The sequence below is a fragment of the Vitis vinifera genome, chromosome 2 (genome assembly GCF_030704535.1).
Source record: "Vitis vinifera cultivar Pinot Noir 40024 chromosome 2, ASM3070453v1".
NCBI classification, from domain to species: domain Eukaryota; kingdom Viridiplantae; phylum Streptophyta; class Magnoliopsida; order Vitales; family Vitaceae; genus Vitis; species Vitis vinifera.
The window spans coordinates 7,946,628-8,071,391 of record NC_081806.1 but is presented as its reverse complement, the minus strand read 5'-3'; the positions used below and the strand labels follow the sequence as shown (position 1 = coordinate 8,071,391).

Genomic DNA, 124,764 nt, shown 5'->3' with positions numbered 1-124,764 from the left:
GATGTGACCATGTTGTTGCATCGGGACCGGATTCTGACTATAGGGTCATCGGTCATGGGCTACAAAAGAGTGCCATCCATGAATCCGAGCTTATTCTTTGCGTTGAGAGCCATCAACATGGCCCGACTCCATGTATTATAGTTTGAACCAGTGAAGAGATGTGAAAAATGGGTTATTAGTGTTCTCCATGAGAGATTGATCTGATTGTGTTGTTGTGCTACTAGAGATAGGGGATGTGAGGGGCTGAAATCTATTATCACTTTTATGCTGACCACCACGAGCCATTTCAATGAGCGGCAGAGGTAAGAAGCTCTGATACCATATTATAAGGGAAAATGAAGAGAAAAATTGATAGATTCTCCTTTCATTGATTGAATAAAATGAGTTGTACAGAGAGCCCCAAAACAAAGTAGCCAAAATGCCTTTTATAATAGAAGTCATGCATAAGGAGTTGTAGAGCTCTGCAGAGAAAAAACAACCTAACCAACTATTGGTTATGACAAAAAAAAAAAAGAAAAAAAAAAGCTAAAACTAATATGATCAAGATTTAAATTTGTGAATAAAACATTATTAACTTTATAAAGTTACATATGAGATATCATTTTGTAAAGAATTTACTTACAAGGTAGCCATTGTTTTGGTTATCAACATCAACATCATTTTGTAGGTCTCTCAAATCTTGGTTGCCATTACCGTCTATTTTTATTGAACCACAATTGGCTTTTAGATAAAATGATCAAAACCCGATTCAAGAAATGATATATAATGACGAATTGCACTAAGCTTTAAGCTCTATTGCTCGATTATTTTCTTTTTCATATTTATGTTGTCATTGTTGTTGGAGACCCTTTTGCTTTGTTTAAGATATTAACTGCCAAGAATTATTTTTTCTTAATTATTTGGAGTTGAGATATGGATGTTAATTTTGGGAATTTAATAATATTGCTTCTGTTTTGTGTGAAAGGTTATTCAACAGAGTCCACTGTAAACTCCTTTGAGTACTTTCTAGTTGAATGAGTGATCATCATCATCATCACTTCAATAATTTTATTGAGGGGGCATCTTTTCTATTTCTTTAGCATATAAACAAAGAAAGAAAACAACTAAGAGTGGGAATGGATTCTCTGTTGTTTTGCAATCATTGAAAATTTCCCAGAATAGCTCATGCTGATTGCATGGGCTATGAGATTTCTCTGGAAATTGGATTACTAAATTGGTGAGTCCAAAAAAATGATTGATCAGGTAAAGCCCACCCAAAATTGCAACTTAGACACTGTAGAAGATGCAGAGTGTAAAGGCCTTGAGAATCTGAACTACATACACTTGGAAATGAAAAAACTGAGAGATTTCACCATTGAAGTAATAAAACCATAGCGAATGCTTCTTCTGATATTTCTAGGTAGTTGTTCTTGTACTGCACATTCACAGTTGAAATTAATGTAGTAGTAGAGAACACCATCATGTTGCAAAAATGAGGTTGATTATTATGGTAAATTAATGATAGCCAAGCTCTTCATTGGTATTAAAACTATAAAGAACAAAGACAATATGCACTTTACCTAATGCCCCCCCAAGTGGGTCTTTCTTTTTTTCCTCCAAACCTCCAGGAAACCCATACAAGGATAGGCTAACAATGACACTCACAAACAGCCTTGTAAGGGCATTCAGACACAGAGCCTTGCACCCCATTCTGAGTGACTTCTTGTCTTTTGGTTCTGTTTCTGGCTTTCCTACTTGTTTTATCCATGTATCCTTCTACAATTTGTAAGCCCCAAGGCATAGATTTCAAATGTCTTTGCACTCTTTCCATTCAACTGTTGTTTGAGTCTTGGAGATGTAAAGCGTGTGGTGTAGGAAAAGTGTAAATAATTTTTATTTTTATTTTTTGGAATTATTTTAATTTATTTTATTTCATTCTATGAGTCTTATATTTTTGGGAAGTGTCCTATTGAGAATTATTTTATATTTTATTATATTTTATTATATTCTATTCTATTAGTGTTATATTTTTTGGAAGAGTCCTATTGGGATTGTGCAAGTGGAGTTTCATTCCTTTTATAAGTAGAATCACCTTCCACTTTGTGTCATCTTCTAATTATAAGTAGATTTCTTTTGGGACTATGTTAGTGGCCTATAAAAGCAGGTCACCCCTATCTCATATTAATCCCAATTTTTTTCCAGAGAACTGTTTAGAGAGTTTTCAGGGAATATTTTCATACATCTATTTGGAGGAATTTATTCAACCTAGCTGTACACATCTCGCTTTTAGAGTGCACCCAAGGCGAGATTTGGCTATTGAATCCTGGAGGTAGACCACTGGTACCCTAGTGCACCGAGTTCGTCTTCGAGGAGGGTGGATCTATTTCAAGGACAATGTTTGTCACGCCTCAGCCGATAAGTTTTTCTTTTTAATTATTTTGTTCTTTGTTTGTGGTTTTTGGGCTAGTCTTTTGTTTCCATACCCTTAAAATCCAACATGTGGAGCAAGGTAAAAGAGTTTATGAACTTGGGTTTTGGGTTGGAGATTGTCAAGGTGCCTTGTCAAGCCTCCCTCATCAATCAAACTTAATTTATTGAACAAGCTTTTTATATTTCTATTTTTCTTTGTCAATTCTTAATGTCGGTCAAGAAAATAACAATGTTTGACTTTTTTTAACATAACCCAAGATAGATTGAATAAGCTTCTAAAAGGAGGGCTAATTAATTATTAGTTCTTGATAAATTAATAAATTATATTTATCGATAAATAAATATTCATTTATTTTGAGAATATTAATGGATTATTTTAAAAAAAAATAGACATATTTTCTGTGTTGAAAAAATGATAGTGTTTTAGGGTTTGTTTGGTTGTTGTTTTTGAAAACTGTTTTGGAAAATAGTTTTTGAGAACAGTTTTTTATGTTTTAAAAAAAAAATGTATTTGGGAACTGAATTTTGAAAAACAGTTTTTGTTCTCAAAAAAAAAAAAAAACATGTTTAGTTGAGTTAATAAAAAAATTAGAATAAATAAAATAAAAAACATGTTTGAAAATTATTTTTTTAATTAATAATGTGTTTTCTTCAATTAATTTGATATTATAAATATATAAATAATTTTCATATGCATAATTCGTTTAAATTTTAAAAAAATTATTTCATTTTGAAATTTTTACACCAGTTATAATTTTCTTAAACAAATAATGACTTTGTAACAATGTGTAAATATATTAATTTCAATAATTTAAGGAAGAAGAAAGGGTTTATAGGTGGGGGTGTGGTGGTTGGGTAGCACTCACCTTTGTGGAAACACAAAAAGTAGCTATGAAACCACAAAAAAAAAAAAAAAAAAAAAAAACACGAAAACCAAACTATTATTTGAACAGTGAAAAAACAATTAAAACGTCTATTTATTGTTATCAAAAAATTGATTTTTGAGAACATGGAAAAAAAAAAAAAAAAAAACACCCCGTTCCCCAAACAAGTTTTTTGTATTTTTTGTTTTCAAAAATAGAAAACAGGAGGCAAACAAGCCCTTAGTCTTTCCATAGTAAATAAAAATTTTAAAACATTTTGAATGGTTATTTTCTCAAAACTAGAGCCCAAAGAATGCAAGTGAGAGGCTAAGAGGGAAAGGATATGGGTTGGGACGTTGATATGTACCATATGAGTTGGGTTGTGAGGTTGGGCTGGGCAGATTGTTGCTTGATTTTAGGTTGGGCTTTGTTGAAGGGTTTGGTTTCAACTTTGAACTGGTGATTATGGGCCCAATTATGTGCGGGTTCTTCTTTAGGGCTAGGAAACGACCTAGATGAGGCGATCCCATTGCATGTACCCGTATAGGAAATATAATTTAAAGAATATATCAAACCCTATTGAAAAATTTAGCAAATATGCATGAAAATCCAATGTTTTCAAAATTGGACTGATTAGTGAATCAAACATGTTCATTGGTCATGGTTCAATCGTGATGAAAGTATGATGTCACAGATATAAAATGTGAAGACATCAACTAAAAAGATGAAGTTGATGAACTAATTAAAATTTTTAAGGAAACTTAGAGGATTTAAATAAAGGCTTATAATAATTTTTAATAAAAGTTTACTTAACGACTATGTTTGGTTCTCCAAAAGTATGATGAAAAAAAAATAAAAAAGAAAAAATAGAAGAAAGAAATAATAAAAGAAAAAAAAACTTAAATTAATAAATTATTTTTATATCTCATTTCAAATTCACTTATTTTAACCCTTCTATATAAAATTTAAATAATTTTAAAATTCATAAGTTGCTAATTAATTTTAATTATATTTGATTTTTTTTTATATTTTTCATAGGATAAACAAATATAAGAAAATTATTTTTTAATATATTTTTTCTTAGTAGTTTTTGAAAACCGAACATAACCAATATGCTTCGATTTTGGATAACTTCTTTCACTCTTTTGACTTATCTCTTAAAGTCTTAAGAAACATATTAGTATAATTATTTCATTCCATAATTTTTTTAATGTATGTAGCACTAGCAGTTCCTTTATCATTAGTCTTAGGTAATGTTTGTTGTTTGGTTGAATAAAAAAAATCAAAATATTTGATTTTTTATATTCAATTAAAAATAAAATATTAATATTAACCAACATAATTAAACCAAACCTCTTAATAGCAACTTTACTTTAATTATATTGGTTGATATTAATAAATTACTTTTAACTAAATAGGAAAAGTTAAAAAATTAAATATTTTGACTCTTTCTATTCAGTCACAAAAACAAATATCACCTTAGTCTTAAAAGGTGATGCTCTTATTATTAACATTTTTTTACTTTTGAAGGGCAAATGGATTCTATAATGATATTATCATCGATCTTGTATTCTTTAAAATTTTTTAAGTTATTGTTGATATCTTTGAATGTATAACTAAGAAATTCATTTTCCTTAACGCTATGTTTCGTTCCAAAAAAATTGAGGGAAAATGTAAGGGAAAAAAATGGAAAGAAAAAGTGAACAAAGAAAAAAATGAAGAAAAATAAAATAAAAAATTTAAAGTTAATAAATTATATTTATATGTTTCTTAAAACTCATATAACTTAATTATTTTTCTCCATTATGTTGATTCTAAACATTTGTGGAACATTACTTAAATACCATAATCTTTGTTATGCCTTTCTACCTATTTACCATCCAAAAGTTTTATAATTTGATCATCTTGCTCTAAATTAATGTGATGTTTGTTTTTTTTTTTTTTTCAACTTTTTGTTAAAAACAACTTGTTTTCAGATTTCATATAATTTACTTTTTAAATTTTTGTTGATTTGTTACTTTTTATTGATTTATTAATTATTTTAAAAAAATTATTGAATAGAAAAAGTTAAAATATTTGATTTTTTTTTTAATGTTAAAAGTAAATCACTATAATTAAAGTGAACTATTGGACTTTTTTACTTTTTAATACTTAATATTGTTAAACACTATTTAATTTTAAGTTTTATTTTAAAGTATAAAAAAAAACCTAAGACTACCTAAAATTTTGTTCAAAAGTTTTAATTGTGTAATAACAAGGAAAAGCTTTAAGTCACCTTTAATGAAAATTTACATTTTCACTATTTACTATATATTCTCTTCGGGATACATGGATCTTTTAGACATGGATTAGAAAATTTAAAAATATTAGGGATTAGAGAGATTTTATTTATTTGAAGATCCTGAAGATTTTTTTCACGATGATTTATATTTTATATTGTATAATAATTTATAATATATTTATTTGTAAGATATTTGATCATATTAAATTGATTTTTTTTGTAATTTTATTTAATATTATCAAGTAAAAAGATATTTTAGGAAATAATAATCTAACTTAAAGAAAAAGTTATTTTTAAATAGATGAAGATAAAATTAATTTATAGAAGTTGGAGTTCATTTCTTTTTAAATTAGTGAATCAAAACCCACTTTTCCTATAAAGCTATTAGCATATGATTGACCCATAATTTAAAGTGCTAAAGTTTAATATAATTTGTCAATTGTGATATAACCCATTTTGGATTGAGTAAATCGTGTTTGAGCCAAATTTATGTGCATAACATGTTTAAGAAATAAGTAATTTTTGAGTTAACTTACATGACACGATTTTCACTTGAATTGATCCATTTAATAATCTTGTTGATTAACCTAATTATAATTCTAAATTATTTAACTTATATTTGACTCATTTTAAATTAACTTTTGGATATATAAGTCGATTGAATAATAAATATATTTGGTTGAGATTTTAATAATATAAACTTATACACGATTTAATTCAGCTTGATTATTAAACAAGAGAATTTGACAATTAAATGAGTTATATATATTGTTACTTGTTTAATAGTTAAGTCGTATTTTGATTTATATTTTTAACCTGATTATTATTCGTGTTGTGTTTAAGTCGACATATTTAGTAGAATGTTTGAACTTTGACATGACACGAACATGACTTACCAACATAAATTGTCACTCCTCCCCACAAAAGTCATAAAAGGGAAATTAAATTAGACATTTGTTTAGTACAATGAATCAAACCAATCAATTTGATTTGGATCTTAAAATATTGATAAAACCTTTAGGCTATGTTTGGTTCCCGGAAAATTTGAGGGAAAATGCGAGGGAAAGAAAATGCAAAGGAAAAGTAGAAGGAAAGAAAAAGTGAAGGAAAATAAAAAAATAGATTAAAAGTTGATAAATTATTTTTTTTTGTTACTTCAAACTCATTTTATTTATTTTAACTCATCAATATAAATATTAAATAATTTAAAAATACATAAGTTTTTAATTAGTTTTAATTATATTTGATTTTCTTTGATATTTTTCATAGGACAACCAAACATGAGAAAATCATTTTCCTTAGCATTTTTTTTCTTTCCTTTGTACTTTCCGGGAACCAAACATAGCCTTAGGGTTTTTGGGAGTGCTTTCGAAAATGGTTAAAAAAAATAGTTTTTAGGAATAATTTTTTAAAAATGGTTCTATATTGTTTTCTAGAATAAAACTCTATTAGAGAACTTAAAATATTTTCAAGATGTTTTCTATATTCCCAAATATTTTTTAAAAATAAATTTTATATTTAATACTTTATTTTTCATATTTGTTCTATTATTTTTTAAAAAAAAATCTTTAAAAAACAAGTGAAAAACAATTAAAATATTATAAAATATGAGATTTTGTACCACTATGATAACTTGTGGATGATCATCCATAAAATATCTTTTGTAACTCCCTATAAAAGGGAGAGACCCCTAATGAAATTCAATACAGTTTTCTCATGCATTATATATATATCGCTTTCTTCTTCTTTCACTTTATTTTACAACACGTTATTAGCACGAATAGTCTCTACAAAAGAAATAGAAAGATTTTTCTCTATTTAGAGAAATAGAAAGATGTTTACCTCTTCAGAGAAATAGAAAGATCTTTTATCTTCTTTCTCACAAAAAGGTATGTGATAAACTTATATCATGATTTTCTATTTTATCACCCTTTGACTCTCTATTTTCATTTATTTTATTTGAATACATAAATATGTACAATCCCTATAACCAGAAGTTATGAGATAAATTATAAATTATATGGTAAATTCATAACCAGAAGTTATAAAAAATATGTACAATCCCTATAACTAGAAGTTATGAGATAAATTATAAATTATAGGGTAAATTCATAACAAGAAATTATGAAAAATATATACAATCCCTATAACCAGAAGTCATAGGATAAATTATAAATTATAAGGTGAATTCATAATCAAAAGTTATGAAAAATATGCACAATCTCAATAACAAGAAGTTATATGATAAATTATAAATTATAAGGTGAATTCATAACCAGAAGTTATGAAAAATATGTGCAATCCATATAACCAAAAGTTATGGAAAAAATTATATAGTTACAAATGCATGACCAGAAGTTATGTGTATGATCCATAATTATTTATTTTTAATTATACGGTATAACTGGAAAAGTTATACCAAACAATATTATATAGCTAAAAGCTATAAAATAAATAAATAAATAAATGTTCATAGCTTGAAGTTATGTACAAATCTACATAATGAAAATTCATAACTTGAAACTATGCATAAATTTACATAAAATAATTCATAACCTGAAGTTATGTATTAATTTGCACATTTTTGTTTTGATAAAATAATCATAGCTTGAAGCTATGAATATATATATATATATAATTGATAAATTCTAGGTTATTATATTTTTCTCCCGTGTATAATATATATTATAATTTATGCCATAACTTTTGGTTATATGGATTGTACATATTTTTCATAACTTCTAGTTATGAATTTACCTTATAATTTATAATTTATCCCATAACTTCTAGTTATAGGGGTTGTACAAATTTTTCATAACTTTTGGTTATGAATTTACCCTATAATTTATAATTTATCCCATAACTTCTAGTTATAGGGGTTGTACATATTTTTCATAACTTCTGGTTATGAATTTATCATATAATTTATAATTCATCTCATAACTTCTGATTATATGGATTGTACATATTTATGTATTCAAATAAAATAAGTGGAAATAGAGAGTCAAAGGATGATAAAGTAGAAAATCATAATATAAGTTTTTCACATACCTTTTTGTGAGAAAGAAGGGAGAAGATCTTTCTATTTCTTTGAAAGAAAGAACGTCTTTCTATTTCTCTGAATAAAGAAAAATATTTCTCTTTATTTTGTAGAGATTATTCATGTTGATAACATATTATAAAACAAAGTGAGAAAAGAAAGAAAACAAGAAAGAGAGATAATAGAATGTACAGAAAATTCTATTGAATTTCATTAGAGGTTTTTTCTTTTTATAAGGAGTTACAAAAGATATTTATGGATGATTATCCATAAGTTACCATAATGATACAAAATCTCCTATTTTATTTTATTTTTTTATAAAAGTAATATTGTTTTATATTCCAAAAAAATATACAGATTAAAAAAAATGAAAAAAAGTTTATGCTTTGATCTTATACCAATGTTAGTTTCATTTCCCAAATTGGTCCTCGACTGTAATTTATCCTTTTTTTTTTTTCATGTGGGAATAAAAATCATATTTTTTGACTTGAAATGTAACGAATATGATGCTTCTTTTATGACTTTGGTATGCAACATCGTGCCAAAAAAACGTTACATGCTGAAATGCATATATCTATATGTTTTCTTTATGGACTTTTCACAAGAGTACGGTGATTTAAAAAAATTATTCTTAAATTATCGTAAGATAAAAAGTTATTTCAAATGTATGGTGGTTTTTGCCAGGTAGGAGAGAGGATCTGCGGATAAAATTTTTTTAAAGCAAAATTGTCTTTTGAAAAGACAATTTTATAAAAATAAAAAATGGAAATAAAAAAAATCAAAAGGGAAATTGTCTCTTCAAGAGACGATTTCCCATTAAAAAAAATTAATATTACAAAAAATAAATTAAAAAAATAAAAAATTGAAAATCCAAACTAATTTAAAAAAAAAAAATTAAAAAAAATGAAAAAAAGTTTATGCTTTGATCTTATACCAATGTTAGTTTCATTTCCCAAATTGGTCCTCGACTGTAATTTATCCTTTTTTTTTTTTCATGTGGGAATAAAAATCATATTTTTTGACTTGAAATGTAACGAATATGATGCTTCTTTTATGACTTTGGTATGCAACATCGTGCCAAAAAAACGTTACATGCTGAAATGCATATATCTATATGTTTTCTTTATGGACTTTTCACAAGAGTACGGTGATTTAAAAAAATTATTCTTAAATTATCGTAAGATAAAAAGTTATTTCAAATGTATGGTAGTTTTTGCCAGGTAGGAGAGAGGATCTGCGGATAAAATTTTTTTAAAGCAAAATTGTCTTTTGAAAAGACAATTTTATAAAAATAAAAAATGGAAATAAAAAAAAATCAAAAGGGAAATTGTCTCTTCAAGAGACGATTTCCCATTAAAAAAAATTAATATTACAAAAAATAAATTAAAAAAATAAAAAATTGAAAATCCAAACTAATTTAAAAAAAAAAAAATTCAAAGGGAGTCTCTTGAAAAGACGATTTTCCCATTTAAAAAAAAAAACAAAAAATTCAAAAAGGAAATCATCTCATCAAAAGACGATTTCCCATTTTAAAAAAAAAATTAATATTACAAAAAATTGGAAATCCAAACTAATTTTTAAAAAAAAAATTCAAAGGAAAAAAAACTCAAAAAGGAAATCGTCTCTTCATTAAAAAAAAATAATATTAAAAAAATAAATTTTTTAAAAAAAATCCCAAATTAAAAGAAAAAATTAATATTACAAAAAATGGAAATCCAAACTAAATTAAAAAAATATATATTCAAAGGTAAATTTCCCATAAAAAAAAAGGGAAATCGTCTCTTCAAGAGACGATTTCCCATTTAAAAAAAAAGTAATATTGTAAAAAAAAAAAAACACCGAAGTGGGAAATCGTCTCTTAAAGAGACGATTTCCACACACACAAAAAAAAAATTCTCACTTTAAAATTAAAAACAAAAAACATCTAAGTGGGAAATCGTCTCTTAAAGAGACTATTTCCTCACAAAAATAAAAAGAAATTCTCACTTAAATTTTTTTTTTTTAAAAAAAAAAAACCATGTGGGAAATCGTCTCTTTCACCCTCCCCAACAAAAGCTAAAAGTGAGAAATTCTCACTTAAAAAAAAAAAAAAACAAACAATAAACAAAACCTTTAAATTTTTTTTTTCAATTCTTTATTCTATTTATACAATAATTCGATTATTATAAATATATATTATAAAATTAATTAATTTTATTTACTAAATTTAATTTATAAATAATATACTAATTTTAATATAAGATAAATAATATTTATATATTGTTTTTTTCTTTCACTTTGGAATTAAAAAAAAAAACTATTATCAATTTTATGTGAAAATTGAGTTTAAAAATTGTTATTAATTTATTAAATAAAAAATAAAAAACCAAAAACGTCAAAACGATTTAAAAAAAAAAAAACTTTAAAAATCCATTTTTCTATTCCATATTATACTTATACAATAATACAATTATTAAAAATATATATTATAAAATTAATTAATTTAATTTAATTTAATTTAATATAAGATAAATATTATTAAATTTTAAAGTTTTTTTTTTTTTTTGAAAATCGACGTTTTTTAAAAAAAAAAATTTTAAAGTGATTTTTTGGTGTGGAAATCGTCTCTTAAACTTAGTTTTTTTTTTTTAAAAGTGAGAATTAATATTTTTTTTTTTGTGTCCCACTTAGGTGTTTTTTTTTTTAATTTTAAAATGAGAATTTCTCAGTGACTTTTGTGGGAAATCGTCTCTTTAAGAGACGATTTTCCACATGGATTTTTTTTTAAAAAAATTTTAAAGTGAGAATTTATTTATTTTTGTGTGGAAATCATCTCTTTAAGAGACGATTTTTCACTTTTTTTTTTTTTTTTTTTTGGTCGTCTGTTGAAGAGACGATTTCTCACTTACAAATTTCTTTTCTCTTCTCGCTATACAAAACTACGTAGATTTGGAATTATTTTTTTTACCACGATAATTTAGGCATTATTTTTAAAAACTGTTATACTCTTATCAAAAATCCTTTTCTTTATCGAATAAATGGAACTTTACATGTTCAATGTGGCTTCCATTCTGTTCAACTCCATATTACACATGTCGGAACTGACAATCCCACATCGCTAGTTTATGAGATGATGTTGCAAACCACATGATATAAAATGAAGATGAAGAGACGATGAAAAGCATACCTTTCTCGGCCTTTTGGCTAAGATCAAGTGTAGTATCTGTTCTTATCAGTTTAATATCTGATACGTGGGACATCGTCCCACATGATATTAAATTTATTTTTTTAGGGGAAGGGCCCATCACAATAGCTTGCTATTGGGGTCCTTGAGCGTCGCCCTTGCGTTGCACTACTGCTTGGGCCCGGCGCACCCCTCAACTTCTAGTTCTAAGTTTGGTTTTCTGAGACTAACGGTACTGTAAGTGAATGGTGCAAGAGAAGACCATAGAAGGATGGTCGAATTTGGGAATTGGGTTTCTAGATTGTAGTGGATGCCGTATTTGAGGTTTGTTCTGTTATATTATGGAATTAGTTTTTACCAGTTTTCATGAAGTTATTGGAAATGGCAAAGCCCGTCTAGTCTGTGGGTTGTGAGGGGAAAGGTTTGTGGGGTTTGGTGGCAGAGGAATGTAGATTGAATGGTGAGATCAAGGCATGAGTAAGATTGAGATTTTTGGAGTGTTTGGCTCAGTAGTTAGTTGGAACCTCTGAGATGGGACTCGAGAGTGTGGGGAATGGGGAGGAAGATTGTGGTGGGAATTTTTGGTGGGGCTGAAGAAGTAACCTGGAGAATTGCTGTTGGGTGGAATGGGCCGAAAGGAGAGATGATGGAATCGTTCAATTGAAATCCAAGGAGAATGACAGCCACATTAAAGTGCAGAAAAATGTTCGATGAAGATGATGATGTGTCCATGCTGGACGGCAGTGTTTCCAGTAGAAGTATTCATCCTCCAAATGAATACCTTTTGACAGCAATGCTGAACTGGGTGTGAGATATTGTGAACACATATCTTCTAATTTTTTTTTATTTTGACAATTAAAAAATAGAAAAAAACAGATTATAGAATATTTTTGAGTTGTTTTCACTTCTTTTTTAAGAATTATTTAAAAAATAATTATATAAATATAAAAAATTAATTTAAAATAAACCAATACATATAAAAGTTAGTTTAAAAAAATATTTAAACACATAAAAATAAATTAATAACATTTCAAGTTCTGAAAGAAACTTTTATCCCACAAGATTGGAAGTAGTCTCTCTAGATCTTCATATAGATTGACATCTGATTGTGGTTACATCTAGCAGTTCTTTGAAGTTTGAACCATATGTATAAAAATAACAAACAGGAAGAACAATGGGAAAATTTGAGCGTGGACAGCTACCTAAACACACATTAGCCAGGGAATGCCCAAGTAAAATTTATTTATTTATTTATTCTACAGTGACTGAATATGAATACTGGGAATTGACTCTTCTGTTGCTAAAAATTGCTGCAACATAAGACATGGTGATTGGGTAAATGCTACCCAGAATAGGTTAAGACATGGTGAGAGGCCTGGGGCTATGAAGATTTTCTTGCATTGTATGGACTAGGAAATTGGGGAGTCCGTAGAACCGATTGATCGAGTAAATCCCACCCAAAATAGCAGCCTAGAGGTGGTACATGGCGCAGAATGCAGTGGCGCCGAGAATCTGAACTGCAGAAACTTGGAAATGAAGAAATGGAGAGATTTGATCGTGAAGGTGATGAAGCCATTGCGGATGTTTCTTGCCATGTTCCCATGTAGTTGTACTGCAAATTTGCGTTCAGAGAGTGTATCAGTACAAGCCACTAATATTATATGACAAAAAATGTGGGTTATGGCAGTAATTAACATTATTTAGAATGAAGACAAAGTTGATAGCAACCAAGCTCCCTGCTGACACTTACTGAATGTGTCTCTCATTTCTCCCTCCAAAGCTCCTGAAAACCCACACAAGCATAAGCCTACAATCACACCCACAAACAGCACTAGAAAAGCATAGAAGCACATAGCCTTGAGCTCCATCCTGAATGGCTTCTGGCATTCTTTTTGTTCCATCTTTTCCTTCTCTCTCTGGCTTTCCAAACAGGTATGATGAAAAGCCCCTACACACTCCTATTTGTAGGTCCTGAGAATTAGATATCAAACTCCCAGTCAACTCCACGAGTCTTGCTCCACACCCCTATCCAGCTGCGTCTTTGAATTCTCTCAAAATTTTCCCTTACCAGGACCTGTTCCACACCGTATTAGCGGTATGGTCTTGTGGGTATTGGAAATTATGTGATGGTTCATACCTGAGTAATAAACCAAACATGCCCCCACATGAAGTAGGTCTGAGATCCTACGGTTGAGATTGTTGGCATTTATTGAGGAGATGGAGAATGAAATTGGTCGAAGTCTCTACAGTGTTGACGTGTGGAAGAAGGCGGATCAATAATAATCAACCAGCCTTGGAGAACAATTCAACAGGCTTTATAAACGATGGAAAGGGTAGAATTATTAAGCCTTGCTCGTCAATTAAACTTAATTTAATCCCATATTTCATCTATTACCATTATTTTAATGCTTTCATGTTCCTAATATATGGGATTTTGAAAAAAATATATGTATACAAAATTTTTTAAAAATATTTATTAAAACATAAAACTTCTAAAATTATTTTTAAAATTACGATATTTTTAAAACTTCAATTGAAATTTGTAATTATTTTTTGAACTCGTAGATTTGAAAACATTTTTTACAATTGGTGTATTTTTTTCTTTCAAAAATCCCCTATTATACCTTGCCTAATTGTTATTGTGAGTCTTTTCTGGCAAAGGTTGATTTGGTCTCCCACGTTAAATAGAATCTTTAAAAGTTAAATGGATGCATTTATAAAGGGAGTCTACATTGGAGTTATTTTGTGGATTTTAATAATAAGATAAGATAAGATATTTTATAATAGATGAAATTACTTTTTGAATGAATAAAAGTATATTTTATAATAAACCAAATTAATTTTTGAATTAATGATTTTTTTATTACAACCTTACAAAACTTTGAGATTTGATGATTTTTCATACTCATCAATTGAATATTGAAAAATCTTAGAAATTTAAGATTCATTTACTCAGATTCAAAATGACATCATAAATTGAAATACTTGTGTGAAACCAAGGTTTGGTTAAAAATCAATAAGAAGAAGAAAACCTTAAAGAGAAGTATTTTTCAACACCTAAGTTTCATAAGATCTCTTTATAAGGTTGTTGGTTCACTAAGTTTTTCATGCATTACATTCTTTATTTATGTACCAAAATTATCTAAGAGTTATTTTATTTTAAATTATTTAAAATTAGATAATTTTATGTTTTCAACTAAAACCTTGTTTCAAATACTTTTGAAACTTGTTTAAAAAGTTTTAAGTTGAGAAAAATGGTTGTTGAGTAAAAAATGATTCAACCGATTGAATTGGATAAGGAACCAATCGACCTGCACAGCTTAATCGGTCGAGGGGTGCAAAAACATTTTCTCTCTTCTAAAACATTTGTTCAACCGGTCAAGGGGCAGTCGATATCCAGCAGTCGAGATCCAACGGTCACCTATCACGTATTAAATGCTAATAGCTAGTGAACTGGTCGAACTAGAACTTGACCGAACGAACCCTCAGTGGCTAGTTTGGTTTTTTTCCTCTATAAAAGTTACAATCTTCATTGTTTTGAGAGCGTAACCTTCCTAAATCTTTCTTGAATATATTTGAGTCTTAGGAGAGTGTTTTTTAATGCACCTTATTTTAAAACTTACATATCATTAGTGCACCATTCAATCCTAGTTTTTCTTGTACATTTGAATATAAAGTTTTGTACTAAGATTTTGTGAGAATATTTCTTATCATTATTTGTAAATATTTGAAAGGAAAAATCTAAGTGTGATGTATCACTTAAGGATTCTCAAGTGTAGGGTATCACTTGAGGAGTTGTTCAAAAGTGAGATATCTCAAGGTTGTAAAGGGTGCTTGGAACCAAAAGTCCAAGAGGGTTGATTGGAACTACAATCCAATTATATTGCTTGAAGGTTTGAGTTAGAAACTTTGAATTAGTGAAACCTCAAGTTTGGGATTAAAGTTAGAGAAGAGTGGACGTAGGCCGGGTTGTGCCGAACCACTATAAAAATCTCGTATTTGCATTCTCTCTTTCCTACTCTTTTACATATCATTAGTGCAATTGTTTTCAAATTATTTTATTATATGTTTGCATATAATTATCTCTTCCATTCACACAATTTAAATTTGCAAAAAGAAATCATCACCCTATTCACTCTTCTAGGGTGATCACCTTATGTTGGATTAGTCAATTTTTCTAATAACTTGTAATGAAAAATTGTTTTACCTAATTTTACTTAAAGTGCGATAGACATGATTATAAATTTTATTGTGAAAAAACACAACAAAAAAATAATAATAGCGAGAAAAGAATAAGAAAATGAAAGTAAAAATACACAAAATACACCATGATTTACTGACATAAAGTTTCAATTACACAAAAAAAAAAAGTCTCACTTTTTCATCAAAACCTCTTTCTATATTTTTTTTCCCTAATTATAATAAGAACATTCTAAAGTTTCAATTACACAAAAAAAAAAGTCACTTTTTTTTTTTATCAAAACCTCTTTCTATATTTTTTTTCCTAATTATATAGGAACATTCTATATGAAAAATTAATTGTAGAATCTTCACAAATGTCTATTCCTAAAAGAAAATTTCATAACAGGATGTTTCCTTTATAATAATAGGAAATTCCCCCACAAGAATATTTTCTACCAAACTATAACTTTCCAATTTACTCAAAAATATAATTTAAGATATTTTTCAACAATTTTCAATAAAACATTTTCATTTTTTTTTGTTATATTTGATTCTTGAAAAGTATTGGAAAATGATTTTCTCCGGGTTGTATTATTAAAAATATCAAAATATTTTTAAATTATTTAGTGCTTATATTAAAAAAATTAAAATAAGTAAAATGAGTTTGAAATTACATATAAAAATAATTTATAAACTTTGAATCTATTTTTTATTTATTTTTATCATTTTTTCTTTCCTTTATATTGTTCCTCACATTTTTCGAGAACCACATTGCCTTGATATTTGTAAACTCTTCTATATTGCAATATGATCAAGATTTAAATTTGTGAATAAAACATTATTATTACAAGGGAAAATGGAGAGAAAAAATAATAGATTCTCATTTCATTGACTGAATAAAATGAGCTGTACAAAGAGCCCCAAAACAGAGTAGCCAAAATGCCTTTTATAATAGAAGTCACGCATAAGGAGCTGTAGAACTCTACAGAGAAAAAACAACCTAATCAACTATTGATTATAACAAAAAAAATAAAATTAAAATAAAAAACTAAAACTAATATGCTAAAATTCCCCCTCAAGATGGAGAATATAGATCATGAATTCCCATCTTGCCCAAGAGACAATGAAATTGATTGGGATGGAGAACCTTAGTAAGAATGTCAGCAAGTTAGTTTTGGGAGGTAACATGTAGAGTCTTGAGAATCCCAGCTTGAATCTTCTCTCAAATGATATGACAATCAATCTCAATATGTTTGGTGTGCTCATGGTAGACTGGGTTTGCTGCAATGTGGAGAGCAGCTTGGTTGTCACAGTAAAGAATAGTTGGCCCATGATGGGCTATCTTCAAGTTGTGAAGAAGAGACAAGAGCCACAGAATCTCACAAGTAGTGTTGGCCATGGATCGGTACTCGGTTTCAGTAGATGAGCGACAGACAATCAGTTGTTTCTTGGACTTCCAAGAGATGAGGGAGGTCCCAAGAAACACACAAAAACCAGAAATAGAACGATGAGTGTCAGGACAAAAGGCCCAATCAGAATCTGCGAAGGCTTTGAGTTGCACTTTGAAATTTGATGAAAAGAAAAGTCCTTAGCCTGGGGTTCGCTTGATGTATTGTAAAATGCGAAAAACAACCTGAAGATGTGGCTTGCGAGAGGCTGCTAAGAATTGGCTAAGATGATTTACAGAATAGCTCAGGTCAGGACGAGTAATAGTAAGATATAGCAACTTACCAATGAGTCGCCTATAGTTGGTAGGATCTTCAATCAAGTCACCATCATCTTGAGATAGTTTCAAATTAGGATCCATGGGAATGGTGGTAGGTTTGCAACTCAAATGTCCAATGTCTAAGAGTAATTCCAACGCATACTTGCGTTGACAAATAGAGATACCAGCAGTAGATCGAGCCACTTCCAAGCCTAGAAAATATCTGAGTTGCCCCAAGTCCTTCATCTTAAACTTGCAGTTGAGGGCATGCTTTAAAGTATCCACAACAAGTTGATCATTACTAGCAATAATGATGTCATCAACATAGATCAAAAGAGCTAAGAAAGAAGTATCTTGATGTTTTTTGGACAAGGTGTGATCACTGGTTGATTGAACAAAACCTTCTAATAAGAGAGCATTGGAGAACTTGTGGAACCATTGACGGGAGGCTTGTTTCAAGCCATAGATAGACTTATGCAGCCTGCACATAGCATTAGGAGGCAAATGTTTTCCCTCACGACAAGTGTATCCAGGGGGAAGACTCATGTAAACTTTCTCCATAAGGCCACCATGAAGGAATACATTAGTGACATCAAGTTGAGTGAGAGACCAACCATGAATTGCAGCTAAAGAAAGCAACATTTTAACAGTAACTAGCTTGGTAATAGGAAAGAAGGTATCAAGATAATCAATACCTTCTTGTTGTGTAAATTCCTTAGCCACAAAGCGTGCTTTGTACCTATCCACAATGCCATCAACTCGAAACTTGACTTTGTATGCCCATTTACAACCAACTATTTGTTTGCCAATGAGAAAAGAGCAAATGGACCAAGTGTCATTGTTTTTCAATGCCTGCAATTCAATATTCATAGCATCGCACCACACTTGAGACTCAATGGCCTGAGAGAATGATGTTAGTTCAGTTTGAGAACTAATGATGAGAACAAATTCACGGTATGGCCTGGAAAGCTTGTGGTAACTCAAGCAAAAGGAAATAGGATATAGAGAAGGCTTAGAAGAAACGTGTTCAGTGAGGTAATAGTGATAATCAAACAAGTAAGTTGGTTTTGTGGTGACACGACATGGACGTAAGGCTGTTTGAATTGGGGCTGGTGAGGAAATGCACTCTGGACTATGGGAAGAAAACATGTTGGGCTGATTGCAATAAGACTCAAAGATGGACTGAATTGGCTTAGGAAGGACACTATCATTAAACAAATCAACAACATCGTTGCTCACAGTAGAATGAGCAAACGGAAATAGTGATTAATGAAAAATGACATTTATTGTTTTCTAAGTCAAGTAACTTGTAACCCTTATAACCAAAAGGATAGCCAAGAAAAACAGAAGCTCGGGCACGAGGGGCAAACTTTGTACGTTGGTTAGAAAGTGTGGAAGCATAACATAGACACCCAAAAATGTGAAGATGGTTGTAGGTGGGTTTGTTGTTATTCAACGGCTCAAATGAGGTTTTATTGGATAGTAATGGAGAGAGTGTACGATTGATTAAATAAACAGCTATCAAAACATAATCACCCCAATAACAAAAAGGAACACAAGATTGAAACAATAAGGCTTGTGCCACATTAAGTATGTGTTGATGTTTACGCTCTACAACTGAGTTTTGTTTAGGTGTAGCAACACAAGAATTATAAGGAATAACACCCTTGGTACGAAAAAATCATGGAAAGCTAATTCAAGGGCATTATTGGAACGAACAGATTTAATTGCAGTGTTATATTGAGTAGAAATCAAATTGAAAAATTCAGGAAAGACAGTGAGAACATCAGCTTTAGCATAAAGAAGATATACCCAAGTAGCACGTGTGCAGTCATCAACAATAGTGAGAAAATATCTGTGTCCGGTTGGTGTACTAATATTAAATGGTCCCCAAATGTCAATGTGAACTAGATCAAAAGGATTAGTTGACATATTGTTATGTGAAACAAAAGGTAAACGTTTTTGCTTGGCCATATGACAAATTTTACAGTGAAAAAACAATGGGATAAAGAATTGGGAATGTGTAATTCATTGTGAAGAATTTGAATTTTTACATGAGATGGATGCCCAAGGCGAAAATGCTAAATATCACTTTTCGACATTACAAAATTTGTAAAAATAGAATTACAAAATTCATTCCCTAATTCTAGAAAATAAAGGTTCTTTCGTCTTCTACCTTTCCCAATCGTCAAGCTCCGAGTGAGGTCCTGAATGACACATGAATTTGAAAGGAAATTAACACGACAATTATGGCTAAGAGTAAGAGCACTAATGCTGAGAAGATTGAAAGTGAACATGGGGACAAAGAAGACATTATCCAAGTTCAAAGTATCAAACAACCTCACAGAACCTACACGATTGATTGCAACAACATGACCATTAGGAAGAGTGACTGTGGTATTATGAACCAATCTGGAATGAGAAAACAAAGAAATATTGCAATAGACATGGTGGGTGGCCTTTATGTCAATCACCTAAACATCGAAATGAACAAAATGATGAGAAAAAAACTAAGTAGAACAATTGTTACCATAGATTTGAGAAATTGAAGGTCCTGATGTCAATGAAGACTCAAGTGGGTCAATAGTTTGCTATTGAAGGTGCGTGCTAAGGTAGGCAATGAGTTGTTGAACTTGATCCGATGAGAGAGAGAGACTGGTGGTGGGGAAGATCCCACTGTAGCACAGCAACAAAAGGGAAATAATGAATGCCCTTCAATAGTTCAGTAAAGGAGCTTGGTGAAGTAGATTGGGATTGAAGGAGGCTCGTCTAGGCCATTTGTGTTTAGGTTTTCCCTTTGGGCTTATAACATGGTGGAAACCCATGTAATTTATAACACCTATCTACTGTATGCCTTGTGAGCCCACAATGGGTGCAAATTGGGCATTCACGTCTGGGCTTGTTATGAGATGATGCAGTAGCTACAGAAGGAGCTGGAGAAGAGGCATTGAACGCCATGGAATTCAATGGAGCGAAGAGCCTAGATCCAATAGACCGTTGGCGTTCTTCTTGAACAACAAGATTGAATACTTTCGCCATAGGAGAGAGCGGATCAGACATTAGAATTTGGCCTCTTGTGCTAGCATAAGATTCGTTCAAACCCATTAAAAATTGCATCACATACTTCTGTTGTTGATAATCCATCCAAGCTTTCATACCTCCATAGTGGCAGATGAGAACTGGTTGATAGTTTTTGAGTTCATCCTAGAGAATCTTCAATCGAGTATAATAGGTGTTAACATCAAGCGAGCCTTGTGAGAGATCATGTAGTTGTTGCTTGATTTGGAAAATTCGTGGAGCTTGCTCTGATGGAAGCATTCATGCAGATCTGCCCAAACAACATGCGCACTCTCAAGATAGAGAAGACTATCAACTATCTCTTTTGAGACAACGTTGAGGAGCCAAGATGTGACCATGTTGTTGCATCGGGACCGGATTCTGACTGTAGGGTCATCGGTCATGGGCTATAAAAGAGTGCCATCCACGAATCCGAGCTTATTCTTTGCGTTGAGAGCCATCAGCATGGCCCGACTCCATGTATTATAGTTTGAACCAGTGAAGAGATGTGAAAAATGGGTTATTAGTGTTCTCCATGAGAGATTGATCTGATTGTGTTGTTGTGCTACTAGAAATAGGGGATGTGAGGGGCTGAAATCTATTATCACTTTTATGCTGACCACCACGAGCCATTTCAGTGAGCGACATAGGTAAGAAGCTCTGATACCATATTACAAGGGAAAATGGAGAGAAAAATTGATAGATTCTCCTTTCATTGATTGAATAAAATGAGTTGTACAGAGAGCCCCAAAACAAAGTAGCCAAAATGCCTTTTATAATAGAAGTCACGCATAAGGAGTTGTAGAGCTCTGCAGAGAAAAAACAACCTAACCAACTATTGGTTATGACCAAAAAAAAAAAAGCTAAAACTAATATGATCAAGATTTAAATTTGTGAATAAAACATTATTAACTTTATAAAGTTACATATGAGATATCATTTTGTAAAGAATTTACTTACAAGGTAGCCATTGTTTTGGTTATCAACATCAACATCATTTTGTAGGTCTCTCAAATCTTGGTTGCCATTATCGTCTATTCTTATTGAACTACAATTGGCTTTTAGATAAAATGATCAAAACCCGATTCAAGAAATGATATATGATGACGAATTGCACTAAGCTTTAAGCTCTATTGCTCGATTATTTTCTTTTTCATATTTATGTTGTCATTGTTGTTGGAGACCCTTTTGCTTTGTTTAAGATATTAACTGCCAAGAATTATTTTTTCTTAATTATTTGGAGTTGAGATATGGATGTTAATTTTGGGAATTTAACAATATTGCTTCTGTTTTGTGTGAAAGGTTATTCAATAGAGTCCACTGTAAACTCCTTTGAGTACTTGCTAGTTGAATGAGTGATCATCATCATCATCACTTCAATAATTTTATTGAGGGGGCATCTTTACTATTTCTTTACCATATAAACAAAGAAAGAAAACAACTAAGAGTGGGAATGGATTCTTTGTTGTTTTGCAATCATTGAAAATTTCCCAGAATAGCTCATGCTGATTGCTTGGGCTATGAGATTTCTCTGGAAATTGGATTACTAAATTGGTGAGTCCAAAAAAATGATTGATCGGGTAAAGCCTACCCAAAATTGCAACTTAGACACTGTAGAAGATGCAGAGTGTAGAGGCCTTGAGAATCTGAACTGCATACACTTGGAAATGAAAAAACTGAGAGATTTCACCACTGAAGTAATAAAACCATAGCGAATGCTTTTTCCGATATTTCTAGGTAGTTGTTCTTGTACTGCACATTCACAGTTGAAATTAATGTATTAGTAGAGAACACCATCATGTTGCAACAATGAGGTTGATTATTATGGTAAATTAATGATAGCCAAGCTCTTCATTGGTATTAAAACTATAAAGAACAAAGACAATATGCACTTTACCTAATGCCCCCCCAAGTGGGTCTTTCTTTTTTTCCTCCAGACCTCCGGGAAACCCATACAAGGATAGGCTAACAATGACACTCACAAACAGCCTTGTAAGGGCATTCAGACACAGAGCCTTGCACCCCATTCTGAGTGACTTTTTGTCTTTTGGTTCTATTTCTGGCTTTCCTACTTGTTTTATCCAAGTATCCTTCTACAATTTGTAAGCCCCAAGGCATAGATTTCAAATGTCTTTGCACTCTTTCCATTCAACTGTTGTTTGAGTCTTGGAGACGTAAAGCGTGTGGTGTAGGAAAAGTGTAAATAATTTTTATTTTTATTTTTGGGAATTATTTTAATTTATTTTATTTCATTCTACGAGTCTTATATTTTTGGGAAGTGTCCTATTGAGAATTATTTTATATTTTATTATATTTTATTTTATTCTATTCTATTAGTGTTATATTTTTTGGAAGAGTCCTATTGGGATTGTGCAAGTGGAGTTTCATTCCTTTTATAAGTAGAATCACCTTCCACTTTGTGTCATATTCTAATTATAAGTAGATTCCTTTTGGGACTGTGTTAGTGGCCAATAAAAGCAGGTCACCCCTATCTCACATCAATCCCAATTTTTTCCAGAGAACTGTTCAGTGAGTTTTCAGGGAATATTTTCATACATCTATTTGGAGGAATTTATTCAAAACCCGAGTTGTACACATCTCGCTTTTAGAGTGCACCCAATGCGAGATTTGGCTGTTGAATCCTAGAGGTAGACCATTGGTACCTTAGTGCACCGAGTTCATCTTCAAGGATGGTGGATCTATTTCAAGGACAGTGCTTGTCACGCCTCAGCTGATAAGTTTTTCTTCTTAATTATTTTGTTCCTTGTTTGTGGTTTTTGGGTTAGTTTTTTGTTTCCATACCCTTAAAATCCAACAATCTTGAAATAAATCCAAATGGAAGCTTCCCTAGTTCACACCCGTCCTGACACCTCTAAAATTGATCCCTTCAATGGGACATTCTTTAAGAGATGACAGGAAAGGGTTTTCTCTGTAATTGATGTGGTGACTTGGGACATATTTTGACTAACCCAAAACCAGAATATGGTTTTCATCTGTTACCAACCTGGGAAACTGGAAATAAACAAGTTAGGCATGCTATTCTGAGTACCATTTCTAATGAACTTTTTGATATTTATTGTAAATTTAAAGTTGCAAAAGAAATTTGGGATGCAATAAACAAAAAAATATATTTTGGAAAATGCGGGAACTCAGAAATATGTCATAGGGAATTTTAGAAATTTCCAAATGTCTGAGGATAGAGATGTATCATCTTAAATCCATGATTACCACTTGTTGATTAATGACTTAGCTATTGAAGACATTAAATTACCCGAACCTTTTGTGGCTAGTTATTTAGTAGAGACTCTTCTAGAGTCTTGGAAAGACTATAAAAACAACATGAAACATAAAAGGAAACAAATGTCTCTAGAGGATGTCATAATCCATATTAGGATTGAGGAACAAAATCGAAATAGGGACAATATTGATAAAGCCAGGGAATTGTCTTCTAAAGGTAATGTGGTAGAAGAAAAATCTAAACCCAAAAACAATAGTTCCAGGAAACAAAACTCTAGGACAAAGCCCAATGCATCAAACAAAGTCCAAAACTCATCTATTAAAAAACGGGGTAATTGCTTTGTTTGTGGCAAGTTTGGACACCATGCAGCTCAATGTTGCCACAAGAAGAGAATTGAGAAGACTAGTTCAAAGGCAAATCTGGCAGAGACAGAGGTGATCATAGTAGTAATCTCCTTTGAGGTGAGGATGGTCACCAATATGAAGGAATGGGTGGTAGACTCTGGGGCTACTAGGCACATCTATGGGAATAGAAGTGCATTTACTTCCTATACCACTGTAAAGGAAGGAGAGAAACAAGTGTTCATGGGTAATTCTAGATTTACTCCAGTGATTGGCAAAGGGAAAGTTCTCTTCAAGCTAACCTCTGGAAAAGTGTTTGCCCTCTGTGATGCTCTTCATGTGCCAGATATCCATTGGAACTTGGTGTTAGTATCTCTGCTTGGAAAAGCAGGAGTGAGGATCTTGTTTGAATATGATAAAATAGTTTTAACCAAGAATGATGCATTTGTGGGAAATGGCTATTGTAATCAAGGTTTATTTATGTTGAATGTTTATGATATTATCAATAATAATACATCTTCTTCTGCTTACATAGTTGATTCTTGTGATATTTTGCATGGTAGACTAGGACATGTGAACTTTTCATATATGAAGAAAATGGTTGAATTGAGTTTAATCCCTAAACTGTCCTTAGAAAACCATGGAAAATGTGAATCTTGTGTAGAATCTAAAACCACAAAGAAATCTTGCAAATCAGTTGAAAGAGAATCAGATCTACTAAGTTTAATACACAATGACTTAAGAGACATAAAAAATACAATGACTAGAGGTGGTAAACGATTCTACATAACTTTCATAGATGACTACTCAAGGTATACAAGGGTATATCTTTTGAGAAACAAATATGAAGCAAGAAATGCTTTCATCAAGTACAAAAATGAAATGGAAAATCAACTAAGTAAGAAAATTAAAAGGCTTAGAACTGATAGGGGAGGAGAGTATGAGTCCAACCCCTTTAATTCCTTTTGTGAAGATCATGGGATCATTCATGAAACTACCCCTTCTTATTCCCCTGAGTCTAATGGAATAGCAGAAAGGAAAAATAGGACCTTAAAAGAAATGATGAATGCAATGTTGGTAAGTTCAGGAGCACCCTTGAACTTTTGGGGGGAAGCTATCCTATCCGCATGTCATATTCAAAATAGAATACCTTACAAGAAAACTGGTAAAACTCCTTATGAGTTGTGGAAGGGTTATGCACCTAATATAGCATACTTGAAAGTGTGGGGGTGTTTAGCTAAAGTTCTTCTCCTTGAACCTAAAAAACAAAAATTAAGTCCTAAAACCTTTGATGCAATGTTCATTGGCTATGTTGAGAATAGTGTGGCACATAGGTTTCTTGTTACCAAGTAAGAAAACAATCTTGTAGATGTCAATACTATAATAGAAACAAAGAATGCAGATTTCTTTGAAAACATCTTTCCTATGAAACTAAATGGTGAACAACAAGTTCAGAAAACAAATAGAGACAAGTATATTGAACCTTCTGAATTTGAACCTAGAAGGAGTAAAAGAAATAGGAAAGAAACAAACCTTGGAGATGGTTTCTACACTTTCCTAATAGATGAAGACCCTAGATCCTATAAAGAAACTATAACTTTTCCTAATGCACCATTTTGGAAGGAGGCCATTAACAGTGAAATCGAATCAATAATGTATAACCATACATGGGAGTTAGTAGATTTACCTCATGGTGCAAAGACCATTGGTTGTAAGTGGATCTTTAAAAGAAAGTTAAAACAAGATGGGTCCATAGAGAAATATAAAGCTCGTTTAGTTGCCAAAGGCTTTAAACAAAGGAATGATGTAGACTACTTTGACACCTTTGCCCCTATGACTAGAATAGCATCAATTAGAGTATTGATTGCTTTAGCTTCCATTCATAATTTGGTGATACACCAAATGGATGTCAAGACCGCATTCTTGAATGGGGATTTGGAAAAGGAAATTTATATGGATCAACCTGAGGGTTGTGTAGTTTCAAGGAAGGAGAAAAATGTGTGTAAGTTGGTTAAATCATTATATGGGTTAAAACAAGCTCCCAAACAATGGCACAACAAGTTTGATCATGTGTTAGTAACTAATGGATATTCCATTAATGATGCTGATAAGTGTATCTACAACAAGCATGAGAATAACACATGTGTAGTCATCTGCCTTTATATTGATGACATGTTGATCTCTGGAACTAACCTAGAGGTTGTGTGTGAGACCAAGAAATTCCTAGGTTCTAAGTTTGATATGAAAGACCTAGGAGAGGCAGAGGTGATTCTAGGAATTAAAATAACTAGAACACCTAATGGGCTTAAACTTTCTCAAGAGCACTATGTTGAAAAAATCTTAAGGAAGTTTGAACACTTTGATTGTAAACCAGTGTCAACTCCTTATGATCCCAACTCACAACTGAAGAAAAATAGAGAACATAGTATTGCTCAAATAGAGTATGCTCAGATCATAGGGAGCCTAATGTATTTAATGAATTGTACCAGACCTGACATTGCTTATGTAATAGGTAGATTGAGTCGGTACACCCAAAGTCCTAATCAGGACCATTGGACTGTTGTTCGTAGAGTCCTTAAGTATTTGAGGGGGACCATTAACTATGGTTTGTGCTTTAGTGGATTTCCAAGTGTCCTTGAAGGATTTAGTGATGCAAATTGGATCTCTGATTCAGATGAGATGAAATCCACTAGTGGATATGTTTTCATCCTTGGTGGGAGTGTAGTTTCTTGGAAGTCTACCAAGCAAACTTGCATTACTCGGTCTACTATGGATGCTAAGTTTATTGCCTTAGAAAAGGCAAGTTCTGAGGCTGAGTGACTTAGAAACCTTTTAGCAGATATCCCTTTATGGACGAGACTAGTCCCGTCTATGTCTATGCATTGTGATAGCCAAATTGCAATTGCTAAGGCTAAGAGTAAAATATTTAATGGTAAGAACAGGCATATATGCCTAAGACACAATATTGTGCGGCAGTTGCTTGAAACATGGGTTATATTCCTAGAATTTGTGAGGTCAGAGTTGAATTTGGCCAATCCTTTGGCCAAACCACTAAATAAGAAACTAGTGGAAGAAACATCGAGGGGGATGAGGCTTATGCCTATTACAGAAGTCAAGAGTGGTGGTAACCCAACATATTAGAGTGGAAATTCCATGAAATAGGTTCATATGGGTAATAACAAATCATTTGTTGACTTGAGGTGCTCTATTAACTCTAATTGTATGAGAGTCCATCCCTATGCTGTAGATAGAACGTATTCTGCATTGACTAAGGTTGACTATTTGCTCTTAATGAATACCATATTCCTTATGGATGGTATGTTTAAATGTAAAACATACTTGATGGATTCACCTATATGAGAGTGGAGGTGGGGCCGCTTCCTAGGAAAACTTAGGCAGGTTTTCTGGAGCTCTCATGAATATCCAGGCAAGGCGCATGACCTATTTGTGCCAACCCGTTTTGTACAGCTCGTAGTGTAGTTGAGAAACCAATGTGGATAAAAATCCCTTGAGTTACATCAAGAAACACTGGTTCATAGAAATTTATTTTTCACCATGTTTCGTGATTCAACACTTATTTGTCCTAAGACTGGTTCATAGCCTTTGAGCACCAATACTAATGCATTGGATTCTTTTTTCCTCCAAAAAAAAAAAAATACGTTTACACTTTGTGGGGGATTGTAGGAAAAGTGTAAATAATTTCTATTTTTATTTTTGGGAATTATTTTAATTTATTTTATTTCATTCTATGAATCTTATATTTTTGGGAAGTGTCCTATTGAGAATTATTTTATATTTTATTATATTTTATTTTATTCTATTAGTGTTATATTTTTTGGAAGAGTCCTATTGGGATTGTGCAAGTGGAGTTTCATTCCTTTTATAAGTAGAATCACCTTCCACTTTGTGTCATATTCTAATTATAAGTAGATTTCTTTTGGGACTATGTTAGTGGCCTATAAAAGCAGGTCACCCCTATCTCATATCAGTCCCAATTTTTTTCCAGAGAACTATTTAGAGAGTTTTCAGGGAATATTTTCATACATCTATTTGGAGGAATTTATTCAACCTAGCTGTACACATCTCGCTTTTAGAGTGCACCCAAGGCGAGATTTGGCTATTGAATCCTGGAGGTAGACCACTGGTACCCTAGTGCACCGAGTTTGTCTTCGAGGAAGGTGGATCTATTTCAAGGACAATGTTTGTCACGCCTCAGCCGATAAGTTTTTCTTTTTAATTATTTTGTTCTTTGTTTGTGGTTTTTGGGCTAGTTTTTTGTTTCCATACCCTTAAAATCCAACATGTGGAGCAAGGTAGAAGAGTTTATGAACTTGGGTTTTGGGTTGGAGATTGTCAAGGTGCCTTGTCAAGCCTTCCTCATCAATCAAACTTAATTTATTGAACAAGCTTTTTATATTTCTATTTTTCTTTGTCAATTCTTAATGCCGGTCAAGAAAATAACAATGCTTGACTTTTTTTAACATAACCCAAGATAGATTGAATAAGCTCATAAAAGGAGGGCTAATTAATTATTAGTTCTTGATAAATTAATAAATTATATTTATCGATAAATAAATATTCATTTATTTAGAGAATATTAATGGATTATTTAAAAAAAATAAACATATTTTCTGTGTTGAAAAAATGATAGTGTTTTAGGGTTTGTTTGGTTGTTGTTTTTGAAAACTGTTCTGGAAAATAGTTTTTGAGAACAGTTTTTTATGTTTTAAAAAAAAAAATGTATTTGGGAACTGAATTTTGAAAAACAGTTTTTGTTCTCAAAAAAAAAAAAAAAAACATGTTTAGTTGAGTTAATAAAAAAATTAGAATAAATAAAATTAAAAACATGTTTGAAAATTATTTTTTTAATTAATAATGTGTTTTCTTCAATTAATTTGATATTATAAATATATAAATAATTTTCATATGCATAATTCGTTTAAATTAAAAAAAAATTATTTCATTTTGAAATTTTTACACCAGTTATAATTTTCTTAAACAAATGATGACTTTGTAACCATGTGTAAATATATTAATTTCAATAATTTAAAGAAGAAGAAAGGGTTTGTAGGTGGGGGTGTGGTGGTTGGGTAGAGCTCACCTTTGTGGAAACACAAAAAGCAACTAAGAAACCACAAAAAAAAAAAAATACACGAAAACCAAACTATTATTTGAACAGTGAAAAAACAATTAAAACATCTATTTATTGTTATCAAAAAAGTGATTTTTGAGAACACGGAAAAAAAAAAAAAAAAAAAAAACACACCCCATTCCCCAAACAAGTTTATTGTATTTTTTGTTTTCAAGAATAGAAAACAGTTCTTAAAAACAGGAGGCAAACAAGCCCTTAGTCTTTCCATAGTAAATAAAAATTTTAAAACATTTTGAATGGTTATTTTCTCAAAACTAGAGCCCAAAGAATGCAGGTGAGAGGCTAAGAGGGAAATGATATGGGTTGGGACGTTGATCTGCACCATATGAGTTGGGTTGTGAGGTTGAGTTGAGCAGATTGTTGCTTGATTTTAGGTTGGGCTTTGTTGAAGGGTTTGGTTTCAACTTTGAACTGGTGATTATGGGCCCAATTATGTGCGGGTTCTTCTTTAGGGCTAGGAAACGACCCAGATGAGGCGATCCCGTTGCATGTACTCGTCTAGGAAATATAATTTAAAGAATATATCAAACCCTATTGAAAAATTTAGCAAATATGCATGAAAATCCAATGTTTTCAAAATTGGACTGATTAGTGAATCGAACATGTTCATTGGTCATGGTTCAATCGTGATGAAAGTATGATATCACAGATATAAAATGTGAAGACATCAATTAAAAAGATGAAGTTGATGAACTAATTAAATTTTTTAAGGAAACTTAGAGGATTTAAATAAAGGCTTATAATAATTTTTAATAAAAGTTTACTTAACCACTATGTTTGGTTCTCCAAAAGTATGACGAAAAAAAAATAAAAAAGAAAAAATAGAAGAAAGAAATAATAAAAGAAAAAAAAACTTAAATTAATAAATTATTTTTATATCTCATTTCAAATTCACTTATTTTAACCCTTCTATATAAAGTTTAAATAATTTTAAAATTCATAACTTGCTAATTAATTTTAATTATATTTGAATTTTTTTTTTATATTTTTCATAGTATAAACAAATATAAGAAAATTATTTTTTAATATATTTTTTCTTAGTAGTTTTTGAAAACCGAACATAACCAATATGCTTTGATTTTGGATAACTTCTTTCACTCTTTTGACTTATCTCTTAAAGTCTTAAGAAACATATTAGTATAATTATTTCATTCCATAATTTTTTTAATGTATGTAACACTAGCAGTTCCTTTATCATTAGTCTTAGGTAATGTTTGTTGTTTGGTTGAATAAAAAAAATCAAAATATTTGATTTTTTCTATTCAATTAAAAATAAAATGTTAATATTAACCAACATAATTAAACCAAACCTCTTGATAGACAACTTTACTTTAATTATATTGGTTGATATTAATAGATTATTTTTAACTAAATAGAAAAAGTTAAAAAATTAAATATTTTGACTCTTTCTATTTAGTCACAAAAACAAATATCACCTTAGTCTTAAAAGGTGATGCTCTTATTATTAACATTTTTTTACTTTTGAAGGGCGAATGGATTCTATATGATATTATCATCGATCTTGTATTCTTTAAATTTTTTTAAGTTATTGTTGATATCTTTGAATGTATAACTAAGAAATTCATTTTCCTTAACGCTATGTTTCGTTCCAAAAAAATTGAGGGAAAATGTAAGGGAAAAAAATGGAAAGAAAAAGTGAACAAAGAAAAAAATGAAGAAAAATAAAAAAAATAAATTTAAAGTTAATAAATTATATTTATATGTTTCTTAAAACTCATATAACTTAATTATTTTTCTCCATTATGTTGATTCTAAACATTTGTGGAACATTACTTAAATACCATAATCTTTGTTATGCCTTTCTACCTATTTACCATCCAAAAGTTTTATAATTTGATCATCTTGCTCTAAATTAATGTGACGTTTGTTTTTTTTTTTTTTCAACTTTTTGTTAAAAACAACTTGTTTTCAAATTTCATATAATTTACTTTTTAACTTTTTGTTGATTTGTTACTTTTTATTGATTTATTAATTATTTAAAAAAAAATTATTGAATAGAAAAAGTTAAAATATTTGATTTTTTTTTAATGTTAAAAGTAAATCACTATAATTAAAGTGAACTATTGGACTTTTTTACTTTTTAATACTTAATATTGTTAAACACTATTTAATTTTAAGTTTTATTTTAAAGTATAAAAAAAAAACCTAAGACTACCTAAAATTTTGTTCAAAAGTTTTAATTGTGTAATAACAAGGAAAAGCTTTTAAGTCACCTTTAATGAAAATTTACATTTTCACTATTTACTATATATTCTCTTCGGGATACATGGATCTTTTAGACATGGATTAGAAAATTTAAAAATATTAGGGATTAGAGAGATTTTATTTATTTGAAGATCCTGAAGATTTTTTTCACGATGATTTATATTTTATATTGTATAATAATTTATAATATATTTATTTGTAAGATATTTGATCATATTAAATTGATTTTTTTTGTAATTTTATTTAATATTATCAAGTAAAAAGATATTTTAGGAAATAATAATCTAACTTAAAGAAAAAGTTATTTTTAAATAGATGAAGATAAAATTAATTTATAGAAGTTGGAGTTCATTTCTTTTTAAATTAGTGAATCAAAACCCACTTTTCCTATAAAGCTATTAGCATATGATTGACCCATAATTTAAAGTGCTAAAGTTTAATATAATTTGTCAATTGTGATATAACCCATTTTGGATTGAGTAAATCATGTTTGAGTCAAATTCATGTGCATAACATGTTTAAGAAATAAGTAATTTTTGAGTTAACTTACATGACACAAATTTCACTTGAATTGATCCATTTAATAATCTTGTTGATTAACCTAATTATAATTCTAAATTATTTAACTTATATTTGACTCATTTTAAATTTACATTTGGATATATAAGTCGATTGAATAATAAATATATTTGGTTGAGATTTTAATAATATAAACTTATACACGATTTAATTCAGCTTGATTATTAAACAAGAGAATTTGACAATTAAATGAGTTATATATATTGTTACTTGTTTAATAGTTAAGTCGTATTTTGATTTATATTTTTAACCTGATTATTATTTGTGTTGTGTTTAAGTCGACATATTTAGTAGAATGTTTGAACTTTGACATGACACGAACATGACTTATCAACATAAATTGTCAATCCTCCCCACAAAAGTCATAAAAGGGAAATTGAATTAGACATTTGTTTAGTACAATGAATCAAACCAATCAATTTGATTTGGATCTTAAAATATTGATAAAACCTTTAGGGTTTTTGGGAGTGTTCTCGAAAATGGTTAAAAAAAATAGTTTTTAGGAATAATTTTTTAAAAATGGTTCTATATTGTTTTCTAGAATAAAACTCTATTAGAGAACTTAAAAGATTTTCGAGATGTTTTCTATATTCCCAAATATTTTTTAAAAATAAATTCTATATTTAATACTTTATTTTTCATATTTGTTCTATTATTTTTTTAAAAAAAATCTTTAAAAAACAAGTGAAAAACAATTAAAATATTATAAAATATGAGATTTTGTACCACTATGATAACTTGTGGATGATCATCCATAAAATATCTTTTGTAACTCCCTATAAAAGGGAGAGACCCCTAATGAAATTCAATACAGTTTTCTCATGCATTATATATATATATATTGCTTTCTTCTTCTTTCACTTTATTTTACAACATGTTATTAGCACAAATAGTCTCTACAAAAGAAATAGAAAGATTTTTCTCTATTTAGAGAAATAGAAAGATTTTTCTCTATTTAGAGAAATAGAAAGATGTTTTCCTCTTCAGAGAAATAGAAAGATCTTTTATCTTCTTTCTCACAAAAAGGTATGTGGTAAACTTATATCATGATTTTCTATTTTATCACCCTTTGACTCTCTATTTTCATTTATTTTATTTGAATACATAAATATGTACAATCCCTATAACCAGAAGTTATGAGATAAATTATAAATTATATGGTAAATTCATAACCAGAAGTTATAAAAAATATGTACAATCCCTATAACTAGAAGTTATGATATAAATTATAAATTATAGGGTAAATTCATAACAAGAAATTATGAAAAATATATACAATCACTATAACCAGAAGTCATAGGATAAATTGTAAATTATAAGGTGAATTCATAATCAAAAGTTATGAAAAATATGCACAATCTCTATAACAAGAAGTTATAGGATAAATTATAAATTATAAGGTGAATTCATAACCAGAAGTTATAAAAAATATGTGCAATCCATATAACCAAAAGTTATGGAAAAAATTATATAGTTACAAATGCATGACCAGAAGTTATGTATATGATCCATAATTATTTATTTTTAATTATACGGTATAATTGGAAAAGTTATACCAAACAATATTATATAGCTAAAAGCTATAAAATAAATAAATAAATAAATGTTCATAGCTTGAAGTTATGTACAAATCTACATAATGAAAGTTCATAACTTGAAACTATGCATAAATTTACATAAAATAATTCATAACATGAAGTTATGTATTAATTTGCACATTTTTGTTTTGATAAAATAATCATAGCTTGAAGCTATGAAAATATATATATATATATATATATATATATATATAATTGATAAATTCGAGGTTATTATATTTTTCTCCTGTGTATAATATATATTATAATTTATTCCATAACTTTTGGTTATATGGATTGTACATATTTTTCATAACTTCTAGTTATAGGGGTTGTACAAATTTTTTATAACTTTTGGTTATGAATTTACCCTATAATTTATAATTTATCCCATAACTTCTAGTTATAGGGGTTGTACATATTTTTCATAACTTCTGGTTATGAATTTATCATATAATTTATAATTCATCTCATAACTTCTTATTATAGGGATTGTACATATTTATGTATTTAAATAAAATAAGTGGAAATAGATAGTCAAAGGATGATAAAGTAGAAAATCATGATATAAGTTTTTCACATACCTTTTTGTGAGAAAGAAGGGAGAAGATCTTTCTATTTCTTTGAAGGGAAGAACGTCTTTCTATTTCTCTGAATAAAGAAAAATATTTCTCTTTATTTTGTAGAGATTATTCATGTTGATAACATATTATAAAACAAAGTGAGAAAAGAAAGAAAGCAAGAAAGAGAGATAATAGAATGCACAGAAAATTCTATTGAATTTCATTAGGGGTTTTTTCTTTTTATAAGGAGTTACAAAAGATATTTATGGATGATTATCCATAAGTTACCATAATGATACAAAATCTCCTATTTTATTTTATTTTTTTATAAAAGTAATATTGTTTTATATTCCAAAAAAATATACAAATTAAAAAAAATGAAAAAGAGTTTATGCTTTGATCTTATACCAATGTTAGTTTCATTTCCCAAATTGGTCCTCGATTGTAATTTATCCTTTTTTTTTTTTTCATGTGGAATAAAAATCATATTTTTTGACTTGAAATGTAACGAATATGATGCTTCTTTTATGACTTTGGTATGCAACACCGTGCCAAAAAAACGTTACATGCTGAAATGCATATATCTATATGTTTTCTTTATGGACTTTTCACAAGAGTACGGTGATTTAAAAAAATTATTCTTAAATTATCGTAGGAGAAAAGTTATTCCAAATGTATGGTAGTTTTTGCCAGGTAGGAGAGAGGATCTGCGGATAAATTTTTTTTAAAGCAAAATCGTCTTTTGAAAAGATGATTTTAAAAAAAATAAAAAATGGAAATAAAAAAAATCAAAAGGGAAATCGTCTCTTCAAGAGACGATTTCCCATTAAAAAAAATTAATATTACAAAAAATAAATTTAAAAAAAATTGAAAATCCAAACTAATTTTTTAAAAAAAAAATTCAAAGGGAAATCGTCTCTTGAAAAGACGATTTTCCCATTTAAAAAAAAACCAAAAATTCAAAAAGGAAATCGTCTTATCAAGAGACGATTTCCCATTTTTAAAAAAAATTAATATTACAAAAAATTGGAAATCCAAACTAATTTCAAAAAAAAAATTCAAAGGAAAAAAAAATCAAAAGGGAAATCGTCTCTTCATTAAAAAAAATAATATTAAAAAATAAATTTTTTTAAAAAAATCCCAAATTAAAAGAAAAAATTAATATTACAAAAAATGGAAATCCAAACTAAATTAAAAATATATATATTCAAAGGTAAATTTCCCATAAAAAAAAATCCCTAAGGGAAATCGTCTCTTCAAGAGACGATTTCCCATTTAAAAAAAAGAAGTAATATTGTAAAAAAAAAAAAAAAAAAAACACCGAAGTGGGAAATCGTCTCTTAAAGAGACGATTTCCATACACACACAAAAAAATTCTCACTTTAAAATTAAAAAAAAAAACATCTAAGTGGGAAATCGTCTCTTAAAGAGACTATTTCCTCACAAAAATAAAAAGAAATTCTCACTTTAATTTTATTTTTAAAAAAAAAAAAAACCATGTGGGAAATCGTCTCTTTCACCCTCCCCAACAAAAGCTAAAAGTGAGAAATTCTCACTTAAAAAAAAAAAAAAAACAAACAAAAAACAAAACCTTTAAATTTTTTTTTCATTCTTTATTCTATTTATACAATAATTCGATTATTATAAATATATATTATAAAATTAATTAATTTTATTTACTAAATTTAATTTATAAATAATATACTAAATTTAATATAAGATCAATAATATTTATATATTGTTTTTTTCTTTCACTTTGGAATTAAAAAAAACTATTATCAATTTTATGTGAAAATTGAGTTTAAAAATTGTTATTAATTTATTAAATAAAAAATAAAAAACCAAAAACGTCAAAAACGATTTTCAAAAAAAAAAAACTTTAAAAATCCATTTTTCTATTCCATATTATACTTATACAATAATACAATTATTAAAAATATATATTATAAAATTAATTAATTTTATTTATTAAATTTAATTTATAAATAGTATACAAAATTTAATATAAGATAAATATTATTTATCTTATATTAAATTAAATTAAATTAAATAATTTTATAATATATATTTTTAATAATTGTATTATTGTATAAGTATAATATGGAATAGAAAAATGGATTTTTAAAGTTTTTTTTTTTTTTTTTTTAATTTTAAAGTGATTTTTTGGTGTGGAAATCGTCTCTTAAACTTAGTTTTTTTTTTAAAGTGAGAATTATTATTATTATTTTTTTGTGTCCCACTTAGGTGTTTTTTTTTAAATTTTAAAGTGAGAATTTATTTATTTTTGTGTGGAAATCGTCTCTTTAAGAGACGATTTCTCACTTTTTTTTTTTTTGTGAAAATCGTCTCTTCAAGAGACGATTTCTCACTTACAAATTTCTTTTCTCTTCTCGCTATTCAAAACTACGTAGATTTGGAATTATTTTTTTTACCACGATAATTTAGGCATTATTTTTAAAAACTGTCATACTCTTATCAAAAATCCTTTTCTTTATCGAATAAATGGAACTTTACATGTTCAATGTGGCTTCTATTCTGTTCAACTCCATATTACACATGTCGGAACTGACAATCCCACATCGCTAGTTTATGAGATGATGTTGCAAACCACATGATATAAAATGAAGATGAAGAGACGATGAAAAGCATACCTTTCTCGGCCTTTTGGCTAAGATCAAGTGTAGTATCTGTTCTTATCAGTTTAATATCTGATACGTGGGACATCGTCCCACATGATATTAAATTTATTTTTTTAGGGGAAGGGCCCATCACAATAGCTAGCTATTGGGGTCCTTGAGCGTCGCCCTTGCGTTGCACTACTGCTTGGGCCCGGCGCACCCCTCCAACTTCTAGTTCTAAGTTTGGTTTTCTGAGACTAACGGTACTGTAAGTGAATGGTGCAAGAGAAGACCATAGAAGGATGGTCGAATTTGATAATTGGGTTTCTAGATTGTAGTGGATGCCGTATTTGAGGTTTGTTCTGTTATATTATGGAATTAGTTTTTACCAGTTTTCATGAAGTTATTGGAAATGGCAAAGCCCGTCTAGTCTGTGGGTTGTGAGGGGAAAGGTTTGTGGGGTTTGGTGGCAGAGGAATGTAGATTGAATGGTGAGATCAAGGCATGAGTAACATTGAGATTTTTGGAGTGTTTGGCTCAGCAGTTAGTTGGAACCTCTGAGATGGGACTCGAGAGTGTGGGGAATGGGGAGGAAGATTGTGGTAGGAATTTTTGGTGAGGCTGAAGAAGTAACCTGGAGAATTGCTGTTGGGTGGAATGGGCCGAAAAGAGAGATGATGGAATCGTTCAATTGAAATCCAAGGAGAATGACAGCTACATTAAAGTGCAGAAAAATGTTCGATGAAGATGATGATGTGTCCATGCTGGACGGCAGTGTTTCCAGTAGAAGTATTCATCCTCCAAATGAATACCTTTTGACAGCAATGCTGAACTGGGTGTGAGATATTGTGAACACATATCTTCTAATTTTTTTTTTATTTTGACAATTAAAAAATAGAAAAAAACAGATTAAAAAATATTTTTGAGTTGTTTTCATTTCTTTTTTAAGAATTATTTTAAAAATAATTATATAAATATAAAAAAATAATTTAAAATAAACCATTACATATAAAAGTTAGTTTTAAAAAATATTTAAACACATAAAAATAAATTAATAACATTTCAAGTTCTGAAAGAAACTTTTATCCCACAAGATTGGCAGTAGTCTCTCTAGATCTTCATATCGATTGACATCTGATTGTGGTTACATCTAGCAGTTCTTTGAAGTTTGAACCATATGTATAAAAATAACAAACATGAAGAACAATGGGAAAATTTGAGCGTGGACAGCTACCTAAACACATTAGCCAGGGAATGCCCAAGTAAATTTATTTATTTATTTATTCTACAGTGACTGAATATGAATACTGGGAATTGACTCTTCTGTTGCTAAAAATTGCTGCAACATGAGACATGGTGATTGGGTAAATGCTACCCAGAATAGGTTAAGACATGGTGAGAGGCCTGGGGCTATGAAGATTTTCTTGCATTTTATGGACTAGGAAATTGGGGAGTCCATAGAACCGATTGATCGAGTAAATCCCACCCAAAATAGCAGCCTAGAGGTGGTACATGGCGCAGAATGCAGTGGCGCCGAGAATCTGAACTGCAGAAACTTGGAAATGAAGAAATGGAGAGATTTGATCGTGAAGGTGATGAAGCCATTGCGGATGTTTCTTGCCATGTTCCCATGTAGTTGTACTGCAAATTTGCATTCAGAGAGTGTATCAGTACAAGCCACTAATATTATATGACAAAAAATGTGGGTTATGGCAGTAATTAACATTATTTAGAATGAAGACAAAGTTGATAGCAACCAAGCTCCCTGCTGACACTTACTGAATGTGTCTCTCATTTCTCCCTCCAAAGCTCCTGAAAACCCACACAAGCATAAGCCTACAATCACACCCACAAACAGCACTAGAAAAGCATAGAAGCACATAGCCTTGAGCTCCATCTTGAATGGCTTCTGGCACTCTTTTTGTTCCATCTTTTCCTTCTCTCTCTGGCTTTCCAAACAGGTATGATGAAAAGCCCCTACATACACTCCTATTTATAGGTCCTGAGAATTGGATATCAAACTCCCAGTCAACTCCCCGAGTCTTGCACCACACCCCTATCCAGCTACGTCTTTGAATTCTCTCAAATTTTTCCCTTACCAGGACCTGTTCCACACCGTATTAGCGGTATGGTCTTGTGGGTATTGGAAATTATGTGATGGTTCATACCTGAGTAATATGCCAAACATGCCCCACATGAAGTAGGTCTGAGATCCTACGGTTGAGATTGTTGGCATTTATTGAGGAGATGGAGGATGAAATTGGTCGAATTCTGTACAGTCTTGACGTGTGGAAGAAGGCGGATCAATAATAATCAACCAGCCTTGGAGAACAATTCAACACGCCTTTATAAACGATGGAAAGGGTAGAATTATTAAGCCTTGCTCGTCAATTAAACTTAATTTAATCCCATATTTCATCTATTACCATTATTTTAATGCTTTCATGTTCCTAAAATATGGGATTTTGAAAAAAATACATATATATACAAAAATTTTAAAAAATATTTATTAAAACATAAAACTTTTAAAAATATTTTTAAAATTATGAATATTTTTAAAAATTCAATTAAAAATTATCTTTTAAAAAGATAATTTGTATTGAATTTTGTAATTATTTTTTGAACTCGTAGATTTGAAAACATTTTTTACAATTGGTGTATTTTTTTCTTTCAAAAATCCCCTATTATACCTTGCCTAATTGTTATTGTGAGTCTTTTCTGGCAAAGGTTGATTTGGTCTCCCACGTTAAATAGAATCTTTAAAAGTTAAATGGATGCATTTGTAAAGGGAGTCTACATGGGAGTTATTTTGTGGATTTTAATAATAAGATAAGATATTTTATAATAGATGAAATTACTTTTTGAATGAATAAAAGTATATTTTATAATAAGCCAAATTAATTTTTGAATTAATGATTTTTTTATTACAACCTTACAAAACTTTGAGATTTGATGGTTTTTCATACTCATCAATTGAATATTGAAAAATCTTAGAAATTTAAGATTCATTTACTCAAATTCAAAATGACATCATAAATTGAATTACTGTGAAACTAAAGTTTTATTAATCTTAATTTTGATAATAATAAAATAAGATTTGAAACTAATGATTATATTTAAAGTGTGATTAGGCAAGAAGATTTCCAAAGTGGTAATTATAAAGACAAAATCAAGCCAAAAGAAAATCAATGAGAAAAAGAAAACTTCAAAGAGAAGTGTTTTTCAAGACTTAAACTTCATGGGATATCTTTGTAAGGTTGTTGGTACACTAGCTTTTTCATGCATTATATTATTTATTTATGCACCAAAATCATCTAAAAGTTATTTTATTTTAAATTAGATAATTTCATGTTTTTAATTAAAATCTTGTGTCAAATGCTTTCCAAACTTATTTAAAAAGTTTTAAGTTGAAAAAAATGGTTGTTGAATAAAAAACAACTCAATCGATTGAACTAGATCAGGAACCGGTCAACCTGTTTAACTCAACCAATCAAGAGATGCAAAAACCTTCTCTCTTTTCCAGAACATTTATTCAACTTGTCGAGGGGTGGTTAAGGTCCAATGGTCACATGTCATGCATTAAATGCTAACGACTAGTGAACCATTCAAACGGGAACTCAATTGGATGAACTCTCAATGACTTGTTTGGTTTTTTTTCTCTATAAAAATGCTACAATCTTCATTGTTTTGAGAGCGTAACCTTCTTAAACTTTTCTTGAATATATTTGAGCTTTAGGAGAGTATTTTTTTAGTGCACCTTATTGTAGAACTTGCATATCATTAGTGCACCAGTAAATCATAGTTTTTCTTATACATTTGAATTTAAAGTTTTATATTTGGTTTTTGTAAGCATATTTCTTATCCTTATTTATAAATATTTGAGAGGAAAAATCTAAGTGTGATGTATCACTTAGGGATTTTCAAGTGTAGGTATTACTTGAGGGGTTGTTCAAAAGTGAGATATCTCTTAAGAGTTGTAAAGGGTGCTTGGAGTCAAAAGTCCAAAAGGATTGATTAGAATCACAATCTAATTGTATTGCTTAAAGGTTTGGATTAGAAACCTTGAATTAGTGAAATATCAAGTTTTGGATTGAAGCTAGAGAAGAGTAGACGTAGGTCGGGTTGTGTCGAACTACTATAAAAATCTTGTGTTTGCATTATCATTTTCCTACTCTTTTACTTTATATGCAATTGTTTTTATATATATATTTTTTATATATTTGCATATGTCTTTTGCATTCACACAATTTAAATTTGTGAAAAAAGACAATCACTCTATTCACCCACCCTCTAGGATGATTACCTTATGTTGGATTAGTCAAATTTTCTAATAACTTGTAATGAAGAATTGTTTTACCTAATTTTACTTAAAGTGCGATAAACATAACTATAAATTTTATTGTGAAAAACCACGACAAAAAAATAATAATAGCTAGAAAAGAATAGAAGAATGAAAATAAAAATGCACAAAACACACAATGATTTACCAACATAAAGTTTCAATTACAAAAAAAAAAAAAAGAGTCTCACTTTTTTTTTATTTATCAAAATCTCTTTCTATATTTTTTCCTAATTATATAGGAACATTCTATATGAAAAATTAATTGTATAATCTTCAAAAATGTTTATTCCTAACAGAATGTTTCCTTTATAATAGGAAATCTCCTTCCAATAATATTTTCTTCCAAACTACTTTCCAATTTACTCAAAAAAGATCTTTTCTAACAATTTTCAATAAAACATTTTCATTTTTTTTTTGTGTTATATTTGATTCTTGAAAAGTATTGGAAAATGATTTTCTTGGGGTTGTATTATTAAAAATATCAAAAAATAAAATATAATCAAAAATATTTTTAAATTATTTAGTATTTATATTAAAAAAATAAAATAAGTAAAATGAGTTTGAAATAATATAAAAAATAATAATTTATGGACTTTGAATCTATTTTTTATTTTTCGTTATTTTTTATTTTTTTCTTTTTATATTGTTCTTCACATTTTCCGAGAACCACATAGCCTTGATATTTGTAAACTCTTCTGAATTGCAATATGATGAAGATTTAAATTTGTGAATAAAACATCATTAACCTTATAAAGTTACAAACGAGATATCATTTTGTAAAGAATTTACTTACGAGGTAGCCATTGTTTTTGTTATCAACATCAACATCATTTTGTAGGTCTCTCAAATCTTGGTTGCCATTACCATTTACTCTTATTGAATCACAATTGGTTTTAAGATAAAATGATCAAAACCCGATTCAAGAAATGATATATGATGACGAATTGCACTAAGCTTTAAGCTCTATTGCTCGATTATTTTCTTTTTCATATTTATGTTGTCATTATTGTTGGAGACCCTTTTGCTTCGTTTAAGATATTAACTGCCAAAAAATATTTTTTCTTATTTCTTTGGAGTTGAGATATGGATGTTGATTTTGGGAATTTAACAATATTGCTTCTGTTTTGTGTGGAAGGTTATTCAACAGAGTCCACTGTAAACTCCTTTGAGATATTGACCTTTCATCATCATCATCATCATCATCATCATCACTTCAATAATTTTATTGAGGGGTCATCTTTACTATAAAGATTTCTTTACCATATAAACAAAGAAAGAAAACAACTAAGAGTGTGGGAATGGGCTCTCTGTTGTTCTGCAATCATTGAATAGCTCATGCTGATTGCTTGGGCTATGAAATTTCTCTGGAAATTGGATTACTAAATTGGTGAATCCAAAAAGGTGATTGATCGGGTAAAGCCCACCCAAAATTGCAACTTAGACACTGTAGAAGATGCAGAGTGTAGAGGCCTTGAGAATCTGAACTGCATACACTTGGAAATGAAAGAACTGGGAGATTTCACCCCTGAAGTAATAAAACCATAGTGAATGCTTCTTCCAATATTTCCAGGTAGTTGTACTTGTACTGCACATTCACAGTTGAAATTCATGTATTAGTAGAGAGCACCACCATGTTGCAAAAACGAGGTTGACTATTATGGTAAATTAATGACAGCCAAGCTCCTCACTGGTATTGAAACTATAGAGAACAAAGACAATATGCACTTTACCTAATGCCCCCCCAAATGGGTCTTTCTTTTCTCCCTCCAGACCTCCGGGAAACCCATACAAGGATAGGCCAACAATGGCACTCACAAACAGCCCTGGAAGGGCATTCAGACACAGAGCCTTGCACCCCATTCTGAGTAACTTCTTGGCTTTTGGTTCTGTTTCTGGCTTTCCTACCTGTTTTCTCCATGTACCCTTCGCCCCAAGGCATAGATTCGATTGTTGTTTGAGTCTTGGAGACGTAAAGCGTGTGGAGCAAGGTGGAAGATTAAAACCCAACCCAAAACATTGTTGTTTGACTTTTTTTAACATAACCCAAGGTAGATTAAATAAGCTCCTAAAAGGAGGGCTAATTAATTATTAGCTATTGATAAATTAATATATTATTTATTAATTTATCAATAAATAAATATTTATTTATTTAGAGAATATTAATGGGTTATTTAAAAAAAGTAGAGATATTTTCTGTGTTGAAAAAAGGATAGTGTTTTAGTCTTCCGATAGTAAATAAAAATTTTAAAACATTTTGAATGGTTATTTTCTCAAAACTAGAGCCCAAAGAATGCAGGTGAGAGGCTAAGGGGGAAAGGATATGGGTTGGGTTGTGAGGTTGGGTTGGGCAGATTGTTGCTTGATTTTAGGCTGGGCTTTGTTGAAGGGTTTGGTTTCAACTTTGAATCGGTGATTATGGGCCCAATTATGTGCGGGTTCTTCTTTAGGGCCAGGCAACGACCTAGATGAGGCGATCCCGTTTCATGTACCCGTCTAGAGAATATAATTTAAAGAATATATCAAACCCCCTTGAAAAATTTAGCAAATACACGTGAAAATTCAATGTTTTCAAAATTGGACCGATTAGTGAATCAAACATGTTCATTGGTCATGTTTCAATCGTGATAGAAGTATGATATTACAAATATAAAATGTGAAGACATCGGCTCAAAAGATGAAGTTGATGAACTAATTAAAATTTTTAAGGAAACTTAGAGGATTTAAATAAAGGCTTATAATCATTTTTAATAAAAGTTTACTTAACAACTATGTTTGGTTCTCCAAAAGTATGATGAAAAGAAGATAAAAAGAAAAAATAGAAGAAAGAAATAATAAAAGAAAAAAACTTAAATTAGTAAATTATTTCTATATCTCATTTCAAATTCACTTATTTTAACCCTTTTATATAAAGTTTAAATAATTTTAAAATTTATAAGTTGCTAATTAATTTTAATTATATTTGATTTATTTTTTTCAAATAATAAACAAATATAAGAAAATTATTTTTTTAATATCATTTTTCATTAGTAGTTTTTGAAAACCGAACATAACCAATATGCTTTGATTTTGGATAACTTCTTTCACTCTTTTGACTTATCTCTTAAAGTCTTAAGAAACATATTAGTATAATTATTTCATTCCATAATTTTTTTTTTAATGTATGTAGCACTAGCAATTCCTTTATCATTAGTCTTAGGTGATGTTTATTTTTTGGTTGAATCGAAAAAAATCAAAATATTTGATTTTTTCTAATCAGTTAAAAATAACATGTTAATATTAACTAACACAATTAAACCGAACCTTTTGATAATAAGTTTATTTCAGTTACGTTAGTTGACATCAATAAATTACTTTTAACTAAATAGAAAAAGTTAAAAAATCAAATATTTTGACTTTTTCTATTTAATAAAAAAGCAAATATCAAATTAGTCTTAAAAGGTGATGCTCTTATTATTTTTTCATTATCATTTTTATCTATTTTAACTTTTGAAGGGAGAATGGATCCTATAATGATATTATCATTGGTCTTGTATTCTTTACAATTTTTTTAAGTTATTGTTGATAACCTTGAATGTATAACTAAGAAATTTATTTTCCTTAATGCTATGTTTCGTTCCAAAAAATTTGAGAGAAAATGCAAGGGAAAATAGTATGAAGAAAAAAAAATGAAGGAAAAAAAAATTTAAAGTCAATAAATTATATTTATATGTTTCTTAAAACTCATTTAACTTATTTTTTTCCATTATATTTATTCTAAACATCTGTGGAACATTACTTAAATACCATAATCTTTGTAATGCCTTTCTACATATTCACCATCCAAAAGTTTTATAATTTGATCATCTTGCTCAAGATTAATGTGATGTTTGTTTTTTTTTTTAACTTTTTATTGAAAGCAACTTGTTTTAAGATTTCATATAATTTGCTTTTTAACTTTTTGTTGATTTATTACTTTTTTGTTTTTTTGACTTTTTGTTGGTTTATTAATTATTTCTTAAATTTTTTTATTGAATATAAAAAGTTAAAATATTTGATTTTTTTAATGTTAAAAGTAAATCACTATAATTAAAGTAAACCTATTGGATTTTTTTTTTTACTTTTTAATGTTTAATACTGTTAAACACTATTTAATTTTAATTTTAAATTCTATTTAAAAGTTTAGAAAAAAAAAATTGAGACTACGGAAAAACTTTAAGTCACCTTTAATGAAAATTTACATTTTCACTATTTATTATAAATTCTCTTGGTGATACATGGATATTTTAGACATGTATTAGAAAATTTTAAAATATTAGGAATTAGAGAGATTTTATTTATTTGAAGATCCTCAAGAATTTTTTCACAATGATTTATATTTTATATTGTATAATAGTTTATAATATATTTATTTGTAAGATATTTTATCATATTAAACTGATTTTTTTTAACTTTATTTAATATTATCAAGTAAAAAGGTATTTTATGAAATAATAATCTAAATTAAGAAAAAACTATTTTTAAATAGATAAAGATAAAATTAATTTATAAAAATTGGAGTTCATTTTTTTTTTAAATTAGTGAATCAAAACCCACATTTCCCATGAAGCTGTCTACATAGGATTGACTCATAATTCAAGGTGATAAAATTTAATATAATTTGTCAATTGTGGTATAACCCATTTTGGATTGAGTAAATCGTGTTTGAGTCAAATTCATGTGCATAACATGTTTAAGAAATAAGTAGTTTTTGAGTTAAACTACATAACACGAATTTCGCTCGAATTGATCCATTTAATAACCGTATTGATTAGCCTAATTATAATTCTAAATTATTTAACTTACATTTGACTCATTTTAAATTCACTTTTAGATAGATAAGTCGATTGAATAATAAATATATCTGATCGAGATTTTAATTATATAAACTTATATATGATTTAGTTTGGCTTGATTATTAAATAAAAGAATTTGACAATTAATTGAGTTATATATATTGTTACTTGTTTAATAGTTAAGTCGTATTTTGATTTATATTTTTAAGCTGATTATTATTCGTGTTATGTTTGAATCGACATATTTAATAGAATGTTTGAACTTTGACATAACACGAACATGACTTACCAACATAAATTGTCACTCCTTTCCATAAAAATCATAAAAGGAAATTTGAATTAGACATTTGTTTAGTACAATGGATCAAACCAAACAATTTGATTTGGATATTAAAATATTGATAAAACCTTTAGGGACTGTTTGGAAATGTTTTCAAAAACGGTTAAAAAAATAGTTTTTACGAATTGTTTTTAAAAAATAGTTTTATATTGTTTTCTAGAATAAATCTCTATTAGAGAACTTAAAATATTTTCGAGATATTTTCTATATTCCCAAATATTTTTTTTAAATAAATTTTATATTTAATACTTTATTTTTAATTATTTTTCATATTTGTTCTTTTTTAAAAAAAATATATATATTTTAAAAACAAGTGAAAACAATTAAAATATGTTCTCAAAACATTTTATTTTATTTTTTTCAACAGGTAATATTGTTTTATATTCCAAAAAAAATATACAAATTAAAAAAAAAATGAAAAAGAGTTTGATGCTTTGATCTTATACCAATGCTAGTTTTATTTCCCAAATTTGGTCCTAGACCGTAATTTATGCCTTTTTTTTTTTTTTTTTTTAATCACGTGGGAATAAAAATCATATTTTTCGACTTGAAATGTAGCGGATATGATGCTTCTTTTATGACTTTGGTAAGCAACACCGTGCCACAAAAACGTTACATGCTGAAATGCATATATCTATATGTTTTCTTTATCAAATAAATGGAACTTTCGATGTTCAATGTGGCTTCTATTCCGTTCAGCTCCATATTACACATGTCGGAACTGACAATCCCACATCGCTACTATATGAGATGAAGTTGCAAGCCACATGATATAAAAAGAAGATGAAGAGACGGATCTAAGCATACCTTTCTCGGCCTTTTGGCTAAGATCAAGTGTAGTATCTGTTCTTATCAGTTTAATATCTGATACGTGGGACATCGTCCCACATGATATTAAATTAATTTTTTTAGGGGAAGGGCCCATCACAATAGCTTGCTATTGGGGTCCTTGAGCGTCGCCCTTGCGTTGCACTACTGCTTGGGCCCGGCGCACCCCTCCAACTTCTAGTTTTATGTTTGGTTTTCTGAGACTAATGTTAATGAATGGTGTAAGACAAGACCATAGAAGGATGGCCGTATTTGAGAGTTGGGTTTCTTCATTGTAGTGGATGCCGTAGTTGAGGTTTGTTCTGTTATTATGGAATTAGTTTTTACCAGTTTTCTTGGAGGAAGTTATTGGAAATGGCAAAGCCCGTCTAGTCTGTGGGTTGTGAGGGGAAAGGTTTGTGGGGTTTGGTGGCAGAGGAATGTAGATTGAATGGTGAGATCAAGGCATGAGTAAGATTGAGATTTTTGGAGTGTTTGGCTCAGTGGTTAGTTGGAACCTCCGAGATGGGACTTGCGAGTGTGGGGAATTTTTGGTGGGGCTGTAGAAGGTAACCTGGAGAATTGCTGTTGGGTACAATGGGCCGAAAAGAGAGATGATGGAATCGTTCAATTGAAATCCAAGGAGAATGGCAGCTACATTAACGTGGAGTATAGAGAAAAGTAAATTGAATTTGTCAATAGAGCTCAAGTGCAGAAAAATGTTCGATGAAGATGATGATGATTTGTCCATGCCGGACGGCAGTGTTTCCAGTAGAAGTATTCATCCCCAAATGAATACCTTTTGACAACAATGCTGAATTGGGTGTGAGATATTGTGAATGACTTATCTTCTAATTTTTTATCTTTTAGAGTAAATAAATAAGAAATCGTGTTTGAAAATTTTTAAAAAAATAGAAAAAACATATTAAAGAATATTTTTAAGTTGTTTTCACTAATTTTTTAAGAATTATTTAAAAAAATAATTATATAAATATGAAAAAATAATTAAAAATAAACAATTACATATAAAAGCTAGTTTTAAAAAATATTTAAAAACATAAAAATAAGTTAATATCATATCAAATTCTGAAAGAAACTTTTATCCTACAAGATATCATATTTACCATTTTCTTTTTCAATTTTACAACAAAATTTCAATTATTTTTTTCTATTTTTCTGTGTTGATCATATTAGATGCATTTAGTTGTGAATTTACTCCTGATTCAGTGCTATAAAGATCAAGTGTCCATTATTGGACCTGCTACAATCTTGAATTGAGCTCTTAATTTTCCCTTTTTGGATAATGCATTGAGAAGTAGTCTTACCAAGACAATGGTGAAATCTGTTGAGCTATTATTTGAACTTAATTCCGAATCAGCTGCAGAAGTTACAAGAGCTGAGTGACTCCAAGTAACGTTGGCAGTGACTGATAAGATGGACTGAAGCGGTCAAGGTTTCAGGGTCTGGGGTCCTGAGATGGGCCCAGAGCCAGCAGTCCATTAAAGTTGGATTAGTCGAAGAATGCTTAATAGGAATTAATTTGAATTATTGGTGTGTCTCTATCTAGGCTTCTAGTTCTAGCTTAGTCATGCCGGAACCGACAATCCCACATTGCTTGTGTATGAGATGAAGCTGCAAAGGACATGTTATAAAATAAAGACGAAGAGACATTGAGAAGCATACCTTTCTCGGCCTTTTGGCTAAGATCAAGTGTAGTATCTGTTCTTATCAGTTTAATATCTGATACGTGGGACATCGTCCCACATGATATTAAATTTATTTTTTTAGGGGGAGGTCTCACCACAATAGCTTGCTATTGGAGTCCTCGCGCGTCGCCCTGGCGTTGCACTACTGCCTGGGCCTGGCGTACCCCTCCAATATCTTGTCTCAAACGTTGTTTATCAATACAGAAAATGTAAAAGTTAATTGGAAAAATTGTCTCTAACCCAATTTCTCTTTTAAAATTGGGTGTTCGGGGGTGGTGAGGATCTCGGGGATGGCATAGACTGTTTCTTTTTCCATGTTTCCTTTTCTGATCCTGCCTAGGTACAATATATCCGTTGCTGTTTGGCATCCACAACAATCCATCTTCTGAGCACACAGTCGTCTCTTTCTTGCTTCTCTGGTGTAAAGCCACCCCTTGTAGTTTTATGTCCAATTGCTTTTCCTTTCAGGGATATGGTCTTATTACATGACAATTTGATCTGAAATTGATGCAGCCCAAATGGACTGTTGTGCTACCTAATATGTTTCAGAATGAGTATATTGACACTGCACCTTACATGTCCTGTTTGCCCTTTTCTTTGTCACCACAAACTCTATATAAGAGGTCAATTTTTGGTCCTCTTATCCGATGGCTTGCAAGAGTATTTTAAGCAATCAGGAAGTGGTTTGTCAGGTTTAGAGGTTTATGGAGAGGTTTCTGGATGTGGAGACCCTCCAGAATGCCTTATTGAGGAGCTGTTTCCCAGGCAACCAAGAAATCTGGTAATTTCCTCACCTTGTTATTTCTTCTGTACATTATATTTTTCAGTTGTCATATATACATATTTCTCATTGAGCTCATATGTAACATGGAGAAGCAAACTTAACATTGAAATATGCATTAGTTGAAAATTTGTGGGATGCATTCTTGACTATAGGACTGATATTGGGAATGCTTACTGGATTGAGTAGATAACCCGGACAATCTGGCATTGTTCATTACTTTCTGGTCTGGCCTTATAACTTCGGTTGGTTACATGTGTGCCTAGTTACCATCCATTCAATTTTTTCTAAGTTATGTTGACTGTCTGTTTAGTTGTTAAGTGAATTATGTTTTTACATCCCTTTCACATGTAGTTTTGGTGGTTTTGTGGAGAGATTTGATACTCTCTCCTCTTTTCTTTATTATCTTTTCTTCAAGCTATTGTTGAAGTGGATCTGGTATCTTTGGTTTCACCTCAGTTACAACAATCTTGGCCCCATCATAGGCCTAATCACACTACTCTTATCCTTACTCCATATTCATACATTTATTGTTTCAAATGTGCGTTTTCAGCAAATCTAAATATCTAACATGGTTCATCATCAAATCCATCCAAATGATTGGTTTGAATTTAAACTCAAAAATCCATATCAAGCTCTTTCCTAGTTCTAATAAATAAAAAGCAATCTGAGTTGACTTTTTTATGAGTAACAAATATTAAAGGAATCAACTTAGCTCAAGTGAAGAAAACCCGCTATACCAAGTGTTCTATTATTCAATGTCTCTTCTCCTTATTTCAAACTAACACCTCTAGTACTGTTGAGGGCTGCTTTTTGTACCTGCAGCCCCCACACTTCCACTGCCTTGGAGGTAAGCTCTGTATTTGACACTTGGTAGAGGCCTTGCCTTTGTCACTCTCTTCAAGCCTTCTCTTCACCTCTTTCTTCCTCAGAGCCCCTCCCTACCCCTCCTTTAGGGCTATGCCTCGAGTCCCCCTCTTCTAGTATATTGGACTCCAAGGGGAGCAAATTGGCTTTAGTAGAACAAAGGATAAGTTGTTAAATTTTACATATTTACCTTTATTAATGTTAAGCAATGAGGTTATAAGAGAGAAATATTCAAAAAAGGAACTAATGGTTGTAATATAGGTTAATAAAAAGTCTTTTTGAAATAAAAGCAAAACATTATTTTGAATTCAGAAAAAATATTGACTTTAAGTAGTATTACTAAATTATTTTGTTGAACATACTTAAATTAAGCTATTAACTCCCCTTGAGGCTAAGGAAAGAGGGTCCTGGGAAGTGTGAAAGAGCCTTATTGAGGGTAAGGAGTACTATATTGAGCCTTCAAAGACTACACTCGAAAAAATGGGGCTTGAGGGAAGAGGGCAAGCCCCTAGGTGAGAGCATAGAAGGAACCAAGTGATGGGCATGGGAGAGAAGGGTGGGGAAGTGACCTCTGGACCCGAGGAAGGGCAAAAAGGTCCTAGTATTAGCATTAGCCTAGAGCAAAAATGTTAATATTATCCTCATTCATTGTCTTTGGCCAGTTTTATTTGTTTGCCCTATACCATGGAAATAGAGAACAGTTTTGGCATGTAGAGAATGAGTGCTAATCTAAACCTTTTTTTTTTTCTAGCCCTTAAACGTACCCATGTTTCTTACACAATTATATTTATGCTGTAACTTGACATGTAGTTGGTTAAAGTTGATGGCAGAACTGATGCAATCGGGCAGTTTTGAATTATCATCTTGTACATAGGGAATCCTAATAGATCACCCCCATTACTTTCCTCTTATCTCTGCAATGATGAAAAGTGCTGGTACTTCGGTGTTCCTTAGACCTCCTAAATATGTTTGTTACAGAGAAAAACTCCCCTTTTGTGCTGCTGGAAAACCTCCCCTCTAAGGGCCTGAACCTTCATAATAAAGATCTAGAAGGAAACTACTTTATACTCTTTCAAAGTGCTAATAATCTAAATTTCAAGTTCATCTCAGGATTGCTCCCTCGTTTCTTCTCTAGGTCCTTGGTATCAGCTTGCTCTGCAATCTTAGCAATCAACAAGGACTCTTCCAATCCTTATTTCATGTTTGTATATTTCTTGTTTCAAAGATGCACATTGGCCAATCTAAATTTCTAACATGATTCATCATCTAATCAATCCAAATGGTGGATTTGAATTTTATACTCAAAATCCAAGTTCAGTTTGCTCCCAAGTCCTAATATATAAAAGCAATATAAATTAACTATTTTAAAACAAATATTAGAGGAAGCAACCCACCTCAAGTAGAAAGCACCTCCATATACTTGACTGGTTTATAATTGCTTGACATATTAGTATTCCATTGTTCAATGCCTTTATCTCCTTAGTTTATGGTTGTCAACAACTGAATAACAACAAAAATAAGAAAAAAGAAGCAAACTTACAGTAACCATAATATTCATACATTTACTCCCTAAGCCTTTGAAATATAGACATGATGGCTACAATCTAAATGAGTTGGAATGGTTCATTGCAAAGTATTGCTTCCAAGACTTGAAGTGTTAGAGAATCTTCAATCTGTTTGGATAATTTGCAGAGTCAAGTTGTTGGATTTTTAAGCATGTAAGAAGAAAATAAACGAGAAAAAGCAAGCAAAAACAAAAATGGTATATTATTTTGTGATGTAGGATGGAAAGACATGACAAACAAAAAGAGAAAGTTGAACAACAATGATGATGAGCAATTTGTATTTTCTATATGTATATTATTTTGCTTCATTCTAATTTTGCCCTGTTCTCTCCTTCCATGTTCATGTTTCTGTTCAGTATAATTACTGATAAATTTATTTAAGAACCTGGTTAAATTAAAGTATGTAGGTGAAACTTTGGGGATTCAGAGCCCATTGTGCATTGGTTAAATTAGTGAAATTCTAGCTCTCCACCAATATCTTATTATTGTTAATTATCATATTGTTGAGGCTCTGTTTGTGTTCAAGAACACAACACTATTTGTCATGCATACACATATGTATAATCAGACAGAAAGCAACATGAAAATGTGAGTTCAATTTTTACTGATAGATCAGGACAATCAAAATGTTCAGCTTATCGACCACTTGATTAACAATATAAAGAATATCCATGCTTGAGTTCCAAATACTGGGAATTGACTTTGTTACCAACAACAGCAATATCCATGCTTGAGTTCCAAATACTGGGAATTGACTCTGTTACCCACAACAGCAATATCCATGCTTGAGTTCCAAATACTGGGAATCAACTCTGCTACCAACAACGGATGTAGTATGTCAACATAGGATTCATACTGAGATCAAGTGCTGAGTTTTTTTGGTGACTCAAGTCAAATCACGTGGGCAGGTTGGTTGTCACAACTGCCTGGCTTTTAAAGGTAGGTGAGCTTAATTCCACAGATATTATTATATAGGAGAGATTGATTGGGTAAATGCTAACCAGAACAGGTTAGGCAATGTGGAAGCCACATATTGGGGCTGTCAAAATTTTTGTTTAGCTGGATTACGAAATTGGGGAGTCCATAGAACTGATTGATCGAGTAAATCCCACCCAAAAGAGCAGCCTAGACGTGGCAGAGGACGCAGAATGCAGTGGTGATGAGAATCTGAACTGCATGCACTTGCCAATGAAGAAATGGAGAGATTTGATCACCAAGGTGATGAAACCATTGTGAATTCTTCTTGCCATGTTGCCTCGTAGTTGTACTGCACATTTACATTTAAAAGTATATTAGTATGAGGCACCAATATGTGAGAAAAACAATGTGAATTACAATGGTAGTTAAACATTGTTCAATGCTAGCATGCACTTACCAAATGGGTGTGGAAACCCATACAAGCATAAGCCTACAATCACACTCACAAACAACAATAGAAGAGCACGGAGACACATAGCCTTGCACCCCATCCTGCATAACTTTTGGCACTCTTTTCCTTTCATCTTTGGCTTCTCTTTTGTTTTTTTTTTTTTGGCTGTCCTACGAGTTTTGAGCAGCCCATGCACCCTCCTGCTATTTTTAGGTTCTGAAATTTGGATTTCAAACAATTCAAGTCAACTCTCTGATTCTTGCTCAACACCCTTCTTAACTTCCTTTAGAATTTTCTCTGGCTAAGACCTTTTCCACCCTATATCAAGTGTGTGGCCCTGTGGGAAATGGAATTGTGGGATGCTCATACCTGCCCATATGTATCAAACATGCTCCCAGATGAAGTAGGTCTGAGATAGTAGGGTTGGGAACTTTGGATCAAGCGGGTCATAGGTGGGAGTTGGACCCAAAATTCTAATGGTGTGGTTGGCTAGAAATTCATACCAAGACTTGAGATTGATGATTGTTTAGTTTGTAGTGGTGTATTGACAATGATGCAACCCTTGCCCACAAGATGATTCCCTTATCCGAAGTATAAAGCTGTCCCATATGGTTTATTTATTAATGAAACTGGTGAGAGTCTATGCGAGACTTGAGCGTGTGGAGAAAGGTGGATGTAGAGTTATGAACTTGTGTTTAGGGTTGGAAAATGGGCATTGTCAACATGCCTTGTCAAGCCTTCCTCACCATTCAAACTGAATTTATTTGATTGCTTTTCATATTACTATCTTTACCTAGTTCTTAAAATGGGTTTTTTTTCTAAAGAAAATAAAAATGTTTGACATATTTTAAAGTAACCCAAGAGAGATAGAATAAAGGGTTGGTTTGATTGGGCTCCTTTCTCATTGTGTTATATGGGCTTCTCTATAGTTTTCAAGGCCCAATGGGCCATTTATAATTTGTATATGTTAAAAGGCTTACCATATGTTTGGTAACGTTTTTCAAAACAATTCTGATTTCTTACTTATTTTCAACAATAAAATTTTTGAAAACTTAAATATAAAAAATGGTTTTTTTGGCGTATCCTTTGAGTGTTTTATATATTATACATAACGTAAAATTTTTCAAAATATCATTTTATTTTCAATTATGGCTTAAAATATTATTAAAAAATATATATTTTTTATTATTATAATTTTTTTAATCCTATATATAAAGGTTAAATAATTTAAAAATATTTAAGTTTTTAATTATTTTTTATTTTTTATATTCTTGATAATAAAACCAAACATAGAAAGTAATTTTTCTTAATGTTTTTATTTTTAGTTTTTCAATATTTTCCAAGAAATTAAACACAACCTTAAAAATAAAACAAGTATTGACATTATGATTAGTTCCTAAAAAACACCAAAGGGAAAAATACGAAGAAAAGAATTATATGAATGAAGATATTATGTTTTTTTATATTAAAAAATAGTAATAACTTTTACATAAAAAATTTAAAAAAAATGTTTTCAAATAAATTTTTTATTCTTCATCCTTAAAATGAATATCCGTCTTTGCCACTGTGCCTTATCCATAAAATGTATTTTTGTCTCTACTGCTCTACCTAGATATATAATAAAACCTAGAGGGAGACTTTTTAGTGTCATCCCAAGGTCCCATTGATAGCATGAGATGGGGCTGTCATCCTATGGGCCAGGCTGTGCTGGGTTGGGGTGGGCTTTGGGTTGGGTTAGGTGGAGTTGGGGATTGATAATCCAACTTAATTTTAATAAAGAGTTTAAAATTTTAAACAAATTTAAATTCACATAAATGATTCCTATTCATTGTATATTTGAGAATTAACATTATAATAGGACTTTGCCTAAAAGCCTGGACTGACTTGGGGTGAAAATTGGGCCTGAACTGGAGATACAATTGTGGGCTGATTCTGCCTTGGAATCTGGACGGATCTTTGCGACTGAATAGGTTTCATGTCATGTGAATAGTTTCATGGGTACTGAGGTGGTGTTTGTTTTTTGACTGAATAGAAAAAACCAAATATTTTAGCTTTTTCTATTAAGCTAAAAATACCTTATTGATTCCTTAAATCTGACTTCATGCATGCAAGTTGAAGTGTACAAGTTTCATGTCTCCATCCTCCGTCCGTCCGATTATAATCCACCATGTTTATGCTTTATTAAATTTATTTATCTCCTGCCCAAGTTTCATTATGGTATTTATTGATTAATTAATTGTATATCAAAATTTCTTCAACTTGTTTACCAAAGATTATGGGTATATGAGGTTAGAGGAAAAAAACGGTAGATATATAAATTTAGAAGGGAGACCACGACTATAGCCGTATAAGGGCTTGGAGGGGAAGGGGGATCGTGGATATGTCGGCTTAAAGAGGTGTTATGGCTTTTCACCGTAGCTATATTTTTTATAAGTAGCTTGACCCTCAAATCAATTTTTGATTTACAAGTGGTTTATAGACTTATTAGTCAAATAAGATTTTTCTCCCTTATTTTATTTACACTTTAAAAATAAATAAAATAAGTTACTACTTCATTTTTATAAAAATTAATTTTTATAATAAAGATTAGAAATGTTTGCAAAGAATGCGGCTCGACATCTTGTAAGTTAGGATTGATTTCTAAAAAATATTTAAAGAAAATATTAAGTTGGTTCCTAATTTTTTTTTTCTTATGGTTATTTTTTTCATATTTTATTTTCAAATTTTCTTATAACCAAACATAGAAGTAAACAAGGAAATTTTCAATTTTTTTTCCAAGACTTGAAATATTTAGAGGTTCTATTTAATGTATTTGTTGAAAATTTTGAGAACCACATTTTTGAGTGTTGGTTGATTATCATTCAACATTCTCATAAAATGAAAACATTTGGTTTCAAGCATGGATGAAGTTAATTTTAGGAAATATTTTTAACTTAAAAAATGGTTTTGACAAAAAGGAAAATTAAATATTTGAAAAAATTTAAAAAAACACTTTAAAATTTTGAAAAATGATTTGCTGTATTAAAAAATTGCTTATAGCATTTTCGGGAGAAGTACTTGACATATGATTCTTCTAAAAACACTTTCAAAAAAAATACTTTGAACAAAAATAATACCAAATAAAAAAAATGTCACAATTCCATCTTAGAATCGAGACTTACAATCAGAAAAAAATTAAAATTAAAATTAAAAAGACCATTTAAACTTTCATAAACGCCTCAGAAATATAAGTCTAATTGAGTACCTTTGGGTCCATTCATGCCCATAAGAATCAGGCATGTACAAGCCTCGGTTGGACCACATTGATGTATATATATATATATTAAATTTTTCTTAAAAACTTATAAAAAAATTAAAAAAAAAAAAAAAACATGAGAAAAAGACAACATAAAAAATAAATAAAAAATCATATTCACAATAAATTATAAAATTTGATAATTTCAAGAATAGATTAAGACCATTGGTATAAGCAATATTCCAAGATTATTAGCATCATTTGGTATGGATAATATTCCGAAATTAATGTCTTTTATTCTATTTCTCCCGGCATCGTCAGAAGTTATCCGTCACCTCCGCCATTTAGGGTACTTTGAATCACGTGTGTAACTCAACCATTATTTTAAGCCTCACAATGAGTATTTCCGCCCACTTTTACCAATACATAACTATTACTCATGTGATTAAATTCTACCATTCTTATCACATGTTTCTATATACAAGTAAATATAAATTTTGATTGTATCGTAAAAATAAAAAAAATGTTTGTTTTATTTGGTTTTTTAGAAGTTCGAGAAAAAAAATCTAATGTATAAATATATAATTTTTCTTTATAAATAATTATCGTTTTTGTGGGTTTCTATAGTTGTTTACCTTTTAGTCATCTGCATCCATTGTCATTTGCTTCTATGACTCTCTCGTTTGGATGAAAACGTGAAGATGAATTGTTAGTTTGCTTGAGGCTCACATCCTTCATGCACCAACAGTTTCAAAATTGTCATACTATTTTGAAAATCACTTTTAAAATTTTAAAGAACAAGTTGATTGATTTTTGAATAATTATTTAATAAATGATTGTTCAAAAAATAATATTTTTGTTTGGTATAATGTAATATAAAACAAAACATTTTTTTTAGTTATATCTAGATTCTTCTTTAAAATATCAAGTCCCACCCAATAAAAACATAAATTAAATACATTTAATTTTTATTTTTCTTCTCATATTCAAACTTTAACACTTAATCGCTCATCTTGTCAAAGAGTGATACTTTGCCCCCCGTCCCACTTGTTAACGAATAGTCATACGGACATCTATCAAAATAGAAAAAATCAATAATAGTGATTGTCATATTTTGAAGCCGTCTAAAAAATTTTACTTCAAAATGAATTCTACCTAAGTTCAAATCGGTACATAAAAACAATACCTTTATTATTTATAGTTTATAGGATAAAATATTGAATTTTAAATGTGAGGGGCAAAGCGTAAAATTGAAAAAAATAAATTGAGGGGTAAAGTAGTCAAAATATTACACACTGGAATTAGAAATATTTCTACCCTTGAGTTGGGAATGTACCATGTGGGGTATGACAGGAAGTAATGCCTTGTCTTCCATATTGTTTATAGGGAATGTTGCCCATGAATCACTAAAGAAATAAAAGTGGAATTATCTTACAAGATTAGTCCGGCAGCTCTTTGCATTGATTAACAAAAAAACAATGGTTTAGAAATCCAAGATGAAGGGTTATTTAATTTTTATATTTTCATATTCTAATATTTATCCCCATTAAAAAAATAAGAAAGCATAGAACCAAACAGGCTGTTTTGTCTTACACGATGTGTTTTTTCCGGGCATCCCACAAGCTATTGTCGTACCTTTCTTCACCAGGATGGTCCTTTATGGTTCTGCATTATCATTTCCTTTTATATTTCCAATAAAATTCAAGCTAATATTTTTTAACAGTATTGATTCCATGCAGCTTCCTAGAAGGAAGCTGGCACTGAAAGGTGGAAGAAGCTCACCGCCATCATAGGTGTGTTCTTGTCCATCTCTACAGAATTGTACCCTTTATTAATGCTCCCTCTCCCCCCACTTGCCCTTATTTAATCCCCCCCTTTCTCTCACTTTTCATCATCTCCTCATTTCCAACAATCACTCTCAGATCCTGCTATAAGGTAGAAATGGAGGTTGAGGGGGGAGTGCAGTTTGAGGACTACTTCCCTTCTATGATGGAGGGGTCGGGCGCTGAGGGCTTCATTATAGAGCTCTGCAATGGGTTTCACCTGCTCATGGACGTGGAGAAAGGGCTTATCACTTTTGAGAGCTTGAAGAGGAGTGCTTTGCTGTTGGGGTTGCAGGACATGGGAGATGATGAGATTGTGTCTATGTTGAGTGAGGGCGATTTGGATGGAGATGGGGCTCTCAACCAGATGGAGTTCTGCATTCTCATGATGAGACTGAGTCCGGGTTTACTGGATGAACCCAAGCAGTGGGTGGAGGAAATGTATATACATGAACCAGATGAAGAAGCTCTATGGTTTTAGTTAGCTATGGTGTTCAATGTTTATGCCGCCTTCTTTCATATCTTTTAGATTTCATCCTCTTCTTGATGTGGTGTAGTCACTGGATAATAGAATAATCATGGTAGAGTTGCTTGGATTTTCTTTTCTATCAATTATTTTCAGTTAGATTGAAGTCGATCGACTCAGAATATTGTCAATTTGTTATATGCAACAAAATCAATTTCAATGGTTATCTGGGAAACCTGTTCCTATCCAAGAAAGTGTCTAATTTCCTAGAACTTTTGGGGAAACTTGAACGACATTGTGATGGAAATTTCCAGTTTACAAGAACTCTCCCTTCTGTCAATGTTCATTTTGAATGATTGGATAAGTTGCAGCAAGGACTCTCCCTTCTGTTAGTGTTCATCTTGAATGATTGGGTAAGTTGCAAATTCACATCATGTGATTTTGAAGGAAGGAAAAGCATTAATGGATGAAATCATTTTCTCATGGAATTGTGAATCTACAGGGAGATCTAGATTGAATTTTTTGGCATTTTTTTAAAAGCATGGATATCAATATAGAAACATACGACAAGTGTTAAATAATGCATAATGCTGTTGTAGATGACAAAGAGACAGGAGAAATCTGAATATTAAATCAAGCATAATGTAACATATGGATGATAATTTACCCCGTAAACTAATCATATCAAATGAGAAGAACAAGTAGGGAGCCAAGGAGAAGTTATGGTCCAAGATATAAAAACAACAACAGAATTGTGGTCCAAAGCAGAAGGCAAGACTCAGAAGAGAGACTAGCTAAGCTAAGAGACACCTAACAAGTGACGACAACAATGAGACACTGACATGGATTTTGATGTCTCAACAAAGCTTAGCTTTTATTTAGTTTTTTCTTTTATGCCCTTCTCTGTATACAAATATTATTTTGCAAATCATAATTGTTTTTTATTATCTTCAAAATATTCTGAGTAACGGGAGGGACGAGAGTGTCTTACATGGAGATGCGATGAACAACAAAGCAACTAGAATACCACTAGCTACCGCAGAAGGACCATCATGGACAGTTGTTGAGTCAGCACCCAGTTGATACTTGATAGATTGTAGAAGCCACCCCCACCTGTATTTATTTGGATGAATTATGCAGAATACTTGGAACTTCAACAAGGCAACAAACTTGATGGGAAAAGGTGCTTTATTTACCAGATACATAAAGCAACTCAGTTTCCTGGTGTTGAGACTCTGTTGCTTAAAATTGGCTTGGTTGTATATGCCACATTTGTCAAAATGATTCGTACCATTCTTTGGAAATAACCTCTGTGTTGCTTCAAAGACAAATACGTATCATAATGAGTATCCCCACTTGATATTCTTCAGATTTAAATAGATCAAGACTCTAAGCTTTAGCTCCATCTACAAACTTAAACTCAGGTTACTGGTCTCATATTTTTTAAAATGATTTAATCTTCATCAGCCCCTTCAGGTTACCCGTCTCGTAATGATGATTCTAGCCCCCTGACATTATTTCATGGGGTTTGCAGACAGACAGCAAATGATGCAGAAATTTCAAATTAGTTATTGACCAATCAGGTTATTTTGTGAATAATCCTTGTGGGAGCCACAGAACAATGAATCAAACTATGTTTATACCTGGAACTATAGCATTCATGGGCACTTCTTAGGATTATATGCTCAATTAAATATTAGAATGATTACCTGTTATCTGCTAAGGCCTGAATTCTCCTTCATTGTGGAAAATCTCAAAGTCTCATACTGCAGTGGTGGATTTGAATTTTAGTTCAACCAACCATGAAGTTTGAACTAACAAGATAATGATCTGTGAGTCTTACCTCTGCTCACTTGTACAAGGGCTTGATGCCTTTTCTCAACCATAGAATTAGCATGTGATTGGTCCTGCATAATAGCCCAAGTACATGTTAGCAAAAGATTGATCAATATTAGTCTAATTGTTGTGAACTCATCTTAGGTCACATCAGGATATTTTGATCAGCGGGGCATTTTGTAAGAGCAATAAAGAGAGGCAGCCAATATTTCTAATGCTTGTGGCATAGGGTCTAATATATACCAAAAATATCATGCTTCTTCCTACTAATATTTGCTCTAATTCTGAGATGTTAATATTGCAGCTGTCTGTCCATCTTCTTTCATCAGTTTAGTGCAACAAAAACACTCTAGGGGCCCTGAAAACTTCATAGTAATAATTACTGTGTTGTTTCCAAAAATCATGTATGATCCTCTGGTTATGTCCTAAAGATAAATAGAACAGTCCTGAAAAAGTAAGCCAAGGAGTGAGGCAGCCATTCAATAATTTCTGAGCACTGAATCTCCATTCTATGTTTCACTTTTTCTTTCAAACAAAAGGCACATTTTTTTAATTTATGTAGTAGTAGTCAAGAACAAGAAGCCCACTGTTGCTCAAGCAAACCTCGTAGCAGTTACTGTGTTCTTTCCAAAAATCATGTATGATTCTCTGTGCATGTCCTAAAGATAATAGAACAGTCCTGAAAAAGTAAGCCAAGGAGTGAGGCAGCCATTCAATGATTTCTGAGCACTGCATCTCCATGCTATGTCTCACTTTTTCTTCAACCAAAAGGCACATTTTCCTTTTTTTTTGGTAGCAATCAAGAACAAGAAGTGCATTGTTGCTCAAGCAAACCCACCAATAATTGTCATCCAAGAAACAGCTTTCCTCTTTCAATAGTCCACAAAACAAACAACACTATTCTCACATATCGTTCAGCCCTACAATAACCTGCAATTTTGCTGATCTAAGTTTTTGGATTGGGCTTTGACTATCTCATCCAAAAACCAATTGGTGTTCAATGAGGGTAGGCTAAGCCTTTTACGACATTCGACCACTATCATTTGTATGACCCATCCCAGGCTTGAAACCAATCAATGTCCAGTCAGGTAGGTTAAACCTTTTATTGCATTTCATCAACAACATTTGGGTGACCCATACTTGCACCCCAACAATCCCTCTCCTGAGATGATGTTCCCGTGGCTCAAAACCATGACCCTGGCTCTGGCATCAATTATTGGATTGAGCTTTAACCATTTCATATAAAAACCAATCAGTCTCCTGTGAGCAAAGGCTAAGCCTCTTATGGCATTCGAATACTATCATTTGGGTGACCCACACTCTAGCTTAAGAGCTGCATTGTTGCACCCCAACACAAGTAACCACTCTGATATCCTCCATTCCAGCATGCTCTACATACCCTGCAACGATAGCTTTCTTCAGTTCCTCATTACTGAACAATCCAACAACCATTGGATTCCAAAAAACAACATTACTCTCTGGAATCGCAGGGAACCATTCCCCCACCCCATCCATCCTCCCTGTATTCACTAATCCACAAAGCATGAAGTCCACAAGACATTCTGCACAAGGATCACTCCATTTCTCCCATTGCACATAACCTGACAAAATGGTGCTATAATTCAAAGTATATCTCTTAGGCATGATATCGAAGACCACCCACAATCCAAATCATGGATGAGACCATTTTCTGAGACACTGGAAAGCAATGAAGTCCATCCAAAGGCCTAATAATGGAGTCTCTATTGGACATTTCGTCGAGCATGTCTCGTCTTTGGTTGAAGTGGCATTGGGTGAGGCATTCGAGGATTTGGGAATCATAAAATCTAAAATTTGAGTAATGGGTTACAGATGATATGATTTGGGGTTGAAGCTGTCAACATAGTAGAGGATTGATTAGGGTTTTTACCAAAAAAAATTATGAATTCTCTAGCAACAAAAGGCGGGCATATTTGTTGAGAAGGATAATTTCAACCCGGAAGAAAATTTTCAATTAATGTGGCTTGGACAAGAAAATGGGCTTGGGCTTTATGCCTAAAGTTCAAGTTAGAGCCCAGCCCAGTTCACAATATGATTCATATCTTGACAGTTGGGCCAAAGTTTTGCAGCTTTTCTTCTTCTTCAATTATTTCCATGCTTGTCATATTAATTAAAAATCTTGGAAAATTTGAGAGAAATTTAAAAGAAAGAAGATAGAAAAGAAAAATAAAAAGAAAAAAGGCAAAAGAAAAATAAAGATAAATTTAAAATTAATATATTATTTTTATTTGTTTATTCAAAACTCATTTTATTTATTTATTTATTTATTTTTATATTTTTTATGATAAAATGGAAAAAATTATTTTCCTTAATATCCTTTTGTTCTTCTCTGTAATAAAGTTTTTAAGTAATAAAACATATTAAAATATTAAAAATGAAAAGCATGGTATGTTTTATTTACCATTACATAATGAAAACAAAAGTGGCTAGCTTTCAAAGTCATCTTTTTGGAAAAACAGTCTTAACATAAATTATTCATATTTTAATTACTATTTTGAATTTTTTTTATATGGATGTTGATTTTAAAGGAGACAATAATTTGGTTGATAACTGTTTTCCAAAACAATTTTGAAAAACAGTTTTTGATAATTATTCTCTAAATTTTATAGAATAAAAGTCTGTTTAGAAACCTTAAATTATATCATTTATTTTTTAAAATAGTTTTCAAAAAATAAGTGAAAACGACATAAAATAATTAAAAGATATTTTCTAAAAACAACATCTCTTTTATTTTGAGAACAGTTTTTGGTTATCAAAAGTATTTTTTTATATTTTTTGTTTTAGAGAACAAAAAATTATTCTAAAAAACAGTTCCCAAACAGACTAAACATCTTTTATATCTTAATATAAACTCATATTTTTTATTTCAATATATGACTTATATAGAATTCTCGATAATTTTGTAACCACCCATTAGAGATTTGTAGAGGATTACAAAAAAATACAAATGTGACATTAGAAATACATTTATGGACTACCAGACAATTTATAAATCATTATTTCATTTGGACATGAATGTGACATTGGAAATGCATTTATGGACTACCAACAATTTATAAATCATTACTTCAAAGAAAGGAATGTGACATTGGAAATGCATTTATGAACTACCAACAATTTATAAATCATTATTGAGTTCAAATATTCTTTAAATTTTCAAAATTATTAACACCATCGGTTTAAGTGATATTCTAATATCATTATCCTTTAGTTTCTCCTTTGTCTTTTTTTAATACTCTTACCATAAATTATCAAGATTATTTTGTCTTTTTCTCACCCATATCTCATTACAATCTTCTAAGAACACACTTTTGGATAACACGTGTCTAATCAAACTATTATTTTAAACCTCCCCCATAGGATTCTTATTACCACCAATTTGATCATTCGAGGATTCTTATTATATGATAAGATTTACAAAATTAATGTAAATTTGATTGGTGTAGTATAGTCATCAATTTCAAATTTGGAGTAACTAAGTTTTCATTATGTTGGAGTTGGGTGAGTGTTCAAGTCGGGTTGATCCAATCTTATCCAACCAATAAAGGGATCAAATGAATTGTTTTTGGAAATTGAAACATCTATAAATGACCCAAAAACCACTCCAATAAGGGGAGAAAAAGAAAAAAGAAAAAAGCTCTCTCACATTTGTACTTTTCTCTCATAAAAGAAATATCAAAAGGGTTTTTGAGTTGTGAAACAAAATGGTCCTCGATTTTAACGTGATTCTATTAACAAACTAAAAATTGAACGAGAAAACAATTATTATTATTATTATTATTTTATCTTGGGCATTTAAAAAAGGTATTACCAAGTTTTTCCTACACATCAATATTCTACAAAGAGGTTGTGGGAAATTAACTATGTTTTAATTAATATTTAAAATTATATTTTTATAAATCACATCATCTTTGTTTTAAATTAAATGGACACATCATTAAAGGAAAAGAAAATATGAAATTATAATCTCTAGTTTGGCAGCATTTTGCATTGATTAACACAAAACAATTGTTTAGAAATCCAAGATAAATTGTTTTTTTTTTAAAAAAAATTTAAAATTTTATTTTCAAAAATTTATTCTAAAAAAACATTAAAAAAATAGAACCAAACAAATTTTTTGTCTTATATATTTATTTATCCTAAAAACATTTGATGGTTATGAACTTATAATTATCATTTTCCCTTTATATTTTCAAAAATTTACCCTAAAAAATCATTAAAAATATAGAACCAAACAAGGTTTTTTGTCTTATATATTTATTTATCCTAAAAACATTTGATGGTTATAAACTTATGATTATCATTTTCCCTTTATATTTCCAATAAAATTCACACTAATTAATATATATATATATATATGCGCGTGTGTGTGTGTTTTTTAACAGTACTGATTCCATGCAGCTTCCTAGAAGGAAGCTCACACTGGAAAGGGTAAGAAGCTCACCGCCATAGCAGATAATCTTGTTTATCTCTCCAAATTTTTACCCTTTGATGCTCGATCTTTTCCCCTCTTCCTGATATTATTTAATCCCCCTTCTCTCACTTTTCAGCGCCCCCCATCTTAACAAGCTATCAGAATCTTTGTTTTCAGGTGGAAATATTGCTAGAAATGGAGGTTGATGAGGGTGGAGTGCAGTTTGAGGACTACTTCCCTTCCATGATGGAGGGTTTGGGAGCTGAGGGCTTCATCTTGGAGCTCTGCAACGGGTTTCACTTGCTGATGGATGTGGAAAAAGGGCTGATCACTTTGGAGAGCTTGAGGAGGAGCACCATAGAGTTAGGGTTGCAGGAGATGGGAGATGATGAGCTTGTGTGGATGCTGAGTGAGGGAGATTTGGATGGAGATGGGGCTCTCAATCAGACCGAGTTTTGCATTCTCATGCTGAGATTGAGTCCGGGGTTGATGGAGGGACCCAAGCAGTGGGTGGAGGAGATGTGTACATGAGTGAGATCATAAAACCCTAGCTAGGGTTTTAGCTAGCTATATATGTGGTCATGGTTTCTTTCTTTCATATCTTTGGATTTCATCCTCTTTGTTGTATGGTGTTGTTACTGGATAAGACAATATATCACGGTAGAGCTAATTGGATTTTTCTTTTCTTGCAATTATTGATCTGTGGCATTGAATTCATAATGCATTTCAATGGTAGATTAGGCGCAGAAAGGCAAATTAACCTATTCCCATCTAAGAATGATTCTGATTTTCCAGGAATTGATGGTTTCCAAGGGAAAACTTGTACACTAATGTAGTTCCAGAGAAGCCTCTTTGTCATGGAATGTTCAGCTTTTGCAGAACTCTACTCTCCCTCCTTTTAGTACTGCATTTTGTTTCCAAGGAAAGCAAAACATAAAGGATGTCATTTTCTCGGGAAAAACTCATGGTGCCTGTTTGGCTCATTAGGAGTTAAAATGGACGTAAGTGTTATAAACAACTTATCCCATAATTTTTTTTTTTTAATATTGTTATTCATATAGAAAGACATGAGACGAGCTATAAAATAATGCATAACCCTAACCATAGATGACAATTAATAAGACAAGAAATTATAGTATGGATTTTAATAATGTAACTAATTAAGATGGAGATAAACTAGGTACCAATATTAAATTAAGCATAATGTCACACATGTATATAAGAGTTTAAGAATGTTACTAATTAACATAGAGACAAATGAGGCTCGGTCGGTATTAAATTAAGCATAATGTTACACATGGATGACAATTTAATTCCTAATCTAATCATATGAAATGACAAGCCCTAGCAGTAGTTAACTGAGATTTTCTTAAACATGACAGTAATTAATTAATTAATTAATTATATATAGTATTGTTAAATTAAGATTGATATCGATCTTATTTCTTTTTATTCGGTGTCTATTATATGGTAAAATGTCATTTATTTATTTTATTTTGCGATATTTTTCTTTTTGTTTTTTTTCCCTTAAGCTTTTTCATCATATATTCCTTTTGGGTTGAAAAAAATATTTGGTTCGGAGTAGTTCGTTTTTCAATAAAAATAAAATAACAAAAAAGTGTTAGTCACATGGCAACGGATTATGATATTGGCAAACAACTGATAATAAGAAGGAGAATGTCGAATAATACAAAATATTTCACAATTACAAACATGAGGAGAAGAAGAAGGAGGACTAATAATAAGAAATAATTAACGACGATGATGATGGGAAGAACTGATAATAAGAAATAGCTCACAACTAAAAACATAATAAATAGAAGAAGATAACGATGATAATGGAAAATAGGAGAAAACATAATAAATAAATAAAATTGAAGAAAAAGAAAAAGAAGAAGGCAGTGTGACGGAGTTAGGATTTCAGTTCAAGGGGCAACTTTTAAGACAAATGTAAATTTTTTCAATCATAAGAGATGTAAACTTTAGCCCAATGGTCTAACCTTTACAATTTTCAGGGAGTAGAAGTTGGTTTGGGCTTCACACCTTATTCCTCCCTTATAATGAATCAAGATTTCTTTATAAAAAAATTGTCTAAGTATTTTGTCATTCACTTAATAAAGCATTAATATAAAATAGATTATTTTTTAAAAAAAAATTAAAAATTATCAATGGCATTAAATTAACCTTCTACATCCTTTTGATCAATGATATTAATTAAAACATCTTAAAACATAATTTTCCCATAAAAAATGGTTGAATTTGTTTTTTCACAAAAAAACTATTCATGGACCTGTGTGTGCACATTGCTTTGGTTAACCGTTAATCTTTCTTAAAAGCAATTTTCTTGTTTTTAAAATAAAAAAAAATACAAAATATATTTGCCAAACAAAATGGAAAATAATTTAAAGTATAAAGCAAAATGTTTTCTATTCTTAAAAATATCAAATAAGATGTTTTCTAATAATATATTTTATTTATTTTCACTCATGTTTTGAAAATCATTTTAAAATACCATAAGATAAATATAAAAAATAATTGAAAATAAAACACTACCTATAAATTGAAAACGTTCCAAATTCTTTTGTAAAAAAATTATAAAACTGTGATGTCCTACATCGGATAGAGGAGAATGTTCCTGACGCTATATATGTAAAGGTTCCTCTTAACCAAGTAGACGCGTTTTAAAGCCGTGAGGGCTCCCTTGGGCCCAAAGCGAATAATATCTACATGGTTGGGTGCGGGTCGTTACAAATGGTATCAAAGCCGATCCTCGATCCCGGTGTGGGGGTTTGTTTGGCCCCGTAAGAGGTATTTGTCTGTTTGATCCCGCAATCTCATGGAACATAACGAGGACGTTGTATTTGTATGAAGGGTGTTTGTGATGTCCCACATCGGATAGGGGAGAATGTTCCTGGCGCTATATATGTAGAGACTCCTCTTAACCAAGTAGATGTGTTTTAAAACCGTGAGGGTCCCCTTGGGCCCAAAACGGACAATATATGTAGAGACTCTTCTTAACCAAATAGACGGGTTTTAAAGCCGTGAGTACCCTTTTGGGTCAAAAGCGAACAATATCTACACGATTGGGAGCGGGCCGTTACAAATGGTATCAAAGCTGATCCCTAACCCCGATGTGGGGGTTTGTTTGGCCCCATAAGGGGTGTTTGTCTGTTTGACCCCGCAATCCCATGAGACACAACGAGGACGTTGTGTCTGCATGGGGGGTGTTTTTGATGTCCCACATCAGATAGGGGAGAATGTTTCTGGCGCTATATATGGAGAGACTCCTCTTAACCAAGTAGATGCATTTTAAAGCCGTGAGGGCCCCCTTGGACCCAAAGCGGACAATATCTACACAATTGGGAGTGGGTCGTTACAAATAGTATCAAAGTCGATCCCCTACCTCAGTGTAGGGGTTTGTTTGGCCCCGTAAATGGTATTTGTCTATTTGACCTCGCAATCTCATGGGACACAACGAAGATGTTGTATCTACATGGGGGGGTGTTTGTGATGTCCCACATCGGATAGGGGAAAATGTTATTGGTTCTATATATGTAGAGACTCCTTTTAACTAAGTAGACGCGTTTTAAAGCCTTGAGGACCCCTTTAGGTCCAAAGCGGACAATATCTACATGGTTGGGAGCGGGCCGTTACAAATGGTATCAGAGCCGATCCCCGACCCCGGTGTGGGGGTTTGTTTGGCTCCGTAAGGAGTATTTGTCTGTTTGACTTCGCAATCCTATGGGACACAATGAGGACGTTGTGTCTGCATGGGGAGGTGTTTGTGATGTCCCATATCGGATAGGGGAGAATGTTCCTGACTCTATATATGTAGAGACTCCTCTTAACCAAGTAAACGCATTTTAAAGCCATGAGGATTCCTTTGGATCCAAAGCGGACAATATCTACACAGTTGAGAACGGACCGTTACAAATGGTTTCAGAGCCGATCCCCGACCTCGGTGTGGGGGTTTGTTTGGCTCCCTAAGGAGTGTTTGTCTGTTTGACTCCGCTAGGGCACAACGAAGACGGTGTGTCTGCATGGGGGATGTTTGTGATGTCCCACATCAGATAGGGGAGAATATTCCTAACGCTATATATGTAGAGGTTCCTCTTAACCAAGTAGACGCGTTTTAAAGCCGTGAGGGTCCCCTTGGGTCCAAAGCAGACAATATCTATACGATTAAGAGCGGGTCATTATAAAAACTATTTTTAAAAATGATTCTTAAAAACTAATTTTTAAAAATGTTTCTAGACATATTGATAGTAAAGCCTCATGTTCAATGAAGTGTTTAATGTGACCCACAAAGCTACAAATGTGAGTGTACTAAGAGTTGAAATTTTTTAAAGTTTGTAAGGAAAATGAGAGAAAATTTTAAGCAACAAGTTGTACGTACTAGTCATTTTAAATTCCCAATATTCTTGAACTCCCAGAAAAAGTAATAACAAAAGATTTTCCAAAAAGTTAAGGAGAAAGACGAAACTCTCTTTTATTAAAAGAGGGAAAAAAAAAGGCTTCTTCCAAGTTCCAACCATGTTGGAATATGGGATAGGGTAGGCCAAATAATAAATGAAAAAAAATAAATTAATCATTAAATTAATAAATAAATTAAAATCCAATAATGACAAACACTGTCCAACTGATATTTTCCAGACTCAGCTGGTGGGAGTGGGATTTTTCTATTCAAAAAATGTTATTTAAATAAAATATTATTAAAATACAATTACTCAAAAAATAAATATAAAAATACATTTTTTTGTCATTTTTTTAAAATTTTTACATTAAATCCATCTTTTTAAAAGACAAATTCACTTTTTTTTTTTTCAAAAGACAAATTTAATTTTAAAAGTTGATCTGATTAAAAAATTTTATATTAAACTTTTTTTTAAAAAAAAAACAGACTCATTTTTTTTTATATTAAATTTATTTTTTCAAAATACAAGTTTACTTTTACATTGAAATTTAATTGAATTATTTATATAAAAAATTAAAATTGTTCGATCTAATTAAAGATTTAAAAATTTAAACACATTTAAGATCAAATTAAATGTAAATTTTCAAATTTAAAAGAAAAAAAAAATTCAACTTTTACACGTACGCCATAATGTGGGCATCTCTTCCTTTATTTCATATTAATTTCTCTACTTAAATTCTTGTTTTATGAATATTTTTAAGTTAATTCAGTCAAGTATATTAATTTATTTTTTTTAGTATATACGTATATATCATAGCATAATTCCAGTACGCCACAGGTTACTTTCGCACCCACCTGTCACCTCCCTGCAGTGCCCCAAGATGTCTCTAGAATGATTCGCTTTTCCAACATTTGGCCCCTCTGCCACCGCCTCAAATGCTATCTGCCACCTCATACTGGCGTGGAGCTGCCCTTCTAACCGGAAGAAGCGCTCATCACAAGTGGGGGACAAGACAACCCTTGTCCTATTCTAAGTTTCTAACCTATCAACTACTAAAGGGGTTAATTTAACGTTACTTAAAATCCTCATAAATATATTTATATATAAAATTTGTTTTTTAGACAATTATTAAACATTCTTACCTAAAATCTCTCTAAAAAAAAATTAATTTTATAAATAGAAAAAATTTATAAAAATGATAATAAATGAAATTTAAAACCATTAAATATTAAGAATATTTATATTAAACTTGAAGGTATTAGAGTGAAATTAACTTACATCAATAAAAAGGAATCTTACGAGAATATTGGAATATCTAGAAAAACTTTATTCCAAACTTTAAATTATAAGGTGAATGTATCTATCATCCTAAGGATTCGAGATCTAATAGCAACACAAGTAAAAATGCATTAGAACATTAGATCATTGATCATTAGATTTAGGGTTTTGGAAACTTTACCTTTGATCTAAATGCATGGATGACAATGAAGTGAGTTTTTTTTTTTTATGTAGGATTTGAGAAATTTTTTAAAACCCGAAACGTTTAGGGTGAATTGGAATATAACTTTGTTTTACACACCTTATCCCAATTATATATAATATTAAATAAAAGAATTAGTTCAATTGAATTTTTTTTTCAACTTTTTTAACATATATAAATATTACTTTTCATCAAAATAAATTATAAATATTTATCATATTTATTTATTTATAATTTTTATTTTATTTTTAATAGAATTTAATATTTTAAATTCTATAAACTACAACTCATGTACTAAGGAGCTAGCTAGAGACTACAACTCATCAAGGTTAGCCAAGAATCAAATGCCAATGTTGTCCAAGATTAAATGCATTAACCCGAATCCTTGTCCCATTACTTCTTGGAATCCTTAAGCATGTTGGTATAGTCTGACACCCTTTTCCTCTTAATGTTGGTGTCTGCTAGAGGATCATGTCTTGCTTGGCTCCATTTGATACAATGAAGGTTGAGAAACTCTATCCGAACATATGGCTCTCTAAGACCAACAAAAGCATGGGATTTAGATCCTTCATACCCCATCCTGAGGTGACCACATGTTTGAGCCTTGCTAAGTCGAATACCGTTGTTGGTCTTACTTCCATGGCAATGCAACGAACCTTTCTTCGAACACTGGACTACATGCACTATGGAACACTCTACTACAATTTGGGGAAAAAAAAAATAGATAGCCTAAACTGATGGGGTGTAACAATGTCAAGTCCGGGGATAGATTATCTAAATGATAGTAATGTTGAATGTTATAAAAGACATATTATTTTCATTAGACATTAATTAGTTGTCAGATGAGATAGTTCAAATCTAATTAAAAAATTAATATCGAGTCGATAAGTATGTTCCTTAATCTGCGGAAAGAGAATCTAACGGGAATACCTAATGACCAGAATCCAAGAAATAAAATTAAGCATGACCATGCCATAAAATAAAAATCATATTCAAAGTAGATTGTGACAATTTACAATCTTAATAATCCATTAATACCATCGGTATAAGTAATATTCCAAGAGTATTGTTTTCTAGTCCTTTTTAATGCTTCAGGTGTAAGTCGTGATTTTTTACTGTTTTATCTTTCCAATTCCCATTTTTCTAATACTTATATTAACCGTCTATCATTACATTAATCATTTGAGGCATTTTGTTTTATTTGTACAAGACGTTCAATCACGTGTGCTTAATTGAACAATTATTTTAAACCTCATAATGAGTTACTTCCTGTCACACACAATAATCAATCAACTGTTGCCGATGTGATCATTCTAGGATTCTTATGTGATAATCAACTAATTAATTTAATTCATAATAAACTTAATTAATTCTACACACACAATAATCAATCGACCGTTGCCAATGTGATCATTCTAGGATTCTTATGTGATAATCTACTAACTAATTTAATTCATAATAAACTTAATTAATTCTACAAAAATTTTAAGAGGATGTTTGTTTGGTTTTATTTTATTTTTTATTTTTTACTTTTTATTGAAAATAATTTATTTTTAGACTTTAAGTTGTTTATATATTTTTCACTTTTTTTTATGACTTATTATAAATTTTTTACTAAATAGAAAAAAATTAAAATATTTTACTTTTTAATACTTAAAATTAAGTATAAATAAATAAATAAACACGACCTAAACGTTAATACTTAATAACTATATTTTCATGTATAGTAAAGATGATTGTGTTGAATTAAAGGCACGTTTAATGGAAACATATATTCCTACCTACAAATAAATATTGGGGATGAACCCACATGCATCATTAGAGAAAAGTTTTGCATTGATTAATACAACACAATTGTTTAGAAATCCAAGATATTTTCAAAAAAGAAATTGAACCAAACAAGCTCTGTTTGTCCTACATGTTTGTTTTTTTCCAAGCATCCCACTTGCTTATTACCCATGCCTTTCTTCTCCTGATGACCCTTCAGCGTTCATGCATTGTCATTTTAATTCCCTTTATGTTTCCCATAAAACACAAACCAATATTTTTTTAATATTATTGATTCCATGCAGCTTCCTAGAAGGAAGCTCACACTGAAAGGTGCAAGAAACTCACCGCAATCATAGATAATCTTGTTCAGCTATCTCTGCAAATTTGTGCCCTTTACTGCTCACCCTTTGCCCTTTCCATCTTATATAATCCTTGAATTCTCTCGCTTTTCATCATCTCCCACCTCAAAAACACCCTCAAGATATCAAAATAATCTTTGTTTTCAAGATCAAATCCTGCTAGAAATGGAAGTTGAAGGTGAAGTACTGCAATTTGAGGACTACTTCCCTTCCATGATGGAGGGTTTGGGGGCTGAGGGCTTCATGGAAGAGCTCTGCCAAGGGTTTCACTTGCTGATGGATGTGGAAAAAGGGCTCATCACTTTCGAGAGCTTGAGGAGGAGCACCTGGCAGTTAGGGTTGCAGGAGATGGGAGATGATGAGCTTGTGTGGATGCTGAGTGAGGGAGACTTGGATGGAGATGGGGCTCTCAATCAGACTGAGTTTTGCATTCTCATGTTGAGATTGAGTCCGGGTTTGATGGAGGGACCCAAGCAGTACTGGATGGAGGATATGTATACATGAATGAGATGGAAGCTCTAGGGTTTTAGCTAGATATGTATGGTACGCTATTCATGGCTTCTTTCATGTCTCTAAATCTCACCCTCTAACTTGTTACATGGTGTTGTTACTGGATTAGAGAATAAAAAGTAGAGTTCCTTGGGATTTTCTTTTCTAGCAATCATTTTCTGTTGGATTTAAAAAGGATTTTATCATACTGAAACATCTATTTTCATTGATCCAGAATATTATATACTGTTTGATGTATGCAACAGAATGCATTTCAATGGTAGACCAGCAATATAGGCAAATCCATTCCCATCCCATAATGTGTCTGATTTTCAGGAATTGGTGGTTTTCCTAACCTTCTGGAGCTAGGGAAACTAGTCTCATCAACATTAGGGAAACTGGTACATTTCAGGAATTTCCAGTTTCCAAGAATTCTCCCTTCTTTGAATATTCGTTTTGAATGATTTGATCATTTTCGGTTTAATTTGCTCCATTTTATTTTGAAGGAGAGAAAAACAAAATGGATGAAATTATTTTCTGATCATGAAAAGCTTTATTCATGATGCATGTTTGGCTCCTCACGACAACATCATAATGCATGATGCCCACCCATAGCTGACAAATAAGCCCACAAATTGTGGTAGAAAAGTAGAGAGAGAGATGAATTCAATACTGTTATTAATTAACATATATATATATATACATAGAGACAGAGAAGGTATCTGATTATTAAATAAAGCATATAAATGTTACACATGGATGATAATTTAACTCATAAACTAATCACGTGAAGGACAAGCCCTATCAGCTACCTGAGGAATTATGGCTGAAAATAGAAAAAAAGGAAAAAGAATTAGGGTTCAAAAGTAGAAAGATAGAATAATTTAGTCTGCAGTTAACTGAGATCTGCTAACGAATAGGTCTCGACAGCCAACCATTTGTGTTCCTATGTATGATATAGTACAAGATTAAGCGCCTGCTCTTTCCCATTGTACAGCTTCCTGTTGTTCTATAATTTAGAGTAAATTAATTAAGGAAGGAAACTCTGAAATGAAATATCTATCTGTTTTTTGGAAGTCTGAAAGAGACAATTTGAATCACGCTTCTGTCACAACAGCTGATTGGGGTTGCGACCCAGATGAGCAGAAATCGACTCTTGGTTATGCTTTCATGCTTAGGGATGGCACCAAATCTTAGAGTAGCAAAAAGCATTCATCTTGTATTGCATTATCTACCGTGGATTCGGAGTGTACCGTTTGTTCATTCATTACCCAGGAAGGTGTTTGGTTGAGGAGGTTCCTTTGAGAACTTAGCTTTGTAGTACATGCTTCGGAGCCCATTATTATATCTTGCGATAGCATGGCTGCTCTTGCATATGTGAAGGACCCCAAGCACCATGGAAAAACTAAACCTACACATTGACCTCAGGTACCATTACATTCGAGACATGGTTACGCAAAATGAAGTGGTCTTGAAGAACATTTCTACAAGTCGCATGATTGTAGATCCTCTAAGTCGATAGCCCAGGATTTTTATCAGGCACATTTAGGGGTTTAGGATTGCATAGATTGTGGTTCATTGTGATCTATGTATGATTATGTCACGACATATTTTAGCACACACATAGTAAGATGTATCGACTGGTATGGATCGGCTTTCTCACACGCCTCCTTTGGGGGTTGCAAGTGAGCAAAGTAATACATATTGAGCTTGAGGCACTAGACTAGCGAGCTAAGCCAAATTTATTTAAGTGCTGTCATGGAAAGAGCCAAGATCAGGTAGTATGGATAAATGTTAAGAACCCCACTATCCATACATTTAACTTATAGAATAGCAGGATGCGAAACTTTAATAGAACATTTAGATTAATTAGCGAGCATATGGGGGACAAGGGCAGGCCCCTAGTGCCAACAGGAGTAGGATCCTTAGGGTGTTTTGAGGGGAGATGTAACCTCTTTAAAAGATAGTGTTAGTACGCACTAACCATATGTGAATTTTCTCTGCTGTAAAATCAGTAGACAGAACTTTCCCAATCCAAATTAGTATGTTTTCTATCTCATTGTGATGTTTATTTTGAAGGGAGGAAAAGGGAATGGATGAAATTATTTTCTGATCATGAAAAGTTGCATGATGCATGTTTGGGTCCTCATCATCAGAAGATCATAATGCTGTCTTTGTACGGAAAAATAATAATGCATGATGCCGCCATAGCTGACAAATAAGACCACAAATTGTGGTAGAAAAGTAGAGAGAGAGAGGGAGAAGGTATTTTTATATAGGAGCTTAATACTGTCGTTTATTAACATATATAGGGAGAGAGAGAGAGAGAGAGAGAGAGATATCTGAATATTAAATTAAGCATAAATGTTACACATGGATGATAATTTAACTCCTAAATTACTAATCACGTGAATGACAAGCTAGCCCTAGCAGCTACCTGAGGAATTATGGCTCAAAATAGGAAAAAAGGAGAAAGGATTATGGTTCAACAAAAGTAGAAAGACACAGAACAATAGTCGGTCTGTAGTTATCTGAGATATGCTAATGGAAAGGGGAAATAATCATAAAATACACATGCAGCCCATGAATGGCTCTTGACAACCAACCTTTTATCTCTCTCTCTCTCTCTCTCTCTCTCTCCTGTTGTTTCATAATTAACAGGCAATTAAGGAAATTTAATGAAACTCTGAAGTGAAATATCTATTTGTTTTTTGTAAGTATGAAGGAAATAATTTGAACCCCGGAAGAAACTCATTGACACTTGTGTCCGAACAGTTGATACCTGAAGCTTTAGCATGTGCCATAAAATCAAGAGAAAAATGGCCCGAGTTCCCTATGCTAGTGTCGTGAGTAGCTTGATGTATGCTATGATGTGTACTCAACTCTATATCTATTATGCAATTGGGTTAGTAAGCTGGTTTCAATTAGAACTTGATCTTGAATATATCAACACCTCAGAGGGAAAATTGACTCTTATGTTTTATTATTAGGAACCTTGATTTATGCTTGGCTGGCTACAAGGATGTTGATTGGGGTTGCATCGACCTAAATGAGCATAAATTGATTCCTGGTTATGCTTTCTTGCTTATTGATGTCGTCATATCTTAGAGTAGCAGAAAGCATTAATCCTAAATAGCATTATCGACCATGGAGTAGAGTACATTATTTGTTCAATCATTGTCCAAGAAGGTGTTTGGTTAGGGAGGTTCCTTCAAGAACTTAGCTTTGTCGCACATGCTTCGAAGCTTCTTGTTATATATTGTAATAGAATGATTTGAATATGCTGTCAAATGTAAATTTTGCACCCATTTGAGATTGTATATGGATTGTTTAGGTCGTAATTTGAACAAAGACGAGAGTTTTCCAGCTTGGTTGATCGTTGTGGGTCATGGAGATCTATGGAGGATTAGAATGAAGTTATAAGATTAAGATCAATATCCTTACAATTCTTTATCTATTAATTTAATTTGCATTGTAGTACGTGGCTCATATTTGAGCAAAACACATATAGAGAAGAAGGGGCAAATGCGAAGCGGAGTGGAACGGAAAGAAGGGGTATTTTTGGAATTTCATTATTCAGTGATTAATATAAATACTATTTTATGTAACCCTAATTTGATAAATAGTGAAAGTCTTTTTCCTTATTCCCATGGACTTGGTAATTTGTTAAGTTACGTTAAATCTGCGTGTTCTTTCTTTCTCGTTTTCCCTTATTTTCATCATAAATCATTGCACGGATTCCAACAATTTGTCTATAAAATTTGTCACCCAAAAATGCTGATAAGATATGAGTTCAAAACCCAGAACTTCATAGCTTGTACAAATGGTAATTTCTGTTGTAAGATAAACATGGATTCCATAAATGATCATCCTGCTTATGAACAAGGAGTGAAAGGTAGAAACTCTTCTCAAACTTTGGTATTCCATAAAGTTCATATTAGTAGGTGTTCAAGTGGTGCACCTATAAAGCTCTATCCCAAGAAAACTTTGAAATCATCGATCTGCCAGTCTAGTAGCGTCTAACCAGAAGCCAACTCCAAGGGCGTTATGATGGTTGATAGAGGAAGGTCATGGTTGATCAGTTTCAACAAGCTAGGGCTTCACTGCTGTGGCTTTCACATGTGAAAATTAGAGTCAATCATTATGGTTTTAATTTTTTGTTTGTAGATTTAATTTGAACCCGGTTTTATTTATTTTTTTTTTTATTAAAATGTTTTATATTTTTAATTAAAAAAAAAAGGATAAAAACTTACTTATAATTTTAACTTTTAATATTTTATTTTGTTAAAATTTAAAATTGTTTATTTATATAAAATAAAAATAAAATACTTAAAAAAAAAAAATACCACACTTTCCTAGAACAAAAAATAAAAATAAAAATATCACTCTTTTATGAAAAAATAACACTAAAATATATTAATAGTATCACTATTATAGAAATGATGTATCACTTTTCTTTGATTTTCTAGAAAAAAAGGGTATCATTCTTTTATGAAAAAACTAACATTAAAGTGTATTAAAAGTATACGGTAGTTGGAGGAATATATCATTTTCTTTGGTTTATAATAATATATGTAAAAAATTTAATTTTTAATAAAATAAAAATAAAATTAATATAAATAATTCAATATAAATTCTTTATGAAAAATATATTTTATTTTTCTTTTATATAATAAAAAATTAAAAATTTTAACAAATCAAAATGGTAGAACCACAACCAAGTTTTATGTACTTTAATTAAAAATAGTAAACATTTTAATCAAGAAAAAGGTTAAATTTACATACCTATGACTAAAATGTTAAGTTTGTTTATTATGTATTTATTTTTATATTAGTTTTTTTCATTAATGATTTCTAATATGTTATTATTATTATTTTATATTTAAAGTGTTCATAAATAGTTAAAATCAAAAGATGAAAGAGTGAAAAAAATGAAATAAAAAATATCACATGAGAATATGTAACTAGTATATTATAAAAAAATCAAAAGGTAAAATGAAGAAAAAAGGGAAAAAATAAAAAGAAAAAAGAAAAAAAAAATAATGGGGCAGGGTTGATTGCACATGTCAATTTTTTTTTTTTTTTTATGAAAAAATAATAATTATGAGTTGTTTCAATTATCATGTCAATTTAAAAATAAAAATAGAAAAAAATAAAGGATGTTAAAATTTTATTTATGTTTGCATGCTTTTAAAATTACTTTTTAAAATTGATATTATAGACATGTTTAATTTTTTATTGATTCAGGCGATTTGATCCAACTCGATGGGTTCTATTGGATCAATCCATGTTTTGGACACCCCTACCACATTGGATCATGCTTCCATGTAAATTGGACCGTGCCTTAATGAAGCATGGGTGAAGGGAAAAAAAAAAGGGTGGGCTGAGTGCAAGTAGTAGTATAAGAATAGTAATAGCACTTGTGAAATGGCCTTCCATTTTTTTGCTTACTTTTTTCGCAACAGCCAAGCAGAGGATAGAAAGTGCACAACTCCCCATCTCATTCCAGTCTTGACAGTTGACACCGATACACGAAAATGGAGTTCTTAGATGAAGAAAGCAGACCAAGATTTGTGTTCCAATCAGGCTCGAACCATTCTCCAGCATCCACGCATCTTCATCCCCAACCCCTTAACAAACCACTCATCTTCATCTCCCTCTCCCTCTCCTCCATCCTCATCTCCCTCTCCGTCTTCTTCCTCCAATCTGAACCCCTCAAATCTCTCCTCCTCTGGTTCGCCCTCTCTCTCCTCGTCGGCCCCTTCGCCCCCTCCCATCTCACCGCCGGCGATATCCGGGTCGGCCGTGGCCCAATCCTCGAATTCCCCTCTCAAGAGAAGGATTCGGATGAGCTCAACAAGAGACCTCCCTCCAATCGGAGACCCAGATTGCGGAAGGTCGAAACGGCGACGTTTACCTCACCGGTGGCAACATCGGTTGAGGGGGATAATGGGCTGGCGAGAGTGGAGAAGAGATCGGAAGCTACGGCGGAGGAGAGCGAGTGGGTTGATGGGGATGTGGAGATTTTGAAGAAGCAGCTGCTGAAGCACCCTGTGGGGATGCCGGGGCGGTGGGAGGCGGTGGCAGAAGCGTTCCGTGGCCGGCACGGGGTGGAGAGCGTGATCCGGAAGGCGAAATCGTTGGGGGAGAGGAAATCAAGCGATTCGGATTCGTTTAATCGGTTCTTGAAGGATCGAAAGCCCGTGGATAAGCGGGTTGAAGATGGAATGGCAATGGAAAACGATGAAAAGGAGGGATGGAGTAGCGGAGAAGACATTGCTTTGCTCAATGCTTTGAAAGCGTTTCCCAAGGATGTGCCGATGAGGTGGGAGAAGATTGCAGCTGCAGTTCCGGGAAGGTCAAAAGCGGCTTGTATGAAGAGATTTTCTGAATTGAAAAAGGGTTTTCGGAACTCCAAGGCTGCTGCTGAGGAGTAACTGTGTTGAAGAGGTAATAGGTGTACTGATACTTGTTTGCTGAGTTCTCATTTCTGGAAATTAGGAAGACAACTACCTTTTTTTCCTCTTTGTTGATTCAGGGTTTAAGCCCATTTATTGATTGCAGAGAAGTCAAGATTTATGGTATAAACAACTATGATCAGTTCAATGTTCTTTTAGTCATAAATTGGTTTTGCAACCTTTAATAGTTTTGATTTACAGGATGAATATCAATGTTTGTTTCTTGCTGTTTCAGTGATTCATAATGATATGATTAAGTGCCCAAACTGAAAATTTAGTAGTCATTTCTCCAACTGTATTATGCTATCTTATTTTGAAATGATGAAGATTCTTTATAGCTTATTCAGCTTGGAAAATCTGTTGGTTGCATGGCAGACTTTGAGCTTGAAGGATTTGACTTGCTTGGTGATTAGGGGGTGATTAAAGCATATATTCTAGTGCCCATATATTAGATTGCAGGAGATGGCTGTAATTACACCAACCATGGTCATCTCAAATGTATCATACTGAGAAACTTTGGTAGAGGGGTATCATAAAAATTAGTTTTTCAAGACTAGAAGATAGGAAAATGACCTTAGTCGTAAGCTTATGCTATTATCAATAGCTTATTTATGGGCCAAGCTTCAATGAGGTTCTGTCCATCTTGGGGGAAAAAATTCTGCTGGGATCATGCCAGGGGTTGGTCCAATGAAAGCTGTTTTTTCATAAGGTTTAGATTTTTACAGGGAAGATGGAAACTGTTATATGGTATTTGTTGACTGAGACAGCATGTGATAGTCCTTATAGTGGTGGTATGGTGTGTTTGGAAAAGAGATAAATATAAAAAATGGATGATTTACTAATAAAAACATGTTTCTCTCTCGTTTTTTTACAACAAGAGATATGTTTTTTTTTGACAAGGGAGATTTTCTTGAAGAATACACAGTTGGGAATAATTTTTAGGTTGGAAATTGGAACTTTGTAGCAGGAAAAGAGAGAGAACAAATGAATTCAAAATAAACAGCAGGGAGATATGTTTCTTGTTGACGATATAGATTTTCTTGAAGGCAAATAAAGAGAGTAGAGAGAATAAATGACAGGAGCAATATGTTTTTTGTTGACAACAGAGATTTTCTTGGAGAGAGAGGGAGGGGGGATTAGAAATCAGTCGTTTAGGTGAAGGCAGAGGTAACATCAATTAGGAGCAGGATGAAAGAAACTTCTTGATGATTGGTCTTGTTAAATGAAAAATCTATGATAACATCTATAAGGAGTGATTGTTCAGGCTCAAAACCACTAGGAAGATAATAAGGGACAGGCCAACTAGAACCTGAAAGTTTAACTTAAAAAATGTGTAGCCTTTGATCCAATTATATATATATATGGACGTGATAGAGTGGAATGACAAAAGAGGAACCATGTATGTAGGTAGACTAATCTTGAATAGAAAGAGAAATCAGGTAGCAATCTTGGTAGAAATATTTCTTCACATATCAAAGTATGGCCTCCTGGTTATTTTCTTGATGATGTAAGTTTCCATCTGCATCCCTTCCTGCAATTTTGGCAAGAGTGTTAAAAGAAGTTAAGTTGATAGTGTTTTCCTATGGACCTTTCTAAAATAATCAACTAACTATAGCTCAATGATGATGACCAAGTGAAAGTGGGATTTACAGGTTAGGTAGAGCCGTATGCTCTCATATGCACAATTTAATCACAAAATTACAAAATTTGTATTTACGAGCTGGTCGATGCAGGGGCACTGCAGCAGCTTCAGATTTTAAAATTGCCAGTAGCTTCTAATTTGAAGAGTCCTGCTTTGTCTGTATTTTCAATTGATATTTCAACTTGAGGATAATCCCCTTGTTTTTGTTGTGTATAACATAGGCATGTATTATGTTATTTTTAACGCTATAAGTTATATCATCCGAAAAAAATTACAAAAACTAAAATTATTGCAACATTACCTCATAAAGAGTTGCATGATTAAACAGCTAGCTTTAACAGGGATGAAAAATCTCTATGTTTCCAACTCCTACCTAGCCTGTGCTTTCTTTTACTAAGCATTGCTTCAAAGAGCATTTACCAACATCCATATTCTGGAGAGCCCTTGAGACCTGGCTCAAGTGGTAAGGGGATGGGGAGGGTTTGTTGGAAGTTCCAGATTCAAGTCCCAATGGACAAAAATTTACCTATGAAAAGAAAAGAAAAAAATCCATATTCTGGAGATCCAATGAGCCTTGGCAAGAGCCTGGGTTTCCTCCCAGGAATACCCATAAGACAGATTGGGAGAAATTCCATAAAGGTCAATTGAACGGCCTTAATCTGAATTCGTTTCTTGCCATGCTTGTTTCAACACGAAAGCCACATCATGCCAGCATTCATCTATGATGCTTTTGACCATAAATACCAACATTACTTTACGGTTGCTTCACGCAGACTTCTTATTTTGTTGTTTTGAGAGCTCTCAAAAGGTGTCCATCTCCATCTCAAAGCAAACCTATAAATCAGCCCATGCTACACTGAAGAATAAAAGTATCATTTTCATCACTCATGTCACAAAGATTTAATGAAATGACAAATCAACTCCTTTCACATTGCTCATTTAAATACAATGAAATATATCCATCTCCAGATTATTACACTTATCACTTGGCCCATTCAAAAAGGCCCTCAACAACAAAGAAGATTTCAGTTTACCAAATTCAAATTTAGAAGATGAATCAGAAGTATTGTTTCAATATGGTTGATCAGCTATGCTTGTAAATCAAGTGGCTCGCGCATACTGCCTTGAACCTGTCATCCTAAGGGTAGGTGATTATGAAGAGCTGCCGAATCCAAGGAACTTATCCACTAGTCGTGCCACTGAATTTCCAAGGCTGTCTGCAGCATCCTGTGTTGTTGCCTCAGCATATACACGTATTATATCCTCCGTACCTGATGGTCGTACAAAAGATCGGCCTTGAGGGTATTTTGCTGCATTGTAAAATAAAATGATTCTGGGATTAGCAAATTATGGCATACCTACTCTTAAAGAAAGGAGGGAAAAAAATAAAAGAAAAGAAAACAAGAGCATCCAGATCCATATGCATGCATGTTTTTACATGTGCAAAAATTACATGCATACAGTGTCATTACCACAGGCCATTGTACTATCACTCTTTTCTTTTAAGGAAAATCGAATTAGATTTTGTAACAAAATTCAGATGGGTAATTAGATTAAGATAACTGGGCAAACAAATGGACAGATCCAATTGACGATCAAGTTCATCACATATCTGGAAATTTTGTATGAGCAAAGATAGGTATGTGGTAAGCGAATTCAAGAAATCAGGTTTCAACTGCAGTTACCAATTTCAGCATTGATGGCTTCTTGAAGGCCAGGGGGCTTCACAACCACAGTTTCTGCATTTGCTGTAACAATAGCAGTTCTATCTACCACTTTAACCTGGCAATAAAACAAAAGAAAATAGCAATTGAAGCATTAATTTCGAAATAAATGATCATGTAGACCCTATTTCTTGTTGAAAAAACAAATGTATATAGATATACATCCCTGGGCTTTACTTCTCAAGCTGCTATAGTTAGCATTAAGATATCCCAGGGAAAAACTTAAGCCTCTTCTACGTTTTCTCTCCTTTCTTCATCCTAAACATTAGCCCTATTATTTCAACTTAAGGCGAGAGAACATTAACCCTATTATTTCAACTCAAGGAGAGAGAGAGAGAGAGAGCAGAATGCAAATAATTTCTTTGTTACATGTTTTTAGAGTTGGTAGGAAGCACATTTTGTTAGTCCTTAGGCGCTCTTAATCTAAATTTATGTTCTCCTATAAGAAAAATGTCAAAAACAGCCAACAGAAAACCACATCACAGACTCACATAAGTCATATTAAGAGCATCAAAGTGACCAAGTATACATGGCATATACAAAGACACCAAAAGGCAAACAAAAAGGAGAGGGGAAAAAAAGAAAAAAAAAACTCCCCCTCCTATTTAGAGCTTAGACAGTCAACAAAGTCAACAATGGACGTTGAGAAATCCCCATATGCACTCTAACACACTCCAAAAAATTATACAGAGAACAATTTGATTGTTTGATCAGTCTGTTCAATATTTTCAAATGACCTCTTGTTTTTATGGTCCAAAATAAGCACAAAGGAGTAGGTGAGTAGCTCTCTAAGCTTTCTTCCCTCTTCTTCCCAACAAAGGAGACATGCCAACTTAGAAGAACTCCTCTTACTCAATAATGTATCACCCCAATTATACCAAACAAAGAATAAATCAACTATCACGAGATTACCACTTTGGTGTGATGAAGGAGAATATGATCAGAGGTTTCTTCTTCTCCTTTACACATCACATCTGTTTAGAAACATCCATCCCCTCCTTTTGAGCTAGTCTAACGTTAAAATCCTCTCCTAGACTGCTTCCAATGCAGAGTAGTCGACCCAAGGGTTTCAAATAGTGCTTGTAAGGAAAGGCTCTACTCTTCCTATAGATAAAGAGAAGTAGAAAGATTTAACTAAGAATTTACCACACATCATTACCAACCAAACCATTCTATCCTCTTCATCCCATCTTGCAACCTTCTAAAAAAAGCCTCTACCCCATCTAGCTCTTATTCATGGATCAATCTTGAGAATCAAGGGTTTCAGAAAGCCCTCCTCCCCAGCTTACTCTCACACTTCTACCATTGATGAATCTTTGGTGGTGGCTATAGAAAACAACATAGGAAAAGACTATCCTAACAATGAATCACCAAACCACCTATTCTTCTAAAACTTAACCACCTGTCCATTGTCCAATATAAAACTTATTCTACTATTAAAAACCCCATGCCAGCTTCTAATTGCCTTATGCAATCCCACCACATACCCTCTTCATATCCCGTAAGTGACATACCCTCTCTTCTTCCCCAAGATTCCTTACAATCACTTGCTTCCAAAGGAAAAGTCTTTCCTTAGCAAATCTCCAAAGGAAAACTCTTCATGTAGTCTTCTAATACTAAGGCTCCCATTCTTGTTGTCCATGTAAACAGTCAACCAATTTAACAAATGCATTTTTTCTGAAGCATTCCTTTCCCCAAAAGAAATCCTTTTGGATCTTCTTCAACTTTAGGATCACCTTTCTAAGAATGACAAATAGAGACATAAAATAGATTGACAACCTAGACAAAGTACTTTTAATCAAAGTTAGTCTTATTCCTTTTGATAGGTACTTCCTCTTCTACATAGCAAGCCTGTTTAGAAATCTTTCCTCTATCACACCCCACACCCATGATGATTTGAAAGGGGCTCCTAGAAATAGACCCTAGTAACTAGTGTGGAGAATCCCCATCCTCCCATGCATCCCACACCAGTGGTGATTAATTGATGATGTTAATCACCTTTCACATTGCTTTCATTCTTTTATGGTGTAGAATTTGTATCATTACATCAGAACATTCTTCTTTCAGCTATATTCATCTTACCAACAGGTTTTCTCTCAAATGCCCAATAGTTGGTATCATAAAGCATGGGTAGCCTATGAAATTTTCCCCTTGGTTTGATATCTAACAAAATATTAGGACGTTCTTTTTATAATAAATAATAGAAATGTTGTCAGTAACTTATTCAAGTATTCCAGCATAAAGCTCATCAAATATTTTTTTCTTTTTTCTTTCCTAAAGTTGTTCCCAAAGTTTTCATTTTTGTTTTATCACTAAAGCATCTAGAACAGCCTTCAGTAGGTGAACAGCCTGTAAAATTGACATCCAAAGGGATAACCTTATGGAGTCTTTATTGGGTGGGGAGCACATTTTGGCATATTGCAAGTCCAACAGTAAAAAATTAAAGGATCAGTTCTAAACAAAATAAAAAATAAAAAATTATTTCCTACCAAAAAATCAAAACAATCTTAATGTGTCCACAACTTTACAAAACCTGTATTTGACATAGTATTCACCTGGCCAATCTACAATAATTTTTTACCATTAATCATGGTGAAATAAAGAGGTCTCACATAAATCATCACAGATGAAAGTTCAAGTGCAATTATTGTGCTTGCAAGTACATAACTGCATGATATCTTTCATAATAAATATGCTTGATTGATTATACTATGATACAATATTTTTAAGGAAAAGGTTTGCATTCCAAATCCAGAAAACAAAGGCATACTCGGCCTAACCAACTGACAGCTAGTTTCAAAACCAAAAATTTCTGACCTGGTGTTTCACAGATGTCTTAGTGGACCTTGAATTTAGGATCTTTGAAACAAATTTTGTAGTTAAAGCTTCTTTAAATTCAGAAACTTGTAACATATATAAATATCTCAAATACAGTGCACAAAATGAGAAGGTTCATCAAGCTGCACAAGATAGCATAAGAAATCTTCATCTTACAAAGTAGAATACCCTATCAAAATTTGTTTACAACAAAAAAAAAAAAAAAAAAAGAACACAGAATATTATCAAGGAAGTGCTGACCTTAAGTTGCCTACTGGGTAGATCCTGGTAAAGTGCATTCCATATATGGATGGACCAACCCATATGTTGCAAGATAGCCTCTACCAAAAGCAACCCACTTAAAGCATCTCCCACCGCTTGATTGATCAACTTGCTGACTGCCAATAGTCTCGAAGCTGCCTTTTGCTGTTCAGAACCTGAAATAAACCAAATTATACCTGAACTTTCATACTTAACAATAATATCAATCCTTCTAAGGAAGAGATCATATCAGCAATAACCTTTAGACATGGAAGAAAGTTCATTATCTCTAGCCTCCAACCAACACAAAAATTCTTCAGAGAACAAGATGGTTCCATGTCCATTTGCCTCAAAATATATCCCAATGTCAAACTCAGCAGCTTTCTCATGCAAATACTTCACTCCTGTTGGAGTAAACAAAACTTCTAGGCCCTGCTTTTTGAGGTAATCTGTGGATGCCCCATTTGCATAAGCTGTCTGCACAACACCAAGACATGCATGATAATAGTTATTAATTTTTTCATTCCCATTGGTGTTGAGAATAGCTAGCTGTTCCTTCACAAAAAGGGCAAATAGAGACAATATCTTGTCCCCATCAACAAGATCAATCTTGTTGTCTTTTGGTAGCACAAGGAAATATACAAGACGATCAGCATCTCCATCCAAACTTGCACACCTGAAACACTAGAACCATCCACGCGATTAATCTCCACTTACCACTAACCACTATAAAACTCAGCATCAAATATATAACATCATTTAAGCAAAAACAAACAATTGCAAGTTTACTTTGACATGTAGCCAACTTTGTCAACTGACTTTTTATCCCAATAAAGAATTAACTCACAAACTTGTTGACAATCATCTCCTATGACCAGCTAACATTGTCATTTTTATCAGTTCAAGACAACTAACTGAGACGGTTAAAAGCATCTGAGTGGTGATTTTTCTTTAATTATAATGTAGGAAAGAACACCATACAGGTGCTACAAATGATATCATAAACACCAATTACCATCAATATACCAACAGAACCATAATGCATTCCATATGTATTATTTTATGAATAATCTAGCTCGCATCATTAAGCAATTGACATGAAAGCTACTTTTCAAAAAATGGTATACAGAATCCTTAAACAAATTTATATGATGCCACCATGTAGCTAGTCAGCAATTTTCAAAGAAGATGGAGGTCCTGTTTGTAGTTTAAAACCAAGATTCAATATACAAAATGAATGAAAAGAGATGGCAAACCTTAAACCAACATCACTGGGTCCAAAACCAACAGGAACAACCTTCTCTTTCTGCACATAATCAGCACCAACTCCTTCATTAAGTACACCTCCCTCTTTTCCAGAATTACGAACATCAATAACCGGACTGTTTAACATATTCTTTAGCCCTGCTAGTTTTTCTCCACCCACACCATTAGCCCCATCCACAATCAATTTGTCACCCATCTCATTGATCTTACTTCCTTCAGGGATCAAATCCATCAAGCACCTACCCAATTGCATAAAGACCTTATATGAAATTTTTAGAAACATCATCCATTTCTAACAAATGTACCCAATAAATACACAAACTGACCTGAAGGAGCTTGAGAGCTGTTCAAAGTAGTCAACTTCAGAAGCTTTCATGCCCTTATTCCTAGCCCGAACCATCCAATGTAGTTGTGGAGTTGTTAAAACCCCCATGTCAAGGGCAATGGCTCCAACAATTGAACTGATTCCCTTCAATCAAATATGAAAAACAATAAACTATACATGATTTAATTATAAAAAGAACCAAATAACATATGAGACAAAATTCACAGCAATCCAGCAATCAGGAGGAAGTAATACTTGTTTTGCAGCTTCAAGGAGAGATCCGCCACTGGGCCTTGTGTCCCTCCCCAACAAAACTTCAGCTGGACATGCTCCTTCAAAATGGATGTTTTCCTTCTTTACAAATTCAATTATCAACTGTTTGACAAACCACATATAAAATCAATTTTTTTCCAGTATAGGCACTAAAAAAGGCCAGAAGACACATACATTCTTAGGAAAATCCTCAGGAAATATCAAAATATTAATTGAACTATGGCTCAAAGTAGTTTACTTGATATTGAACCAGTTGTGAATGTTCTTGGTTTCTCAGGTTCCAACAAATGAAAAATCAAAGGGCCAGTTTGAGTATGGCTGCTAAATATGAAATAATGCTTCTATAGGCATTTCCAAAAAATTGTTCCCAAAAAATTTCCTGAATATTTGAAGCATTATGTTATTGTTTTCTGATGTTTTCAAAGATTTACCAAGCCCTAACAACTGAAAACTAACCAGAAATGATGACTTTCCACATGTATTTGCCCTTATCACTTTAAAGGGAACCAAAGCTTCAGAATTTCAGTTTTCTCTCTTGACCCCATCTTTTGCAATCTACTAAACAAACCTAAAATCCCAATGATCAAAATTGTTTTTCCCTCTTCAACTCAACATCAACATTTGAACAAACAAAAAAGAGGGCGCGCACGCACACACACATGCACATACCATGCGAAGATACCATTTTTAGATAGTGATCCAAAAAAGATCTTTCTTTTCCTACAGTTTTCCCATCAAGCAAGGATTCATACCTAGTGCTTCAACCTGTATATCCACAGTCACAGGTGGGTTTTGGGGATTCTAAAGAGAGGATGGGGACCTTATCTATCAAGGAGGTGACTGCTAGGGAGGCAGCAAGGGCAGAATTTCGTAAATGGGCTCTTATGAAAGAAACATGTTGGAGATAGAAGTCAAGGGAGATTTGGTTGAAGGAGGGTGATATAAAAACCAGTTTCTTCCACAAAATGGCAAATGCTCATAGAAGGACGAATACTTTGGTTAAGGTTAAGATTAATGGGTTTTCTTTAAGTTTGGTAGGTAGTCGCTATAAGTTATAAGCTGAAGTGTTGGTTAATAGGCTAAAAAAGGTGGTGAGTAAAGTGGTATCCAAATTTCAAAATGCCTTTGTGGAAGGTAGGTAAATCCTTGATGTCGTGCTTATAGCAAATGAAACAATCGACTTGAAGCTGAAGATTAACAGTTCCCAGGTGCTATGCAAGTTTGATATTGAGAAAGCATATGACCATGTTAATTGGGACTTTTTACTTGAGATTTTGAAAAAAAATGGGTTTTAGGTAAAGGTGGATCAATTGGATTAAATGGTATATTTCTTCACCAAGGTTCTCGATTATGGTCATTGGTAACCCATTAAGGTTTTTTTAGAGCTCAAGGGATTAAGGTAGGGGGATCCACTTTCACCATATTTATTTGGGCTAGCCATGGAGGCACTTACTTGCCTTCTTAGAAGGGCAAATGAGGGTGGTCTTTTGACTAGTTTCAAAGCAAACAATAGAGATGGAGAAGGATTGGAGGTCTTTCATTTGTTATTTGCCGATGACACATTGGTGTTTTGTGAGGCCTCTCAAGCCCAAATGACCTACTTAAGTTGATTACTTATGTGGTTTGAGGCTATTTCAAGTCTGAAAATTAACCTAACCAAGAGTAAGCTCATTCCGATTGGGAGGGTGGAAGACTTGGAGGAGTTGGCTTTTGAAATAGGATGCAAAGTGGGTGTGCTCCCAACCACTTATTTGGGCCTTCCACTAGGCACCCATAATAATTCTTTGGCTGTTTGGGATGAGGTGAAAGAAAGGTTCAATAAAAGATTGGTAATGTGGAAAAGACAATATATTTCCAAAGAAGGGAGACTAATGTTGATTAGGAGTACACTAGCTAGCTTGTTAATCTACTTTATGTCTCTATTCTAGATGTCAAGGTTAGTTTGTTAAAGGTTGAAAAAAATTCAAAGGAATTTTCTATGGAGAGGTGGGAGCTTATAGAGTAAACCTCATTTAGTAAAGTGGGTTATTGCTTGTTCAAACAGGAGAAAGGGGGGTCTAGGAGTAAGGTGCCTTCATTCGCTCAACAAGGCTCTCCTTTGTAAGTGGATTTGACACCTTGCAACAAAAAGGGAGGTCTTTTGGAGACAAATCATCTATGGTAAATATGGAGAAATGGAAGGGGGTTGGTGCTCCAAAGAAGTGAGAGGTGGCTATTGCATTGGACCATGGAAGGTCATAAGGAAGTTGTGGGAGTTAGTTAACTATAGAATGTCCTTCTTGGCGAGCAATGGGAGAAGGGTTAAGTTACGAAAAGATAAATGGTGGTGTGATGATTCTTTAAGTGTTTCTTTTCCCTCCTTATTTGCCTTAACTAGCTTCAAAGAGGCTTAGGTGACAAACTTATGGCTACATTCTAATGAAAGGGGTGTTTGGATTCCTAACTTTTCGAGGCGTCTCAACGATCAAGAGATTGATATTGTGCAATGCTTTTTAACAAGACTACAAGATAAGTTGGTAGTTGAGGGAGGACAGGGCAAGGTGTGTTAGGTGGGGACAAAGAGTGCTACCTTCTCTATTAAATCCCTTCACACCTAGCCTTGAGGCAGGAAGATCAATTTCATTCCCACCAGGTGTTGTGAGGAACATGTGGGTTCCACCCAAGGTGTGCTTTTTGCTTGGGAGGCGACTTGGGGGAGAGCTTTGACTCTCGACCAGCTACAAAGAAGAGGTTGGTCTTTGGCCAATAGATGCTTTCTATGTCAAACTCATGATGAATCTGTCAATCACATCCTTTTGCATTGTGGTAAGACGAGGGTGTTGTGAGAGCTCTTGTTCTCTTTTTTCTAGGTTTGTTGGGTGATGCATTCCATTGTAAGAGACTCTATTAGGTTGGCATGGATCTTTTGTTGAAAGAAAGCGGAAAAAAGTTTGGAGAACAGTACCTTTATGCCTGTTCTAGACAATTTGGAAAGAGAGAAATAGAGGATCTTTTGAGAACGTGGAACAACTCGATGTTCATAATTGATTTTATCGATTAGATGGGTTCGGTTTGAGGGATGAAGTAGTTTTTTTGTTTTCCCTTTCCTTTTTTTAGCTCTTCTTGGCAGCCGTTGTATGCATCGTGTGTACTTTGGTGCACCCTTTTTTTGTGTTTTTCAATATTAATTCTATTTACTTATCAAAAAAGAAAAAAAAAAAATCCTTTTCAGTGTTTTCTTCAATATATCAATTGAAGGGGGTATCTAAGTGTCGAAAAAACATTTGAAGATTGTAAAGGTTCATTGGTACTTAGAAACCCAGTGTAAATTTGAAGGACTCCTTGGTTGAAAGATTCCTATGCTAGTGGCACATATTAATGCTTGGAAGAAGCTTCAAGGCATGGACATAGGCAGGATTTTCAATAACGCAATAAAAGCTTTATTTGTTTTCTCTCTAACTCTTGACTCTCTTTAAATTTCAGCAATTAAATCCTTTGTTACACATTATTTTGCTTTATTTGGGGTTAAGGCATATGAAGGATTTCAATAAGGCTTTGCTCGGTAAATGGCTTTGGAGATTCCCTCTTGAGAGAGGGAGTTTTTGGAGGAAAGTCATTGTTGGTAAATTTGGAGAGAAGGAAGGGGGTTGGACCACTAGAGAGGTGAGAGAGTCTTATGGGATGGGCCTTTGGAAAGACATTAGAAAGGGTTGGGAGGAGTTCTCTCTTAGAACTAGAATTCATATTGGAAATGGTAGAAGCACTAGATTTTGGTGGGACATTTGGGTAGGAGACTCTAAGCTGAAGGATATGTTCCCTCAGCTGTTCAGAATGGCAACGAACAATTCTGCTGTAGTGGGGATTGGGAGGTGCACTTTAGAAGATCCTTTCAAGATTGGGAATTGGAGGAGGTGAGTCGTTTTCTGGAACATATTTCTGCAGTAAAGGTTCAAGAAAGGGAGGATTTCTTGGTTTGGAAGACTGAGAGAAGGGGAAAGTTTAGTGTTAAATCTTATTATAGGTCTTTAAAGGGTGAGAATAGCCCTTTCTTTCCGGCCAAAGAGGTTTGGGGTTCACATGCCCCTTTGAGAACTCGTTTTTTTACTTGGGAAGCAGTTTGGGGTAAAATTTCTACTATTGATATGTTGATGAGGAGGGGTTGGTCTATGGTTAATAGATGCAATCTGTGTAAAGAGAATGAGGAATTGGCGGACCACATCCTTATTCATTGTGATAAGACTAGGAAGCTATGGAATTCATTGTTGTCTTCTTTTGGGGTGATATGGGTATTCCCAGCTTCAGTGAGAAACTTGCTAGGCGAATGGAAAATTAAGGGCCTAGGGAAGAAAAGGAAAGCAGCGTGGAGATTAGCGCCTATTTGTCTCTTTTGGTGCATTTGGGGAGAGCGAAACCGAAGTACGTTCCAAGAGGAAGAAATGTCCAATACGAGTCTAAGGAACCTCTTTTTTGGGTCTCTTCTAGAGTGGTCTAAACCTTTTCTGGACTTGGACTATCTCTCCTTTCTGATTTTTTTGGGTGATGGGGTTGAAGTTTAGCTGTTTCCTTTTTAGTCTGTTGTTGTTTTTGTGGCCTTGGGTTTGGCTTTCTTTGTATACTGCCTGTGTACATGGGGAGCGCCCCCTTTTAGGCGTGTTTTAATCATTTTTCTTCTCTTTGTCTATCAAAAAAAAATTATTTTGCTTTATTTGTAAAAATCAATTATTAGCCAATCCATCCTCCCGCTGTTGGTGTTATATTGCCATTAGTTAGACTTAAAGATTCTCAGGTGGCACTGAGGTTAGGAAGCAAAACAGAAGGGACTGAATCTTGATCATTGTGCCCTATGTCCAATACTTCAGGTAGGCAGTGTGATAAGGGAGAAGGGGTATAGGGTGAAGAACTTAGGTAGATTAAAAAGAGGGAGGGCAAGGGATGTAGAACTTCTTGAAGATGGAAGGACTATGGGGAATAGGTTCATAATTCAAATTTCTTTTCTTTGCCCTCCTTTTCCCATCTATTGAACAGGCATAAAATCACAACAATCAAAAGGGTTTCTCCCTCTTCAATTCACTACCAACATTCCAACAAACCAAAAAAATCTCACACACATACAGGTATCCACAAAGCTAGATAGTGACCCGAACAAGCTCATTCTTTTCCTACACTTTTCTCACCAATCAAAGACACCTAAAATCACGACAATTTCTCCCTCTCCAACTCATTAGCAATATTTCAAAACAAAAAAAAAAACAAAAAAGGAACAAAAAGCGCACGCAACACACCCAGATACAGAGAGAGATGGAAAGCAACCCGAACAAGATCTTCAGGGTCGGAGGCATTAGCGAGAGCATCGGCGAAAGGCTCCCAGTTTTGGGTCAGCATCCCACCACTGGGGTCCGCGATTTTCACTCCATTGTCAGAGACCTTGTTGTGGGAAGCAGTGATCATCAACCCAATCACCGATTTGGTCTTGAGCGACCTCAGAGCCGCCAATATCCCAACTCTGTACACCGTGGATTCCAAAATCGACGCGTCCGCTCTGAACCCAGCAGTGCCATAGGAGAGCTTCACTCCTGAAAATCATCAAAACATCAAACAAAAACATAAATGTAAACATTTCCAAAATTACATGAAAGGAGGAAAAAAAAAAGTGAGTTTTAGATTGGAGGTAGGGCTGACCTTGTGGAGGCGGGAAACGAGAAGAGGTTTTGAGGAGGAGTGAGCGCTGCTCTTCGTTCATGGTTCCAACTCCAGAGAGACAAAAAGGAGCGAGAGGAGTTGCAGCGAGAAGACGCTCCAGCGGAGACTTGTGTTCGACTTTCCTTCTGTAATATTGGAAATGATTTTCTGTTTTTAGCTTTTACTGTGGTAAATTTAAGATAAGATGTCGTAAAAAAAATTAGAATTATGACCATTTTAAAAAAAATTTAATGCTATTTAAGTGGTATTTTAAAATAATTATTAAAACGCCCTTATTTTATCATTTTCATAATTTCAAAAGAAATAATGAATTTAATCTAACCTATATAGTTTTTAATCTCAAACTATTGGGTTTATGTTGCTTCCCATCAAATTTGAACGAGGGAAAGAAAATAGAAAGAAAAAATATAAGTAAAATAAATTAAAGACAATAAAAAATAAATTGAAAATTAATAAATTAATTTTATACATTTATTCAAACTTATTTAAAAACTCTATTTTAATTTATATAATATCGGTATTATCTTTATTCAAACTTATTTAAAAACTCTATTTTAATTTATATAATATCGGTATTATCTTTAAAAATTATAATTTTGATTTTAATTTTCAACTAAAACTAAAAACACCAACGTATGAAAATTCTTCTTGAAAATAATAAATAATCTGAAATTTTGTTGTTTAATTTAAATGAAAAAAGTAAATAATAAAATTATTTTTAATTTATATGTTTTTAAAACCATTTATTCTTCATGTTTAAAAAGCTATAAACCATTAAAATTTATATTTATTTTTCCTTCATTGTAATTTTCATATTTCCTTTTTGTTAAAATTGTTTTTATTAAAAATTTGTTTTGATGCAATAGCACTTAAAAATGTTTCTTTTTTTTTTTTGTTTAATTATGCATTTCTACAACCATAAACAATGATTTTTTTTTTCTTGTAATAAGATTAAAAATGTAAAGAAAATAACGAGTTTGAGTGGTTTTCCAAGGAAATTAGAAAATTCAACCCGTATAAATTTACATCAAATAACCAAATACTAAGGATTCATTTGGAAACATTTTTAAAAATAGTTTTTCAAAAAATAGTTTTTCAAAATAGTTTTTAAACATATGCTTTTTTTAATATTTTCTAGAATAAAAGTTTGTTTGATAACGTGAATATTATTCACTTAATTTTTATACTTCAAAATATTTTTTAAAAATAAATTTTATATGTAATCTTTTGATCTCAATTATTTTTTATATATGTCTCATTATTTTTAAAACAAATATAAAAAATAATTAAAATATGTTTTAATTGTATTTTCTATTTTTAAGAATAGAAACCTATTTTTTGTTTTCTGGTTATTAAACATAATTCTCTTCTTTGTCTTTAAAAATAAGGAAACTATTTTTCTCAAACCAATTAAAAGGGTAATGAAAATTAAACAAAACAAAATAAAATAGAAGGCAAATTGTTTGAATATATAATTTATCAACTAATTTTTTTTTTATAAAAAAAAGCACATAAATATTAAAAACTAAGTCATTTCAAGATTAAAAAAAAAAACCCTAAGTTAAAATGGATGATAATTCAAAGTGAAATTTGGTATTTTAGAAATTAGAGTGAAAATATTTGAAGAAGATGAAGTTTTTGAAAGAGTGGACAGAGAACTTCACTTGCCCAATAAAAAAAATAATGTAGTTGGACCATTACCATGGGCTCTTACCAAAAGCATTTCTCCTTGTCACAACAGATTATTTTACCAAACAGATAGAGGAAAAACAACATAAAGTTGCCATTCAACTTCAACAATGCAAACCCCAAACTGTGACCAGGAAACATTGTAACATTACCCACCACCCACATGCAATTTCTTTGGAACTCTTGTCGACAACATGCATCTCAATAATACCCCAAACATGAAGCTTTAAGGCTAGCATATATTTCCTTAATTTGAAATTCCAAGTGTGCTGAACATAAAGATAGACTGGCGTTTGAATTTGATAACAAAGTTATCACTCCACCCTTTTCAGGTGTTGAGCGCACATGCACACACAATACAACAGTCGGCAAATCAAACTTGTTCTACCCTAAGCGTAATATGTTGTCCTGAAACACATTCATAATTTATTAATACTCAAGATAACTGAAAACATTTCCTGCATATACTTGTGGGCATTGTGTAAACTTACCAAACAATATGAGGAATGAGACTCATCTTCCTACATGGAAAGATTCCCAAGTCTTTTACCATACTGTGGTATCAAGATTCTTGAATTCCTTAGAAAGGTCAACAATCAATAACAAGAAAATGGCCTATTGTTTGATGCCTTGATATTTGAAGGGAATCAACTCAATCTTGTAACTTATGTATTCCTTGGAAAACGTTATGTCAACCATCATATAGATGGTGTGGCAGCCAATTGGTTCATGCCTTAGTGTCTGTAGGGAATCAACTTAATCTTACTTGATTCCGCCCGTCAATTTTGCCAGTCCATGTGTAAGGTTAAACACAAGACTGGCTCCTATGGTACACAACTGAAACTGAAGTTGTCAGGTTTAGGCATATTTCCCAAATGAGGCAAGGCATAAGCCTCAATTTACCCCAAAGGAGACAATAAAAGTAAAGGTGGTACTGAAGTATTTTGCCCAAATGAGACGAGGCAAGACAAAAGCCTTAATTTAAACACCCATAGTAATAATAATTTTTTCAATAGTGAAATAAATTGAGTATAATATATATCCTGTGTACTCTTGTGCGCTTTTAGCATCTATTAGTACATTCTCTTATCAATAAATTAATTAATGAAGTATAATATATAAAAATGTCAAAGAATGCATCAAAGTACACAGGACGAATAGAACAATCATCAAAAGTTATAACCAAACAAGAGGAAATTATAAAATGACTACTCTCTTTGTTAGTAAGAATCCAACCAATCAACAAAATCAATTAAATACATTGGACCTTCTATGCAAAACTTAGCTCACAATAAAAGATTACTACGAAAAGTGTTTTTCAATCTTTCATTATAATGCTCCTAGTTTTCAAACAGTGTTCAATTCCTTTCCTATCAAATTGTCAAAAAAGTATACAAAGGGCTTGCCACACCTTTCGTTTTTCCCCACAAAAGAGAAATGTGAGCATGTCATCCTAACAGAATCTCCAACCATGGATGATATCACCTAAGATACATCAAACAAAGGAAACTACAAAAAACTAATCACTTCTTACCTATCAAAAAAAAAAAAAAACTAATCACTTCTTTGGTGAGAATCCAACCAATCAAAAAAATTAATTAAAGGCATTGGACCTTCTTTATTTATGTACGATTTAGCCCACAAAAAAAAGATTACTAAAAAAAGCGTTTTTTAGTCTTTGATTAGAATGCTCCTAATTTTCAAACAATCTTCATTCCTTTCCTACCATATTGTCAAAAAAGTGTGCAAAGGAGTTTCTTGCCACACCTTTTGTTTTTCCCCACAAAAGAGTCATATCATCCCAAGAGAATCTCCCTAACCATGGAAGATATCACCTAAGATACGCCAAACAAAGAAAACAAAAATTGTCACAAAATCCTTGTCTTGACACAATGAAAGAGGATGTGATCAATAAATTCTTTCTTTTTCTTACAAAGAAAGCATCTGTTTGCCAACGACCAGTCTCTCCTTTGAAGCTGATCCAAGGTTAATACCTCTTCCCAACTCATTTCCCAAGAAAAAAACCTCACTTTTTGGATGGAACTTAAGAATTTCAAATTACTCTCATTAGGAAAGGAATTGATCTCTCTGACTCCAAGATAGAGTATAGAGTTTTGACAAAAAAAGTTTCAGTCTTTGATTCCATCCAAATCTTCTCCTATATTCACCACCTTTCCTTGTAGTCTAAAAAAGAAACTCTCCATATTGTCTAACTCCCATTCATTCGAATGCTTAAAGAAGCAAGGAACCTAATAACCCCTGTCACTTGAATAGTTCCACAAATCCACTGCCCATGCCTCTTTCAATATAGTTAATACATACAAAGATGGAAAGGACACACACAAAGGCCCATCTCCATACTACTTACTTTTTCAAAACTTCGCTCTCCTCTCATTACCCACAGAAAAAACGACTCTTCTATTAAAAAAAATCTCAACCTTTTCTAATAGTTTACCATAACCTAACTTTATATCCATCTCTCACCTCAAAAGAATGCCACCCCCCTTCTTCTTCCCCATATTTTCCATCTATGAACTGCTCCCAACGAGCTTTCCTTTCAAATGCATATCCCTAACTCCACTTAAAAAGAAGGGCCTTGTTAAGCGGAGATAGACAACTAACACCCAAGCCCCCCTTCCTCCTATATATATAGATAATCGCTCACTTTTCTAAATTTAGTTTTCCCTCTAAAGCCCAACCTCTCCATAGGAAATCTCTTTGAATCTTTTCCAACCTCAATCTAACTATTCTTGGGATGCTAAACAATGACATGAAATAAATAGGTAAACTAGATAACGTGTTTCAAATCAAAGTGAGCCTCTCCTCCTTCGGAGATATATTATCTTCTCCACATCACCAGTCTTTTTATAGAACCACTCTTCCACCCACCTTGCAACCTATCTCCAAGGTCAACTCCTCCATGTTATCTACCCTTCCATTCAAAATCAACTCACTCTTCCCTGAGTTTACTTTCAGTTCTAAGATGGCTTCAAACCACATGAACAATCAATTTAAATGAGTCATCTAATCTTGAGAAACCTCATAATAAACGATAGCATCATCAGCAAACAACAAATGGAAAACTTCTACTCCTTACCTCCTCTACTCCTCACCCTAAACTCCGACAAGAATCCACATTGACAGGAATCCCCGCCAACAAGCCCTCAAGAAGACAATTGAGAGCCTCCACTACGAACACAAATAAGTAAGGAGAAAGAGGATCCCCTTGTCCTAAGCCCTTAAAGCTTTGAAAAAAATCCAAATGGGGTGTCATCGACAAGAACAAAAAACTTTGTTGTAGATATGCACCATTTAATCAATCTAATTCATTTCTGACCAAAGTCCATCATTTTTATGACAAAAGGCAAAAAGTTTCAATTAACATGATCATATACCTTATCAATGTTAAGCTTACACAAAACTCCATAAGCATCGCTTTTCAACATAGTCGATGGCCTCATTAGCTATAAGCACTATAATTACAATTTGTCTTCCCTCCAAAAATGCATTATGGAACTTAGATGCCACTTTACCCACTGCTTTCTTTTATCTACTGGTCAACACTTTAACTAGAAGCTTAAAAATCCAACTCACCTAATGGGGATAAAATCTACCTATCAAAAATATCTTTAGGATCTTTTGCCCCCTCCCTTTCTTGGAATTAACACAAAAAAAGTGGCATTAAGGCTTTTTTCAAACTTACCCTGTTCATCAAAATCTCATCACCTCTTCCTTCACATAATCCAAATTGTATCTGCTAGAAGGCTAAAGAAAACTCATTTGGGCTTGGAGCTTTATCCCAATTCAAGTTCGATACGACTCTAAACACCTCTTCCTCTAAGAATAACTCCTCCAATTTTACTACCTCCTACTTATCTAAAACGTCAAACGACATTCCATTGATTTTTTTTATTTTTTTTTTGATAGACAAAGAAGAAAATTAGATTAAAACACGCCAAAAAACAGGGGGCACTCCCTGCGTACACAAGCTGTATACAAAGAAGGCCCAAACCATGACAACAAAAGAAAGAAAAAACCTAAAAAGGAAAAAGTTAAACAACAACCCGATCACCCAACAAATTCCGAAAAGAGAGATAGTCCAAGTCCAAGTCCAAAAATTGTTGAGACCACACAAGAAGAGACCGAAGAAAGAGTTTCCTCCAGCTCGTATTTGACATCTCTTCCTCTTGAAAGATTCTTCGATTTTGCTCTCCCCAAATACACCAAAACAGACAAATAGGCGCCATTCTCCAAACTACACTCCTTTTCTTCCCTAGGCCCTTAATTTTCCATTCAAGAAGCAGATTTCTCACTAAATCCGAGAACACCCACACCACCCCAAAAAAAGAAAGCAACAAGGTCCAAAGCTCCCTTGTCTTACCACAATGAATTAGAATGTGGTTCGCCGATTCCTCATTCTCTTTGCAAATATTGCATCTATTAACCATAGACCAATCCCTCCTCATTAACATATCTACAGTATAAATTTTACCCCAAACTGCTTCCCAAGCAAAAAAAACGAGTTCTTAAAGGGGCATACGAACCCCAAACCTCCTTTGCTGGAAATAAAGGGTTGTTGTCTTCCTTCAAAGACCTATAATAAGATTTAACCTTAAACATTCCTTTCCTCTCAATTTTCCAACCTCTTCCTTCACATAATCCAAATCGTATCTGCTAGAAGGCTAAAGAAAACTCATTTGGGCTTGGAGCTTTATCCCAATTCAAGTTTGATACGACTCTAAACACCTCTTCCTCTAAGAATAACTCCTCCAATTTTACTACTTCCTACTTATCTAAAACGTCAAACAACATTCCATTGATGCTAGGTCTCCACTCCTTCACATCAAATAAAAGGCTGAGGAAAGTTCAGGCCACCCATTCATTTATCTCATTCTCCTTAGTTAATCAAATCCCACTTTAATCTTGGCCAAAAAGTTCTTTCTTTTGTATGCATTAGCAATTTTGGGAAAGAATTTAGTATTTCTATCACCCTCATTTAGCTAAATCTCCCCTGATTTTTGCCTTTATGAAGCTTCTTCCAAAAGGACCCATTTTTTATTCCCCTCCTTTGCTTACCTCCTAGCTTCCACCTCATCTTGGGACAAAGCACCTATCCTCTCCTTGGAATACTAAAAGCCCACTTTTTTTTTTGATGAATTGGAACACTAAAAGCCCACTTGGTTAAAGGTCATATCCTTTCTAACTACAACATTGCCAAACACCTTTTTATTCCAACTCTTCAAGTTTGACTTTAATGCTTTCAATTTCACAGCCAATATGAAACTATAAGATCCTCTTAAATTATACCACAACAACCACCTCTAAAGGAAATCTTTGAATCCCTCCTCCTTAAGTCAAATATTTCCAAACCTAAAAGGTGTAGAGCCTTTACTGATCCCACTCTCATCCAACAAAAAAGGTGAATGATCCAACAAAGGTCTTGGTAAGGTACAATGCACCACCACACTGAAATAACTTTCCCACTCCTTGGACACCAGAAAATAATCTAATCTTGACCAGAAATGATTATAAGCCACATATTTTCAAACCTAAAAGGAATAGAGCCTCTCATTATCTGAACCCCATCTAGTAGAATAGGTGAATGATCTAACACAGGTCTCGATAAGGTACATTGTAGCACCCCACTGAAATTATTTTCCCACCCCTTGGACATAAAAATGGTCTAATCTCAATCGAAAATGATTATTCAAGCCATCACACAATGAAAAGGGACACCAATCAAAGGAAGATCCCTCAGCTCAAGCTCTCCAAGAATCTTCTCATACCCATGATAATAATAATAATAATAAATACAGTCTTTAACATGATGATCATTATCACCTATTTAACATGACCACTATTATCACCAATAGGATCCTTCCATGAGTCATCATCATTGTCTTTATCATCATACCCATTAATGTTGATGTCCACCTATTCTTCTTCTTCATCCATCAATCAGAGTGATCTTTTTCCTATGTCTAATGATACTAAAATAATGGTTACAAATGAGCTTATCTACTCTATGACCCAACAAAGTACTTGATTTCTTCTTTCTCAATATTCTTTCTCACTATCTTCTATACATTTATTTTTTCCTTTTTAAAGGGTCAAATAAAAGACAACTAAACATTTATTTTGTAAAAGGTTTAACTCAAGCTCTAAAACAAGACCCATACCCAGAGCCCACTAATGTGGATTTTGATTGACAAGAGATAAATAAGAAGAAAAAATAGAAAACTATATGAAGCCACTAATGCCGGTTCTAAACCACATTCTAGGCACATAATAAAGCTCAATCCTGTGAACCACACTTGAAATTTATCAAATGCGGAGAATCCACTTTGTTCAATTTAATTATTCTGCTTATTCACCAAATTATAACCCAAATTCTGCCGATTCATCTAGTATTTCAGACAAATTAACAAATAAAATGGCCTACTTCCCATTCAATTTAATTATTCAGCTTAGTCACCAAATTATAGCCCAAACTCTAAAGATTCATCTAGTCTTTCACATAAATTAACAAATAAAATGGCCTACTTCCAATTCTTTAACATAGTTCTTCTATGATTTTCCAACAAATGGTTACCCGAATACTCTGCAATACTAATCTTAATCCAAATTTTACAAAATCCAACTTCAAATTAACCAATAAGAACAAATATAGAATAAAGAAAAAAAATCCAATTGAACAATGCTAAGTTTCGAACAGAATTAGAGTTTTTTTCCTTTTTTCTTTTTGTAAGTTTAAGGGATTAAACAAAACCCTTTTCAGATTTCACATAATCAAACTCCAAAAGAGTGTTTTCTAGTTCGGTAGTTCCTTACAATCCGTTTCCTTTTTTCTTCAGAACACTACCCGAAACTGCGGCGCGTCAGAGCCACTCGCCGGTAAAATCTCCCACCGGCACGGCTCCAGATCGTCGGAAACCGGGCAGTACCCGGCGAGCGTCACCTTGTCGGACGAGGCTGCGACCGACCCGAATTCGAAAACCGTAACATCTGGCGTAGCCTGTGGCCTCGGAACCTCAACGGCGCCGTTCATGCCGGGAATTTCGGGAGGAGAACCGGGTTTCGGATCGGGTTTTTTGGTTTCGGAGGTGGGTTTTTGGGAGGGTTTCCACCAAGATAGAAGCCCCATGGCTGATGATGATGGTGACGAGTGTTCGAATTTGGAATGGTGTAGGGTTTTCGGATTTGATTGTTTCTTGGCTGGGTAGTAAATGGGCCTAGAACTTGGATAAATTACGAGATTGCCATCTCAGTGTTGAATTGTAGTTCGATTTCCCCCATCATTTATGGGATGTTTCTCAATGGTATGTCTGTGTCATCACTCGCCATGTATTAGCCTTCTCAGACTATTAAGTTCATATGTAAGTCACTTTCTTATCATTAAAGCTTATATGAACTCGCCTTCTCAACTAACGAGTTCTAACATTACTCATCTTCTCAACCATAAGTTGTAACAAAAATGATTTTAATCAAATTTATATATTAAATCAATCCCGAGCTTTCACCCGAGTAATTACCTTAGATTGATATAACTAAAATCCTATCAGTATTTATTGGAATGGTCATCAAATTAGAACAACATGAGACATAGCTTTCTGTCAAGCAAAACCAAAAAATTGATCAAATTTATAACACGAACAAAGGGCGTTGTTCAATCGAGACAACAATGTTTCCTTTATATGTTAAAGCAAAATATGGAAGATGATGCTCACGCTCTAACAAACAAACAAACAAACAATGGAATAAAAAGCCTCAACACAATGGAATGGACATCCACATCACTTTACAAGCGGGGTGAAGCCCTCCCTAGGGCAAGCCATATGCATATCAGAGCATTCGGTATTCATTGTCGGAATTCATCTGGATGTAACACATTATGGCTACTACAATTACAAAGAAGGATGAGAGCTCCAATGCCAGGGCGCCCCAGCCAATTACACCAGCATGCTTTAGAATAGCCGGTATAGCAATGCTCCCAACAGCTGATGCTCCTGTCAAGAATTTGGTTGCGTCCACCCAGCTGGTATACACGGAGGTTCAAATGCAACAACAAAATTAAAATGAGCAAATTCAAGTTTTTAAATTAAGAGAAAGGTAAAGCATTAATCGTAAATTAAATTTTAAGTAGAAAATGGCTAACCTATTCCCAGATTCAGAAAAGAGAGAAGAAGTGTCAGACCCAGCAAAGAACAGCAAAGGCATGGGAAGAAGAACATACATTATTACTGCAGCAAGATGATCATCAAACAACATTAGGCTCATAAACTACGTAATGTTTAAATAAATAACAACCCTTTCTTTTTGTTATTAACTAAGCTTTTCTCAATGGATCTTAATTGCCAAAGAAACTTTCTTTTGCCTTGGACCCATTTAATTTTTTTTTTTTTAACAAAATGACAAACAAATAAATTATTACAGCCCGCAGGCACAAAAATTTCTGCATGTCCAGGCAGCAGTAGAAATATGATAGCATTACTTATTTCTGTTGGACATAAATGGCAATCTTTAGACATGAGGAACATTTGCATGCAAATGCATACTTATTACAGAACACATAAAAGTAATGTATCCACACCAACAAAACAGATGTCACCTCTTCCCCAACCCCAACCTTAACCAACAAAAAACTTAGGATGTTTTTCTTAAAAAGGAAAATATCAACATGCAACTCTGAAGCAAGATCCTCTAAGATTTCCAAAAAAGAAAACAAAACCTAGGTTATCCATGAAAATACCAAATGTATAAGGTGGCACCAGCAACTGCAAGGAAAGATAGAAAAAAATTCAACTCCTGCTCCACTCCTCACCCAATTCCATGGTTAGAATTCCAAGTGAGGAATGAATATTTTTAGATGCAGTTTCTAAAATTTTCAATTATTTCAAACAACACTAAATATCACTTATATTCTCCTTTAAAAGAATATTTTATAGGCTAACTTTGATATTTTGTGTCAGTTGACATATGTATCTTTATATGTTATGAGGGTTATGTATTCTGTTTTATCATTCACAAGAGGAAATGTTTAAAAGTACATGCACTCCAGGGGTTTCTGCAACTCCTTAGGACTTACAAACTCAGCCAAGAAATGCCAGCCTACCAAGTACATGCACTTCAACATGGTACTTATCAAGCAATAGAATTGTAAATGAATGTGACGAAACAAGTTGTGCCTATAATAAGTATGAAACCCAATGGTGAAAAAATTAACTTCAGAATGAATCCCCCAACAACTCAAGCATGTGGAACAGCAGAAGTATCCATCATCAGCTGATATATGCATCAATACCTAGCCATTTCTAGACAAATAAGAATTGGATTTTGAAGCATCCAGGTAGTATGGAATATCACAAGCCTCGTGCTATAAATTAATTTTTGTTTTTTAAGAGAAATTTTGTGAATTCTTTATTTTCTTAATAGGACTCATATTTTGAATATATCAAAATTGATACCACCAAAAGGAGTAGAGGCATTGGATACTATCCCTCTCGGGATGTTCTTTCTTGAAAGAATCTAGTAACCTCAGACAAGACTGAAAGCACTAGCATTGAACTACTGTATTTGTTTATTGTCATCTAATTTTTAATTGCAGAACACCAAATGAAGTAGCTGTACATGGCAGTATTTTGCAAGTTTACATAAAGCAATCAGAATTTAAAAGTTTGGAACTACAGAGAAATTTACCTCAACCAAAAAGATCAATAATAATGTTTTAAGAACAAAAAACCTTTGATTACCTGTCAGCATAGGCCACCAATTGTTGAACAGAGCACACGCCTGCCACATTACATGATGAATAAGAAAATAATAATGAAATCGGCATATGTGATTTGTTACATGATTATTAAATATGAATAATCCAAAGATGGCCAACAAGAAAGAATACTACTAACCAAAATTTGCAATACAATCCCTCCAGAAACCAAAATTGCCAAGAAAGCAAGCTTCCCACTATGCAAGCAGGCAAGCACATGTCCAGGTAAGTCTGCCATAATCTGACTTGCCTCACCTCATATGGGGTAATAACTGAAATCATGATAAGGTGGGGATAAGTAAAAAAAAGTAGATCTTTGGCGCCAGGGCAAAGGAAAACAGGTAAATGTAGCAATTGAATAGGGTGACATGTTAAAAGACTCACACACCACTGTGCTTTGAAGAAATTGTAGAACAATAGTTCATTATCAAATTTTAAATTATTTTTGCACCAACAATATGAACTCTGCTTGTGCATTAGTTAGGATCTAATCCTTCACAAAGCCAGTTGCAGCCCAGAGACAGGGCATGGAGTGCCTTACAGGTTGTCATAAAACACAGAACATTTAAACATTCATGAAATATCTTCATTGATTTTCTAGAAAAGAATTTCAATCTTGAATATTATGAAATAGAGACAGATTCTAGGTGCAGTGGGCAGATATAAACGGGGTGATTTGCTCCTATAGTGCGAATCCCAAAAAGGAGCTAGTAGGACCATTGGTGAAAACCCCTGAAGTGTCCTCTAGGAAGAGTGGAAGACACTACTGCAGGTGGTGTAGGTGTATGGGAGAACCTTGAAATACATTATTCATAGAATTGAGATCGTGATGCATATTATTATTCTAAGTTTTGAAATGCGTGATACTAAATAAAGCTATTTGATTTCTTATTAATTTTATTCTTGGTAGTGGAATCCATAAAATATACATTAATTATTCAAACATGATTTATGGGGTGATAATTACCAATAAAAAAATGATTTATTGGGAACAATTATGATAACATCAAATTGAGAAAGAAATTCAAAGAAAGAATGATAGAAGCTGTCAAACTAGAATTATCTGGCATAATTTGGGAATTTCATAGAACATACATTGATTATTCAAACAATTTGATATCTTTGTGAATAAGTCATAAGTTTTGGATTTTTGCACTCCTTGATGAAGGGAAACTTTCCAGAAGCTTGGGAAATTTTCAAGAGTTCTGGTACTTCCAGGGTAAGTCGGGAGTCATGCATGTCCCCTAAACGAAGTCTTTAAATCAGAATCGACAGTATTGAGATCAATTTTCCCTTCTGCATCATTTTTTGTTTTTCCAACAAGACCAGAGAATCCGGGCTTAAATTCCCTAATTTTAAGTCCAAAATCTCAAACCAAGAATCCTAAAACTTCCTCAACTGTCTCCATTCCAGCACTTGAAATCTTTCAATGCAGACAACACTAAAACGCATGAAGTTCACGAAAAGAAAAAAACTTCACAAGCCCTAACATAAGCAGATCCGAAGGAGAAAGCACAAAAATCATTGAACATTGAACATGCTCTTCAACCTATCCCTCCGCTCGATTCCCAATAAAACCAACGAAAATAAACAAAAAGAAAATAATAAGAATTTTCAAATCTGAAGTTAGCAGTTGCCTCAGTTTGCACGATTTGAAATAATTGGAGGAAAAAAAAAACCTAAATGTCGGACTCAAAATTTCCAAATTCACTTTTGTATCTGCAACCATTTTCTCGGCAACCAAACAGAGCATAAATTGAAACCAAAACACGATAGAAAAAATATTTTAAAAAATAAAAATAAAAGAAGAAGAAGAAGAAGGGTTAATTGAGTTGGAGGCGTACCGGTAAAAGATGGATTGAAACGCAGCGTTTTGAGGATCTAAGATCCAGATTCCGTCGATCTCATCGGACCGAAGTTGGTCTTTCTGGATACAGCTTAAGGAACAAGATGAGCCCACGGGCCACAGCTACCCTTCCCAGTCCTGACTCGTTGTCACGTGTTTATTGCACGTGCCGCTCTGCCAAATATAATTTATTAATTCCTGGATTACTTAGCAAGATCAATCTACCTGTTTTTGTTTTCAAAACCAGAAACTTCTAAATAGAATAAAATACTTTTGTTTTTAAAAATCAATTTTAAAGGTTCTAAAATTTAAGGATGTTTTATTAAATAAGTTTGATAAAATAAGCCAAGCTATTTGATAAATCAATTTAATAACTTAATACGAAAAATTTATTTTTTTATTTTAAATTTAAAAATAATTGAACTTTCTACATAAAAGGAACTTTTTTTTTTATAAAATATATATTTTTAAAATTTGAGGTAATAATTTTTTTTAATATCTCGAATAAATAATATTTAAAATAATTTTATTTAAATTTTATAAAATATAATTAGTCTTAGTAAAAATATATTTAAGAGTGATTTTAGCTAAAACACTTTTATCAAGTGTTTTTATTATTAATGTTTTTAAAGAAAATTGCTTAATGTTTGGATATAAGGTGAAAAAAATGTTTTGATAGTAAAAAAAATGATTTTTATTAAAGACATAGTTATCCAAAAATTATTACCTAGTTTTTTAAAAATTTGATAAGGTTATGGAGTGTGGTAAAATTTAATATTTATTATTTAATAACTTAAATGAACTTTAAGTTAAATTAAAAGACTTAAAACCTATTACTTAATTTTTACTTTAAGATTGTTTGATAAGATTAATTTAAAACTAATTTTAATTTATTAATTTGATATATTTATCCTCATAAAATATAATTGAAGTAAAGAAGATTAAATAATAATGAAGGTTGTAAAGTAATAAAGGAGATCATAGAGATAATTAAGGTAAATGAAAATAAAAAGATAAAATAAATATTAGATTTAAGAATAAGTTAATTATTTAAATTTATTATAGATTTTAAGTCATATTATTAAATTTTTTTTATTAAATATATTTAATTTATTTAATAATTTAAATTAAGTTATTAAATTATTTTAAGTTATTGAGTTGATTTATTAAATATATAACTATAAAAAAAATAGAGAAAATATAAAAATAAAGAAAAAATTATAAAATTATAAAAAATGGATATAGATTCAATAAATCATTTTTATATTAAATAATTTAAAAATATATAAAATTTTAATTATTTTTTATAATATAATCAAATATTAAAAAATATATATTTTTCTTAATATTTTTTGAATACTTTATAACATTTAAATACCTTATTTTTATAAGAAAATACACATTAGCGAATCGAATATAACCCATTTCCGGATCAGTACCATGCAAAGTCCAAATCTTAGTTGTAACGAAAAATGATCAAGGTATATAGAATTTTGTCTACTTTCCAAACTCAGAGATGGTGTTGAATTATATTCATCTCCTTTTTTAATTAAAGTATGATTTAGATGAAATTTGACAAAAAGAAAAAGAAAAAGTGTGGGTGTGGCGTCCACGAAGCTTCTCCTTGATCGTAGTTTGCTGTGTTTGTAATTTAACGATTTTGGCGGATGCTCCATTCTCTGTTTCTATTTTTATTTTTATTTAATTTGTAAGTAAATATATATATATATATTTTATATATGTATATATCATACCCACACGAAGGATTCTGATTGTCCTCTGTTGTCTGCTTTTTCTTCCAGACAGATCCATCCAACACCAACTATCATCAATGGCTTCCACCCCAAGGAAGCGCCCAAAACCACACTCCAAATCCACGCACTCTCCTTCTTCTTCTTCTTCGCTCAATGCCTTAATGGAACCACCCGAAAACTTCTTCCCCTCCAAGCCCGAGCTCTTCAAGCTTCTTGCCGTAATCGCCATCGCCACCTCCGTCGCCGCCCTCTGCAACTATGTCGTCACCATTCTCAGTCGTCACTCCAAGCCCTTTTGTGATACCAATGCCGATTCTCAGTATCTGCCGTCCGGTAATTCCTCTTCTTTTGGTCCTTGACCTCATTTTTTAGTGAAACATGCCTTAATGGTGCAGATTAAGCCCTTGCCCATTTGCAAGTTCTAATATTTAGGTGATTGGTTTGTTTCATTTTGTACTGGGAAGGCCACCATGAACTCATGTTATTGAATTTCTTGAATTTTTGGCTTTTTTTTTTATATTTTTTAATTATTTGCAAATTCCAATAATCAACCCATCCAGTATGAGTCAGCTTGCTATGCATTGATAACCTATTCCCTACAGACTTAAGCTTTTGAGGCAAGTGCTACTGGTTCCTGGAAGCCTTGGATAGAACCTCTCTACTTATTTATTTCCCATTTTATTAAATCCCATGTGATAACATGCCACTTGTGAGGCAGAGTGGCAAGGTATCAAATATTAGTCAGTTTGTAGCACACTTCTAGTTATACGTCCATTTATCGAATCTGCGTTATTAGGGGAAGCCACATGTGAGGCAGAATGGAGGATTGTGGGAATATTAGTCAGCTTAGTACACATCGCGGGGCCCTTCCTTATAAGTTTAAGCTTTTCTGATAAGTGGGAGGGAGTTTAATATTGGCAATTTTGAGAATGGGACAGGAAATTGAGAGAAGGGTATATGGTGTGTCGTGTTTTTGAAACCTCTTAACCACTACAAGAGCTTGTACTCGCCTAAGGGTTGGTTTTCTAACAGTTTCTTGAAATGATATTGTTGATTTAAATGCAAATTTTGTTTCAGTTTGAAGTTTCCATTACACTGGATGACATGAGTGCAAGATTTAAATTTCTTTGGTAGGAGAAAAACTAGATATAGAATCCTATCCCGAGGTTTTCCCATGTAGCCACCATGATGGTCATGTATAAGGAACACTACCAATATTTAGAATGCTAACCTGATATTGTTATTATTAGCTCCAGATGAACTGACCTTGGTTGACACTTCTTGTTGTGGTGATCTTGTGTGGCAACAAGATTCAGCCGTCTTTGACATTGTCAATGGTAGAGTTGAGGTCACTTGGAAATTTAGCAAGTCTTGCTCATTTTTTTGATTGTTTCCCAATTAGTTTGGTAACCAGGCTTTTGAAGTAGCAGAAGGGGGCCATCATGGATGATAAGAAATCTGAACCTCTCTAAATAGGCTCTTTGCTCCATTGTATTGTAAGCATGTATAGCTGATTATGTTTATGTGATGACTCCTTTTATTTGGTTGGGTTCCATTGTCAGGGCCCAGGAGTGGGAGGCAGCAACTGATGCGAGCGGGTTTTGGGAGCAGTATATTAAACTTGAGATCAGAAAGATGGCAGTTTTGCTTTGAACCAGTAGATTAAACTTGACCTGCCAACCACTTTGAAGCTATTGGATAGGTGTTATTAGACATTACTTAAGGTGATAATCTAATTCAGAAAACTTGATATGAATCCATAATGACAGATTTGAACCTATCAAATGCATTCAAATCAGTTTGCCTACACATCTGGCAAGCTCCAACCTATTGAACCTTATTTTATTTTATCTTTTATGAATAGATATGTAAAAATCTGGCACAGCCATTATTGTTATTCATGGCTTGCCCTAACAACTTGAACCCGACTATACTCTAAACCTATCCATTTTTTAGATTTACTTCATCTGTTACACACTTAGGTCAAGAGAACAGAGTACTTTCTAGTTCATTGCTATCAACTTAAGTGATGTCTACAACTTATGACATGTTGACATGTAACTTGTTTGAAGAAAGTTTACTACTCTATCACCATATTGATTTAACACACAACTACATTAAGATTTGGACACTAAAAGTGCAGAATCAGAAGTGTCTATAACTAATATTAGAAACTAAATATGTCTACCTTCTTTGCTAGTAGAACTTCTTCTTCTGTTGCCAATCAATTATGGTATGCAATGTTTTAAGATGAGAAAGAATCATTCAAAAATATTGCTTTGATATCTACTTGATAATCCTGTTATCATTTTTGTTTCTAGAGTAATAGAATTATGATTGTTGAACACAGGTCCCTTGAGGTATTGGTATGCATTTTTGCACTTAATTATAAATTAGATGAGTATTGGAAATTTTTATTGCCAATGTGATGCAGCACCAAAGTGACAGCCATGTCATTATCGAGTAGAAACCAAGATGGCCTAGCTAGTCAACTTGATATATAAAGTTGCACCTTCTAAAAAATATTGTGAATTTTAGGATACTTAATTTTATGGAGTGAGATATGTTTTAGAAATATTCTAGCTGCATGGAAGCTTCTGTATTCCATGATTCTGTAATTTTTATAAGTTCTACCGGTGATGAATGAAGCAGTGCAAGAGAGACCTTTGTAAATTATACAGTTTTTGGTGATTTTCTCTTAATTTTCCTTGTTCTTGGTATTCCTGTGTAAAATCAACAAGATTTGGACCCCTATTACTGGTATTGGTGCATGAATCAATAGGCTTGCTTTTCTATTTTGCAGCATCAGAATGTTAGGTCCTGGAGGCGACCTACCCTAGATATTATATTTTTTTTCTTATTTTATGTACCAGGTTATAACTCAAATCTGATATTGGTATGTGCAAGCGATTTAAGGATTTCTTGGGAATTTCTCATTGCTATGTTTTCACATTGACCCGTACTGTAAATTTAAATTTAAACCATGTCTGTGGGTAGGCAATAGATTAAATTATATCTCCAAGATTAGATGATTTGGGTGGACTATCAATGAGAAAGGATAAGGGATGCTATTTTGTGCTTCTCTGGGAACAACATGTATATTTCCGATGGAATTGTTTGGAGCTTGTTGATAGTTTCAGTTGGCATATTGGTACTGAGCATCATGTTGTACTTTTACTGATGGTATTATGTTCAATACCAAAATGATGGGACTTGGCATTCAATTTTTTACTGTGTATTGTCTCCCTTATTATTTATCTCATTTTTCAGATGAGTACGAAATTTGTTCTATATTTTGTGTTCTATTTGGGCTCCCTTCCTTGAGATTCATCTCATGTTCAATACCTAGACGACTAGACATAAAACCATGGACCTTGGTGTTCAATTTTTATTTATTTATTTTTAACTTTGTAGCTATTTCTGTCCTTGAGCTTTATTGCATTTTTGGATGAGTGGAGCATGTTCTCCTAGTTCTGTGTTGTGAACTGATCTTTTGTCAATTTCATGAATTAAAATGTAGAATACAAAAAATAAAAAATGGTCACCATGTCATTGATTGTACTAGGAGTGCCTTTGAAAATTCTGACATGGCAGACCAAGCAATTAAACAATCCTTTATATACATGTTCCTTTAATGGGTTAGGGTGCATTTAGAAGTTAGCTCGTGGTAATTATTTGACTATATTGTTTGGTTGAGTTGTAAATGAGGCGAGGGAGTTGTTTCTTGTGTGTCCCTCTTCTTTTTTGGCCGTAGGCACCTTGTATACATTGTGTATACTTCTACTTGACCTTTGGTAGTGCTTTAAATATAATCGCTTTTACCTATCAAAAAAATTGATTATACTAGGATCAACAAGGTTCTCAAGTAGAATTTTTACTAGAAAAATATAGCTTTGTGGGTCTCAAGGACACATTTATTTTTCAACCATCTTCAAGTAAAGTATATTCTTGTGAAGTGTATGGTTTGTAGAGATATGATGATTATGGCTTGGTGTTCTAAGTATATCCTCTTCTACTTTCCTCTAGAACTGTTCTGAAGTTACCTTTCGCTTTTAGATCCTTAGAACCTCATGCTTTTCTTATACAAGCTCTTTGCAATATTTTTCTGTTTGTTTAACCTGTAAGCATGCTTTTGGATCTCAATTAACTATTTCATCTCCTTCTTTGATCTTCTTTATTTGGTGATGTTGCTAACAGTGGTAAATAACCTTATTGTGTGATTGGTCAGAATATGATGCTTATTACCTGAATGGATGTGGCCTTTTAACCAATGTACATCATTACAGACTTGTGTGAGCCTTGTCCAAGTAATGCAGAATGTTATCAAGGCATGATGGAATGCGTTCGTGGCTATAGAAAGCATGGGAAGTTATGTATTGAAGACGGGGATATTAATGAAACAGCTAAGAAACTTGTGTGTTCTTAACAATCTTATTCATTCTGGTATCCTGACATTTTTAGATGGATTAAAAGCATACTAACTAACCTTTAAACTTTTTATCTATATTTTCTAATATTTAATTGTTGTATAATGCAATGCAGGCAAATAGGATAGAAACTCATGTTTGTGAAGGATATGCTCAATTTTTGTGCGGAACAGGTTCAGTTTGGGTCTGTCACCTTTATAACCCTAATATAACTGTCCATGCAAATGTTGTTTGCATATAATACTGAATGCAATAATGTTTGAGTTCACCTGCTGCACTGGTAACCGTAGTTTAATTCTATACTTGAATTTCAGGTTCAGGAGGATGAAGTGTGGAATGATGTAGATGAACTCAAGATGATGGAGAATTTGGGGTTGGAGAATGCCATTGATATGCACACAAAACAAAGGGCAATGGAAATGATTGATGGATTATTGGAAACAAAGATAAATCATAGAGGGTATGCTGTTATCCATCATCAGCTATATGAAGTATGAAAAACAATGGCCTGTAATTCCATGGTTGGATGTGTTATGATCCTTCTGATTTACATTTCTTTTCTTCCTATGTAGGATCAAGGAGTTAAAGTGTCCAAACTTGCTGGCTGAACACTACAAACCTTTTAGCTGCCGCGTCCAGCAGTGGATCTCCAATCATGCATTAGTCCTCATGCCAATTTGTGGACTGGTATTCCATTCTGAGAGCAAGTCTTTCAAAACTTCTGCCTTAGTATCAAGGTGATAATGGTTGTTGACCATCTTGACTTTTCCAGCTTGTAGGAAGCATATTGTTACTCAGGAGAATCCGTCAAAGAAGGAATCTATCAGCCAGAGCTGAAGAGCTTTACAACCAGGTACAATAGGCCATGTTTACATTCCTTGTGCAGTCCTAATAACAAAATTCTTTGAGTCTCATTTGTTACTTCAGGTTTGGTCCTTGTAGAAGCATGTCACCTCTCATCACATGATGTCCTAGGCATAACCGATGACAATTCAACTTCTTAATCCAAAAGATATTCAATATTTAAAGAAAAAATACAAATTATTTCATACAAATTATTAGAAACTTCTGATTTCAGAAATAAAAAGGGACAAAAAAAAATATTAAGAACCATGTTTGTCATAGAAAGGCTTCTCTTGCCATCTCCTATGCAGTAATTCTTATCATCTTGCTTAGGTGGAAGTGGTGATTGGAGCAAGGAAAAGATGAAGAGAATGATAAAATTATAAATATTTTTATTCCTTTAATCATCACTTGCCACCTAAGCTAGGTGGTAGAAGTAGTAGTGAAGGAGGTAGGAAGAATAACAATGCTTGCTTTTCTTGAACAGAGAACCAAAATTAAGACCTGAAACACAAACGAGTGTTCTTTGGGGGAAATTGCAGATTTAAAATTTTAAAATGGGAAGACGTGTTTTTTGGTCACCAAGCTATTAACTTCCTAGAGGTGTCCATTGCATGATGGGTCTACCAAACTCTTTCATCGCCCACTGCTCAAGCTTACGCCTTTTTGGGAGCTTAGACTTCCATATGTGCTGGAATTTATCCAACAATGCCAAGGAAATTTATCTGATCTGTTTTATACTTTTTTCCTCATCAGAAAGTTGTTCTATTTCAAATTTTGAACACTACTTTATTAATTCATGATATATTATGATAGTTAACTATGCCCTTATTCTTATCTAAAAGAAAAAGTGACTGATACTCCCTTGTCTTACCTAAGGGAAAAGAATGGCTGATACTCTCTTGTGTATATAGTTGCTTAAAAATAGGTATCATTGTATGCATTATCTCATCTATGCATAAATGTGTAAGTGTAAAAAAGAACTTATTTCTATATGTTTTATCCATGTATAGATTTTACTGACTTATTTTTAAATCAACAATGAATTTTGTGCAAATTTGATAGATTTGTGACATCCTTGAGGAGAATGCCATGATGACAAAGGGTGGGGATGGTGAAGGCGAACCTTGGGTAGTTGTCTCTTGGTTACGTGATCATCTTCTTTTGCCCAAGGAAAGGAAGGACCCTCTGTTATGGAGAAAGGTATTCTTATATCTATCTGGATCTGTTTCTCTTTAACCAAAGATTGATTATTTTTTTTTTCACTGGTTTACAGTTGGGTATTTTTTATCGTATGAGGCTACACTTTTTCTGTATCTATTGTGTGTATTGAGATAGTTGATTGGAGAGTTTGTGTATATGTTCATGCCAGTTCTGATTTACAAATAACTCTTCTTCGAGAGTGGTCAACAACTAAAATTCCAACTTGTTTTCTCTTGTGTAATGTGGACTCCTGTGAGTGCTTCAGTCTCATGCCTCATTACTCTACCAAAAGGCACCTTTTCTCCTTTGCTCGCCTTGATGCAAAGATCTCCAAAAATCCTCAAGCGCATGTTGAAAACCCTTGTCTACTCCCAAACCACCCCCTCCTTCATCCCTGCACTCCATAGAAATTGAATATATAATTAGCTACCTAATTTTCATATTGAATACTTCATTTTCATCTGTGACTTTGATCCATCGACAAAAGGGACTAACAAGTGCTGACATTGTAAAAGTTTACACATAGACCCTTGGCCTGGCCACTTAGCACCCTCATGCTAGTTACATACCCTCACCACTTTAGGAAATTTCAAGCCAAGGTTACTATAATTACATGGGTTCCTGACAGCTGCTTGAGACAATGCTTAATACTATCAGATGCATGTAAAAACAGAAGCATATGCTCAGGGATGTTGCGAGAGGTATGCCTAAGCACCTTGAAGATGTCCTCAGCCAGCACCCTAAAGCTCGAACTTGCTTAGGGTAGGAACAGGGCCTGGGGAACCCTTGTCTGAGTTCAGCACTACAGACATAAGGAAACACCATCTCATTCTTATCTAATCAGATGGTTCTACGGGATTAGTTTAGTAGTTGGAGTTGGAAAGTCATCAGGGTATTGACTCCCTATGGCTGATTATCACCTTAATCAATTTAATATAAATGGATAGGCTTGACTCTCTCCCAACACTGGTGTCATTGTCCACATAACTTTACCCAGTGGTTGACCCATATCTGTAGCTGTTGGTTTGACCAGCAAGCTTGGGCCTGCAGGCCAGGTCCTGTTAGCAACAGAGACTGAAGGTCAAGCCATTCGTTCAAGCCAGCAGCCCAGCTTGCTCACATTAACCAAAAACCCTATAAAAACAACCTAAATAGCTTCATTTTGAGTTAAGAATCCTGCAATCTCACTGCCAAGTTCTCTCATATTAATCGACTCTGCTATCACACTTTGTACACTGCCTTCAAATTATTTCCATTGGCTATCTCCTTCATTTAAAAACATTCTATAAGCACATTAAGAGGAAGAAGCAAATGCTGATATAACTTTGATTAAGAGATTCTGCTCTGACATATATTTTGGAACACATCAAAATGGGTGAAAATTCATATTTAAAAAGTTAAAATTTGCCTGGGAATTTATAAATCAAGTTGCATTTGTACAAGTATGAGTGCGAGAATTTGACATAGATATGGAATTTACAATTTGAGTTGTATTCAAGAATTTGAAATTTTGAATTTGTGGACATGGCTATGTTATTCTAGGGCATGATTTCCATTTATTTCAGTTTTAATTAATACAATTGAATTTTATAAATAGGTTTTGGGCTTAATAATGCTGTATGCATGTAGATGTTTTTTGTAAGTGTTAGCATTGTTCATTCTCCAAGGTAGAGTTCAGCCAATGACATGCTAACAAAGAAGAGCAGATCTTTGAAAAATCAAACTAGAAATTCGGGTGCCACTGTAATACAGATTCCCTAAAAAATTGATTGTACAGTATGGGTCATGTCATGCATAGTATCTTTATTTTAAAATAGATTGGCCGGAACCTTGGAGATAGTATGTGAAAACTTTCAATGGAAGCAAGCAACTCACACTCATGGAGTTTTAGAACATAGGTTTGTTCATTATACTACTAGATTAATTATTGGTGTTTTTGTTGAGCTAAAGCTGAATGGTTCAATGGATGCTTGTATATATCATGTTTAGCAATTACTAATTTCATGTCTTGGGACAATCTACAAATGTATATTTCACCCCTATTTTCTTCTTTTTTCTTCAAAGGTTGAGGAGTTGGTTCAGGAAGATTCTCGTCTAGATCGATACCCAAAGCTGGTGAAGGGTGAATCAAAAGTAGTTTGGGAATGGCAAGGTATGAAACAATGTGTATCGCTGTTTTATGTTAATAGAATGCTCCCCTCCAGCCTGATCTCTTGCCTTTTTGTCGTCATTATCATAATGTACAATACATGTAGTGTATTGCAAATGAGGGCCTAAGCAAAAGCTTCTGCCAGTCCTCTATTGGACTCTGTTACTGGGAAACTACTCATTGTTGGAACAAAATGCAGCACAAAGAAAGTAAAGACTTGGTCTTCTTGAATTTCACATGTAAAAATAGGCTGGAATGTGACTGTTGGTAGCAAGCATCTTTAAGGTCTTCACAGTGAAATGTGAAATACAAGAAGGATGAAACCTAAAATTAAAATCCCAGTCCATGCTGAGAGATGTTCAACCATTCTCCATGATTCTGAACTCCTTTCTCTGTGCTTATGCATCCACTTTCCATAATTTGAGTTTGACATGGGTGTTGTCTCATTTTTTTTTGTAGTTGAAGGTTCTTTGAGTTCAAGGTTGAGGAAAAAGAGAGAGGCAAGCAAACTGAAGCCCAGTGGAGGCACAAATATAAATTCTGGTGTACAGAGTCCGGCAATGAAAGCTTCTGAGATGGTGAACTGTTGAACCTTTGTTCCAGGACCAAGCTTTTATGTTGTAAAGCATTGAACACCTCTGATTCATTGTCCTCCTTCTGGAGCCAAACGAAATGTATGAAATGATGTTTATACAAAACCCAAGGCTATGCCATACTATTAGTCTCAACCCTCCTCTCAGCCCCCACGCAGCAAAACAAACATTCAGAGTTTTCAGTCCATAGTTTCATAGTTGTACTGGGATACTGCCTTTAAGTGCATCACTATCCTGGCGGATGTAGGCCATAAAAGAGGGGGTGCCACCACCATGGGTATGCGGGAGCATATCGTTGTTTGGTGGCTGGAGTTGATGTGAAAGCATTCCAAGTACTGGTTGCTATTTTGCTTAATTATATCATTCCAAGTATGGTGGGGTCTATACGTTTGTCCTGTGGTGTGTTAAGTCAAATATCACATTTCATCCTGTGGACGGTGGACCTTGTTGCATACAAAAATACAAAAATCTTCGTATTGGAGATGGCTAGTCGGTTAGATTCATGGCTCAATTTTTTAGATTTAATTTAAAAAGATAATATCTTTTAAAAACTATTTAAAATATTTAAGATATTAAAAAAAAATTGTACTTGTTTGGTAATTGTTTTTGAAAAATAATTTAAAAATAATAATTTTTTAAAATAGTTTTTTAAAACCTGATTTTTGTAGAATAAAAGTTTATTTACAAACTTAAAATGTTTTTAACCTATTTTTAAATATATTTTAAAAATAATTTTTATATCTAGTATTTTATTTTTAATTACTTTACATGTTTTTATAATTACTTTTTAAAATAAACATAAAAAAATAAGTGAAAATAATTAAAATATATTATTTAAAAATATCCCATTTTTTGTTTTAAGAACAAAAAATTAAAAATTGATTTTGATTATTAGACATGTTTTTTGTTCTTGAGAACAAAAAATTATTCTATAAAATAGCTCTTATAAACGTATTCTTTCCCTCTTAGATTGTAAATTTTTTTAAGGATATGAGTTAAAAAAACATTAAAATAATTGTTAAGGATATACGTGGGTTTAGGTTTTTTTTATTTATTTAAGAGTTATTATATTTATTATTATTTTTAAATAAAAAATATATCCCATAAGTACTATTTTTTTTTTTAATATCCAAACATGGGGTTGTTCTATGGTACCCACTCTTCATTTTGGGGTACCTACCCATATTTGATTCCTATAAAAATATGACATGTGTAAAGTGCATATCATTAAAAAATTTATAAAAACTTATCAAACAGGTAAAAATGACTTGTTGATGAGAAATAATCACATGCATTTCATATATATCTAAATATTACAACTTTTTTATAATTTATTATTAAATATCAAATATAATTTGTTATTTAATGTATTACCTAACTCTATCTAAAAAAAGAAAATCTTACCTACTACTTTTATACTCTCATTATTCATATATAAAAAAATGATAGTAATTTAATATGAAAATTACATAATTTCAACTACCAAATTACAAAATATGTAAGATGTATTTTGATGAATCAAATTTCAAGATCAAGTTTAAAACTTTTTGAGATAGAAAATTTAAAATTTGTATTAAATGAAGAAGATGAAGGATTTCAAGTGATTACAAGTGTCAAGGTAATATTTGGTATATTTTTTATCCAAATATAATTGTTGTAGGAAGAAATGTGATGTTAAATAACAATTTTAGAATTTTTTATGAGTTTATTATAAAATTTTGTTCTCAAATTGTTATTAATATTTTTATATAATTTTTTTTTTGTTCATAGATTAAATTTGAAGATGAAGCTTTATATGTCTTGGAGGATGTCAAGTGATTATAAGTGTTAAAAGGTAACATTTGATTTTTTTTTTTCCATTTACATATAACTATTGTAGGTAGAAATGTCATGTTAAATGACATTTAAATATATAATGATTTATAATATCTAGATTTTTTAATTTTTTTCTGAGTTATTTTTAATCAAATTAAGAGCATTTAGTAATTTGTTATAAAATTGTCATCAATATTTTGTAAAAGATGGTTTGAACTTTGTAAGAGATGGTACGAACTTTCTAAGAGTGGGTACGAACTTTCTAAAAGTGAGTACGAACTTTCTAAGAGAAGGTACGAACTTTCTAAGAGTGGGTACAAACTTTCTAAGAGATGGTACTAACTTTCTAAGAGAGGGTACGAACTTTCTAAGAGAGGGTACGAACTTTATAAAAGAGGGTACAAACTTTCTAAGAGAGGGTACGAACTTTCTAAGAGTGGGTACGAACTTTCTAAGATAGGGTACGAACTTTCTAAGACATAATACGAAGGTAAAGAGAATGTGACGAAGGGTGTTAAGAATGTGAGGATTCCTCACATTCTTTGTACAATTCCTCACATTATTCGTACCTTCTACAATTACTTAGTGTTTTAATTTTTTAATTTTCTTAAAAGTAATATTCATCATTTCTAAGCTTGATTAATATCAATAAACAATATTATTTATATTTTTAAGTGGAAAAAAAATTGAAAAATTGTTAAATTTAGGGTACGGAGAATGTGAGGTAAGATATGAAGAATGTGAGGATTTCTCATAATTTTCATACATTTTCTCACATTTTTCATATCCTCTCTAATTTTTTAGTGTTTAATTTTTTAATATTTTAGGATAATTTACATTATTTCCAATTTAAAATTTTTTTAATGCTTAATTTTTTTTAACAATTCTATCAATAATAACTCAAAATAATATTATTAAACTATGTTATTGTTATTTCTAAGAGTGGGTACGAACTTTCTAAGAGAGGGTACAAACTTTCTAAGAGTGGGTACGAACTTTCTAAGAGAGGGTACGAACTTTCTAAGAGAGGGTACGAACTTTCTAAGAGAGGGTACGAACTTTCTAAGAGAGGGTACGAACTTTCGAAGAGTGGGTACGAACTTTCTAAGAGAGTGTACGAACTTTCTAAGAGTGGGTACGAACTTTCTAAGAGTGGGTACGAACTTTCTAAGAGTGGGTACGAACTTTCTAAGAGAGGGTACGAACTTTCTAAGAGAGGGTACGAATTTTCTAAGAATGGGTACGAACTTTCTAAGAGAGGGTACGAACTTTCTAAGAGAGGGTACGAACTTTCTAAAAGAGAGTACGAACTTTTTAAGAGAGAGTACGAACTTTCTAAGAGTGGGTACGAACTTTCTAAGAGAGGGTACGAACTTTCTAATAGAGGGTACGAACTTTCTAAGAGAGGGTACAAACTTTCTAAGAGAGGGTACAGACTTTCTAAGAGATGGTACAGACTTTCGAAGAGATGGTACGAACTTTCTAATAGAGGGTACGAACTTTCTAAGAGATGGTACGAACTTTTTAAGAGAGGGTACGAACTTTATAAGAGTGGGTACAAATTTTCTAAGAGATGGTACGAACTTTCTAAGAGAGTGTATGAACTTTCTAAGACAGGGTACGAACTTTCTAAGAGAGGGTACGAAATTTCTAAGAGTGGGTACGAACTTTCTAAGACAGAGTACGAACATTCTAAGACATGGTACGAAGGTAAAGAGAATGTGACGAAGGGTGCTAAGAATATGAGGATTCCTCACATTTTTTGTACAGTTCCTCACATTATTCGTACCTTCTACAATTACTTAGTGTTTTAATTTTTTAATTTTCTTAAAAGTAATATTCATTATTTCTAAGCTTGATTAATATCAATAAACAATATTATTTATATTTTTAAGTGGAAAAAAAATCGAAAAATTGTTAAATTTAGGGTACGGAGAATGTGAGGTAAGGTATGAAGAATGTGAGGATTTCTCATAATCTTCATACATTTTCTCACATTTTTCATATCCTCTCTAATTTTTTAGTGTTTTAATTTTTTAATTTTTTAGGATAATTTACATTATTTCCAATTTAAAATTTTTTTAATGCTTAATTTTTTTTTAACAATTCTATCAATAATAACTCAAAATAATATTATTAAACTATGTTATTGTTATTTCAAGTTAAAAAGTAAATCTAAAATTTTAAAAATATAAATAATTTAAGGTACGAAAAATATGAGAACGGTATGAAAAATGTGATAAATACATGTTTGGTACTTTTATCACATTTTTCATATTGATTTTTAGTTTTAAAATTTTTGAAATTACAAATTTATTTTCGAAAATACTATCATTAGTAACTTAAAAGAGTATTAGTAATTTATTTTATTGTAATTTAACTTTAAAAACCTTAAATTCAAAAAATGTAAAATTTGGAGAGTACAAAAAAAAAATTAGGACATCTAATTACTTAAACTTTACACATGATTACCAAAATGTTGAATTTTTATGAAAATACTCATTTCATATTAAAATATTACCATATTCATTTTTATGTTGAATTTAAATGTTTAATAATTTGTTAAAAATAAAATAATGTAATTATGATAGATGATGATTCTTTTTTGTTAATAAATATGTTTTCAAATTTTATATTATTTTATTTTTTATTTTTTTTCAATTCTATTTTTATCTAATATTTATTTTATTTAAACCTAAAATTGTTAAGAATGGAGGAAGAAAGAATGCCACAACCGGTTCTTCCCTTAACTGGTTAAGTGAAATTTTTATTTTAAATTTAAAATGGATGACCAAGATGTAATCTTGGACATCCAATGGCTTGAAAAGCTTTTTGGGTAGGTACCGAAGAGGTACCCTAGAATTTTCCCCAAACATGAATTAGTTACTTAACAAAAAAATTTCTATTGACAAAAAGTTTCCGGAAGGGTCTAAAAATGGCATCAATCCAACTCCAATAGAAATAATTGGCATAATCCTTGGATGAGGTCAATGTTGCAATTGCTTTTGTTAGGTGAATTCTATAAGAATTTTATTTGATCCACCCGTATATTATTATTTGATATTTATTTAAATATCAAATAAAATATTATAATTTAATAAATAATAAAGTTAAAATTCAATAAAAGGTTGGTTTCCTAAATTAAAAACACTTTGATGGAAGATATACTTCTAATTCTATAAGGAAATCAATCCTCTCTTCACCTTATAAATAAACGTTAAATACAATTTCTATTATATTTATTGTTTGGTCTCTTCAAAAATTCTCTACGGATTAAAAGTATGCTTTTATTTTTCTCTCTCAATAATAGAATTGTGAAAATCATATTATTATAAAAATCTTTGGTTATTATGACAAGTTTTATTTTTTTTACTTCCCCAAATGAGTTACATTACATTAAATATTTAACCTAAACCCTAAAGTTTGAAATCTTTACATCCAAGTTGGTTTAGAGTAAAATATTTGTATTAAATAAAAGGAAAAACTAGAGTATTGATTATGAGGGTATCGATATCGATAGTTGAATAAGGGTTTAAAAAATCGAACTAAGGTATAAATAATGAGATCATATTTTTCGATACATGCCGATTGAATACTATAATAGGACCTAAGAAAAGGGTTTTTGGGATCAAAAATTTTATTTAAAAATGTGGAATGGGTTGACATTTTCAAACTAGGAAGATAAATTATTAGTAATGGTTGGTGCGGTGAATTTTCAAATATGGAAGACCACTTTAGAAAAGAATGTGATGAGGGGTGGAGGCACATGAAGGAGCATGGGGACTGGGACCTACACACTATGGGTTGGTGGACAGCACTTGCATCCTCCTTCATTGATGGTGTCTAGTCGGTGTGGGGGTCTACTTCCTTAATTACTTCATCTTCTTCAAACCTCTCTTTCCTAAGCAATACCCTTTTTTTTTTTCTTTTCTTTTTTTTTCCAATTAATTATTCAAAAGAATCAAAAAATTCTAAAATTATGATTTAAAAATAATTTATTTTTTATATAAATATATTTTATTATTTCAAGTATTTATATGTAATTTTTTTAATAAAAAAATAAAAATATTTTTGTCAAAATAAAGCTAAAAATGATGAAAAATTAAATTTTCAAAATGGGGTTTTAGAAGATTTTTTTTTTTTTTTTACAAATCAACTAACCCTTTTAATTTTTAATTATTGTTTAAAGCTTAATTGCTAATAAGGAATGGATGAAAAATTAAGGGACAGAAAGAAAAAGTAGTGTCGGCAGTGGGAATGAGAGAAGAATTGGAAAGAGTGAAGATGGCCCAACCATGCTTCCATCTCCTCCATGACCCATCTTTT

At 32.2% G+C, this 124,764-nt stretch overlaps 10 protein-coding genes, 1 long non-coding RNA gene and 4 other non-coding genes across 17 annotated transcripts; 9 read left to right on the top strand and 6 right to left on the bottom strand.

Moving 5' to 3' along the window:
• The first annotated feature begins 11,755 nt into the window (after positions 1-11,755).
• On the top strand, positions 11,756-11,951 carry LOC132253353 (U2 spliceosomal RNA). The gene has a single exon (XR_009465207.1). It is a non-coding gene; the product is annotated as a U2 spliceosomal RNA (small nuclear RNA).
• Positions 11,952-12,791: 840 nt separating this feature from the next.
• Positions 12,792-13,921, bottom strand: LOC104882430 (uncharacterized). The gene is made up of 2 exons (XM_010665616.3): positions 13,507-13,921; positions 12,792-13,368 (listed from the first exon to the last, which is right to left on the bottom strand). Exons 1-2 carry the CDS (start codon positions 13,655-13,657, stop codon positions 13,166-13,168), a joined length of 354 nt encoding a protein of 117 aa, XP_010663918.1. The 5' UTR covers positions 13,658-13,921; the 3' UTR covers positions 12,792-13,165.
• Positions 13,922-37,023: 23,102 nt separating this feature from the next.
• LOC132253359 (U2 spliceosomal RNA) lies at positions 37,024-37,219 on the top strand. The gene has a single exon (XR_009465210.1). It is a non-coding gene; the product is annotated as a U2 spliceosomal RNA (small nuclear RNA).
• Positions 37,220-38,041: 822 nt separating this feature from the next.
• On the bottom strand, positions 38,042-38,976 carry LOC132254855 (uncharacterized). The gene is made up of 2 exons (XM_059741508.1): positions 38,774-38,976; positions 38,042-38,635 (listed from the first exon to the last, which is right to left on the bottom strand). The coding sequence occupies exons 1-2, from the start codon at positions 38,922-38,924 to the stop codon at positions 38,433-38,435; spliced, it is 354 nt and encodes a 117-aa protein (XP_059597491.1). The 5' UTR covers positions 38,925-38,976; the 3' UTR covers positions 38,042-38,432.
• Positions 38,977-47,290: 8,314 nt separating this feature from the next.
• Positions 47,291-47,486, top strand: LOC132253349 (U2 spliceosomal RNA). The gene has a single exon (XR_009465206.1). It is a non-coding gene; the product is annotated as a U2 spliceosomal RNA (small nuclear RNA).
• Positions 47,487-48,973: 1,487 nt separating this feature from the next.
• On the top strand, positions 48,974-49,169 carry LOC132253346 (U2 spliceosomal RNA). Its single transcript, XR_009465204.1, has one exon. It is a non-coding gene; the product is annotated as a U2 spliceosomal RNA (small nuclear RNA).
• A 9,296-nt stretch (positions 49,170-58,465) lies between these two features.
• Positions 58,466-59,341, top strand: LOC100264287 (calcium-binding protein PBP1). Its single transcript, XM_002281907.5, has 2 exons — positions 58,466-58,610; positions 58,740-59,341. The coding sequence occupies exon 2, from the start codon at positions 58,759-58,761 to the stop codon at positions 59,119-59,121; it is 363 nt and encodes a 120-aa protein (XP_002281943.1). The 5' UTR covers positions 58,466-58,610; positions 58,740-58,758; the 3' UTR covers positions 59,122-59,341.
• Positions 59,342-60,025: 684 nt separating this feature from the next.
• Positions 60,026-62,903, bottom strand: LOC104882432 (uncharacterized). The gene is made up of 4 exons (XR_788137.3): positions 60,950-62,903; positions 60,816-60,872; positions 60,303-60,424; positions 60,026-60,219 (listed from the first exon to the last, which is right to left on the bottom strand). It is a non-coding gene; the product is annotated as an uncharacterized LOC104882432 (long non-coding RNA).
• Positions 62,904-65,340: 2,437 nt separating this feature from the next.
• LOC100266004 (calcium-binding protein PBP1) lies at positions 65,341-66,087 on the top strand. Its single transcript, XM_002279047.4, has 2 exons — positions 65,341-65,412; positions 65,573-66,087. Exons 1-2 carry the CDS (start codon positions 65,377-65,379, stop codon positions 65,924-65,926), a joined length of 390 nt encoding a protein of 129 aa, XP_002279083.2. The 5' UTR covers positions 65,341-65,376; the 3' UTR covers positions 65,927-66,087.
• A 7,237-nt stretch (positions 66,088-73,324) lies between these two features.
• On the top strand, positions 73,325-74,067 carry LOC100260800 (calcium-binding protein PBP1). The gene has a single exon (XM_002279071.5). The coding sequence runs from the start codon at positions 73,585-73,587 to the stop codon at positions 73,921-73,923; it is 339 nt and encodes a 112-aa protein (XP_002279107.2). The 5' UTR covers positions 73,325-73,584; the 3' UTR covers positions 73,924-74,067.
• A 5,167-nt stretch (positions 74,068-79,234) lies between these two features.
• LOC100255727 (transcription factor MAMYB) lies at positions 79,235-80,532 on the top strand. Its single transcript, XM_002279095.5, has one exon. The coding sequence runs from the start codon at positions 79,446-79,448 to the stop codon at positions 80,343-80,345; it is 900 nt and encodes a 299-aa protein (XP_002279131.1). The 5' UTR covers positions 79,235-79,445; the 3' UTR covers positions 80,346-80,532.
• A 2,375-nt stretch (positions 80,533-82,907) lies between these two features.
• LOC100259116 (phosphoacetylglucosamine mutase) lies at positions 82,908-94,484 on the bottom strand. The gene is made up of 9 exons (XM_002281951.5): positions 94,333-94,484; positions 93,964-94,226; positions 88,657-88,776; positions 88,403-88,545; positions 88,067-88,315; positions 87,071-87,486; positions 86,811-86,986; positions 83,694-83,790; positions 82,908-83,318 (listed from the first exon to the last, which is right to left on the bottom strand). The coding sequence occupies exons 1-9, from the start codon at positions 94,391-94,393 to the stop codon at positions 83,161-83,163; spliced, it is 1,683 nt and encodes a 560-aa protein (XP_002281987.1). The 5' UTR covers positions 94,394-94,484; the 3' UTR covers positions 82,908-83,160.
• An 8,225-nt stretch (positions 94,485-102,709) lies between these two features.
• Positions 102,710-103,415, bottom strand: LOC100253981 (uncharacterized). Its single transcript, XM_002281987.5, has one exon. The coding sequence runs from the start codon at positions 103,184-103,186 to the stop codon at positions 102,893-102,895; it is 294 nt and encodes a 97-aa protein (XP_002282023.1). The 5' UTR covers positions 103,187-103,415; the 3' UTR covers positions 102,710-102,892.
• A 234-nt stretch (positions 103,416-103,649) lies between these two features.
• LOC100248887 (vacuolar protein sorting-associated protein 55-like) lies at positions 103,650-109,280 on the bottom strand. Of its 2 annotated transcripts, XM_059734150.1 has the most exons (6): positions 109,094-109,280; positions 107,653-108,081; positions 105,948-106,080; positions 105,792-105,831; positions 104,198-104,282; positions 103,650-104,077 (listed from the first exon to the last, which is right to left on the bottom strand). In XM_059734150.1, the coding sequence occupies exons 3-6, from the start codon at positions 106,044-106,046 to the stop codon at positions 103,885-103,887; spliced, it is 417 nt and encodes a 138-aa protein (XP_059590133.1). In that variant the 5' UTR covers positions 106,047-106,080; positions 107,653-108,081; positions 109,094-109,280; the 3' UTR covers positions 103,650-103,884. The 2 variants fall into 2 exon arrangements, with proteins under 2 accessions (XP_059590133.1, XP_002282053.1); XM_002282017.5 differs by lacking the exon at positions 109,094-109,280 and having other exon boundaries at positions 107,653-108,088.
• On the top strand, positions 109,094-118,758 carry LOC100243743 (uncharacterized). 2 transcript variants are annotated; one of them, XM_059734148.1, is made up of 10 exons: positions 109,094-109,362; positions 109,457-109,741; positions 113,695-113,822; positions 113,951-114,019; positions 114,150-114,295; positions 114,408-114,522; positions 114,608-114,688; positions 115,744-115,881; positions 117,946-118,033; positions 118,490-118,758. In XM_059734148.1, the coding sequence occupies exons 2-10, from the start codon at positions 109,486-109,488 to the stop codon at positions 118,618-118,620; spliced, it is 1,152 nt and encodes a 383-aa protein (XP_059590131.1). In that variant the 5' UTR covers positions 109,094-109,362; positions 109,457-109,485; the 3' UTR covers positions 118,621-118,758. The 2 variants fall into 2 exon arrangements, with proteins under 2 accessions (XP_059590131.1, XP_019080384.1); XM_019224839.2 differs by lacking the exon at positions 109,094-109,362 and having other exon boundaries at positions 109,411-109,741.
• The last annotated feature ends 6,006 nt before the right edge of the window (positions 118,759-124,764 follow it).

Coding starts and splice junctions, on each gene's coding strand:
- LOC104882430 (XM_010665616.3), bottom strand. CDS start 13,657: ATGGAACAAAAAGAATGCCAGAAGCCATTCAGGATGGAGCTCAAGGCT. Junction 13,369..13,506: donor AGAAATGAGAGACACATTCA/GTAAGTGTCAGC, acceptor GCAAATTTGCAG/TACAACTACATGGGAACATG.
- LOC132254855 (XM_059741508.1), bottom strand. CDS start 38,924: ATGGAACAAAAAGAGTGCCAGAAGCCATTCAAGATGGAGCTCAAGGCT. Junction 38,636..38,773: donor AGAAATGAGAGACACATTCA/GTAAGTGTCAGC, acceptor GCAAATTTGCAG/TACAACTACATGGGAACATG.
- LOC100264287 (XM_002281907.5), top strand. CDS start 58,759: ATGGAGGTTGAGGGGGGAGTGCAGTTTGAGGACTACTTCCCTTCTATG.
- LOC100266004 (XM_002279047.4), top strand. CDS start 65,377: ATGCAGCTTCCTAGAAGGAAGCTCACACTGGAAAGG. Junction 65,413..65,572: donor GGAAGCTCACACTGGAAAGG/GTAAGAAGCTCA, acceptor CTTTGTTTTCAG/GTGGAAATATTGCTAGAAAT.
- LOC100260800 (XM_002279071.5), top strand. CDS start 73,585: ATGGAAGTTGAAGGTGAAGTACTGCAATTTGAGGACTACTTCCCTTCC.
- LOC100255727 (XM_002279095.5), top strand. CDS start 79,446: ATGGAGTTCTTAGATGAAGAAAGCAGACCAAGATTTGTGTTCCAATCA.
- LOC100259116 (XM_002281951.5), bottom strand. CDS start 94,393: ATGAACGAAGAGCAGCGCTCACTCCTCCTCAAAACCTCTTCTCGTTTC. Junction 87,487..88,066: donor CCCAGTGATGTTGGTTTAAG/GTTTGCCATCTC, acceptor CTAGTGTTTCAG/GTGTGCAAGTTTGGATGGAG. Junction 83,319..83,693: donor AGCCATCAATGCTGAAATTG/GTAACTGCAGTT, acceptor TTTACAATGCAG/CAAAATACCCTCAAGGCCGA.
- LOC100253981 (XM_002281987.5), bottom strand. CDS start 103,186: ATGGGGCTTCTATCTTGGTGGAAACCCTCCCAAAAACCCACCTCCGAA.
- LOC100248887 (XM_059734150.1), bottom strand. CDS start 106,046: ATGGCAGACTTACCTGGACATGTGCTTGCCTGCTTGCATAGTGGGAAG. Junction 105,832..105,947: donor GGATTGTATTGCAAATTTTG/GTTAGTAGTATT, acceptor GTAATGTGGCAG/GCGTGTGCTCTGTTCAACAA. Junction 104,078..104,197: donor TTTTCTGAATCTGGGAATAG/GTTAGCCATTTT, acceptor CGTGTATACCAG/CTGGGTGGACGCAACCAAAT.
- LOC100243743 (XM_059734148.1), top strand. CDS start 109,486: ATGGCTTCCACCCCAAGGAAGCGCCCAAAACCACACTCCAAATCCACG. Junction 114,296..114,407: donor ACAAAGATAAATCATAGAGG/GTATGCTGTTAT, acceptor CTTCCTATGTAG/GATCAAGGAGTTAAAGTGTC. Junction 114,523..114,607: donor TCATGCCAATTTGTGGACTG/GTATTCCATTCT, acceptor TGACTTTTCCAG/CTTGTAGGAAGCATATTGTT.